The sequence below is a fragment of the Amia ocellicauda genome, chromosome 10 (genome assembly GCF_036373705.1).
Source record: "Amia ocellicauda isolate fAmiCal2 chromosome 10, fAmiCal2.hap1, whole genome shotgun sequence".
Lineage (NCBI taxonomy): Eukaryota > Metazoa > Chordata > Actinopteri > Amiiformes > Amiidae > Amia > Amia ocellicauda.
Genome location: NC_089859.1, coordinates 21,684,774 through 21,828,952, shown reverse-complemented (window position 1 = coordinate 21,828,952; position 144,179 = coordinate 21,684,774). Strand labels below are relative to the sequence as shown.

The 144,179-nt window shown below is 39.9% G+C and overlaps 1 protein-coding gene across 3 annotated transcripts; it reads right to left on the bottom strand.

Moving 5' to 3' along the window:
- Positions 1–23,543: 23,543 nt before the first annotated feature.
- Positions 23,544–87,521, bottom strand: phf14 (PHD finger protein 14). Of its 3 annotated transcripts, none has more exons than XM_066715527.1 (18): positions 87,437–87,521; positions 83,238–83,348; positions 80,903–81,564; positions 80,347–80,491; positions 67,916–68,075; positions 65,961–66,072; positions 64,070–64,207; positions 62,958–63,104; positions 62,438–62,708; positions 61,701–61,807; positions 61,268–61,363; positions 55,244–55,347; positions 54,437–54,568; positions 51,395–51,560; positions 47,578–47,634; positions 47,355–47,476; positions 37,886–38,003; positions 23,544–23,951 (listed from the first exon to the last, which is right to left on the bottom strand). In XM_066715527.1, coding segments are annotated over exons 1-18 (2,721 nt in total). In that variant the 5' UTR covers positions 87,438–87,521; the 3' UTR covers positions 23,544–23,879. The 3 variants fall into 3 exon arrangements, with proteins under 3 accessions (XP_066571624.1, XP_066571625.1, XP_066571626.1); XM_066715528.1 differs by having other exon boundaries at positions 51,407–51,560; XM_066715529.1 differs by lacking the exon at positions 37,886–38,003.
- Between the last annotated feature and the right edge of the window lie 56,658 nt (positions 87,522–144,179).

Below are 144,179 nucleotides of genomic sequence, written 5' to 3'. Positions count from 1 at the left end.
TTTCTGAACATATTTCACCAGCGGAAGGAAGTGACACCACTCTTAACCCAGTTACAATTGTCCCACATAATCAGCTCACCCGTCCCTCTCTCAGAGCTGAATAACTCACCCCTCCCACCAGAGACAGACTCTCCTCACTCATCTTTATCAATAGCTTTTGATATGCTATTGATTCAATGAATGGTAAGCAAACTCTACTCACCTATCACTTGTTATCCTATTGATACCAGAGCACAGTTATACTAGCTATATTAATTTCCCTAATTTCCCTGAGCACCAGGTTATAGTAAAGTTTGACACATTATCTACCAGATGTATGACTTTCCAAACCAATGCAGATTTCTTAAATTTGAGTGAACATCATATTTCAGAAGGTTGTGGGTGAGATTGAGACTGATAAACAGGAAGTCATGTTTTTAGATTAAGGAAGAATCCTATAATAGAAATGTTAGGCCACAGTCAAAGCTGCTTCTTTGCTCACTTTCATTCAAAAATCTATACGAAATAAATACATCTCTTCTCAGAACTGTCTATTATAGAGAGCACACTCTTTCTACATGTCATTTCTTGATTCATAATTGTACAGTGGCTCTCAAAAGTAATGGAAATGTTCTTATATCCTACCCCTGATTGGTGCTTTTGAAGAACCTTATTCTGGATATACATTGCATGTTCCTTCATCTTCATTATGTAGTTTTTCTTTGGAATTGTACTAATCAACTGTGGGACCTCCCAGAGACAGGATTATTTAACCTGAAATCATGTGACACCTAAATTGCACAGAGATGGACTCCATTCAACTAATTATGTGACTTCTAAAGACAATTGGTTTCACCACAGCTCAATCAGGTGTGTCATAGCAAAGGGGTGATAACTTATGCATTCAATTATTTTCTGTTTTGTATTTGTAATCAATTTAGAACAATTTGCAGATTATATTTTTCACTTGGACATCACAATTTCTATGTTGTTCAGTGGCAAAAACGCCTGATTAAATCCATTCTGATTTCATGTTGAAACACAATGAAAATGTGGAAAAGTCTAAGGGGGGTGAATACTTTTGAGAGCCACTGTACTTTACCAGCACTAGGGCCACATGTCATTGCCATCTGGCTCTAAATAGCAGGATGGACCACATCTGTGCCCTCCTGTCTGCGCAGGCAGCACAAACAGTAGCCCAGTCCCTGACCCTCCACATCTTAAGTCTCCAACACCGGCCCATGTGCCACTGGACAAGAACAAGGGACTATGGACAAGGGCAGCAGACAGGTGTTCTCGGAGGAAGACCGCCTATTACTCAGCCCGCACGTGGGCTTGAATTCAGAGGCGGAGCTCATGGAGGAGGAACCGGCCTCACCCCCCCACTCCATTGAACAACAACACTCCCCCTGCTCCTGTAAGTCAGGACCGGGAGTTTTGGGTGGTGATCTAGATGGCTGTGGACTGCTTGCAGTCTCTGCTGCCGGACCTCCTGGACGACCTGAGAGCCACCTGGGACAATCCGGCAACGCCCTGCTAAGACTCGGGCGGGGGAGGTCTATGCCAGTCCCTATAACTAGCCAGGGTTTACCCTGTCACACCCTCGGCCCAGCCTCGCAGGCAGCTTTCAGGAGCTCGACATCTCCCGACCTCGGCTCCCAGGCAGCAGCCCAGGCAGCATTCCCGATCTTCGAACCGGCAGGCAGGCGCCCCCCACAGACGGACAACACAGCGGTGGTTGCTTATATCAATTGGCAAGGAGGTCTCCGGTCGCACAGACTATACTGTATAGCATGCCATCTGCTTCTGTGGGCACAGCTACGGCTCCGCTCCATCAGAGTGGTTCACCTCCCTGGCCTGTCCAACATGGCGGCGGACCTCCTCTCTTGGGGAGGCCCCCCGGTTTCAGAATGGCACCTCCACATGTTTGTGATACAACAACTGTGGAGCCGATTCGGCAGAGCGGAAATGGATATCTTTGCTTCGGCAGTGTCCACACACTGCCCACCCGGTGGTCCTGGAGAAGGTCAGGAGAGAACGAGCAACAGTTCTGCTGATAGCCCCATGGTGGCCTCGGAGATTCTGGTTTGCAGACCTGATCGCCTTCCTCCATGGAGAGCCTTGGCAGCTCCCAGTGAAAGCGGACTTGTTGTCCCAGGTGCAGGGCATGCTTTGGCACCTCAATCCGGGCCTCTTCCAGCTCTGGGCCTGGTCCCTGAGTGGGAGATACATTGCCTGGGGTCTGTCAGACGCGGTAGTAGCAGTTGGCGAGAGCTCCCTCTACGAGGTCACAGTATTCCTACTGCTGGTGGACGTTTAGCACCTGGTGCCAAGACGGCAGTCAAGACCCAATTAATTGTCCCATTGGGGTCATATTACATCCCCATCTACGCTCAAAGTGGATCTGGCGGCCATCTCAGCATGTCATGTCCGGATTAATGGCGAGACTCCTGGGTCTCATTTCTTAGCTGTGCAGTTTCTGAAGGGAGCTCGACGGCTACGGCCTCCTTGCACCCCTTCACAGCCCACATGACACTTTGATGTAGTGCTGGACGCACTTTTCCAAGCCCCATTTGAGCCACTGAACTCAGCTGAGCTGAAGCTGGTGTCATTTAAGACTGCATTTTTGCTGGCAATCACCTCTGTAAAACACGTGAGCGAGGCCCTGTCCATACACTCATCCTGTGTCCATTTTGTGGGCAATGGCTCCAGGGTCACGTTACGGCATAACCCTGCGTTCCTCCCCAAAGTGCTGTCTCCATTCCAGGCCTATTGAGTTGATGACTTATTATCCTCCTCCCTTCACTTCAGAGCAAGAGAGTCGGCTTTACATGCTCAGCCCTGTACGGGCCCTCGGGTGTTATTTTGAACACACTAAGGACATTAGGCACTCGGACCAACTGTTTGTGTCTTATGTAGCGCGGACACAGGGCCAGGCGCTTTCAAAACAGCGCCTCTCACATTGGATTGTGGACACCATTACCATGGCCTACGAGTCCACCGGGACCCCGGTGCCTGAACACCTGGTGGCCCATTCGACCTGAGGCGTTGCCACATCGTGGGCCCTTTTTCAAGGCGCCCCCTTGGCAGACATTTGTGCGGCTGCTTGGGATTTGCCGCTTACATTTGTCTGGTTCTACAGGTTGGACGTGACAGGACCAGTCCCTTCCATTGGGACCAATGTCCATGTTATGCGGAGAGTGCATGATCGGTTTTCCTGCACACCGCAATGTTTATGGTTTGATTGTCATGGTAGAGCCTGCTGTTGTCCTGCAATATTATTATTATTATTATTATTATTATTATTATTATTATTATTATTTTATTTTTTATTTTTTTCTTGGCAGACGCCCTTATCCAGGGCGACTTACAACATAAGTGCAAACAAAGTGCAAAAATACAGAGCTGTGCTAATAGGTAACAACTGCTCCTGTGTTACGTGGTGGTGCATGATCTGCTTCCTGCACCCCGTGATGTGTATAGTTGTTATGACACAGTGGAGCTGGCGCTCTGTACCGTGTAGTGAACATGATTTCTCCTGTGCTGCGCGGAGGCAGCATGAATGTTCCTGCTGCCACGCTGTATATACTGTTATGTCCAGCTGTGGCTATTCAGTTGACTAGCCAGCTGTGTGTTATTCAGTGGTCTGTGGCCCGGCTCCTGCAGGATCAGGGGTTCAATGCCATGTTAATGTGCGGAGGGGACACAAGATGCTTGATTGCCCGCGCCTGATATTGTGCAAGAAGATTCGGCCTCGCTCCTATTGTAGCTGCACTAGTAGAGCAGCTGGCCTTGCTATTGCAAGCGGAGGGCGTAAGAGTTGACCTCTGTAGCCTCACTTTCTATATGCTGATTCTAGACAGTTCCCGGTAAGAGCATGACTGTGGTCCTCGCTGCTGGGTGGCCCAAGTGTGGCCCTAAGGGGCCCCTGAGATTACTGTCTGGAGTTGTGTTGCCAAGGCCCCTAGCAGTCACCTCCGGGTAGGCTCCCTTATCAGCTCGCTGCCTCCTCCCTTGCGACAGTTTTGTTATACAGTAACCCCTCCCCCTTGGGCAGTGCTTCCAACTTGAAAGATAGTGATAGGTTATGAATGCAACCCCTGTTATCTGAATAAGGAAGCACTGCCCAAGGGTTGCAAGGCTACGCGGGAGTCCTGCTCCCGGCAAAAGAGGACGAAGCTGCGCTGACATCACGTTTTATAGAACAGGAAGTGAGAAAGGACTGAGTGATGTATTCGATCGGGTTCCTACGGAAGTGCACAGAAACCCCTCCCCTTGGGCAGTGCTTCCTTTTTCAGATAACTAGGGTTACCTATCAACTTAGATTCTCTGCCCCGATTCGCACACGCCTCTCCACTGATCCGCTCCCTCCACTGGCTCCTGATAGCGGCACGCATTCAGTTCAAGACATTGACCCTCACCTACCGCTGTCTTGACCACACTGCACCAAGCTACCTTCAGTCACTCGTCTCTCCATACATCCCCTCCAGACCACTGCGCTCCTCCAGTGCCAGAAGGCTAACTCTGCCTCCTCTCCACTCTCCTTCCTCCAGAGCCGCTCCTTCTCATCCCTGGCCCCTAAATGGTGGAACGACCTGCCCACCGAAGTCAAAACAGCAGAGTCCTTGACCTCATTCCAGCACTTACTCAAGACGCATCTTTTCAGACAGTACTTTACTCTCCTGTACAACGTTTATCATACTACTTGCCTTGCATTACTAGCACTTGTATTGTTTATTTTGATCTCCCTTCCCCTGACCCTTGACTGTGACCTAACATATTGTCTGCACTTATCAGCTTTTACAGTCTAGGATGTAAGACCTCATATATTGTTTAAATTGGAATTTATAAAATGTATTATGCCTTGAACTGCACTGTATTTTTGCACTTTGTATTGCGCTTATATTTTGTAAGTCGTCCTGGAAAAGGGCGTCTGCTAATAAATAAATAATAATAATAATAATAATAATAATAATAATAATAATAATAATAACTACTCAATTCCACAGACAGTGAGACAGAACGGTCATAGGCTTTCACTTAATCTTTTTCAAGGAAATTAAAAAAAAACTAAACAACCCCTCCCCCCCAACACCTGCACAAGAAGCAACATCCCACATCTGGAACAGAAAACACAACACTCAGCTCAACTGTTCCTTAACCACTATGCTAGATGTTTAATGTCTCCTATTGCCTCAAACAACTGTTCTAATTAGCTGCATGGAAAACTGGAGTTAGTCTCAAATACATTAAATAATTCATTTTTTATTTTGCCACAAATTATCCATTGTGCTGGTGCTTTGAGTTTGCTTGCATGCTGTTGCTTTCTTTTTACTTGTAAGTGCTGTGCATTAATTTCCATTGTGTCAAGTTTTATTGTGTCTGTGGTGAAGTTCAGTTTACTTGCTTGGGTTTGCTGTGGCTCTGAGGTTTTTGCAGTGGTTGTATTGCAGGTATCTCGGCACAAGGTGGCAGTGTGTCCTTAGAAGAAACTAGAACAATCTGTGCATCACAACTGCTGCTGTTACTTGGTGACCATGCAAGTGATTTTATTTTATATACAGTATTGCACGAATATAATCTGTTCACTGTTGTTTGGCTGTGATTCAAGTCAACTTAAAAGCGTTTGAAGCTGTTTTTGTTCCAGTCTAATTTAATTCCCTCCCTACATTTCTCAGAGAGAGCAAAGCTGACAAAACAAGGTTAAGATGATTTCAAAATCACTTCATGTATTGAAATGCTTTCTCAACACCTTTTTATTAGTCCTACTGTATCTTTCCAGTTTGGGAAAAAAAGGATATGTTACTCCTGTAGACTGTGTTAGTGCAGAGTTCACAGCAGGAGAAACAGCAGCAAAACAGACGAATAATACATCTATTACACCCCAGTAGTCGCCTGGGCCGGGTAGCCCAGGATCAGTAAAACAGCAGACAGACAGTGAAGCGCACTGAGGCCCAGCTGACAGCCCTGACTGAAGCCAGTTCAGGTGACGTGTTTCTTGTTGCCCATTCACTCTCATGTTTCCACTAGTGGGAGCTGTTCATGTGTGGAAGACACCTAGACATGGCAATAATGTCTGACAGGGTTTAAACCAGGCGAAAACCCGGTGCACACAGAACGAACAAGTATAGGATGTGTAAATATCTGAAGGAAAATAGTTGCAGATGATCAAAACCCATTCTTCACATGCCTGGTGATCCAGGATTTATATGAATGTGTGTCTGTGTGTTGGTTCATTTTCACTCTTCATAACACATATGAATACTCAGCATTATAATCATCATATATATACACAATACACATTGCTTGGTTCTCTAAAGCATATAGAATATTTAATTACTCCCCAAACCACAAATAAATACAATTAAATTGATAAACCATTTTCAATGCAAGAACCCAAATAAACTGTGAAATATGCTGCTTTGAACCAAAGAGATTCAGCAACACTTCAGCACTGCTGCCCTGATGTCTCTTGTGATTTATAATGCAGAAGGAGGTCAACAGGCAGGTAGAGTCAGCTCTCACCCCAGTCGATCGCAGTCACATCTCAAGGCACAGCTATTTCTAGGATGTACCCTGGTACTTTACACTTCCTTTAACCTCTGATCTGATTACAGTAAACCTCCAGAAACCAGACAGCAAAGCAAACATGTACGAGCTCAATCACACATGTAAAATACATTGTTAATTATGATATATACTACTATATAAACTATACTATAATACATACATGATACAGAAATTTGCAGGAATATATTTACACAGGACTGACAACCAATGCCTTTAATAAGCTGATGTGTTTAAAAATGTTTTGGTTAAAAAAAAAAATGTAACAACGAATGCCATTAAAATAACATTGGGTTAATGCAAAAACAAAAACCCTGTATTTTAATTGATTTATTAATGTATTTATCTAAAAGCTTTTGCAGTCTCTCTGCCACATGTAAACAAATTGTACATGTGCTGTTCTTTTCATACTTTGGGTAACAAACATTTTCAGGTTTAGAAAACAAAGAGACAACTTTACATGGATTGTAAAAGCAATTTCACCAGACAACTGTTTCCAGTTACTAAAATTGTATGTAAACAATTTTCCTGAACCTAGTGCAAATTCGACACTTGTATGCATTATATTTTTGTATTCCTTTTAAATGGCCTTTTTAAATCATGACTTGAAGGAGGCGATTATCAAACAAAAATAATTCTGGTCTTTGTTTTTAAACGCTTTTCATCTGAGATAATTAATTTATGATAATTAAGCTTTATCTTATTAGATCCAGACGTAAATGTGTCATAATTGTTTTTGAGGGGTTTCTTGCTCATGTTTTCTTCATTTCGTGATGCGCAGAAATCCCAAACAATATACCGGAGACCCAGGAATATGCATATTCACACAATTTGAAACAAACACAGGCACACAATGAGCTTTAAAGGTCAATTTTGCATGTTGTGAAATGGAATGTCTATCAAATCTTCTGTTTAAAGCAGACATTTTGAGATTTGTCTAACATCTTATTTGGGTTGTCGTTCAATTTTAAACCAAAAATCGAAACTTTTTTTGGTGTGAATTTGTTTTAGAGCATTTCACATTAAGTAGCATGCCCTGTAAGTGTATTGTACAGCCACTGTAGCGTTAATCAATGCATTTGAGTCATTGAAACCTTCAAAACAGATAGACAGACAGATAAACTGATAGGAAGATAGATAGACATGGGTGGATAATTACTGCAAAAATATGATGCCAGCAAATACTTGTTGGCTTAAAATGATACATGCAAATTAAGTTTACAATATAAGAAAAGTAAAAAGCATATGTACATAGCAATTTTTACACTATCGCCCAATATCTTTGTGAATAAACTTCAAAGTGTGTTCAGGATACACCTGATATAATCAATTGATTCACACATTCAGTGTAAGAACAGAAACTTCAGAAACGAAATGCGACGCTTGACAGAAGTGCCCTTGAGGAGCAATCTGAATAAGTGAGGGGCGCTGAACCTGAAAATGTTATGATTTAAATGAAGCGGCAACGCCAAAGATTACAGAACGGAGCGGAGCCATATTTTGCTTGTAGAAAGGAAATGAAGAAAGATAAAGATGAAGAAATGCTGTGAAATTACAACACAAGTGAGCACTATCATGTCACCGCAGAGCTGGGCACTAGAGATATGAACCACAGGGAAGAGTTACAGAAGAGTGACCTTTCTGCAATATCTGAAAAACAGAGCGGCTTGAACTTGAACATCCGAACGCTTCCACTACGATAACCGTTTCCGTAAGGGTTCGTTTGCAGTGTTGCTCCCCCCACCACCTTCTTGTTTTTTCCCTTTGTTTTATCAACCCTGTCAAACACATCCGTGCTTCATGCGCAGAGTCGCCACAGATATTTCCAAAGCCTTCTCAGAGCTTTCTCTGCCTAGCAATGCCGCGCACAGCCGTGAAGCAAAATCATTAACCATCATCCCTCAACATCCAGTTTCTCAGATGCATTCGTGTTCAGGCCAACCCAGTAATGGATTCAGCTAATGATGTTGTAGGTTGCTGCACGGCAGAACATCTTTGCAGTGCCTTCCACCCGCCACTCTGATGGCTTTTGGTAGCTCCAGGTGGGGCGAAATCTGATTCATACATTGAAGACACTCCTGATAACTTAATCGATAATTAAATCTCTGTGTTTTCAGTCAGATTCCAAATCCACACAATTGTCTTTATAATTAATGTAAAACAATCATTAAAGAAAACACCATCAATCTAATTTATAGCAGCAAACATACTGTATGGTATTTTATTCAGAGTAAGTGCAGTAACATCATTGACTGTTAGCCAGGTCGTGTGAAAACCATCTGTTTACATACGGTTTTATTGTGGCCTGATATGTAACATCAAACTGTTTTATTGTAATTATTCTTAATCAGGGCTTGGAGGGCATATGCTTCTGTGTAATTAACTTGCAGTGGAGTTCAACAAAGCTACAAAATAAAATCAGTTCAACCTCTTCTTGCCACATGCTCTTTGTTTAATTCAAGTTGCCAATAAAAAGAAAAGAGAAATAGTAGTGTCAGTAATGTTCATTTGAGAATCATAAAAGGAATAATTTATTTTTTAATTGCTTTTCATTCGAATGTTTCAGTCTTTGTTTCTCCACCCCGGGTTTTGATTTACAACTCAATACCCACAACAACCGCTGCCAACCCAGAGGAGCTGAGCACATCCCAGTGCGGGGGTGCTGCCGAGGACAGACATGGCAGGGCTTAACTGTCAGCTGAAAGGCAGCCCGTCAGTCACAGCAGTCGCTGCAACTCGGCATGGACCCTCTGCTTCTGGGAGACCCCAGCGGGAGACCCTGGGTCCGTCAGCTTCACCTTTAGCTCCAGTCAGTGGCTTCCAATCCCTGCAAAAGGTTTCTGAGAACTGGAAATTAGATCAATATAATTTTCTGTCATGCAAGTCATGCCATACAGATATAGAAACACACGCTTCAGAAATAAAAGCAGAAGATTGCAGTTTAATGTTACTTTTATATCAATGCTCTCCAAGAGATTTACCTGGCAAGATGTTCAGTCTGGAACTGGCATTGATCCGCAGGGGGGGGGGGCTGTCACTCTCTTACTAATTGGTTGATGAATTAGGGCAATTCGTGATTTTATGGTCAGGAGATGGACTGTACCACTCTGCCGCGTGGAATCGTGAGCCCATCAAGAGGCCCTGTGCGACTGACTGGCCCATCCTTGAAAATTCAATTAACACTGTGTTGTTTTATCTCAGATGATCTTTACATATGCAGAAAGCTACAGGCAGCATCTGCCCAAGTCAGGGTTCACTCTCCCGTCTTCAGGATCAGCTCCCTGGTGAGGTGTAAGCTTGGAAAGTATGAATCCCCCCTAGTCTGGAAACGGCACTGTCGAATATTATGCAGGGCTAACAGGAGGTGTACAGTACATTAGCTTAGCAGCAACAAAATGTCCAGAAGTGATTTAATTTCACTTTCGACCACGATGACACTTCTTGACTGAATACAGTATGTGTCGGTTTTTGTTCTTCCTGCTCTGTTCAGAAGTGGTTTGCTGGTAAAACCTTGTTCATCACTATTGTTGATTGAGTATAACTTTATGCATAATATGAAGAATGCATTCATTTATACGTTAATTAACCTTTACCTCTCATCAAGCAAAAGGTACTGTTATGGATCAAACAATTAGAGCATATTGATTATAAATTGAACTGTGCTATGTTTGATGCTTTATTATTGAAGTTTTGTGTTTCACTGTCAGCTAATGCACATCTCTGCGATAGTTCACAACACCTTATATTTTCTGATCTGAAGCACATCCCATATAATCCATAGCTGCTCCCACCTATAAACCTCTAAATCGCAGCAAATTCTCATTTCAGGGGAATTCATAGTAGATCAGGTCAACGATTTACTGTTTGTCCTCTGCCCTTCAGATGTTATAGAATAAGTCTCGCTGCAGATTTGCAAATCCGGCCAGCTGCTGCTCCTAGGCAGCAGCACATCAACCTTAGGGGGTGTTTGATAGATTAAAATCTTCAATTGCAGGCTGCCTCTGATGACAAACAGGCACTGCATAGCTTGCCCGGTGAGGGGAGCAGGAAATGCTACATCTTACACAGACTGTGTGAACTCACGGCAACATGTAGTACTTCAGAGTTACATTACCTTTAAACCTGCGGGTCAGTGGTTTTGACAGGTTCCATTTGCAGAAAGGTTGTATTAATACAGCTCAGTTTATAAAGGTACCAGCTTCTTCCAAGTCAATGCCCAAGGAGTAAAGAGATGGCAGGTAGTAGTAGTAAGGTAGTAGGACAGGCAGGGCCGGATCACTGTTGGTGAAGTATTTTTAACAGTAGGTAGATTGATTACTTTACAGATTTCATGCCAATAACTGAATGTTAGAGCCCAGAACAAAGACGAACACTAAGTACCGGTAATCAAAAGCAGTTAATTGAACATCATATTACAGTAATTTAAAAAGAGAAATATTCTAGAGTTCAGATGTCAACAAGGATTGAACAGGAAATTTAACCTCGAAGTCTGGGATGAGTTATTACTCTGATGTGAGCATCATACATACATTTAATTGACACTAAATTGAGGAGAGCAGACCCAATAAAAAGGAAAGGTTTCACAATGTATTTAATCAATTGTAGGCTCATCTATTAATTTATTATTAATATTGTCTGGATGTGGAATTCAAATATGCCATCCAAATTATTCCCTGTAACTGAAACATTAGTTCAGAGCATCATTTGTGTGATAATATATCAGTAAAACAAACTCAGAAGCAGTAAGGACACACGCACACGCACACGCACACGCACACGCGCACACACACACACGCACACACACACACACGTAGTTCAGGTTTAGACATCTGGATTTTCTTCAGCTCAATTTCCTTGCTCGATGTTGGTCACATTTTCGCTTCACTGTAACATTATTTACAAATTTAACAATAAATAAATAAATACATTACACCGTAACCCCGCTGAGAAGCGATGTGAATGGCTTTTGACACCTCACGGTTTAGCGAGACGCCGACTGTGCTTCATTTGGTATGAACTGTATTACCTCTCCTTGATACCCTAACATAAAGAATTATACTTCAAAAACCATCAGTGTGAATTACCCCTGCCGAGAGCACAACATTGCGATGATGAGCTTTGTCAAAGGTCATTGGAACAAACACGATATCGTCTGTATTCCTGCAAAAAATGAAGCAATACTTTTAACACATACAGATACTTGTATGATTCGTATTTCACACATCAGCTGCTTCGTGGATAGCCTTCACTTCCCACAAACTAACAATACATTACAAACAGATCAAAAGGCAGATGCAATGACATGCACTAAAGTATAAAGCAATATACAGCATATTGACAGACAGACAGACAGAAAGACATACTTAGACAGATACATTGATAGACTGATAGACGGAGATGTTTTATTTTTATTTTGTTTGCTCTTTTTAATTTAAAGTTTCATTAAATTAACCTCAAACCTCAATTAATTGTCTCAAAGGAGGTCTCAGAAAACAGCAGGGAGTGCAACCAAAGTGCCAAAGTAATGCTTCTCAATTGCTTAATGTTGAAAATATGGACTCACACGCGGCTGGGAATAAATAAATAAAAAACAGCTATTTTTAGGCAAGAATGGAGCTGCACTTTAAAGTGTGGCAGATGGTGTTTAGGAGTGAGTGGGGTGCAATTTACAGTAAACAAATTCTTTATCCTTGGCAGGTCATGGGGAGAAGTAAAATGCTCTGTGATTTAATAAGGGGGCACTCTGGAAAACACGGATGAAAAGGCGTGACAAATTTTCACAGAAGTTGAGTGATCTGCTTTGATTGAACTTGATGAGAATTAGAAAGTTTGGAAATAAACAAACAATAAAGTAACAAAAAAATAAATTACTCAAAAATGAGGGACAAGTTTGTTAGCGGGGTTATCGTTTTTAAGTGACAATATATCGTACGTGAGCATGATATATGATATGCAATTTGTTTTAAATGTTATATGGCAAATTTGTATTAAATGCAGCCTTTTATCGATATAGTCACTGTTGTTAACCTGAGGTAAGTTTTTTTTTTCTTTACTCTTAGTGTTATTGAAAACTGCATCACCATCTTTCTCAAGTACAAGGGTTTATAATGAGAAGAATGAAATACGTTGTTCCAGATGATATTGAAATCAAAGCTTGTCTGTCCATTATTAACTGTATTTAACCATTTCACCAGAGTCTGACTTGCCCAGTAAAACACATTTTTCTCTATGTAGCTAGAGAGGTTAATACTTTTACATTTTCTGCATATAAACAACCTGATTTTGAAAGATATATTACAGATTGTAAACCAAATGGATTTTTGTCTAAGTTTTGCAATGAGAAAATAAACCAGTTTTGGGCTGTAGTCTGCCCTTGTATTGTTTTACAGTATGAGTATCACTGTGCGAATAGTTTAAACTGTCTAATTAAAAATAACTGATGCATTGTACATTTCCCTTGGTACACATTGATGGTTTACTATATTTAGTGCATAAAGTGCATAAAGTTGGAACGGTAAAGATTTAGGGAGCCTGATAGTTTCAGACTATGTGAGCTCTCTCTCACCGGACAGATTCTGCACAACCAGCACTGCGGCCCTCCAGCAGAGCGGATAAACACGCCGTTGAGTGCGGGACTTTTGGCGGCAATTTGGCGATGATTTCGGCCCGCGAGGCATGAGGTCGGTCGAGTCTGTGCCATTTGCACATCCCTGACCTTTCCCTCCGCTGTGAAAATGTGTGCGGGCCGTCCTTCATCAGAGGCGGGCGGCTCTTACAGATCCTCGACTTGATTGCTCCGACCTCGGCTCCTCTTAAGTAATTCTGCCATAAAAATGTGGCTTACAGGATCGCCCATGCTGGGTTATTACGCGCCACACTCGGCTTCTTCACTTTACATGGCAGGCAGAGACCTGTGATGTGGCTCTTCTATCATCATGAAAATACATTTAGGCCCCATCTCATCCAGGCTTTAATGTTAAAGTTAAATGCTCCAATGGGGATTGAGGTTCGGCTCACATAAGGGGACAAAAAAGGCAAGAAAAAAGGCACTTTCACAGAACAAACAGAATTGTAATCTGTATCGAGGAAGGAAAAAAAAAAAAAGATATTATTCCCCCTTCTTTTATATACCCCCATTAATGCGTGATGCATAAACATCAGCATTGCAAATTCAATCTCGACCTAATGAGATATCATCACCACAGAGGAAGAGGGCTCTTGGCTTTAAGGCAAGGACATTTCTCCCAAAGATAAGACCAACATCTGACACCAAGTATCAGCAAAGGGCTGCAATTTATAACTCAACTGCGAGTCACATGGGTCGCGATTCGATACTTTCGCATATTTGGGCAGGATTTGGGGTCATGGACGCTGTGCAAAGCTGCGGAGATTTTCCTTGATTAAACCTCATAAAGCTGTGGTATACTGAGTTTATCTCCCTGTATCTTTCAGGAAATCTTCAATTAACTCAATGCAAATATGTTGTACTGCTTTAAGCCTCTTCAAATAGGTGTTCAGAATATTAAACCTGTCTCTCCTTCAAAATCAAAGAGTAAGAGTATTCAATAGATACATATATACATTTAAAATAATAATGCTGTGTATCATTTGTTTAAAAGAAACTGCTAATGATTTGGGGTGCGCTCACATTCTCTGAGTCCTATAGCCCTCTTGATAGTGTAAAAGAAACAACATTACATTTAATTATAATTTATTTAGCAATATAAAACAGGTGATTCCAAAAAATTGTCACTGATGTACAGCCTGTGAAGTGAACCACAAATCATTCGTTTTACCGCTCCCACGGAGGCTTTTAAAGAAGTCTCATATAAATGACGCTGTCAAGCCACTACAGGCTAATTCCCCGCGTTACCTTCCCATTGCTCTAGCTTTCTCATCTGTTATTTTAAAGCCAATTTGATCAAACGGGAGGGATGCGGTGTTATTGGAAAAGGCTTGTGTAGATCGAGTTCAGGGAATTCCAGATGCAGATCGCAGGGAATTCAATCAATGGTGTCCTTTTTCATCTTTTTTAAACCTATTGTTGTACATCCTCCCCAGCATCATAGTCCATAAGACATAGACATAAGAATTGATCACAGAAATCAGGCAGATATGAACCCAATATTTCCATCTCTGAACAGGGCTTGCCGTGTGCGATTCAAGCACCATCCCCAGGTTCACAAGAATGATACACTTTACTGACTGCAGTCTGGCCTAGTTTGTTTGTTTTTTAATGTGTCACACACTCCCGTACAAAAAGAGGGGCTAATTGAACCCCGAGTGTTAGAAGTCACGCGGTCCAGGGACAGGCAACATGTTATTAAAGAAACTATTCTGGGATCGTTTCCCTTAGTGTAAAAAGATAAATTACTTGGTGGCCTGAAATACAAGCAGGTGGCGAGTCTATATTCTGCAGGGAAGGGGGCTCTCCGGAGGATAAGGGCGACTGCATTGTTTGAGAGAGAAAGAGAGAGAGAGAGAGAGAGAGAGAGATAGCATGAGAGAGAGAGAGAGAGCACCAGCCACCCCTAACTGACCTCCAGGTGCGAAGTCTACCACAGAAGGGCCTCATTCATAAAACCCTACCTCTGTCGTCTTGAATTACACTACCTATAAATGAGTAATATGGAGAGATTCGTGACTGTATATCTCCAAGTCCTTGCTGGGTATTTACTTTTTATGTGACAGTAAATTTGAAAACAAAAAATACCTGGCGAGATTAAATGTAGGTTGTGCTTTTACAGCTCCTGGGGACCATGTGAGACGGGAGTCCAAAAGTCATGTCCAAGGTCAGCGCTGGATAGAAATGAAACTTAATTCACTTCCAAGTTTTGAATGGAATTTTCTTATATCTTAAATAGTTTTTATTCTTTCCTGTGGCAGGTTCTCAGTGCGATATAGAAGTGAGTGGAAAGCAAAGTCTATCCATAAATCTGACACCCATCTGGCACCATGGACAAGTCCCGTGGAGATCAGGCACGCTGTTCAACCTGTGTGTCCATTAATCCTTGACCTTTTATCTCAAGGAGACCGACCGCAACACGTTCTACAGAAAGACGCCTCGAGTGATATTTTGCCTGTTAACCCCTGGAAATAAGACTGCCTTGATCCCCACAGCCCGGCTCAAACCCAGAATTTGGGAAACAGCTGGGAAGTGCCAGTTAACTATTAATGCGGATGTTTATTATATCTCACAGCTCTGGTTGAATCTAATTATAAATCATTATACCTTCTTCTTTTAAAGCATATCATACTTATATCAAAATCATGTAGACCATTAATATTAATTCTAATATTATTTTTGACTGCCTATAGACAGGAGCTTTGGTAGCTGCCACATTATGTTTGGGCTTCAATAAATGATTGTGAAATAGTTTTTTAAGACTGAATGAGTGTTTTATTTTTAACAATTTGTATTAATGAATGCACCAATTAAGTGGCTGATTATGCTTTGCTTTTAAAAAGATATATATATATTTTTAATTTTGCTTTCCTTAATTGTCCTCTCTCAAGTCAAGGCAGGGTGGTGGAGGCTGACCTCTTGGTTCATGATTCGTGAATGTTGAATCGCATTATAAAACTAATGAGAAATATTTCACCAACGGATCTGTGTAACGATTTTCTTTGCACTGCATTTACCAGAGACACGTGCACTCTTTGCTTTGCATGCTGGGAGGTCCAAACACTGATTAGTGTCTGACAGTTTTTTAATTTATAAGTTCCCGTCCGTTTCCCACAGATTGGAGGATTTACTGTGTGATGGACAACGGAGGGAGGGGCGACTGTTCTCTGGAGACCGGTCACCTGATGACACCCAGAGTGACAAATGAGGTTTGACCTGGGGTTGCGAGATTAAAACTGACACTGGAGACAAACCAAAACAAGAAAACGTATCTTGTTCTGTGATTGATTGAGCAGCAGCATTTAATCATATTTCTGTTGTGTAAATCTACAGAGCAACCTCACAGTTTTGCTCGGATCCGAGTGTGGCAGGTGGCAGCATGAGTTCGAAGAAACTGTCATTTTTCAAACATTACTTTTTTCTTCCCTTCCCACTCCATACAGCATCCCCTCCATATCTCCCTCATGAGAGGCTGATAGAAAGAGAGAAAGAGGTGATACTGGGAGGTGAAAGTGACAGGCAGCTGCAGGAGAGCGGAGGAGGTTGAGGCAGCTGCTCAGTGTGTGGCAGGTTTTGACTGTTTTCAGGAGCAGCTTTCATCAAATGCCCTATTTCACCGTGTTATTGATGCCCCCGGCTGCCCCCAGGCGAGCCAGAGTCATTCTTGTTCTTCACCCATTTCCTGGCAAATTAAACAGAGGTGAAATCATGTATTTGTTCTACTTGAGTGCAAATACGTTCTTGGGAAATTCTGCAACAACTCCACTGCAATAATAGAAAGAAAAAAAAAAGATTAAGACTGCAAAGATGTTTTGAAAGAGGTTTGGTTTTCATAGAACTGTCGCAAATATTCACACTGCATTCATCCAATGATATCATTTCAGCCTTAGCCTAGAGAAAACAGTAACGATTCCATGTGATTGAACGGTGAAGAGATGTGTAAACTCTCCTGTAATCCTCTGCCCTTTTTATACCATTTTATATTTTAAAGCAGATCCACATTATAAAAGCACACTTTGGAAAATGGAGCTCGGCTCGTGTTTCTCGCTGCCCTGCGCGACGCTCTGCTAGTTCAGCATTGGGAGACACTGAATAATTTGTCCTGGGGGCAGAGGAGGCGCTGAGATGGAGAATGAAAGTGGGACAGGGAGAAGTCACCCCGAGTGGTGGTGGGGTGAGCTGTGTCTCAGGGTCAGGACAATCTGAAAGGTCCAAGGTAGGTACAGTGTGCGGGAATCCCATTGCACGAGACTCACGTGAAAACCAGCTGATTAGGAAAATCGCACAGGCAAATATCATAAACACAAATATAGTGCGGACAGCTGGAGTCATACCAATGGATTCTCTTTTTTTCTTGCTGTAAGGACATCTCTTTGGAGGTGTGTGTAACAGGGCTCATGGTGCTCACGTGCTCGTGTATACACCTGCCACGTCAGGAGGCTGGTCTTTTGGTATAGCGGGATTTGTTGCTCTACTGGTGGTGGAGCCTGTGACAGTTCTGGTCATTTCTCCGGCACATACCTACAAAACAGCTGTACCATATATCACTAAACTTCAGGACAGTTTATACTCTTCGGTTTGGCAAACATGATGAAACTAAAGCGATTATATTTGACCCACTATTAAGGTGAAAGCAAGAACCACAAATCTGAAAATAGCATCCAACCTTGACCTTTTTGCCACTGAATATTTTGTCTAGTGTTGGAGGAAAATACATCATTTAGGGACAAACTAAGATAGAATAAATGGTATTGTGTTCTTGCCACAGCATTTATGTTACATACTCCTTGTTTTCCTGATATCCAGTAACATTTGAGATGGATCACGTCAGGTCATTGATCACACACCACTGAAGAGCCAGGGATATCCCGATGGGTGTTTCTTGCACCATGTTGCAGAACAGGAGTTATTGCTCTGTGTCTGTGTGAACGTTGCTGCCCCCTTGAACAAGCGTGTGACTTTTGTAGATTCGGGAAAGAATGTCTCTGTGTCTATTGTGGCTCATTTCACCTGCTTATTCCTGTGGATGTTCTTGAGAGGATAGTTTTCGATCCCTGCTTGTGTGTGTACTGATGCATTTTATTTCTACCTTTAGTATACAAATGATTTAGAACTTTATTGAAGGGGATTTCATTTTTTTTTTCCCAAATATTACATATTTTGTGAAAGGAACAGAATTTTGCAAACCAAACAATTGAAAAAAAATTGAAAATAAATTTGGCGGTTAACATTTCAATAACTTTGTTGCTACATGATTCACCCAGCGCGGCGGTTATAACGTTGTAAACCAAAGCCTATAAAATCTTTTAATTAAGATTTGAATAGTATTTTTTTTTATAGGTGAATAGATTTAAAACTCAAATATAGAATTCAATTTTGGTTTAATTAGTACTTGTAAGAGAGGTGGGGATAAAAATTAATCTGAAGCCGTATACAAAGTGTGCTAAATGCCAACCACTATCCAAGCCCTGACAGGAAATAAAAATAAAGTGAGGAGATTTTTCAAATTTTGCCTGAAATATTGAAGTAATTAAATGACTGGTCTTGATTAAAGAGGATGATACAATTGTGTCACCAACTTTTATTGGACCTGAATTGTAATGAGTTTGTCTTTGTGCTGAAATTGGTGTTTAAGTGTCAAGAGGCTAAGATCGAAATAATCGGGATGTTATATTAGAAGTGGAATTAATTCTGGATATATTAGGAGGGAAAATTATTCTGTCATAATAGAGAAGGCTGGGAAAAAAGGTCAGCTGGGCCCTTTTCAAATATTGAGGGGATGATATTATTAAAAAAAATATCCACAGCAATTAAAATACTGAGACGAGGATAACGAAGAAAAAGCAACTGGAAATAATCTCGGCACTTGGTCTATGAGATCACACTGACATTGACTTGCTCTTTCAAGTAAAAACTCCACGAGCAAACATGAATAAAATTAGCAGGAACAGAGTGGCGAGCTCCATTATGGAGACTTTAAATCTGTTTGAACAAAGAAACAGCAACACTGAGATCCAAGGGGTTCCCGAAAATAAAAACCTATTTAATTTGTACAGTTGCTTAGTAAAGGTGACATCTAATTAACTTTGACTTTTCAGACTAAAGCAGTAACACAATACGCCGTATCTCGCACTCCAAACAGAAAGAAAGGCTACATTCAAGTACGTCCGTTTATCCTGTCGGGCAGGTATTATTCATCGTTGTGAACAAAGGCCCAGCTCTCCAGGGGGCAGTTTGTAAGGATGCTTGTAGCACACAGAAAAAGGAAGGCCATGGACTCGCACCCACGTGGCTGAGCTGGCAGATTGTTGAGTAATGCAGCGACGCAAAGAAAATTGTGACCGAGAAACGTCTTTAAATTAATCGATGACTTCAACAGATTTCAAGCAGAGTGAATATTGTGAACAACACATGTAGTTCAAGAGTTTGGAGTTTGCTTTGTTAAACTTATATACATTAGTTTATATAGAACCCAGTAACAGAGACTAATATATTTATTTAACAAAATATCTTATAAATAAGCCTTTTCATTGATCTCAATGATTCCCAGGTATTTCAGGAAAACAAATTTTCAAGACGTGTCCAGTCAGTTATTTCCTAAATAAAGAGCCTGCGTGGCCACTACGACTGTGTCCACCTGCACGGCTCATAGGTCTTTATTGTGTCAGCTTCCTCCTATTGAAGTCCAATCTACACCAGTACAGATTCAGAAGAACTGTTCCCAAAGCCAGATTGAACTGATCAATAGGTAATTTCTTACCTACTCAGTGTATTTAGGGAGATTGTGTTCTTTCTGGGGATTTCAGAAATCCTTCATTGTGGTACTTATAGCTACTAAATGACCACATTTTTAATTTCCTGGAGCACCTGGTTATCTATTTATCCATATCTAGGAAACCTTCACCGAATTATTGCTGTTTCCTCAGATTACTATTTCAAAAATTTGATCTTATTCAATTTTCTACATTTTATTTGTATTTCTTGTTTGTAAAACCTATTCTAATAGTATTTTTTTCTCCTTGAATTTATTTATTAATTTAGCTCACTTATTCATTGCTTGCATACCACAGGGCTCAGTAGGCCTTGTCATGCTGTTCAGTTCCCTTGGCATCAGTCTCCTCAGATCTGTCTTAAGCTGGAGTTCTCCTCACTGAGCTTCTCCGCTGCACACAACACACAAACTGTACAGTCACACATTTACCATTCTCTGTACCTCTCGAACTTCACAGGTTCACTTTTAAATTACACTGCGAGAGCCTTGAAAAACCCAGAGACCAAATTTAAATATACAGGGTGGTAGAATACAAATACTCACCCATTTTGGTCACGGGAGTGGAGGCAAGAGCAGATCCTGGTTTGTGACGCCAAGTGTTGAAGCCAGTAAAGAATTGAAGTCTTTGTAACACAGAGAATAATATATTTATTTAACATGCCCGGCCTGGGAGGCCCCGACATGGAAGCTCCCCACCTGAGCGGAGTCTCTCTGAACAGCAAAATGTAACAGCCTTTATAGAAAGCATGACATGTGGTTCTGTGGGCAGGGTCAGTCACATGCTCCCAAGAGGTGTAGCTCTGCAATGTTTGTGCTGGTCTTCCTGGGGGGACGTGTGGGATGCGGAAACCAGATGGCTTCCTTTGATATACTCAGAGAAGTCCAGGAGATCATCATTAACAACTGTCAATCAATCACTTTGATGTGGCCTCCCAGCCTGAAGAGAAGCCACAGAAAACCATGAAGCAAATGCTGGGAGGGACTTCTGCAGCATCAGCACTCGTAAAAACAGCCTTGCTAACATGTGCTTGCTTGACAATTAATACAATTAGCTCTGTTGACATTAGTATTTCAAATATTCATATTAAACAGTATACAGTTACTACAAACACACTTATACCAGTTCTTCAGTTTGTTTTTAGTTTTTCCACAACATCAACCTATCATGGCTTTCAAACACACCGCAAGGAAACCCAGAGACGCCGCCGCACAGATGCGCTGGCACTCTGGCCATTTAAGACGACAATCCTAGGGGAGCCTCCGACAGCTTTTGTTTATCTTGCTGTGGTTGATGGACTACACTGCAGAAGAATAAAAGCAAATGAATTAAGAATTTATGTCTTTAGAAATTGAAACAATTTTCCCCCTTATTAAGTGTGCGCTGCTTTCTCCACGCTGACATGTGATGGAACAGCCCACGTTGAGAAATAGACAAGCCGTTTGTCTTCCTGGAAATATCAGCAACCCCGCGCTGCAGCGAGATGCTTCTCAGACACACACACACACAAGGCTTTATAAAGATCTCCTCTATATTATACTCTTCATGGTAGAATATAATACAAGAAATATGATGTATCAGCCCTTGTGTGAAAATAGTCTTGCTAAACATTGTTCTACTTATCAGAATTACAGTACTTTAAAATAATCAATAATCAGAAACAAATTATACATAGAAACACGTGGAGGAGTTCTGCGGAAGATGATCATTTATTTATGTTTAGTTAACACTTTTCAAAACCTGCAGGGTGTCTAAACGAACCAATAACCTGCTGCCGTTTTCAGTGAATGGCGACTTCATGGGCGATCGAATAATAGCTGTGAACACTGTACGAAACGTTAGGAAGACTCGGGTTTGAGTCATTCGTAATAATTTGAGTCAGATGCTGTCAAATACAGAAACAAGAGGATCGACTCCAGCATTTCCAACTGAAGACACTGGCACTGGCTGGCATCCATGCCAACTGTGTGACTCATCAGACCACATAAAACAGACCAATGCTCCGAAAACGTGTACTTTGTTCGATGCGAAATTACGCTTTGCTAATGGCGTGGAATTTAAGCCAGGCTGACGTATATCTTGTAATAATGTCCGGCACTTAAATGAGTTCTGTCATTTTAGCGCCAAGGTTCATTATCTGATCATTAAAAGAAACACCGTCCCTACATCGCCGTCCAAAGAACAGTAATTCCTGCCCCACTCTCAAATTGTTTTGGGCTATTTAGTATGCTGTAGGTGTAAAACAAAGACTGGAGACGCGCGCATCAGAAGTGAAACTCTCCGACATTAATGCAAGGATCGCTGTGTTATTATGAGCCTAATGATATCGCGCGCAGACAAGGCAGCATAGGTGTCATGCTGGGAAACCAATGATGGGGCTCTCGCTCTGACTGCAGGCAAAGAATATCTCATCAAAGCACATAAATTTCATGTGTCTGTTCCAAAAATTAAAACCCTTAAGGAAATGGCTTTCGTGGTTCAATGGTTTTAAAGGGTTTCTCCTGCCTGGCTTTGAAATGGGCAAATTAATAGTTCCTTTGAAACAAATTGGAATTACACCCTTGATGAGTAAATTTCCATATAACTGCTGTTTGAACACAACTTCCACGAGTCGGTCACAACAAAGCTGCATCGACGCCGGGCTGCCTCTCGCGATGGGTTTTGTTTACATGGCTCCTATGCTGCGCGCTATTGATGGAGGGCACCCTGTCTAATGGCTTTGTGAAAACCCATCTGGTAAATGAAAAGGTCAGCAAGACGTTATCAAAGCTTGTCTGAATAACACAACTGCAGGCCGACCTCTTGCACGCCCGAACATCTAATATAGGTACATCTAACATCAATACAACTCTGTATGGATTAGTAATGAAACAGACATGACATACATATATATATATATATATATATATATATATTACCATCATCATCAGCCGATATTGATCCCCTGCTGGATGGAGGCTCCCCAAGATGTTTCCACTTGGTTCGATCTACAGCTTCTCCTTTCCAGGTCACGCCTGCACATTTTACTAGTTCATCTTCCAATCTTTTAGGTTGTTGTCTAAGTTGTTCTAAGTCTTTTGGTATCCATTCAGTAGCTTCCTTTCCTTCTCTCTCTCTATAGATATCTATAGGCCCTGCTGCATTTAGATCAGATCAACAGACTGAAACACAGAAAGCAAGCCGCCTTCGATTTCAAACCCATCTACCCAGCAGAAGTGTGGCCGAGTCTGGGTGCAGGAGGCGTTTCCAGCAGCTGATCCGTCTCGTGTTTGACGATTCTCTTGCAAAGCACAGGTGCGGACACTGGGTGGGCTCGAGTGGATTGACGGCCCGACCAATACATCAGCGCACAAACACTCATTAAGGCTTTTTCTGGTGGTTGTTGCTTTTCAAAAAAATCTACGGTTGGTGGAAAAGGAAAGAAACCGATGCCAATTTAATGTGCCAGAACAAGTGGTTAATCAAAAGCAAAACACACAATCTTTTTCTGTTGCTGTCATGGTAGTCATGCTGTCTGGAAATAGCTGCCGACAAAAACATACGACATAAATCAAGTCGACATTTTCAAGACTGCCAGAAAGAATCTATTTCATGTCAACAAGGAATTTAAATACTGTTTTTTTATTGATATGTCAAGGTGAAAAAAGCAGACCACATATATTGTATCGTAAAACACAACTCATGGTATTGTTCGTTTGTTTTTTTAACCGTAAAACTTGGAGAAAAAAAAAAATGTGGTTTAACAAATGCAGTACAAAACAAAGTCACTGATAGAGTATATACATTACAAAAAAAGCTGATGATTTATTCGCCACCGAGGAAGTCGTTACTTTGAGAGGGATGACAGAAGTGACGGCGTTCACACGGAAGACAGGAAGCCATTGATACGGGGCGTTTGTTAGTGTCGGGTCCTGTGGCCGGAGTCTCGCGTCTCCAGCTCAGTTTGGGGTCTCCTGGTCCACCGTCTCCTCTTTCACGGAGTCGTCTTCTTCATGCTCTCCTTCGTCTTCCTGGAAACACAGTTATCGTAAGATCAGCATCCACAGGAAGTACAATGTTTATGTTGCTTTGCCAAGGAATTAAGTGGCGAAGAGCTTTGGGAATATATACACCCAAAAACATATATACACACACTCACATGGCTTAGAATATTCATTTGCATGTTACAAGTATTCTTACTGTAAACAAAAAACGAGTTACTTGTATGAAGTGATGCGCGTTTCCAATTCTAGCTAGATCTGATGCCTAATAAAATGTCTGTCAGGGATTTTGCTGGCATTAAACGCAGTTCTAGAATTTCTTCATATAGCGCTGATCCAGAACTAAAACAAAGCCGAAAACATGAGTAACGTGAAGTCACAGCAACACCACAACTTCACGAGCTTCAGCTAAACAAAATTGACTCAGATAAGACCAGCTTCTCTCTGCAACATTCATAAGTATATTTGCGATGAACCAGGTGAGTCTGAAGTGGGGCAGTGGAAAGTTTAAAAAAAAACCTTAGGATGAACGACTGGTCTTTATGTGGACAAACTGCATATTGCTTAGTCTTAAAACAAATGGCTACTTTCTGGCACTGACAAGAGAATAAATCAAATTGAGGATCTGCTGGTATTTAAATATCAGAGGTCACAGTTTTTTAAATCTGGCAGTTTAAGTAGAATGCACTAAATTTATGAGGTTTCCCATTGCAGGAGCCTTGTCACTGTCTCAAAATTGAAAATGTTTTACTTTTCTCAACCCAGATACTTTTACCTCACCAACTGATAAAAGGATATAACTCTAACATCCTGGACACCTTATGTGCTGCAGACCGTATTTCTGTGCCATCCACCATATCTTCCTGACAAGTCTGCCAATTTTCCAATTACTTGTAGCACCATATGTCACCCGGAGATCAGTCAGGTCTAAAATAGGAAACACGGAGACGACGGGCCGCAGCATGCTAACAATCTTATAAAGCTCCAACTCGGGAATTCTACTCATAATTTACTGCGCGTCTCCGGGGAACGCATGGTATAAATGCGCTGACATCACAGTGTCGGTCTGCACTGGGCTGCGTCTCGGAGGCAGCGTGAATCCACTGGAAGCAGATGCACGATGCGCTGTAAGAGATACGGCAGACTTCCCAATCGCTCAGGCTTAAGGCAACGACTCTCTGATTTGCGGTGATAGGAAGCACTTGAAATTCATATCTACAGCAGGAATCTAATCTGCATCAGTTTTCATGTTTACCTGGAGGAAAACGCCACGCAGGCAATACCTTGGTTAGAGATGTTTTTCTCTTAAAACCACTTTGTGTGTATATGTATATAATTAAATCTATATTGAATTGGAACTCCTACTACAGAATGTTGACCGATACATTTATATACATTAAAGATGAATTGCTCATTTCAGAATGACATTTTGAGTGCCCATAAAAGAGCTAATGTATATTGTACATCTATAAAACAAATGTACTGTATTTTATATTTAACAAAACTCAATGGTAAAATGCCTACATGAACCATCACCATAATTATGACAAACTGGCTTTCAAATAAATACTCTCTGAGCCTCGAATGTGGAAACTACACACCAAACCAACAACAACAGCAGCAGCAGCAATAAATACAATGCATGTCTGGGACTCCACTACAGCAAGAGAGAAGGGTACGAACATAATCTGACTGAAGTAGTAGTTAAGAGTGTAGCTCATGCAGGGCACGTCTGACAAGGCCAGAAGACAAATGATATTCCGAGACGTATACTTAATGAACGCAGTGTAACGAAGCTGCCGCGCTCGACGAGAACGGGACTTTAAGGACCTCTGTCATTAGACGTGGGGGAGAAACGCGCGGTCGACGGCGGGGCTTTGAACAATGCCACCGTGCGCACTGGCAGAGGCAGCTGCTTGTTTTCCAGGGAAGGGGAACCCTGGCTACATGGATCATTTTCACTCTGACAGTCCTGACAGGCTGACATTTGCTTTATGAAGTATTTTGAAGCAGCCATCAGGAAAACGCACCCTCTGGGGTTTTGGAAAGCTGACAGCCCGGCCTTTTGTCGAGCGTCTCCATTATTCCTCACTGGTGGGAAAATGCATTCCCGTAATGCACCTTTCCCTATTTATTTCTATTTAATTTTTCTTGTAATATACTGAATGTATTCATTTTCCCCTGTTAGAGAGTATTTACTAGACCCGGCCTCTCTGAGAAGGAGTCACCAGCAGGGATATATGAATATTGAAATGCAAACCTGTTGTTATAAAAAGGGGCGAAGAATTTTTTTTGTGCTCGAAGGAAAAAAAGGAGGGATGGGGGGGATACTTACTGGATATTCTCAGGGGGGATTTGGAGGAGAATAAATATAATGAACCCTAGGTGGCAATAAAGGGCCATTCACGGATGCTTTTCAAGACCCAGCTGGTTTGTGGCATTTCAATTGCCGCTGCTGGAATTGTTATTAACACACACAACCCCACCCCCCAGCCTTCTCCCACCCCCACCCGATACACACAGTCAACTTCATAAACCAGGATTAAAACGAAGCGACAAAGAATTCAAAATTTTTATAGTAATTTTATTGTAATAAGCTTTTCGAGTCCTTTATCGTGCCGGCACAGTCCTCAAAGAATTAAAGCCTAATTAGTATTATTTATTTCCTTATCGGGCCTTTGGTTTTGTTTCGTTTACCGGTATTCCTCGGTATCTGTCGAGTACGTACACTAAGACCCCTTTCTTGTGAACAAAGCAAAACTAAAATTCCTCATTAACGCTTATTGCTTTGTTTGTTCCCCTGCTCAGTGGAGAGGGGATACAACACAGAGGAACAGGGAGGACAAAAGCACATCGTTACCTTTGGCTATTTTAAGGAACAATGCGGCCTCTGGACTCGAGGCGAACAAGATAAATGGTTTTAAAACTTGAACGATCCAATATATCTTCCACATAACTACACCGATTTCTCGACGCTAATAAATAAAGCTCAATTGCAACACTTCAAAGGGATGAGTTTTGTTTTTGCCACTTTATAATATAAATTAAGTACTTCTCTCTCTCTCTCTCTCTCTATGTCTGTCTTTTTTTGGCTGATCTTAAGTACTGCCATCATTCTTGAAAGAGCACAATCGTATCCAGTCATAAACACTTGGTTCATTAAGCCGAGATCAAACTGCGTGTTATGCGCTACATTTAACATCCTTTGGTTTCTTCACTTCTGTCTCTTGATTTCGGTTCTCCATCGCACCGAACGAGCAACCGGAAAGCACAATTAAATTTCATGACTATGCATATTTGTGCTTCTTATTTCATTTATTACAAAGGGCAATTAATCTACCTTTCTAGGAGTAAATTTCCATTTTAGTGAGGCATGACAGATACCGAGATGAACTTACAGGAAATGCTTAATTAAATCTGCTGTAAAATGCACGAGCGTTTTCCTCTTCTGATAAGAGCAGATGGATTTGCTATCCGAGCAAAGTCTGGCTGGAAAAGACGTTCTCATTGTGATAACTTGAAAAATAAAGACTTGGATAAAACCATTTTTATAGGAACTGTAGTGGGATACGTCATTTCATTACTCTCAGAAACACAACATGTCTGCAAGAAATATCAACTTATTATTCCAAATAAAATTATTCACCAGTTAATTAACTATTTATTTAGATTTTTGGAATCTGAAAGCAAAATAAAGTTTTCCAAGACCAAGACTTTCTGATTAGCTTGTTCCTGAGGGCTTCTGGGATTGTTGCGTGTATGGCGAGATTGTTGTGAGGCGATTGATTGATTCTGGAAAGGTAAGACACCTAGTGGAGAAAACGGGTAGCAATTTATCTATGAGACAAGTAAGGTGACAGAGAAGCAAAACAATGGTGAGCTGCAGTGAGCAGGGAGAGCGAGTATGTGGAAATAAAAGATTAAAATCAGACTGTTATGGGAGGCCGGCGCTTTGGGGAGGAGATGGAGTTCTTATCTGTTATATACTCTTCGGCTACACGTGTCGCAGCACCATACGCACCATCCAATATGCAAAGGACCATTTAAACAAAAGTTGATAAACAGTATTTCTATGATGCACCCATTTGGCATTTGAAAAGCTGTGCAAACGTTTGTCCCAGACCCTTATACTGTATTAGCTGCCATAACGTCTCTGCCCAGCGGTCAGATCAGAGAACAATAGACTCTCTCTGAACATATAAAGCTTTCTGGATCTAAGGAAGACGTTCCACACTCTTATCCCATTAGTGTGATTTATTGCATCGTTAATACACACTCCTCGTTGAATACATGTGTTAAACGGGGTGTGCGCGGCGCAGGAAGGTACGCTTTTATCCGCCTCGTTATAGCAGAGAACTCCTAAACCTCAGATGAGCCTCATGTTTGCTCCGATTGCTGACGGACTCGAGCGAGAACCCGACCCGGCTTCCAGATGGACGCCAACCTGGTGGTTTGACATCGATCCACCCGTGGCAAAGCGCACTGTAACCCTGGACTAACATGAGAGACCAATTAAAACTGGCCTGTTACCCCCAACATTCACACAATCCCGCCTGTACGCCTCCCGACACAACACAGGGCAGCGACCCCACGCTTCCTCCGTACTCACATCTTCAACACAATGGTCTGAATAGATTTGTTGCACCTTCGAAGCGAGAACAGTCACGGTTTAAAGGAAAAACACTGGGCTGTTACCAGATTAAATGCTTTTGCATCAGAAGCCGGTAAATGTATATAGATGTGGCTGCATTTATAAAGAATATTTACAGAGACTAATAATAATCATAAGACTACTTTCCGTGAGGTCATTGGACATCATGTAGGTTCAACAACTCAATTAGGCTCGTACACCATCAGTAAAGGCAGAATGTAAATTCGGTTTTCAATGTCACCTTTAAGGTAAAAGAGATAAGACAATGGCTCAGTGTATCCATTAATAATGTATAGCTTGTAACGGTTGTATTGCCTGGTAGTTTAAGGGTTATCTAGAATGCTGTCACCACAAATGTAACACTTGCACAAACTTCTTTTCATATTCTCAAAAGGCAGTGAATGTGAAATTCACAGTTTAGTTTGGGGGAAGTACCTTGTGTGTATATATATTACGGGATTAACACAAAATATAAGCTTAAAGTTTGATCTTGCACATAATCAACACAACACTTTTGTCAGACTCTCTTATGCTTATCAAACAAACAGTTGAGTATCATATATTTGTTATTTTCTTCCCACCAGAGTATTTACAAGGAGGGTAACCTCATATTTAGATAGATGTTTCAAACATCTCCGGTTAAATTGGTTTTCTATTAAATTAGCACCATTAATTCGAGTTTTTAATGACACATTTGTCATAGGGAACATAATGAGATCAGCGGAAGAAAACTATTCGAAGAGCAAATTAGCATTCTTCATCAACCCTAAAAAAAAGAAAGAAAGAACATAAGTTTATAAGAGAGAGGAAAGCGGCGAGAAGCGAGACGCCAATTGCAACTCCAGGAGTGAGGCCTGTCAGAAGGTTGTGCATTTTGTAGTGTCATTAAGCAGGGGCCATAAATTAAGCTCTGATATATACTTAAGCTTCTGTGAACTCTCTTGTAAACAAATCATTTATGCGGAGATGCATGTGTTATTTGAGAAATGGCACAATAGAGACGGGAAGAAAACCTTAGCCGAACTTGGCATGTCAATTTTTTTTCTTTTCCAAATTGGCTCCTTTGAGAAGAGGTTTCTACCTAGGCGTGCCGGAGTGATGGACGTGACTTTTGGTTATTAATTTTGCTGTCTACCCCAGCTACTGTCAAGAATCATTTTCGTGGTTGTTGCTTAATTTGCTCAATTCTTCTGCTCAAGATGAAAGAGGTTTTTCCAAAATGGTAAATCAGTTCAAACATGTTTAAACGCAAGACAAATAAATGCACACTGGGGGTCTTATTGGTGGATAATTATACTGTAGTGAATGCCCTCAGAAAATGAAGATTAAATTAAAATGAGCCACTTCATATCAAAGGACTGAATCTTAAGTGGATTCGAGTCTTGTTTTCCTTTGTATTGAGAGAGAGAGAAAAAAGAAAACAAACACATGCACACAAACAAACACATCCCACTTGCTCCTGAACAATAGTGAATGCACTCGCGCTTCTGTTGGTGCCTGAATAGTTTCTTGAGAACATCTGGCACAAAAACATGCAGACAGAATGCATATAATTACATTCAAGATCAGCGTGAAAGATCACAAGAGAACAGGAAACGCGGGACTTTGTCAGCAATAGTCGAACAGACCGTACTTTCACTGCACTTCATCTTCAATAAGGAGAATGGAAGTCATGAGAAGAAAAGCTTTGTGTTGTTTACCCTTCAAACTCACATATTAAGGGACTGTGAGCTTGAGCTACTATTTATAGTTTCATCTTTGAACTCATCCTAATATGACGTAAGAAAACTATTTTTAATTTTCATATAACACGTTAAAATATGATTTTTAAACCAATGAGTAATGATCCCTATTTGCATTTAATTTCCCTTCAATAGTAAAATCAACAGAGTGTGACTATTAATTAACTTAATTAGGGTAACTTAATTATGCTCTTTCACAGGTCAATATGTGGAGCTGCTCAGATTAATAGCAAGGCTTGTAAAGTTAATCTTCTTGTGTAATGAAGATGACATCAAGCCATGTATTAAATGTTATCATGTAAACGATGATGCGGCATTTTCCTTTTCATATTTTATTTACCAGATAATGGGGGGATTTCAGTGCTATCTGGAAGATAACAATTGAATGCCTAAACAATTTAAAAATGCAACCTTTGATGTGAATGAATCCGAGCAGAAGATTCTAATACTTAAACTCGCTCTGTTCGCCTGGTGCTAACTTTATAATTATAAACACATCTCAAACACATGGTATCCAGTACCAGGAAATATTCAGATCACTTAAATTTCCACTTAACCCAGACAGAATAGTGCTGTATAATTATTGTTTAGTGCAACACTTAAACAAAGTCACCGCACATTCTCAGACTCGGGCATGGTTCAGATGGCCTTTCGTAAGACACTGCGAGTTGGGGTGGACAGTGTGTCGGGGTGGACAGTGAATGCGATGTTTATGGCTGGATCATCTCTGCAGCAGGAGCACTAACACCCTTCCCACGCTGACGGCTGGGTCTCCGTTCAGAGGCGGCCAAACAGAAAATAAGGATAACTGTTCTTTAACTGCTAAGGCACATGATTAATTTCCATTGGTGTCTAAAAGCACTCCCTGATGACGTCCTGGGGATTTCATGGTGCCGGGGCTGGTTTTATTAATAGGACAATGAGCGTCTGTGCACTGCTGGACCTGAACAGCACATATTTAATCATTTATTTTAAATTTTACAATACATATATGCATGCACACACGCACACAAACTATAATTTCTACTCTTCCATCGCCAACCAAAAGCCCCAACTACCCTTGTTGAGCCAGAGGAGGAGATGAGAAAACCCACCTGGCACTACTGTACCTCTGGCACCATTGGCATTATGTGAACAAAAGCCAGCTATTCTCAAATTGTGCATTATTTACATATTTTATTTAATAACACAGGAAGGCCCGATCAGATATAAACTTCACCCACAATATGCTCTCCCAAAGGGTTGGTAAAAATCTCCGTAGTATAATCTGTAGTGCAAGTTATTTTATACTGCACATTTTATATGAGCATTTCAGGATATTTGTAGATATCGTTTTAAATGTAGGGGTATAAAAGCAATTTTACACATAATAACATATACATGCACCTATATATTCCCATTAAGGACTGTCCCTATTCCGTGTTCCTTAGAACAAATTAACAATCTGAGAATGGAGACATGCCAAGTTTGTTAATGGAGTTTGCTGTTTAAATACTACAGACATTTATTCCCTCTTCGGCAAGAATAACAGAATGACCTTTAATACTTAAAGAGATGCCTGCTGATGTTTTTAATCCTCTTAAGCTTCTCCCAAAGACCTTCTGACTAATGGCAGCCATCTTAAATTCACAGGGTTTCATTTGCTATATATATATATACACACACACACACACACACACACACACACACATATACACATACATGCACACACACATATATATCATTTATGTATATATACATTTATAAGAAATCGAAACAAACAAAAATATAAATATAGACACAAGGAAATCTCCACTCTGTAGCCCAGAGTGTGACTTAGTCCTTGAAGAAAATCACATCTAAACTCCTAAACAGTAATAATTTCCTACCATCACTCAGCTGCCGATTAATTTCCACATCCACATTAGCGTTTTCCACATCAAGTCAAACACACAAGAACGTTCGTTGGGGTGAAGGGAACATCAAACTAATAATGTATAAAGATATCAAATATATATAAGGACTGGCCAACAGGGTTACAATCCAAAACAATATGGAAAGAATGGCTATGAAACCATGACTGAACATTTCAGCTTGAATTAGGAACAGTGTGCGAGGCTTCAGCCAGTGTGTCAAAATGTTGTGTTGCCTTAAATATAATGATAGTAGTGACGGTCACTCTTTTGGCCACAAAACACTAAATTAATTTCTTCAGTGCTATCTGGTGACCCTGGGAAAACTAGCTGGAGATGAAGGGCTTATTTTTCAACATGATAATGACCTTAAACACCAGACCAGACAGAACCTGAATTAAGAAAGATATACAATTATGTAGCTGGTATTAAAAAAACAAAACAAAAAAAACACTAATTTACTTGAATTTATTATTTTCATTTTAAGGAATTTATGATGTATACTATTATATTAGCTACAATAATAAAGTAATTTCTTTACTCATGGAACCATTATTTAAATATTTCAGTATCAGTTTTACTGAGTTTCTTTACCATCCGTTGGCCTTAATAAAAAGCCTACATATCAACTCACGCACAACAAATACGCACATTTATTTCCAGTCTGAAACTCCCTGTATTTTATATCAGCAATTAATCTAATCACATGATTCATCATTTTCAGGAAGCGAAAACTATGCAAGCCGTAAATTAGCTTTAAACAAGCTTTGCATAGCGATGTAACATGCTTTCAAATTAAAGACCTGTCAGTATATTACAGGGGGCTGTCATTTTATTACTCAAATCAATTCTGCCTGGCCTGGGGTGGAAAGCAAATGGTTGCCGTCCTCATTTGCTGGAGTTTATCTCCAGACTAACAGGCTCAGGAAACATCACTGCAGTAATAATTTTTAACCAAATTCTAATAAAGACGTTATCACCAGAAGCAACACACAAACACAACGCCTTTCTTTCCTGTTGCAATTTCATGAAAATTATTTTTAATTTTCAGAAAATATAATTAAGAGATCCAATATTTAGGTGGCAGGCAAAAACACATGCTTTTCAAGTCACAGCTTCATCATATTAACAACTGTGGGTTCGCAGTCAGAAGATCTAGCAAGAAGTGAATAATGCTGCGCTCAAATTCCATTTGGAGAGAAAAAAAAAGCTGGCAGACATTTTTAGTATTAAAGGGGAAAAGCACCGGGCACTCAAAATGTGGATCTAAAAAGTGTGTGGCACAGTGTGCAGACTTATGCCAAGCACAAACATTATTGTTGACCTTTTTTTCCAGTTGTTTAACCTTGCTGCTGTTTGAGATTTATACATGATATCAACCACCGAGGCAAAATGTGTTCCATTCATATTGGGTTTGGATTGAAGTTTTTGATTTCAATTGTTTGATTAAATTGATGTATTAGTTTATTTAGAGTGAATGTGGAGTGGAGGGGTGTTGTATTTCCCCCTGTACCTGCTGTGCACGCATATACATGTTGGGGTTTCCCTTGCGCGCACTATACGAGCAGATCTGCACTACAGGTTTTAGTTTTTAATCCACCTCACTCAATAGAAATTGAGATCTGGGGACTAATGTTTTGGTTGTAGTAGAAACAATTTGGCAGGTAGACCACTGAACCAACACACCCTACATTCTGTGCCAAAATGTACTAAACAGGTTTTCCCTTAAAATTGTAAAAATTACAATTTATATTTCATTTCGCATTAAAACAAGTTCCAGAGTTATTTGATGCTAATCCTTAAAGCAGACCATATACCTATATACACACATTCTCTCACTCTACATACTTGTAAGGCCTACATACATATATACAGATGCACACGCACATTTAAAAAACACTGACATGTTCATAACTAATACTTAAACTCGCTGTAAGCAGGTCTGGGCGTTTAATTAGTAGGCTTATTATGACTGAGATTGTTTTATAATACTTGTATGCATTGTATAAAGTTTGAATTCAGATTAAAGTGATCTGAAAAACAATTTAGTCATGCTCTTGCACTTCAATTAAAAGGCACCGCCACGAAAACAATGCGTCTGTGAAATTACTGGAGCTTGTATGCTAACACTTTAATTTTCATTTATTGTTCTAGTCAGAGTCGAATCAAAGAAATAAAGTAAAATGAATCACCTTCTAGTTTACACTACTAATGTTACTGTTACTAATGTGATTATTATGTCTCAGCAGACGCCCTTCCTCCAGGCTGTACAGTTTGAACAAGAAACCTTTTCAAGACATTGCAAAGTGCAGTAAACAGTCTGTACTAAACACAATGCACCTTACAGTTTTTTGTGTGGAATTTCTTTATTCTCAGCAGCACAGTTACTGTTATAAAATTAGACCTTTTATAAGTTAAAGGAGAAAAAAAACAAGACAGTCATTTAAAAAGCTGACATTTACAAGTATTCATTTTCTGAAGTTACTCTACCTGAAAGGTCACCGTGTACTTAAGCAGTGCGTTCCCACTCTGCAATCCTCTCAGAGATATTTTAAGGTGCTTTTCTTTCTACTTAGCAGTTTGTGTGCTTTGGTATATACGTGTGTGTGTGTATGTGTGTGTGTGTCTACATGTCTATTTACTATATTGTTCATTGCAGTCCTATTAAGCAGGATGTAAGTTTTTCTGACTAATAAATACATAACAGCAAAGTGATATGTAAAGGGTAAAGTCCTTTCAATTTGTCTCCAGGTGAGAGACACTGAATAAGTGCATCCTCTGCACAAGCCTTTCACACACAAAGAACCTGAGGCCTAATGTTAAAGCTGCTGGGTTCCCGTGGCCTGGTCCCAGCAATATGAGGGATTGTTCACTGTTGATCTTCATTAGTTGAGATCAGTTACATGGCAGGAACGGATGTTATACGGCAGCTCAGAGGGGCTACCCTTGACTGCGGATGTGCGGCAGGTCAACTGTAACAACACTTTTTATAATTAAAATCGGGAGAGTGCGCACTGGATTTACAATAAGCTCTTCAGTGAAGGGGAAGGTCTTCTCCTGCACCCTTGGTTGGAGGCACCTACTTCTTGCACAGATTAAAGATTAAATATTTCAAAATGTCATGCCAGGTGCAATAGCAGCTCAAAATGAGTAACTGTATTGTTCTTTCATAGGTAAAATGTTTAAAATCTGATCTGAAGGAATAAATACACTTCTTTTCCTCCTCTTTAAAGCATAATTATGTAAACAAAGCTTCGTTGGGGAAACACGAGCTCCAGGCGCTAATGAATCGGAGAACGCCGGTGTGGAGTGAGTTCACTTCCACAGACCGAGAGGCTGACAAGTCACAAATCAAACCACAGCCGAGTGGGCTTTGACGCGATGATTAAATGTGGCGCTATCTAGTCCTTGGCTCAAGAGACTCTGCCTTGCACTTCAATACGGCTGTCAAGAAATACTTTGGAAAGCAAAGGCTGGTTTAATCCTCGCCCCCTTTCACCTGGTACTTTTTCAGAACTGTGTTTTAAGTCTCTCTCTTTTTCATCTGCCGCTAATACAATCACTCAGCGCCTTTGTAGAGAGAAATGTAATCCTTATAATATTACAGCAGGTCACCTATCAGTAGCAGCTCGGTCTTCCCTTGACTTATAATAGTCTGACAAGAAAGGGGGAATTTGGATTGAGTGGCTCCTGCGCTTCAACATCTGTACCGTGAGGATACTGGGATGGTAAGAGTATAGGAACGATAGTGTGGATTTATTCGTTATAGCTGAAATTCATCAATTAAAATCTAGAAACGAACGGATCAACACAAGCTCCGATGTCAAGTTAGATTCATGCAGAACAGTAAAATATATGTATATTTTGAAGACGAATAAGATACAATAATGCAATTGCTACACTCATGCCTGGCACAGACTTTTATTGCACAGAGAAAAATCTAAAAATAAAAACAACTCTCAACTCATCACGAAGATACAGAGAACATTATATATATTTTCCTTTCATATTTATTTTATCCTTAAAATAATAATATTAACCCCCCGCCTTCATGCAAATGACTAAAGTACAGTGAGACAGGACTGCCCTTTCAACAAAATTGAATGCAGTTATATTTATTCATTTAATTTGCTTCCAGTGGAAACCAGGCGGAATACAATATAATTTAATAAGAAAATATTATTTTTATTCTCGTGGAACCTGTGCCATTTTCAGGAATGTTAAAATTAAAACGAGGGTGGGTTTGAAAGGTCTTGGAAAAAGGCTTTTCATAAGGGGGGAGGGGGGTTTAAAGGACCGATCTGATAATAAGCTGTCATGTACCGACTGTGCTGTTCTTAAACAGATTTCAGACAATAATGAAAGTCTCAGAAAAGCCTGGAATTTAACAAGCACTTTCTCTGCTGGCTGCACAGCAATCAGAATAACGCTTTAAACTTCAAATGGCCACAGATTCCCTTTGATCCATAATTAAGAACTAATTCAATGAGCAGACAAACCATTTTAAACCGTTTTCAAGATGGGCTGAAGCCATGTATGCAGGAATAGTGCTTAAGAATGTATTATGTCGGTATTTACCGCTTATTTTTAATAGACTACTGTGTTGCTTGTTTTATTTGATTTTGGTCATTTGCATTTTTCCTAAAACTAAACCAGGACTCTCAGGGTTTGGCACATTCAGTGACACACCCAGGCACTCACAACACACCCTGGAAAACAGAGAAGATATAGAGGTTATGATTGGGAATTGTGCAAAGGATGTAAATGAAGAAGTGCAAGTAAACTTATTGTGTACCATGAATCACAGTTACTCCCATTAGCCCGTGGCTCGATGGCAGCTGGCAGTCATCTTCAGAAAAGTGATGCATTTAAGATCTGAAAGCCTGTCAGGACCTTTGTGATGAACATTGTCTATTACGGAGAAGTGACAGGCAGTAGTCCTGGCTAAGAAGATGCTACCCTAATGCCCCGCAGCAAAGTCACTGACTGTCCATTATTTGACTGACAGGGAAATATGGGAATATATTATTACGAACAGCCAGCGGAAGTTAAAAGTATCACAATCGAGTGCCACACAAGGAAAGACATGGGAAACAAAAGTCTAGTTTATTGTGGAGCAGCACCTTTTTTGTGAAGTTATAGTAAGTTACTCCAAATTATCAGTCTTCCACTGCGTTCAAGCTTTGCGTTTGTCTTGCTAAATCTGTAGAAAAACTCCGCAAACACATTTTAAATCGGATAGAGAAGTAGTTTGAAATGGTTGTTGCCGATTAAGTCATTTGTATGCAACCCTGTCTGAAAGAGAAACATGTTGCGATGCATTTCTGAGATCTGTGGCCTAGACCACATCAAATCTGTAACCTTCCTGTGAATCCCCAATTACAAACTCACACCCTATCATGTTTCTATTCTAGTCATAGGAAGTCACGTTTCTCAACAAAATTACAAACAGGATGTGGTAGAGGTTTGTTATATCGTGGTCTAGGCCCGTCTCTCACTGCCTGAAGGGTTTCTTGGGTAAATGTTTGATACTAAAAAACACATAGGTCTGATGTGAGTGTGTGGAGTTTTGCTTTGACCCGTCACGCTGACTTTTGATTTCTAGTGAGATGTTTACTACAGCTTCCTTACACAGGCAGCCAACTCAGTGCGGTGTTGCGATTCACTACTGTTGCCTACCTTGGAGGATGAGGTATCACACTCCTGGCAAATCCAGCCATAGCCTGTCTGCTTTGGGGACTTCTTCAGCGGAGGGTCCAAACACCCGAAATGATAACACAAGCGACACTCATCGCATCTGAAAAATAACAAAGCGGGTATTCATGATTTATCTGGGTTTTGGATACAGCACCCCGGGATATTTGAACATGGCAAAGTAAAGCTACAGCACAGCACAGGTGTTAGACCCAGCGATTTATTTGTGACAACTGAAAGTTTAGTTTCCTTTTTGTCTTGTATAGAATGTAGTGGACGAATTATTCACAAGTCTTCAAATGCAAGGACTGTGACAACACTGAGGGTCACCTAACACTGATACTTGTGGAACCCCTCAAGGTAATTGTGGATTTCCCCCTGTGCGCAACACCGGTAGAGGATGCCTATTCCTTTCTATTCTTGTTCTTTTGGTTTAACAAACACTTATTTTAAGCAGTTTGATAAAATTAGTGATTTAAGAACAATTTTTTAAAGATACTAAAGGTCATATGTGTCTGCTGAATACATGACCTTTAGTATCTTTTAAAAATTGTTCTTATATACACATCGCATGACTGCAAATAAGGACACATCTGTCGGAAACCCTACTGTGTGTAACCACAAATGTGGGGAAACAAATGCAGATCAGAAAGAAGCAGTTAAAGGACACTGGAGCGGAGGAACAGAACAGCACCGCACCCTGGCGAAAACAAGCAGGCGACAGAGTTTCAGCTGCTGAAGGATGCTTTTCAGTTCGGCTTACAGCACAAATTAAGCTCAAACATGCACAACACCATGCGTTGAGTGCAGCGCTGTAGGCCACAGTAATGAGAGCGCTGTCAAGGTAAGCAACAGACATTTGTGGAAACCCATACCGCAACAAAAAAGGCCTTTTCATGATGCAAGAACAGAATAATTGTTCTTCTACTGATATGACTAATATCAACAAAGGAAAACTGGTACTTGAATGTGTTTATATTACATTGATATATGTACAGCATTCACATGTTCAGTGTTATACTTTTTGCCTTCATTCTATTTTCTTAAAAACAGGCAGTATTTTCAAAAGAACATTTAAATCACGGCAGCAACTCAACGTCCAACAAGAAATAACCTTCAAGACCTTCACATTGATTTAATAACTATTCATAATCTGGGGAGAACTACTGCACTCAGTGAATGTGTAGTGAAGGCAGAGTTATACTACACAACCTCCATTTTGTTATTCACTAGCAGCTACAATTTGTTGTTTCACTGCCCTTCAGTCGCTGACTGATTTGCATGGTAGAGAGAAGAGGCGAAAAAAAAAAAAATCAACTAGCTACTTTCCTGTCCATAATTAACTAATTATGTAGTAATCAATAGTGTAGATTCCGATTTTACAATGTAAATCAGATAAATGAGATAACAGTCAAGGGTCAATCTAATTTTATTTCGGGAATCCAATGCCTGCGTTCATTTCCATTCAGCCGCCGCTACCTGCACAGGAGGGGGCCTTATCAGCTGCCTTGCAGGAGCCGAGGAACGAACGCCGGGAACAGGCTGTGCATTTCCACAGAGCGCGCGAGAGGCGCTCAGAGACACGAATAAAAGGTACAGGGTGTCAGGCAAATTGACAAAGAGCCGCTTCTCACAGACAAGAAACCCAACGTTCTCTAGGTAGCCGTACCCATCGAGGACCTTTAAACTAATTGCTGCAAAAGGTGTCGAGTTCACAGTTTTAATGAGCTTGTACTTATGGAGATACCCCAACGTGTGTGATGCTTCTGTCAGAACAAAAAGAAAGGGAAAAAAAAAAGACTGTAATGAAATTATAATAATCATAATAGATTGCATGTTATTACTTCACATTTAAATACTGTAAATAAGAATGCAGGCACCGGTTTTAAATTAAATTATATAAAAGCCAGGTAAATTCCAATGAATAAGACAGACTGACCCAAAGAAGTACTTACAGACTCAAAGATGTATTAACTGCAATGGTTGTGTATTGGTTGTTGATACTTTCGGAATTGGAAAGTCTTCAAATGTGTGGTTCCACTTAAAAATATAAAATATATTACCTTTTTATTAATCTAATAACAAAATTGAAGTGTATGTAAACAAAGGTTGTCTACATTTCTGCTGCAGCGACATCTTTTCAAAGCCACCTTTTATTGTCTGGTGATGCATTGTATAAGTATGAAAAGTATCCCGTGCTGAGGAGATAATTAGAATCATGTAACCAAAATAAATATTTATTAGCAGACACCCTTACCCAGAGCGACTTCCAGTTTTCACAAAGAAACACTCCAATTCCCCTGGTCAGGTGGTGTAGAAAGCACCCTCACAACAAGAACATCTCAAAGCTGAATCACAAGTTTCCCCTGGTGGCTGTAATGCAGATCTGGCGGAGCTGACAAGAGAAACGAACGTCTGTCTCTACTTGTTCTCCAGTGGACGTGTCACTTGGGGAGATCGAGAACTGACAGACAGTGGTCACACGGGTCAGGGATGACCGTGTGATATGCTGGTACAGTATTTTTCATTCCAACAAAGCTTTTTGACCCAATCTGACAGAACTTTAGAGAATTTAAGCAGCAGAAGTCCTAAAGAGACACATTAAACGTGGGATTCAGACCACTGGATAGGCTAATACAGGGCGCTAATTTTTACACAACACATCAGAGTCTTTCAAGGTTAGGCCACCGATCACATGTACACAGAAGATGACTTCCCAGCTCTCATCAGCAGCGGGAGGAAACGGGGAGAGGGTTTGTGGCGTTGAAGCTGGTAAATTAATTCCCAGGTCCGAATTGTCAGATCTCTGTGCTAACTGACATCTGTCTATGTTCCTCTCTCTATACAACAGACAAACACACACACACACCTGGTTTGCAAGACAGATATCTTTAAATAACGGCCAATGTGGAACTAGATTGCTACGCCATAGTCCAGTTTCAGGGCATACGAAAATCTTAATTAATTTATGTTTGCAAAATAACTAATTTATTGCACTTCATTCTGTTTTTGCATTTTTTGTCTCAAAATCCAATATTCATTAACAGCCACATATGAATAGCAAAGCCCACGACCACAGTCTGTAGCCGAGTCCGGTACGGTGACAGTCTACCAGAGCAACATCTTCAGGGATCAAAAGCGTCTTTGTGTTGTGTTATTTCACAGCAAGGAGAGATTAACAAGGAGCATTGGCATATAAAAAAATATAAATAACGGACCCAAAGAACAATTGATTCAAAGGGGGCAAATGTGCATCTGCCCAGAAACTTCTGGATATTGAAATTATTTGAACTGCTGAAAAGAAGACAAATGGCTCGAATGTTGCCAGGAGACTAATGAGATTTGCTCCATTGTTCTACACAACTGGAAATTGATTTCATAGAGGTTTGTGCTTTCTGTGGAAGTACACAAACTGTTCAGCTCCTGTTATAGAAATTTAAGCCTCCAATTCCTTTGAGCTTTTTTATTTTTCCTTCAAAGTGCTAAAATGATTCCGAATGTACCCCCCCCCTTTAATTACTATGCCTTAATTAACCTTTTGTAATGTTTGTTGTATATCACCATAAGCATCTTTGAATTAAAATATTGCTCAGTGATGCAAACAAGGTAGGCCTAGAAAGATGATTACTTTTAATTGGAATTGTAAATGGAAAGACCCATTATTTTTCTTAAAGGAAACGTTGGCTATAATTAAGAACAGAACCACGTATGTATTGTTATTATTTTTAGTAGTAGTAGTATCATCATGTCTTCTACATTGAAAGTGGTTTGTATTGAAAGAGAAAGTATTACAATCTCATATAAAACCATCTGACAACTCCAATAACTTTACAAGGAGGCTGTCAGCCGAGACGAATTCCTCCGCAGCAGCAGGTGTGTCTTCAATAACGCACCCCTCTTCTCCTCTATCTGCTCTCGAGATTGCACTTAAAGACCTTGTCACAACAAGGTCCTTGATGTTATCAAAGCAATTTGGGGCTACTTTAATCATTGGCAAAATTGAGCAACCTGAAGAAATTTGGACTTGACAGAATTCAATCACTCCAAAGAGTGGTTATTGATTGATGTAATCTTATTTGGATGCAAGGAAACATTATTGATTCTCTTTGTCTGCGACACGTCTTTCTCCAGTTGTATCTCTTTCATCTCGTGTTTAATCTGCAAGGAGTTCTTAACGGTCTCCCCGAAGCAAAAGCTCCTTCATCTGAGCTTATCTTTCTTGTTACTTCAGTTCATATTTTACCCCTCAAAGTAGCCGCTGCAACAAAATGTGGTAGAAAGCACCACTACCGTACAAACGATGAGCCACTCTGGATTGAGGAAGCAATCACTCGACAATTTAATTAACTTCACATGTTAAACACACATTCTGGGGGTGGCGGGGAAAGGAAAAAAAAAAAAAAAGTTTAAATTTAATAGATTATAAAGCAACCCAATATAAAGGTAGATTAACCATATTACTCTTTTACTTTTAGAGGGCAAATCTTTGAGAATAATTTGTAGATCCTAAAAAATAAAATAAAATAAAATAAAAAACCTACATTTTTAATTGCTTTTCAAAAAGAGAAAAAAGTTATGAAAATATACTTAAGTAATCTTTTAAATGCTTGAAAACTACATAAGATAAAATGGAAAGAATCTGGCAGTATGAGACACCCATGTTTAATGACAGTGTCAACCTGTGAGTGTGGTGGCAAATATTAAACCATATTTCCTGGAAACAATGCTTAAATACTGAATAAGTTCTGTATTCATTTAAAAATCCTAATTAAAATATTGAAAATTCAGTCATACAAGCGTGACACTGAACAGGAAAGACTATTAAACCCTCACATGAGATTAACAAACAAACAAACTATGTGACACTCCATTAGAATAGCAATATGTCTGACATTATTTTATAAATAAGCTAAAGAAGCTCTTAAGTATACAGTCTATATATTGGTAGTTCCTACCCTTTTCATCACCAGTTTTATTAGTCTAACTCTTGCAAAAACAGCAGGATAAATTCATCACAGGAACACAGAGTAATTAACAGAGGAGTAACCATGTGCTGAAGTCAATAATGCACAATGCAGTTGCAAATTGATTTCGGGATGACAAAGTATTCCATCTTTTCCCACGGAAGTTACTTTCGGAAGGGTTGGATAATCTACTTCTGCAATCCGCCCACTTTTTGATTTACCTTCAGCCTTTTACTAGATTATAATGTTGAGTTTCATTTATTTATCAATAAAGAAGAGTTTGTACGCTAAACACGCTCACGTACATTTCGTGGTGTGCGCACAATAAGCGTCCGTTACAAAGAACACAGATTAAAATGCACCTGAATGTGTGCGAACGTACATATCATCTGGGAATCTCACCAAACAATTGTGCATCCATAGTCAACCCCTCACTAGAAGGACTGAATCAGTGATCAACAAACCATTCGCCTTCATGAGAGCATTGCTTGTTGTAGAAGAATGAAATAGCACCATTCCTTTATAAATTACCTCTTCTCAACAAAACTTCCAATCTACCCATCACACAAACTTCTCAAATACATCTTTCTTCCTTCTCCTTTGATATGGAAAGGCAGCATTCGTGCGCTATTCCCTCAAGCGATGCCCTTCTCTGTACAGGAAAAGCTACGGCTGCACGATAGCGACACTATCTCTTTCCTTTTAAATATAATATACAAATATTAAAAAGTGCATGTCATTTCGCTGTGAATTGAAAACGGGTCTGAAATAAAACATCACTAAAGATGCAGTCTATAACCTTTTTTATAGAATAACAACATTGTTTTTTTCCCCTTTTTGTTTCCTCTAAAGAATTTCAAAGACTTTGTTATCCATCTTGCTTCCTCTCGCAGATAAGAATTTGACAGGCCTATTGTTCAGGTCCACTAGTAAAACATTTTAAAGATGCACTTTTGATTATATTGACTCTGAATTGTGTCGTGTTGTTTATTTATTTATTTATTTATTTTTGGTTAAGGATGCTTTCTATGCAGTACAGAAAATGTCCCTTCGTCTTCTCTCTTGCATTAAATTGATTGCCATTAGAAACTGCCAAAACCACCCACAATTCTTCAAGACAACATGGTTTAGATAGAAAAAAAAAGAAAAGAAAAAACACTAGACAGTTTATAAGAGAATAATCAAAATGGCTGAAGAAATCGAGACGATACAATCCAAGCTAGAGCAATGGCGGAGTCCGCAGGCAATTTCGGAGGGAGAAGCTGCGAGTAATAGGATTCGGATGCTTGGTCACTCTTCCCCTACACACCTCACCCCGCGAGTGTGTTCCCTTTTATAGGAGAAAGGGGGAGTCAGCAAAACAAAATGCCACCGTTAAATCATCTCGCAGGATCCCGTGTCAAAAATGTAATGGAAAATGCACTCATCATCCGAAAGGTTAGTCTTCTTCCAGAGAATCTTTCCCCCCTGGTTCAGGACTCGTGCCTCAATATAACTGTGCCGAAACCACAGCCGGGAATTCTCCGCGGGATTCATGTGGCAGATGAAGGATTATGGCGTTTACGGTTGGCTATGCTGCACCGGTTCTGGCGGTAACTCAACTGCGAAGGAGTCCGTGATTTCGGAGACTTTTTGTTTATGTACAACTGCTGAAACTTGGCTATCTTGCAATGTCATGTCATGCCGGTAACCAGATTTCCTGTGAAAGCTTCTTATAGGAGATTGACAATCCACGGGAATAAGAAAGCACATCTTCTCTATGGACTTAAAACCCTGTTTTCGTACAGAAACAGATAGTCAAATATAAGCCAAGTAATTGTGCGGTGGTCAGTCTGTCAGAGGTGAAACTATGCTAACCATGTTTTCCAGTCCACAAACAGAAGGTTGCAAAGCATGAAACATGCAATGCACCGTTTCAAACCCCATTTTATCTCTGATGGAATGATTGTATTATAATTAATTAGTAATGTTGGAATTAAATTAGTATCAATTTAATAAAGATAAAGAGTAAAGTGTGGATTGAACCTGACGTTCATGATCTGTTTAGACTCTGCTGGGGAAGAGCCATCTGGTTTCGAGGTGGGCTTCGATTGCGTCTTCGCTGGAGGAAACGTCAGAAAAGGGAAATACAAAAACACTGAAAAGGGGATACATGGTTTGAAAGCAATGTAGCCAAAGATATGTCGCTTTCGTTTTTTTTTTTTTTTAAGTTTATGGTGACTTGTGTCCTTTATTATAGGTATGAGGAGAAAATATTTCAATTGGATGTAAATTAAAGAAAATACATTTTTTTTCTGATTGCTTTACTGGGAGCTGAAGTAGCTGAACGCTACAGTGTGCAGTAAAGGGTTAGAACAAGCATGAAAACAAACACATAAATAAATCAACAGCAAATAAAATCAGCAAATTACCAATATTCTGATTTATGACAGTGTTGCTCCACCCAAAAAATGTGTGTGTGTGCGCGTGTGTGCGTGTGTATATGTATATGAAGAGAACAGTATACATCTACTTTACTACAGTGAAAGCACAAGCATTGCATTGAAATAGTCTGGATCTGTGTAAGCAGTTGCCACGAGGAGTCCCCTGGGAGGATGGCATGTTACCCCCCAATGGGTGGCAGATAAAACATCCCACGAGCCCTAAGGGATGCTGTTTTGGGGGAATAGATGACACCTGTCAAAACCATTGACAGACCATAAGGCACAGATAATCAGATGACAACACATCCTGTGTTAGTTTTTCTGCATGTTACATTTTTTTAAAAATTTAATTAAAATATCTCATTGTCTCTTCCTCTCAAAATGAACAAAGAGCATTCACAGGGTAAAAAGACTGTAAATATCAGTCTACTCCGGAGTGTTCTCCGTTTCGTGCTTGGTGTTCGGTCGCTGTTATAATATTTGTGTGTCAAAGACGCACTGTATGCCCCACCCACCAACTGAAAGGATAACATTAAAAAACAGAAACTCCTTAAAAAAAAAAAAAAAAAAAAAAATCATTTGAGAAGAAAAAAAAAAAAAAAGTTAGAGATAGGACTAATCTCAGAAGGGAACGACGATGTCATTTTAGTACTATTCCGGGATAATGAATGATATGATTTACATTAAATCTGAAATACAGGACATATTAAGTATTTTAATCTGAGCATTACCTGGAGCCTAATTAGTTACAGAAGACCTGCCTGTGGAAGTTCTACCACCTGTGAAGAGCGAATCTGTTCGGTTCAATCCTAGAGATATTTCACATTGGTTAAAGATAGGCCTTTTAAAATGCATATCGGGACCGGAAAATATGAAGTGTGCGCGTTCACAATCCGATTGTGTAGAAGCAGAAAGCCCGTGACACAAACAAAGCCACAATTCAGGAACAGCGGCTTTAATTTGCCATTGACAGGAGGGTCAAAGTTTCTGTGTAATTCGGGACTACACTTCTTCCTGCCATTTACATTCATTCAACCGGGAGAAAAATGTGCTCATTAATGCCAATCACTTAAATGATTACCATCCCTCATGGGGAAGATATCAGAGGTGTACTCACACATGAGGGCTTAAACTTAATGGCGAGAGTTTTTAAAAGTCCTCCAATTCTACATTTTCTTTTCTTGTGTCCGAGTCATTAATCATTTGAAATTGTGCTGCTTGCGTGTCGAGCATCGCCAGGACAGGACAGGTCGTGGGACAACAAGGCAGGAAACACAGGCCACAACACATGCAAAATAAACAAATTAGGAAACTGAGGGTAAGTAATGATTTAGTAAAGGGGTTGCCAATTAACCTTTGCAAATGTTTCAAATCATAACATTGACAAACCGTAAAAACATGCAGGGTGGAAGTTGCATTCAATTGTATTCAAAGTATCACTACATGCCTTGCAAACACAACTCTGTAGCTGTGTAGCGAGAAGCATTAAATACACAGTTGTTTTGCATTAATAGAGGCATCAAGAAGACAACAACTGGATGCCAAGAAGGACCCAAGAAAGATCAGAATAAAAGTCTGCACTTGTACTAACTGCCAAGGACAGGAATAAAACAATGATATATCAACCCTATCAGATAATGAAGTACAGTACTGAAATAAAAGCCAATAACTGGAAGCTTTAAATGGGGCTAAGACAACTGCTAACCTTTCCTAATTAGAGATGGACTGTTCTTCGTTATAGACTGCAATTAAGTACCAGCTATTGACTTCGATGTTGAGGGAGAATTCCTTTTTGTAGGAGAGGGAAATGAAAGGGAAAAGAAAAGCAGGGGGAAAAAAAGAAAACAAAAAACAGATTATCCTATTTAATTACATCTAAACCCGCAGTGTAAATGTGTGTGGCAGTTCAATAAAGCGGATCAATCAGCACTTCCGCGGCGAATCCTCCCCCTAAATCACATTTCGTTTCCTCATTCAGCGCGGCCGTTTTATTCATGGGACATAAGGCGATCCTAATGAAGATGGAACTTTAATCATGGGGGGAAACGTCCGCGGGATCGGGCCCACCTCACTAGGTTCTCGTTGTCTCCCGGGCCCTTGCAGGTGGCGCACTCTGTCCGCAAGTCGTCCGCCTTGGGCTTCTTCTGCATCACCGATTGGCGCTGGCGTCTCTCCCGAGGCGGCGGCTCCTGAGGAAGAACACGGAGAGCGGAGAGGAAGCCATGTTGAATTTGGAGGAACACTAATGCTCAAAAAAGTATTGATGCCTTGGAAGGAAAAGAAAACTTACCTCTGGTTTCTCCTCTTCTGAAATCGAGACCCGTTTCCTCTTCTGACCTCTGGTTCTCTGAAAGAAATCAACAAGAATGATTTTAAACAGTATATGTTTGTGTGTATTATATATATATATATATATATATATATATATATATATATATATATATATATATATATATATATATATATATATAAAAAACATTAATTGCAAACAAACAATAAAGTTAGGTTAATGTTTCATGCCTCATAAAAGCTCAGAATACACCACTGTCTGGATCATAACCTTTTCAAAGGTAAATACATCTCCACTCCACTTCCCAGCAGTCCTTAGTCTTTTATGACTATGTTCAGATAGCGCCCACCCTCCTGAGCGACAACTGCAGGAGCCACAGACTCCCGGGGTTAATAATCAGAGGAGCACAGTCCTCCCTGCGTGAGAGAAACAACTACTGTTCCCCCGAATTACATCTGATAACTACTGCCACTGTATATCCCTGTTGTGTCACTCCGTAGTCAAAATAAATATATATTTTCAAGGTTGCGTGGCAGCATCTCTGTGAAGATGGGCATTGTCGAGTTCCCCTCGGCATTTTAATCCACATTAACCTGTTACCGTCATAATAACCAAACCTGGAGTGCAGCAATTACAGGGAATTCATATCATCGCGTTTTTCGATTCTAACTGCAAAGACGGGAGCGGAAAATGTCAACATAACCCAAAGTGGAAAAGGTCTGAGATTTGCGTTCAGAAATTGCATTTCTTGTGCCAGAAACTAACAAAAGTACACATTTCAATCAGATCAGTTTCCAAATATACTGCACAGCACTTCAAATGCACATGATAGAGTACAGTCCACTCTCTTTCAAAATCGGGTTTCTTTTTTAATTCAAAATGCAGATGAAGGTGCCCAGTGGTTTTAAAAGAGGAAGCAAAATCAACAACATATTTAAACAGATTGTGAAAACAATTCCATCTGTTGCCTTTGGCTTTGAACCATATGGCAGATGGAATAGTTATCATTATAAATGTTAACTGCTACAACATTGCCAATTGGCTTCTAAATTTACTGCCATCACTTCACTTGTAACAGTGGTAGCAAAAAAAAATCCCACAACACTTTGTTTTTTAAATGCATTATTCTTCTGAGATAATGCCTTTACCCTGTGCATTGTGTATTTCATCTTAGTTTGACAGTGATTCTGTGAGGAGTTGCTCTTACTTATCCTAACCTTACCCATTAATGCATGGATTCAAATACACAAACCCAACAAGCAGTCAAAGGCTGGAAATGTATAACTATGGTTCTAATAGGAGTTCAATTAAATATTACACTGAGCTGATAAAAACAAATAAAACAGTGGGTCTTTCATGGGACACCTACCGTTTAATTTCCCCTTGCTCTATTAAACTATTATATATTTGTATGCTTTCAAATGTACAGATCTGTCCAAATCTTTCAATGTCCATTATTTTCCATTAATATCGTGAAAACGGTACAAGACCGAAGTCTCAGAAAAAGGTCCGATGTTCTGGTCAAAGGGAAGCTCGGCCTTGCTATCTCCAGGGTTGTAAGCTTTTGTCACCAGGGCTGCACCAGCAGGAAACAGATTAGTCACTCTGCCTAAATTGAAATACCAATTCAGAACCCCACAGCTGCACGGGAACGGGTTAAATGATTGGAAAATGCAAAAGGAAGCCGGTCATTTACAGCTGGTGCTGGGCTTGTGTCTGAAGAAAGTTCAACGTTGATCCTAGCTCACAGTGCAGTCTGCTCATCAACCAAACATTTACTCCCTTGGCTCTCATTTGGCTCATTAACTTAGGCACGTCACAAAAAAAGGAGAGAAAAAAAGATGAAACCCCAAATAATAATGGAAATACTGTAGATACGTGAACGGGGCTGTTGATGTGGTTTAATTGTAAGCCACAGCACGGAGAGTACAAAAACAATTGAAGAGTAAGAAGTTGCGTTTTCTGCCTTGATTTGTTAAATTAACAATATCAGCCACTTCCCCAATTCACCACAAGCCTGTAATTGCAAAAGCACACTGACTAAATCCGTGATTCATCATGGTACAGAAACATTTCGATTTTACATGCCATTATACACCCACAAGAAAAGCAACGCTCGATTCAAAGTCATACATCTGACTGGATAACAGTATGATCTGCAACAAGTTCCGATTATAAAAAACAATGTCACTCGTGGTTGGGGTAGCAGCACAGAAAATTTTGCCCGACAGCGTCTGTGTTCAGGTGACACGCGTCTCCAGGCTTCGTCTCTGAATGCTGGGTCCGACAATTTGCTATGTCAACGCTTGATCACAATCATTGGAAGTGCTTGTGATTGTGGTGTCCCGTTACACACGCATGTCTATGTCATTTATCGTGATCTATGCCCTAGGGTTGGGCTTTATTATAAAATATGTGGATTTTGAACTGATTTTCTAATATTATTGACTAGGAAGAAACATGGAAAGTGAGAGAGTCCATTGGTCTAAGGATTGCGATGCACCAATGAAGTCTTTGGAGTCGATGCATGTCCGTAAGTACAGTGTACACTGCATCATAGTTAATAAATGAAGACAATTGAAGACAATATCCAAATATATAACTTTATCTGAAACAAAATATTATACGCTAAAGTGCGTTTTTGTGTTCCTTCTGTGTAAATCTGAAATACCTTTTGGTCATCGCGAAGGAACCACACTTCCAATTGAGCATTATGAAAATACAAACAATGCTTTTGTCATTGCAAGGTTTTCATATGCGATCCTCCATTAAATGTCTTTCTATTTATCTGTTAAAACACATTCTGTACAAAACAATAATCACAAAAGATTATTGCATTCAGAAGTTATCCCTCCCAAAATGTATTTTATAGGACCTTCAAAATAGAAAATAAAAAAGCTACATAATACCTTTTGCAGGGTTTTTATTTTTATTTTTATCAGACTTCTTTAGAGGGAAGAGAGAACAGAACAATCTCAGAAGATCTCCGTATGGTAGGGAATGATAAGTGAAAACAATAAATGATAAATAATAGTAGTAGTCACACACTTATCTACCTTGGCTCACGTTAAATAAATGAAAAATATACCCAGGAAATAAATAAATATATATATACGATGGTAATGTACATTTATAAAGGCTGTAGGAAACGCATAAATAAACTCATTGCTACAAAATATTCTTAAAAACAAAATAATTCTGTACAAATAAGGAGAAAAAACTGAAAGCATACATTATTTTGTGTTTCTACATCTTTGTAATGAAGCACAGCGCTCACCTACTGTTTGTCAAGTTAGAAAACAGGAGAAAACAGCCAAATATTTATCAACCAAGAGTATTTGAAAAACTTAGAATAAGATCTCACCATCTCACCATCAGGAACCTGTCTTGGTTCCCCTAGAGCTGAAAAATGATCTTCAGACTAGGATTTGAATATGAGGGTTTATCAACAAGGCCAAGAGGCAGTTCGTTACAGTTAGAGCAGGCATACTGTACACAAAGGTACAAAGGCTGGTTATGTTGGAAAATGGACTGGCTGGAAGTGAAAAGCACTGCAGGACACTGATAGGCTCTTTAGAGGAAGGCAATTGTATACATTTGAGGTTATTTTAAAGTCCACTTGAAATCTAAATAAGGGAAATCTGACGGCCTCTGCAGAAATGTGGTTTATTTTCCACCCTGAATTTAATGCAATAAATCCATTTACCACTTCCTTCTTGGCAGGTAACGACAGGCAACCTAAAGGACCGATTAGCGGAAATGCCATCAGAATCGATCACTTTACACGAACTGCACTTTTGCAAGACAGAAAATTTACCGTGTTCCTCACTTGAACCTTCTTCGGCTCCGGTGATACGTCCTGGGGAACGAATTTTATCGGCTCCTTGATTTGCCTCCTGGACCTCTTGGTGCCGTCTGGCAGGGTCTCCATTGCGATGTCAGCCTCCATGTCGCTGCTGGCTTGGTCGCACTCCGAACACTGCCTGCAAACGACACAAAGAGCATCTTCAAAAGGAGGAAGACGAGCTTGCTGCTTTTCACCACTTGAAAACACACCGTCTCGCATTATTGTGTTTCAGAGGACACCTGGGATGATTTAGGATCTTTTTAACTTGCCACTCTCTCTCCGTCTCTCTCTCTCTCGTATTTATTTCCTCTGTCACTTTATTATTACCATTATTTTTAAGGCTGTTAATTGCATTTTCAATACATAAAAGGATGAGGCGTAACAATCAATAACATGACTGTTAGGGTCAACTATGAAGACATTTTAGAAGAAAACAGGACAATAATAAAGTGAAAAGATGTGGCATCCCTTTAATCAAAAAACCCCAAATAATACAACAAATATTAGATTTGTATTGTGTGTTTTTTAGCGCCATTTATCAGAAAATGAATCCGAGCTAATATTTATCAGGCTTTGCTTAATCGGTCTTGCTTTCAGATTCACAGCTGCTAGAAATTATATTTTGTTCAGCTTTACGTGTCAGTACAAAAATAAGCATCTGCTCTATTTATTCAACCACATACAGGTTATTGGTTTTATATTATTGAGTTTTCAAAAGACAAATATGGTAGAACAATAAACAAACAGTACATCATGAAATAATACCAATGTTTATATGTTTTAATAAAAGGGTTTGATGGCTTTGGAAACAAACAAACCAAAAAACAAACCCTATTAAGGACACTTAAGCTTCTATTTTATACCACTTTCTTGTGTCTTCACTGGGCATTTCATGCTTGAATTGTTCTTCTTATCATCCACTAGACTTTCACATTTAATTAGTCCAGGTACATCTTGGCGAATATGACTGTGGTAGAAAGAGCTCAGCTGTATTGACTGTCTTCCTTTCATCTGTGTTTTGTCCCTTTCAAGATTAATAGAAAGAGGAAAAAAAAAAAAAAAAAAATCTTGTTCTTTGAGTGTGCGGGGGGGTGAAATAAACTTTCCTTTATTCTTACAATTACCATAAAACACTTTCAAAACTAAAACGCAAATGTCAAAGGCATAGACAATAAAGAGCTACATATTTGGACATTTATGTTTGGGATAACCCTGACAACTGGATATTTAGAAGGAAGGATAGAAGGAAAGAATTATCACTACATATGCCAGGTCACTGTTAGGCCAAGAGAAACCTATTCCACGATTAGTCCTAACAGCCAGAACCCCAAACCAAACCAGCACCAACACATGAAGCCACAACCCAACCAGTCTTAGATATGCCAGCAGAAGTACAACACCCAATATTAAATCAAATCAACCAATCCTAGCCAAACCCCGAAGTCTAAACCCAGTCAGAAAAGCTAAACATCTAGGCTGTAAAATACCAAGGCGCTAATAAAGAGGATAAATCTAAATCACGATTCGATAGACATTTAGATTAGTCCTCTGAATGATTCTTCTACCGGGATGCTCCCAGTGCTGTCCAGAAGATTAACCTCTAATTTGTGGGACAATCCTGGAGGGATAGAAACTATAATACATACATATAACACACACAGCTCTGTGGTTATAAAACGGGAAGCTCTGACATGTACACAACACCTCCAAGCTTAGAGACACTCTCTCTCTCTTGAACTCACATGGTTTGTAGAAAGGGTTCTGCTTAGACCTTCATAAATAAATAAATAAATAAATAAATAAATAAACTTCTTAATGGTACCGTAATAGTTTCCTTACCTAACCTAGTAATATAAGAACTGAGAACACCCCGTTGCAGACCGCTTAATTAGTTTTGACTTGCAAGAGCAGACATAATAAACTCTCTCTCGATTCTTATTCAGCAAACTGGAACCAAACTGCGGTCTGTTATTCATGTATTAAATTAGTTATTCTAATCACTGTCAGTTGTGTACATTCTCCTCTCTGTAAACAGACACATAATTTCATATTATATTTTATTTCATAAAACACATATACTAGCAGTTAAACACAGCCTCACAATCTTACAGAAATACAACTGAGAAAGGAATAACCAACAGCAAATTAAAAACACACAAATGCATGCGCACAGGTCCGTATGTCAATACAAACATGTTATAAATCACCAGAAATAAGAATACATATAAAATTATATTCATATAAAATTTTACTTCTTCCATACAGCACGAACAAACACGTAGGCACAACAAAATGCACAAAAAACAGTCACGCACTTATGCAGTAACATCAGAAACACTGGGTTTTTAAAGTTGAAACGTCAACTCGCCGGGAAGGGAAAACGCGATGGTTCAAGATTCCCTCGATACTAATCCCGCATTAGACTGACAGAATCAGATGTGTGCGGCTGTTTCGCTGATGGGAGCTCGAGTAATAGGTGCCGCTGTGCTCGCCCCGAGGTAACCTGCCTCGAGACGACTCTCCGCCCGCGCCGAGGAATTTCCTCAAAGCCGGCTTCCAGCCCGACACGCGCCTACCTCTCGAGACTCATTAGGAACGATCACAGACAACACAACGGGTAATTATTGAAGGAGGTTCACTCTGTAATGCAGTAGCCTTTCACTTCTTGAGCGCCGCCTTTTCATCACACGGAAACCGGACGACGAGGCCGCGGACGCGAAGGAGAGCTTTAAAGGAAGAACGGGCCGAAGCGTAAATCCGTACTCCGCACCCGGTACCGCCACAGACCGATTCATATTCAGGCTTGAGGCTGCAGATCAACTTTGACTCCTTAGAAGTCCACTAATTACCTGTGGATTTATAATAAATAAGACACAGGATTTGCTGAGATGAGGTCTAAAGGTCAAAGGCTATTTGGAGTCACGCTTTAAGTAATGGAAGTGATCAGGCCGAGATAAGTACCAAAAATAAGCGATTAGTCTAGAGATAAAGGAGACTAAGTCACACTCTCACCAGTAGCTGTTCTTGGTTTTCTTTGGCATCCTGGTGAGGGGCGGGTCTAAGCAGCCCAGGTGGTAGTAGAGCTTGCAGGTGTCACAGAGAAGGAGAAGGTGCTGGTCTTGATTCTTCTTGCAGATTCCACAGCTGTGAGAACAAAAAACACGGCTTCCTTCAGCTCAAAGAAACGGCTGAGGTTTACAGACCCATTTAGTCGGAAATACAACAGCCATTTACACTTGCTACAGCAAATAAATATAGATACAACACAGCTGTTATGATGTATCAAGAACTCTGCTAATGACTAGGAATAAAAACCACATAAAACTAATGTCTCATGTAGGAGATAATTTTCATACTTATTGGAATTCCGGAACAGTTGCTCTTTACACATTTAGACACATTTCAGTGCTATTGTTTGCTGATTTATGCAACTGTCGTCGGCTTATAATTTATCAATTTTCCCCACCCCCCAAATCCATAATGGCAATTAATTTTGCGATCATCTCCCGTCTGCACACACATATGGATGACAGCGTGCTCTTAACGACCCTGCGGGAGACATTCGCCGAAGCTGTCGATTCAGAAACGAAGGCACACAATGATCTGTCTGAGGATTGGCATTCTTACTAAGCGGTTATATATCCTTTAATGTATCTAAAAACATATACATAGCCTTCTGTTATAAATTAAAAGCATCACCCACTTCAATCCAAACTCAAAACACTCTAGCAGCGCACAACTTGACCTTCATGACCGACTGGACAGATTTTTCTTTTTGTGCTGAAAATAATCTAAATATTAAATTGGAAACAGGTTTACCTGTAGAGAACAGCAGGTAGAGTTGAAGATTTGTGTGTCCCCCCTTCTTTTTTACTTGGTTTCCTCTCCTTCGGGGCTCGTAAAATGTTTGGGGTGTTCAATTTCTGCAATTCCAGACATATTGCACAAGTTAGTAAAACAAAAAGTGACAATGTATTTATTAATATGTTTTTTTAGCTAGATTACTTTTCATCGTTAATTTTAAGATGGGCTTTAATTTCTTACTAAAGCAACGCCAAGCATCTAAAGGTCGGGATTGCATGCTTCACAATCACATGACGATGCCAAGGCGAGTAACAATGTGTGTATCAGTATCAGTGTGTAACAATTTATTATCCATTTCCCTTGCATTGTGCATAGTACAACACACCAGGTACCCAAGCATGATTTAGAAATGTAGTGAAACCCATGCCAGCCGAACAGGAAGTGTACCCCTGCAAGATTAAAAAAATAAAATAAAACCGGCGCACGTGCAAATCTCACAGAGAAATCAATTCCACAACTTACTCCTGTGCGAGTTTTGAAAGTGACAGACAAGGACAAGTTGGTTTAGGCCCAGAGAAAAACACTATCCTTGACAAAAGAATACTGAGGCAGTTTATTTTCCTCAACATCCCTGCTACATCGGTGCTCCATAGGTTAATTAGAAAAATTATCTTATTGGGCCAAACTCTCCACAAAGCAGACAAGATTCTCTTCGGGTTTCCACTAATCTGCAGCATGCTAGCTTCGCAGACAGCAACCATCTATCAAAGTCATTTCTCCGTGGCCCTGTGGGCCTGCATCTGCTCAGCCAACTGGAAAAAAGTGTCATGCAAGCTGTGCAAATGAATTCTGCTGCTGTTCGGTAAGAATTGCACGAGGAGACGCACTGGATTTGAGGGGTTGTTTTGCTCTCAGGTTAAGGAAAGGTAAAATACTGACGGTTTTGTTTGCAAACAGGAGGGTTGGTAACATTTGGGTAAAGGGGGATGAACTGGTTGTGCCCAAGAGCCATCCCAACACTAGTCTGACCAGTGCATTGTTTTGACCGTATCGTCTCAGAAAGAAGCACAGTTTTGTGTACTCCGCACATATTTAGGAAATGTGTGTGAATAGACCTCATCAAAACCTATACAGTGGCTTTAGTATAACAACTAATGTAACTTCTCAAACATAATAAAATCCCCTCAAACATGTACATTTCTTAAAAAAAAACTGATTCACCAGAGTAAGTTATTTGTGATGGATTTTTTTTGCAAATAATCAATTTTAACCGTTTTTCAAAAGTATAATTTAACAAAAACCAGACTCAACTGCAATAACAATAGAAGCCAACAGCCCAGAAGATTATGTAAAATTAGGACAAGCCATTGGCCAGCGGCAGGGGCTGACAAATCGGTAGTCCTGGCCCGGGACTACCAAAAATTGGGAACGGACTACCAAACTGTAATGGCCCAAAGCTTGCGGGACTACTGCGACTATAAAACAATATTGTTTATAGACTTCTGGTCTTGATTGACGCAATACGTGGGTGCAAGTTCTGTGTTGAATGCGAGTTGTGATTGGCCCTAAGGCCTATGGGGGAGGGCTTTATGCTGAACACAGAGCTGTGACTGGTTGTTCCACTAGGCAGGTGGGAGTTTGTGTAGTTGTCCAAATGCAGAAGAAGCCAACTGAAACGTTAAAACTGCATAAAATAAAGTAAAGGTAAGGCAAACTTATTAGGAACTAACTTACGTTGAGCTCTGTGCGTTTAGTTGTGCAACTGTAGACATCTAATTATAATATTTGTGTTGGCGAAATGAGTTAGTTGTACAGTTGTAGACATCTGTAGTTGCTGGTTTGTTTTGTAATGGATATATACACCCACACACACAAACAAAGATATATATATATATATATAAAATCACACATACATACACACACACACAAGTTTAATCAAATGCCACAGGGGGGAGTTTACATGCAATGTTTGTAACTCATTAAGTGATGACGCGCGTGCACGGTTGGCCTGAAAATTGGGAAAATCTGTTTTATGGCCAAAGAAACAGGTCAATCCCAAATACTCCCTAATACAAATATAGTAAATGACATAAACATGACAAAACCATGGAGGAAAACACGTGCAAATGCCACGGACACAGTCGTGTATGTGTGTGTATGTATACATCGCCTTAAATGGCTGCATTAAAAAGTGATACGTTTAAAGATCTGGTGAGGTTATTTGTAGGAATTCAAGGTAATGTAAGTAAATAAAGTAAATTGAGTAAGTAAGTAAGTAAATCTTCTCGTCAGATTCGCTCAAGCTCTCTCAAGTTGCTTGGGGGTTGCTTAATGGTTAGCAATGGTGTATTTCAGGTTAATGGCAATGCAGAGAGCGGTTTCTTCTTTTTTCCTCTCCTTTTATCATTATGCTTTCTACATTGTTGTGCACTGTTCAGTAGTTGTAGGCCTAATAAAACATGTATATCAATGGCTTGCTGCTCCATCAGTGACGTGAAAACCGATTTAATTTGAACAAGTTGTCACAGCCAGTGTCTAGATTACTGTTCTCGTGCATGTAAACCTGTTCTGTGAGCTCATCTCGAGGGCATTAAACTAAAACCATGTCAACCCCAAGAGGGAGAGGGGCATTTCATCTGTGACTCAAGCACACTGTCTCGAGTAATGTCAAAACACAGGTACACTCTGCCATTAGATCTGTATTTTGAAGATCGCTCGCAGTATTTGTATTGTGCGGGTGGGAAGGGAAAGTTTGCAGTAATGTGATGCATTGTATTAACTGTAGGGTAACAGTAAGTAGTGCCGACATTGAGAAGGAGAGCATCTCTCTTTCTGGATGAGAGTCCTTAACTTATTAACAAGGACGTGAGTCCAATGCAAGAGAAATAAAACTATGCTGAATTTAATTATTTTATGAGCTACTACTAGATCTACTGTTCTAACATTCACAGATGTGTTGGTGTTATGACAGCCTCATAATTGCTGAAATGATGTTGGTTACGTTTTGAATATGCATGGACCCAGAGTTTTCATTACATAGAAATGAATGAAATGTGGGCTACCAAAATCTGTGGCAGGCTACCATAGTTTACGTTTTGGTAGCTCACTGGACTACAACACATAGAAGTGATTTGTCCACCCCTGCGGCGGGATGTCTTTGTTATCCGAAGCAGGGAGGCAGTGGCACTCAGCCACCTCCGAATTCAAAGGCCAAGGGAAATGAAAGGAGCATGAGGCGGGTTTATCCAAATGCCATTATTTCAGGGAAGACAGGAGATGTGACCGGCATCTCAATTCCACAGATTCTATCTTGATTTTCATAATCACCACAAATCCACCCCCAATCCCAGGGGATCCAACGCTGCAAAACGCATTAAAGAAGTCGTCCACCAGGTTCTCGGCAACAGCCAAGCCATTCAACAAAAAAAAAAAAAAGTGACTCATAGAAAACACAAACAAGGGGCAGTGGATTCTCTAACCAGATGTAGGAGTTTTAATTTACTTTTGGACGTATCATCTCCAAACACAGCTCAGAAACGACAGGCAGAGTTGGCTGATGGAAACTCCCATTTCTCATTAACGTTTCTGTGATTAATTATCACCATTGGCGATAACACTTTGAAGCTCGGCTTTCTCCCCTCAGCGATGCTGGCTTTGCTCCCTAGCCTTCATGAAGCTGGAGACTACTGTGACATCGACGTCTGATCAACACACTGCCAAACACACTGCAGTCGCTAATGTGTGTTCAGTGACAGTGTTCAGGACAACTATCAGACACCTCACTAGAAAGTGAGATCTTATAAAGTGAAAACTCGAGACTGCCTACCCACAAGGCAAATTATCAAAACCCAGGCTTAACTGAGTGACTAGGTCATTCCTAAGCTGATGACATGAACGTGGATGTGGGCTTCTTATAACAGGTTGTCTGTGGTCATGTGCAGCGACGAGTCTCCTAGATAGATCTACTTAATTTTCACCTCTCCTCCATGTCAAATTATACCAGTTGAGTCAGAACAGCTTTGAGGAAAACAAAATGCAGTTTTCTCTAAAGACTGGACAATGTATCAAACATTGTGGCGTGTGTGGCAACTGAAACAAAAAAATATATACAGGCTATATGTGTGCTTGTATGTGTATATACTGCATGTGTGTGTCCAGTTTAGTCAAAGTTTTTCACATTCTGCAGTTCAATATTTAATGTTATGTGCATCTACCACTGTTCAATACACCCCAACTAATCAACTCAAACGATGTCCCTGCAGCGATGCATACAGCGCATTCACAAACCGCTTAAGAGACCGACCTTTGACTGAAGGTTTCTCATGCAAAATGAAGCACCACCTGTCTCTGGTGAGGGGACTGTTCACAAGCCTCTCTCACACCATTTAGCAAATGTTTAAAACGTATTTTATAACCCCGACTCTAAACATTATGATTCCCTCGGTCTCATGTCTCTCCGATTCTCTCACCCTCTCTGTGACCCTCCTCGACACTCCATACCAGCCAGGACAGAAGGCCTGTCCGTTCATGCATCGAGAGGTCGGCAGACACACCTGGCTTTGACGGGTCTGTGTCGCTGAAGCCCTTTATATTCCCTATCTCTGTCTTTCAGAGAGGCCCGGCACTTTCTCAACAGCACTTTGTCATCACTCTACTGGCAACCTTCTGTTATAATCTTTCCAAATCAACAAAAGTGCAACGTAAAAAACGACCTTCGACATCGTCACACTATGAAAATCAGAATCTGGACTCATGTAATCATCGTGTAAGTATTCAGACTTGTGATCTCATTATGTGGTGGAAGCACCTTCGGCAGCAATCACAGCAGCAGATCTTTTTGGGTGAGTCTCTACCAACTTTGCACACCGGCTTGGTGCATTTTCTGCTCATTCTTCTCGTCAGATTCACTCAAGCTTGGGGTTCGCTTAAGGACGGCAGTTTTCGCATCTTTCCACAGATTCTCCAAGTCAGGACGTTGACTGGGCCACTCAAGGACATTCACTTTCTTATTCTTCAGCCACTTTGGCCTTGTGCTTTGGATCATTGTCCTCAAAGGTGAATTTTCATCCAAATGTAATAGGTTTTCCTCTAGTATTTGCCTGTCCTTTGTTACATTCATTATTCCTTCATCCTAACAAGCTTTCCAGTCCCTGCTGAGGAGAAACGTCTCCACAGGAAGATGCTGCACCACCAGGCTGGACTGCAGGGATGGTGTTGACTGGGAGATGAGCTGTGTTGGGTGTGCACCAAACATAACACTTGGCATTTATACAAAAATGTTCTAATCAGCTTTGCAGGATAACTTTCGTGTTTTGTTACAAACTCCATGCAGGCTTTGAGATGCTTATTTCTTTAGTAATGGCCTCCTTACCTTCTATCTCAGCCATTGAACTCTGTAGCTCTTTGAATGAATTTAGGTTCGCCACAGCAACGGTTTTGAAAACGACGTATACAACGATGACGTTTCCATATTTATTTCACATTATCTATTTAGTTCTTTCTTTGTGTGGATTCGGTGGGGTAAATAACACATTCATTCCTACTTCAAAGTGTCACGACTGCAACTTTAAAGGAACAAAAGGCAAAAGGAACAAAATACTTCCACAAAGGACTGTATAAATATATGTATGTACACAGTGGTGATACCGATATATTTCCCAGAAAGTATTAAATTACTGAAGTTTTTGCGGCTGCACAGTTCAGTAACCCTGTTGCCATGGCGAGAAGCAGGTACTACGCAGATTTAGCTTCAGATTCGGGTCTGGCTTCATGGCGAATGACAGGTCAATCAGTTACAGCGAATGAAAGGATTTTACAAACAAGATGGCTATTACAACAACAAAATTAAGCCACAAGTTCCCAGTAGGTGATTCACTACAATCTAGATTTATTTCAAATCAGAAATCATTACTCCCGAGTGCTGCTGGACCTGATAAATAGATTTTTTTTCTCCCCTTCGTGAAAATCTAAAGGCACACGAGGAAATGGAAATGGCCGAAGCAAATGAACGGAGAGAGGATTCGGAGAGGGGTAACCGACCTGTCCGAGGATGCCGGACAGCAGAGACCACATCGCCTGTCCTTCAGTCCTCAGATTGCCATTGACATTCTGCAGGTCTTCCAGAGACTCGCACAACTACGAGGAGATAAAAAAAAACACAGGAACAAATGTAGATAAGATACAACAATGACGACTAAATATAAATTCGGTGTACAAGCGGTACATATTGGCATTTGTGTCAGAAGGAGGCTCTCCGCGACCTACACAGAGGAGAAAGATAAGGGTGTCCCAACACTGGGGCGCGCGTTTATTTATATTGTGTGTCTCTGTCGACAGATCACAAGCCAGGTTTGTTTTCTTCTCTTCACATACATGAAAGCAAGGTTCCAATATGTTGACAAGACTGCACTTCCTGGTCTGAATTATTGACGTCACACAGTGGGCTAAGTAAGGATCAATAAACCGTCCGCACCTTGTTGTACTCGATGTGCAGCTTCTCCTGCTCGTTCTCCAGCTTGTCTTTGAGGTTCTTCTGCTCCGCGATGTTGTCCTGGATCTGGATCATGCGCATGTTCCTCTCTGTGTGAAAGGACACCGTGTGACACCATTATTTTCATAATAAACACCACGGCGTTCAGCACCGGCACCACACACAACTGTGATGCTTAAGTGACTGAATTTAGCCGTCTTTTTATGAGAGAATCCATGAGAAATACATCAAGTGCACTTCAAGAAATGTCACCCAAAAATCACAAATTTTAACAGACACGGACCACATGTAAGTTACTGATTAATCAAGCAATTAACTGTTTCAATTAAGCTAATTCTGATCATTGAGTGCTGAAAAGGGTAGTTAATTTTCTTTAGACCAAATCTCTACACGACATCATTTCCCAAATTGATAATTGAAGATTACCTGTAAAACCTGTTGGATAGGGGCCCTCACGGATTAGGTTTGGGGGGCAGCACAGACTTACACATTATATTTGAAAACTTTTAGAACTGAAATTGAATCCTAGAACATGTTCTAGAATACGAAAACACTGCTTTGACTACATTTCCCTGTATTGATAATACGTTATGTGCAATTGTTCAACAATCAGCTAGCTATATACACACAGGGTTTCCCCCTAGAAAATTGCCCAACCCTGCCAACATGCCCATGCAATTTTCTGGGGGAAACCCTGTGTATATCTGCGTTCTCTGTACCAAGGTAGTAATTGACGAAATCGGCTGTCAGCGCCGGCTGCTTGTGCTTCCGGCGGCCGTCCACGGTGGAGCTGGTGTCCGACGTGTCTACGGGGAAGATGTCCGTGCTGATGCCCATGAGCTCAGCCTTGCGCATCAGCTTGCGGATGGCCGAGGCGCTGCTGGTAAGAGGCCGGGGCAGCTTCTCACGCGGCACCCAGGCCTGGGGGCGCGTGTTGCGGGCCAGCTCGGCCTTGGCCCGGTACTGCTGTAGGCGGGCAGAGATTCGGGCCTGCGAGACAATTTAATTAACCGGTTAAGTAAAGCGAGTGTGAGGGAGGGGCCGGCTGGCTGTAGCTCTCACTCTGCCCAGATATCGATTTCGTTTCAGAGGCTGTATTTAAAGCTCATTAAAATAGTTGCATTAGAAAAAAAAAAGGGAAGGAATAAAAACAAAAATCCAACTTGTTTCATCAGAGCTAGCAAGGCCGTGCTTGCCTTGAACACCCCCACACTGGATAACCCACTCTGGCGCTGGTACCTGGGCTTCTGGCGCAAGCTGCTTCTCTCTCTCTTGCAAAGACATCTTGCAGTACGACTGTAAAGCCAGGTAGTTCTTCCTCTTCCACTTCCTGTCGAAACGGTCCGCGTGCTGCTTGCAGTAAGCGAAGAACGGGTCCGCGATGTCCTGTTGAGGGGAGAAAAGGAAAGTAAAGACCAGAGTAGGAGAAGAAGAGGCAAAAGAGGCAGCGGCAGCAGCAGAAGAAAAAGAAGGTTGGGGTGACACGAACATACATAGCAAGATATAGGTAACAAAAGTATTGATTCATATGGGGGGATGAGGCTTTTTTCCTAATCAAACATGAGACTGCCATACAGAGTTTTACACTCTAAAAAGTGTTTGTTGAAATGGATTAGCACCACAAGGGGAATGACTCAACATAAACACAAATAAATGATGACAAAAGTTCACCGTCTCACAATACTCAATAATCAAAACTGTGTTAATGCCGAAAGTTAGAGTGTTTTCTCCAATCACTGAGAAACATGCACTCAATACTTTCAAGTCAAAGTTCCTATCTGTTAAACTGAGAAATACAGGATATAGTGTGCCAACAAAGCATACACCAATACAGATTTTCCAGCTCCTGGCTTAAACTGAATCATTTAGGCTTAAGGTGGCTCTGGCGATGATATCAGCTGGCTCACCTGTTGATATGAGCTGCTTTCACAGCTCAGTGGATTAAATTGCTCACAATGAGGGCTCGCTTTCCAAGGGAGGGATGCCTTATTTATGAAGCTATGGATAAACCGCTATCGAGCCGCTTTGCAATGCAAGCGAATAAATAAGTAAAATAACTTAAAGATTACTTTGGGGATAAGACGCATGAACCTCGAATTAATATACATGTATAAGTAATCCCTCGAGACACACGAGAGTTGAGTCGCGCAACACGGGGACCACGAAACATAGCAAACAATGGAAATGTGTTACGCAGACACCATATTTGATACATTTAAGGTATCAAATTGAATGATTTCTCAATATGTTATTTATACACTTACAACATCATATTCAGTGCATATTTATTCAATTAACACAGATATAACCGTGGACCGGCTGGGCAAACGTCCGAGACGCCATTAACTCACTTCCTCCGCTGCTGCTTCCGAGAGCAGACCTTCCCTCTGAGCGCAGGTCACGTGGAAGTACGAGCGGCACATCCCCGCGTCGCAGCTGATGCACACGCCGGTGCGAGCAAAACGGGGGTCTTCACAGAAGCTGCACTCCTAACGGGACCACAAGAGAGACGGGGGGGTAAAATAGGAATTATGACTGGCATACACGGAGCGCGGCATCTCGACCGGTCAACACGAGACAAGGATACGCCAAGAAACCCCGGAAGGCAAACGGAAGTAAGTACAACAATACAAGGCAATCATTAAAGTGGATGGAAGGAGGTGTTTTGGATACGAGATGACACGGCCTGTCAAGATTTAAATGATTCAGTCTCACCTGTTATTGATGGCTGTGACATTTTAGAATGGGAGAAAACATTAGCGTTTTATAGCAGACCTCTTGTTAGAATGCAGAAACTATTTAACTCCCTATAGCTCTCCCCTTCCTCCACACACACACACACACTAGCCATCCTAAATAATAGACCTATAAACATGTATAGCTAAGTAAGGCAATCTGACAGAGCCATATATGATGACCTACTCATCAGGGGATCCCAGAAATACACCACTTGTGTCCTACTTCTCACTACATTCACAATAGCAGGATCAACAATTCTTGTACAGAAGTGGTTTAATAGACAGTGATTGTAAATGATGTTATAAAAACATAAATTACGTATTTGTTCTAGCAGTAAACAGAGCTGAACAAGACACCGTTCGGCATCACCCTCTGTCTTTAGCCATAGACGGTATGTTTGCCTGAAAACAGCAGGACAAAACCACGGTAAATGGAATAAGGTACTTATTTTCCCTGTGGGCAAACCACCCACTCCATGGAAATGGAATTAGACAATTAGCGACAATTAGGCCAATAATGTTTAATTACATAGAACTGAGGTACCAGCCAACTTAGTTAATTCAAATCTCTGGCTCATACATACATACACCGATCAGCCATAACATTATGACCACCTGACTCCACTAGACCTCTGAAGGTGTGCTATGGTATCTGGCACCAAGACGTTAGCAGCAGATCCTTTAAGTCCTGTAAGTTGCGAGGTGGGGCCTCCATGGATCGGACTCGTCTGTCCAGCACATCCCACAGATGCTCGATTGGATCGAGACACCTTGAACTCATGATTCATCAGACCAGGCCACCTTCTTCCATTGCTCCGTGGTCCAGTTCTGATGCTCACGTGTCCATTGTAGGCGCTTTCGGCAGTGGATGGGGGTCAACATGGACACCCTGACTGGTCTGCGGTTATGCAGCCCCATACGCAACAAACTGCGATGCCCTGTGTGTTCTGACACCTTTCTATCAGAACCAGCATTCACTTTTTCAGCAGTTTGAGCTACAGTAGCTCGTCTGTTGGATCGGACCACACGGGCCAGCCTTCGCTCCCCACGTGCATCAATGAGCCTTGGCCGCCCATGACCCTGTCGCCGGTTCACCGTTTTTCCTTCCTTGGAGCACTTTTGATAGGTACTGACCACTGCAGACCAGGAACACCCCACAAGAGCTGCAGTTTTGGAGATGCTCTGACCCAGTTGTCTAGCCATCACAATTTGTCCCTTGTCAAAGTCGCACAGATCCTTATGTTGCCCATTTTTCTGCTTCTAACACATCAACTTTGAGGACAAAATGTTCACTTGCTGCCTAATATATCCCACCCACTGACAGTTGCCATGATAACGAGATTATCAGTGTTATTAACTTCACCTGTCAGTGGTCATAATGTTATGGCTGATCGCTGTATACACACACATTTAAATATAAAGACCTGTTTAGAAACAAGTATTTTTAAGCTGGAAGTATTACCGGTAAATCTCCCTGTTATAGTAATACCTTTAGCTGTCTTACCTTTGCACCATATTTGGAATAATTCATTTCAGTGAGGGTCACAGGACGCAGTTTATCAATGTCTCCAAAGGCCACTCCAGGGACATACAGCGCACACACAACATGGACCCACCTGTAAACAAGAAAACCAGGCATTTCAGGCAAGAGGAAATAGCAATGAAGGAATGAGTGAAAAAAGAAAGGAAAAACAACCAAGTCATCAAAAGTTGACCATCATCCACATATGACTGTTGTTCATCCAAACATTTACATCGGTGCCTTATGAGGTAGTAAGTCATTGTTCTTTGAATAGGCTACCATCAGCACATGAATCTTCTTATTGAATTACTTCTATTCGTCAGTTTCACATCACAGAAGGAGAAACCACTGATGCTCACAAGTGAAAATCTCCTGATATTTGCTGATACACTGATCTTCAGATATGAAGCTTTTACACCAGGATGGTTCACACAACCTTGTCTGTCTGGCACTTGAAGACCCATTGAGCCGTTCTGTTCGGGTCTTTCTGAACAGATTCTCCAAGGCTAAGTGGATTGTGCTGCTGAGCATCTTTCAGTGACACAATTTGTGGGTCAATTTGTAACCTCGGACACAGCGCCATGTCCCATGACCTCAGAGCCGCGTGGCAGTTTGAAGTCACTGAACCACTTCTGTTATCACAATGATCTCGAAGTCCCTTAAGAACAATGTAATAGAGCTTTTATATTCAATGCTACAAGTTCGGCTACGTGGTAATTAGCAGGACAACTAAATGTGAAAAATGTGATTCCTAATGTGTTTGTAAATAATATTCACTTTAGGCACTGCATTCTTATGAAAAATGTCTAGATATTTGAAAACAGGTCAAGTTCAGCGCTGCCCAATGTGTCTTTCATAAGCATCAATACTAATAATAATAATTAATGTATCTTATCTTAATGGACACAGTCAATTTCACAAACACAGTGGATTCAACTTATTCTTCTAATTGTCATTGTCTGCTGTATTCAATCTATATATATATATATATATATATATATATATATATATATATATATTTTTTTTTTTATCCTCCTTCGGAGTCTTGGATGTAAAGAAAAATAACAAACTAAGCTATTACTTTCTTCTCGGGAAATAAATAAAAACTTCCCACTATCCCACTATTTCACGTATTATGATTTTAAATGCAGACTTCAGAGAAGGTGGAGGGGGGACAAAATCCTAAGACCAATATAAAGATACACATCTTCAACAAGCACTTGCTTCTCAATTTAATTTGCACTGTTTTTCATGCTCTAGTGAAGTATTAAATGCCAGTGCAGCCTGCAGAATCCTATCTGTGATAACAGCACAATTGGCTCCATGCTTCATGCTGCCCAGCTCAGGACATTTTAGTCGCGATTTCTCCAGGTTTAAGACGCCGGACAAGAGCGCAGCGGCCCGGTTCGGGAGGCACTGGGACCTCATAATAGGCTGTCTGTAAAGGGGGCACTTCGTTTTGCGGTTGTGACAAAAAAAAAAAAAAAAATGCAGTGCACGGTAAACTGGGTGTTTAAAAGTCATACTGGAATACAGGGATGCAACAATACACACACATTGTCGAACAAAGTCAGCGTGTGTCTGGATGCTACAGTAAATTAATAAAAATAAGATACAATCGGACATTGGTGACGTAGATATGGGAAAGGGCAGATTTTGGTCAACATTTTACCTTGACAAACTATGTTCAAACCACCTAATTTTAAGTGGAGTCATCTTATTCTATTATTCCTGTTAATTTAAATGCATAGTCTTCAGGACTCAAGTGCTGTGTTGCGTTTTGATAGCCACAGTGAGCCAGGAGAGACTCTGACTTATGATTCGGTTATCAGATATGGAAAGCCTCACACGCCATGGCGGAACACGGGCCGATTCCCATGTTTCTCATCCCGCACTCCAATAAATAAATAACTCAATCAATAAACCAAACGGCACACCTTCCGGCGTCGGTCTCTTTGAAGATGCCATCTTGGTTGGGACACAGTTCACAGCTGGGGGAGACCCCGTTCTTGCAAGCGTCACAGAACCAGGGCTCGGTCGAGTTTTCAGACGCTGAACTCATGATGGAATCGCTCTCGCCGTCAACGCCATAGCAGCCTACAAACACACAACAATAGACAGATTAATATGTTGACAAAGCTTTCTTTTGTAGGCATATAGTCAGGTGTATGATTAAACAATTATACCAAACAGGAGCTAATGATCATCAATTCAATATGTAGGTTGAAACACAATTAACTGAAACAGAAACAGCTGTGTAGGAGGAATAAAACGGGGTGAGGAACAGCCAAACTCAGCTAACAAGGTGAGTTTGCTGAATACAGTTTACTGTCAAAAGTCATACACCATGGCAAGACTGAGCACAGCAACAAGACACAAGGTAGTTCTACTGCATCAGCAAGGTCTCTCCAGGCAGGCAGATACAGGCAGATACTTATCCATCATGCAATACCATCAGGGAGGCATCTGATTGGCCCCAAATGTATTCTGCAGCATGACAACGACCCCAAACATACAGCGACAGTCATTAAGAATTATCTTCAGTGTAAAGAAGAACAAGGAGTCCTGGAAGTGATGGTATGGCCCCCACAGAGCCCTGATCTCAACATCATCGAGTCTGTCTGGGATTACATGAAGAGAGAGAAGCAACTGAGCCTGCCTAAACCCACAGAAGAACTGTGCTTAGTTCTCCAAGATGTTTGGGCCAACCTACCTGCCGAGTTCCTTCAAAAACTGTGTGCAAGTGTACCTGGAAGAATTGATGCTGTTTTGAAGGCAAAGGGTGGTCACAGCAAATATGGATTTTATGTAGATTTTTCTTCTGTTCACTCATTTTGCATTGTGTTAATTGATAAATATAATCTATTAGCATGTCTATTTTTGAAAGCATTCTTACTTTACAGCATTTTTTCACACCTGCCTAAAACTTTTGCACAGTACTGTATATTTACTTAATTCTGACCTTAAATTAAAACCATGGTCTTTGCATAGTAATTGATTACCACACTGCTTAACCAGCTTTAGGTTCAACCGCACAATGCCATCACACTGTTCTCTTGTGATCTCAAATACAAAGACCCCGATGCTTAGCTATGGGCTGTTTGCTAATAGAAGTTAAGCTGACAAAAAAACGATGACGACAGGATAACTTTATAATCCCCCGAGCGAAGATTATCCGTGTCAGCTGTGACAGTTGGCAGTTTAAGAAGGGGGGGGAAATGTAGAGTAAGCACGAAAATACTTTTAACTTTATCAAGATCCGAAAAGCAAAAGGTGGTCTGACGTGCCACTCACGAGTTATACAGTTCACACATCAAGGAGGCAACTGTCACCAGAAAAAACAAATCTGACGCGTAAATATCGGCTCTGGGATCCCATCTGAGTTACGTGAACCTCATGTAAATTTGGATAAGTGTCATATTTTATTTTGACACTGTGCTGCCTAGATCTTCATAGACTTTACAAGTGAAACCACATTCATTTTATGCTATAAAAATATAATTAAGCCTTGATCTGCAGCCCTTTATGATTGATGTTGAAAAATGTCACAGGGATATTAATGTGAATAATTGAACTAAAAAAGAAAAAAGATTAATTTAGTAATTCATCCCATGAACATTTCTGCAACTGCATTAAGTTAAAGCAGAGCATACCCTGCCAAAAGCATAGTAAAACAATTGTTGTCTGTTTGTTCCTTTGCTCAGTTAGTTTGGTTGGTTTGCATTTCTGTTGTTCTGTTAATGCAGCAGTGTGTTAATGCAACAAAAGCCAATCTTACTGTGTCTTTAGAAACATTTACTTCCGTCTGTCAACGGATATGGTTTTAACAGTCAGTACTCACTTGAGAAGAGTGAATCATGTACATCACAAACCCTAATTCTGTTATACTTTGCATTGCAACCTTTGTGCCTGAAGTTATAATTACATTAACAGGAATAACTAGCTTTGTGAATCCATTCACGGGAGAACATGGGGTTTTGTACGTCAAGAAGCAGAAAATAAATTAAAAAGGATGAATGACTTCGGAGATGCAGCGGAATTAAATTCAGATTCCTATAAGGCATTCTGGGGATTTACATAAGAGTTTGAGGAATATTTCACACAACATTGTATCAAAAGATTCCTGAAACATGAAACCTGACTACCAGAAATATTCTAATTGTATAAGGTTAGACAACTATCAGAAGAATCCAAGTGTACTAAATATAACATGATATGTACGTATATTAACATACACTACTGCCTCCAATTGAAAGCACAGAAATTAAACAAAGACACGTTACGTGCTCAGTGGCATATAAATGTCATCTCTTCACGAACAATGACTAATGGCCCCGTTCCATAATTGTGCTTCTTTTCATTAAGAAAATAAATAAATAGGCCCTGCTTAAAAATATTCAATACTCTCAAATCATTTTGCTTAGTTTTACATTATACTAATCTATTTGGTTGAATAAAGAAAATGTATTATATCCATCTTCTTCTTCAATAGCTGTCAAAATTACTTTCGATTAGCCCTAGCAAGATAAATGTCCCGTGATCGGCTCAGTTTCCTTCTCCCAGAAGCACTTACGCTGATTTCCTGTAACATACAAACACAATGGAAGTGTACCCATCTTCATTAGAGGAATAAATGCTCAAACGACACAGGATATGTGTCCATACCGCCGTTAACATGACTGCTGAGATGTTATGGGATAAGTAGGAGTAAAATGTCAGAGGCAGGGCTGCAAATATATACATTTTAAAGCATGTGCCACTGTTCGAAACAGTAGGAAAACAACAAACACTGATGTAAAGCGACAGAGAAAGACAAATGACAGCTGTTTCTTTAAAGCACTGCAAACTAAATTAAAAGCCGATGATGGCAGAGAAACTGATGCACAAAATGAGCAGAATGACAGCAAGAAGGCAGTTATTTAAAGGATGAAAGCCCCCGAATGCAGATCCTCATTTAAAACAGTATAATTATTCCCATCGCCATCATCCCACAGATAACAACAATCCTTCCCCTCGTACAAAGCCAAGCGGTCTGCATTCGATAACCCATTAAACAGGTGTTAATGTTACATGGCCTGCTTTCAAAAACAATATTATTTATTTGTTCTTGTACCTTTGTATATCATGTCAAGGGCACATCTCTCGATTGTGCCCAAAACGCAGTAATGAAACAGAATCGCCGCGCCTTTGCACTCAGGTTCTCCGAGTCTGAGAACCGGCATTAATTACCTTGTCCCCCCGTTACGAACCCCACTCGTTTTGTTTTTAAATTACTTGATGATAAAAGAAAAGCCTCTAATCTCCCAAATACAGTCCTCCTGTATCACAATAAGTAAATCACTCATCCTCGGCACGGGTAATACATCAAGTCAAGTAGCGGAGATGTCTGGGAAAATATCACAAGCATGTTCGAGGAGTGCACGGTGGGAACGTTTATGTTCTATATGTGGTAATAAAGGGGGGATTAAACGGTCGGCTGTAGTCACTGCAGAACACCGCGAAATGTCAGAGAGTAAAGCAGAGGAACGCTCTACAAGATTTATAACTTTGTATCTCATTTAATTTACGGCAACTGGACCCAAGGGCACTCTCCGGCGAGCGCAGCAACGAGGGCCAGTGTCACACACTCGGATATGTACCAGACATTTTTCTTCAGACACTCTGCAATCAATATGTCAGGAGTGCTGACATCACGGTTGGGGGTGCGCTGCTATTACAAGCCTGTTACAAGATCCTGGCACAAATGCATTCACCCAGAGAGAAGCATTAGCGCCTGGCAAAAAGCTTTTCTTTAAAAAAATAAAATTTAAAATAAGAATTTCCAGATATCTGCACAAAGCCAGGCCCACTGTGTTGGGTGTGATGAGCGATTTCCATGGGTGGTACCAGTTATATTGTTTTAAGTAGAATTTAGGATGGGAAAAGGAAGAGGAAAATCGAGTCACAAAGCTCTCATGATTTAATTTTAATCGCGACATCCATCAGCACTTGTTTTTTACGACAGAGACGGCTTAATATGAAGAGTAGAAATAATGAAACCTTAGCAGTACATTCAGCACAACCACTTAGACAGTCCTCTGGTTTCAAAGCGTGTTTACTATATTATTTTTTCTGTCTGAGTGTAGCAGAGTTGTATCTTTGTGGATATTGTGTTTTGGAGTATCAATAACGTTATGCAGAATAGGTACCAAACATGCCATTGCAGTTGTGGGCTATGGTCGCGTTAGGATGACGATGAAATCATTTTTGATTACCAAGTTAAAAATAAAAAAGGGTCTGGGTCTTTCAGTGCCGGAGAAATTCAAAAATGCAGAAAAAACAGACATGACCCGAATGAACAGAAACACAAAGGCAAGGGGGGTAACAATGCCATTTTCACATCAAGAGGAAAAATAGATTAAAGTACAAAAATACAGCCAAAAACACATTCCCAGCCATGTGTATGTGTATATATCTCCATCCATTAATCAGCCTTTATCAATCCACTGCAGGATGAGACCTGCCTATAGGGGACCATTAGCCATAACTCATCATACTGGCCAGACGGCTTGGCAAGAACCACACACAAACATTTTAGAGTTGCCAAATAACAAACATCTACTGGGACCCGGGTTCATTCCCAGCCTAGTGTTTGCATGTTCTCCCCTGTCCGTGTGTTCTCCCTGACTTTCTCTGGGATCTATTCATCTATATACATGGTATTGCTATATTCGATTCATATGAAGGAAAACATGCCTTTTCGAATGTGAAACACTGCAGAACAAAAGGAATGGAAGGCGTATATTTATACATCTGTACAGCAGATAATAAGATCAGATATATCACTACTGCCAGGTGGGCTGAGACCCAAACATTGCCAGCATTTAGTTTCCAGGTCTAGAGCAGCAGGATACCCGCTCTGTGGAGATTGGGCAGGTGGCCTCCCTACAGGGGAGAGGGGGAAGGACAAAGTGAAAAATGACCCCCAGTCACTGGACACCATCTGTACGTTTCTCTCATGACTCGGAGACGTACAGGCCTTCGACGTGTTGCCCATCGAGGAGTGCCATGAACAGACATCGGCTCAATTGAAATGATTTATTGCAACAGATCACCTCAATGTTATTAATCAAAGCTAATACTACTACTACTACTACTACTACTACTACTACTGGATATATTTTAAAACCTACTAATATTCTCACATCAGATAGAAAGAAAAATCCACCTTGGTATAAAGAAACACAAAAAACAGCTGTATAATATTTTGTCAGCATCAACAGCTGTCTACACATAGAAAACAAGGATATTAGGGGTTTAAATAGAACAGTCTATCTTAAAATAAATTAGCGGCTGCCCCAAGATAAAATATATATATATATATATATATATATATATATATATATATATATATATATACACACACACACACACCGATCAGCCATAACATTAGGCAGGTGGTCATAATATTGTGTAGGTCCCCTTTTTGCTGCCAAAACAGCCCTGACCCGTCGAGGCATGGACTCCACTAGACCTCTGAAGGTGTGCTGTGGTATCTGGCACCAAGACGTTAGCAGCAGATCCTTTAAGTCCTGTAAGTTGCGAGGTGGGGCATCCATGGATCGGACTTGTCTGTCCAGCACATCCCACAGATGCTCGATTGGATTGAGATCTGGGGAATTTGGGGGCCAAGTCAACACCTTGAACTCGTGATTCATCAGACCAGGCCACCTTCTTCCATTGCTCCGTGGTCCAGTTCTGATGCTCACGTGCCCATTGTAGGCGCTTTGGGCAGTGGACAGGGGTCAGCATGGGCACCCTGACTGGTCTGCGGCTACGCAGTCCCATACGCAACAAACTGCGATGCACTGTCTATCAGAACCAGCATTCACTTTTCCAGCAATTTGAGCTACAGTAGCTCGTCTGTTGGATCGGACCACACGGGCCAGCCTTCGCTCCCCACGTGCATCAATGAGCCTTGGCCGCCCATGACCCTGTCCCGGTTCACCGCTTCTTCTTCCTTGGACCACTTTTGATAGGTACTGACCACTGCAGACCGGGAACACCCCAGGTGCCATGATAACGAGATTATCAGTGTTATTCACTTCACCTGTCAGTGGTCATAATGTTATGGCTGATCGGTGTATATATTTATTATTATTATTATTTTTACCTTGGGGAGGCCACTAAAAGTAAGAACCAAAATAGCTTGGTTGGATAAGTGTATTCAAAATCTCACACCAAGTTAAGCAGTTTCCACCTGTGTGAATTTTTTGTGAATCAAAATAGGTTCCCTCTGATGGGTTGTGCTTTTCAAAGTAAAGACTCAAACATGAGCACCAAGAGCTTTCAAAACAACTCCAGGACAGGCTGTTGAAAGGCACAGATCAGTGGATGGGTATAAAATATATCAAAAGCCTTGAATAGCCAGTCAAGATGATTATTCAGAAGTGGTAGGTGTAGATACTGCCTAGATCAGACCGTCCCTCCAGACTGGATGACTGAGTAAGAAGGAAACGGACCAGAGAGGCTACCAAGAGAACATTGGCAACTATGAAGCCGAAGCTGAAGCAGAAGTTCACCTCTCAGCATGACAATGACCCAAAGCAAACAGCCAGAACTACACTGGAGTGACTAAGGAACATATCCTTGAGTGGCCCAGTCAGAGCCCCTACCTTAATTCAATCGACAATTTGTGGCACGACCTGAAGACTGCTGTGCATCAACACTCCCCAAAGAACCTGACAGAGCTTGAACAGTTTTGCAAAGAAGAATGGTCAAATATTGTCAAATCTAGGTGTGCAAAGTTGGTAGAGAGTCTGGTGTGCACATAAGTGGAATACAATCCTGATTTAAATGCATGCAACTCTGAGGCACTGACATAGCAAAATGTGAAAATAGTTCAAGGGAGTGAAGACTTCTTATAGGCACTGTATATCACTAGTTCAAACAAGATCTATCCAAGTTGCATAAACCCAAAATGACTGCCGGGGTCCCCCAATGCCTGGGCTGAGAAGGGATTAGAAGCACCAATCTTACAAATCCCCTCGAGAGCATTCACAGACACACCTGCACACACCTGCATTGTAGATGAGTCAGTGCTGAGAGCCCACTCACACAACACGCCTCCCATATGTCACAGTACAGGCACTAAGCATGTGGGGACATCTTGCACTCGGATTAGGTCTCCTTCAGTCTTTATTTTCTCTTCATTTCATCACGTTAATATTTTATCTCACGAACACAACCGCTCACCTCGTGTGGATGAGGGAAAGGTGCACAGGGATGTTTATCCGCTTGAAAGCATGGGCTGCAGTGACTGCTGTGCAACAGAGCAATCTGTCTGCAGCTAACAAGGAATAAAGCAGCTCGTCAACTTCACAAATTATAGTTGCGCAACAAATAAATGATGTCTACAAGCCTTAGAATGGGGTAATGGCAAGGTTTCCATATAAAAAAAACAAAAAAAAACAAAAACAAAAAAACAACAGTCTGGAGGAAACCTCTGCTGACCAAGCAATATCAGACTGAAAAACATCATCCATCTCTTCTCACTGTGGCAGCAACTCAGCTATCACTAGACAGCTGTATGTATATAACACACACATTAATACACACATTTATGCACAGATATACACACACATCTCAATACATCTCTCTCTCTATTTATATTTATTTATATATAACAAACACAAAAACACACACACACACACACACACACACACACACACACACACACACACACATCTATATATTTATATACATCTCTCTCTCATTTATACAGCTCTGTATATATACACAGCTCTGGAACAAATTAAGAGACCACTGCAAAGTTATCAGTTTCTCTGGTTTTACTATTAATAGGTATGTGTTTGGGTAAAATGAACATTTTTGTTTTATTCTATAAACCAGTGGTTCCCAAACAGGTCCTGGGGGACCCCCTACCCTGCTAGTTTTTGTTCCTACCGAGCTCTCAATTACTTAATTGAACCCTTAATTGAACTAATAATTTCGTAAATCAGAGACTTTTAATTATTTTAAACAGTAGGGGTTTGAAGTTAAGTATAGAATTATATTAAAAAACGTATTGAAGAAACAACTATTTTCTTAGACAATTTAAAAAGTAAAATGTAAGCAGAATGTTTCTTCAATTTAGGTTCAATTAAGTAATTGAGAGCTCGGTTGGAACAAAAAACAGCAGGGTAGGGGGTCCCCCAGGACCGGTTTGGGAACCACTGCTATAAACTACTGCCATTTCTCCCAAATTCCAAATAAAAATATGAATGGAGTGGAATGGCTGCCTACATGTAGAGATGCTGATTTAAGAAACATTTGCAGTGGTCTGTTAATTTTTTCCAGAGCTGTGTATATATACATACATACATGTATACACACACACACACACACACACACACATATACATACCATACATCCCTATATATCTGTATCTATACACACACACGCACACAAGCCATTTCCTCTAATTCTCAAAATGCTATTATTTGCACTAGCTTTCTTGCTGTTTCCCCTCAATAATAAATAAATAAACAGCTTAAGGCTGATAGCATTCCAGCAGGAAAGCCATTCTACAGCCCGTGCTTCTCACAAAGATTATAAAATTCAAGATTTATCACCTGCATGAATATACTACCAGTCTAACCCTGCTGCAAAAACAATCTGTTGTAGCTCAGCGAGCGATGTTAAGTGGCAGCTTGAATCTGACATCTCATAACTCATACGACAAAGTCATGGCATTAAATACAGCCCTGAGCCTCTTCACCAACTGTATGAAATTTCACAGCTCTGCAAAAAATTAAGTGCAAGGCATACAGTTAGACAAAATTTCAATGCACCGCATTTGAAGCTTTGCATTCTCATCGGGGAGGTTGACCAAGATGTGAGGGAGACCACCCTAAATTAGCACTGTCCCCTCAACTTTGCTCCTGGCAGTGTAACGGCTGACAGTTGAGTCTGAACATGTGTCATAAGAGTAGCAGCAGGTGTGCAATACCAGGCAGAAACTGAAGGGAACTTATCACAGAACAGAAAATGGATCATAGCAGCTAATCTGAGTTCATATCAGCTGGCATTCAGGTTTTTTCCCCTCAATTTGGAAAGTTTTTTTATTTTCAAATTAGTTTCTAATGTAGATATTCCATTAATTATAGAGCTGAGCTCACAGACTAACTTTCTTCCCCAGGCACTTGTTGTGTGTTTTGATAAAAATGGCGGGGGGACGTGGGACAATGACAGATTGAGACCTAGAGAAATCCACTGAACCTCGCAAGAAAAACATTCCTACACATCAACGGCACAGTGCTACACATAAACACATTCATGGCCAAATTCATTCGTCAACTTCTGCTACAAGGACTGCCAGGAAGTCGAGAGACTGAACACACTGAGAAGGGAGGTTTGCTCAGAGATGTGTGTCGTGCGTTATCCTTCAGACTTGTGTGTGTTTGGAGCCACAGCCATTTCAATCGCTGACTTCCTGAAAGCTTGGGGTAGGGCAAGATCCTGCTGGACAACCTTACCCGTATCTAAAGGATATCCTAAGCGCTGCACAAAAGCAGGCACGTGAATTCAGCGTTAGATGTTGCTTGGTTGCTTTCGGCCTTAACGGTTTAATTATAGTATGCTGCTCGATATAAAGGATTATTTCGGAAAAATATAAATGATGAATAAAAATAGGACAGATAAATTACCTTTTAAATAACAGTGCACCTTCAACAGACATGTATGCTGTTCACATTACTGCCAGGATGGTGGCTCTTGAAAGTCAGAAATCGCTGGTTTTGCTCTTTTGCAGGATTGTATCCGATCACTGCAGTGCAATTCTGCTTCTCCGATCTCTATCCTGCTTCCCGATGCTGGCAGGATAGGAGCGAGTTGAGTAACAGCTGCTTGTCAGTCGGGGGGGATCTGGCACACTATATTTCACCAGCTTACACAGACACTTGGACTGCACCTCGGATTTGTAAGGCAGACGAAGGGCATGAAGTTTGTTTTCTTTTAGTTTATTTCCTTTACTTCCAATGGACACTTTTCGGGAATTTCAAAACTCAGATACTATTATATATGGACTACAGACACATGCATGCATTTGCAACATATATTTAAATATAATGCATACACATACACACACAGTATCTTGATATATTTACATCAGGCCTAGTTGGATGGTGGAGCAATTTTTCAGGGTTTCGCTTTGATCCAACATTTATTGCTGATGTTCATAGAGCTGAGCGAGGGTTTTTGATACATAATCTCGAATGCGTCGAGGTCACGACACTACATCACAATCGGAGAGCATTCTGACACACAGCTTGCCCTTTCAACACTTTTTTTTCTATACGTTTCTATAGAAAGTTGATTGCATCAAAAAATAAAACAGACCCATCAGTTAGCACCATAATAAACTTCTTTACACTCCAATCTGGTATTCTTTCTACTTAAACTCCAAGGGCAAAGGAAACACTGAATTGTGACCCTATTGTGAGGTAAAATGCCGACCAAAATCATCATATTTTAATGTCACAAAACAATTACATGGTTATACCATCACAAAATTATCAAAACTGGCCTGAAGTGTGGTCTACCCTCAAGACACAATGTCATACTCCGGAAACCCCTCAGTTCAATTCTGCTTTATTTTTCTATTCCTCCCGTGAAGATGAAGTGCATTTCAAAGGGATACATATTCAGGAGATAAACGGAAAATAAATTAAGAGCGCACCACACTCCTGGAGACAGTTATACGTTGTGTTGTGGTGAAGCGGGGGGAACGGGCTTGCTTTAGCATTCTGCACAGATCTCTGAGGCCTGACAGAGCAGCGCTGCTCCGGCACATCAAAGCCACGGGCTGCTTCAAGGTTACACTCTGATTTAGTAAAGCGCTACTATGAAGTAGATAATTTCTAAGAGTATTATACACAGCTGGCAGTTTACAGATGATCATTCATCTTTGCCTTCCTTCTCCGGTTAATCTCAGACTTACATGAAACAGGAGAAAAGGTTAATACCATTTCTACATATTATATATATACGCACACACACACATTATATAAGTTTATAATCTGTAAGTGGGTGTAAGTGGGGGGCACAGTGTAGCACAAGTACACACATTGATGCAAAAAGATCTTCAATGTTCAGACTTCGCAAGAGAAACAGCAGAGACATTTTTATTTACCCTCTTGAACGCTCTTGGTTAAAAATAAGTTAATTCTAATAAGACAGGTCAATGTACACCTCAGGTACTCAGCAGCGATGTCAAGCCTTAATGGACCGGAAGGGGATTAATTAAAACAATAATAATAAAACGCCGCACTCTTTCCATAGAGGTCCGCTCCAATTCGTGAACTCGGCAGGGAGAATTAAAACTCCCTCGCAAGTCAGTTACAACATGGCAGTACTTTAATACGGACTTGGAAAGGATTCAGATATCTACCAAAGTGTGTTCATTTCACATCCAACAGGGCCTGCATGTTGGAGGAAAAACAAACTAAAATCCACCCAGTTTAAAATCAAACAAGTTTACCATTGACTATATCAACCTAACCTTCTAGAAAAATTGAATATCTAAAGCACTGTATTGGAAATCACGAAGTAGACTATCTCATAGGGCAATGCTGAAGCTCTGACAAACAAGCTCTAGATCAACTTAACACGTGTGCACTGAATGCTTAAAATAAATAGTACAAATCATGTCATATGATGAACACATGAACAATGAATAATAATACAGGTAGCAAACAGGAACAATCAACAGTTTATAAACAGGACATTTCCTACAAGAGGCTCCTTCTCAGCTGACAGACCATATCAGGTTAAATTGATCACACTTTTTAGATGAGTAACTATTAAATATTAGAAATGAAAAAAGTCTGTAAAGGGAAAAATTTGTAAATGTAGGAAGTTGATATATTAATACACTGCATATCAAACAAATATATTGACAATTAATTAATTCATGTATTTATGTGATTTTCGTTCACGTCTCTCCCCGGTGACACTGTGATTAAAAACTGCAGCGTCTAACCACTGTAACTCGTCAAGGATTTAACGCGTCGTCTTCATTCAAAATCAGAAACCTCCTCTTTATGAAAATCCCTCAATGGCAAACAGAACCCAGACCCACTGAGAGGAAGCTCACATCACCCGTTTGGCAAAGGTTGCATCGCTTTGGTTAATTTCTCTCTGCATCTTCAGCCCTTTCCCTGCGGTGAGGAAGAGGGCCGAACCCAACCAACACCGTCAGCACGAGGGACGAGTACCGCAAATTGCTTATAATCTAATTTTAAGATATATACTCTTGGAAATCCTGCAAAGCAATCCGGCTCTCGTTTATCAATCCACAGAGAATAAGGCAAAGCAGGGATACAGTTACCTTCATGCACTGTCACTCCACAGTTGTCACACTGTATAATTTCATCAGCGTCTTCGCTGTTATCGCCTAAACAAACACAGCAGATGAGAATGTGATCCATCGTCTGAGAGCTCCAGGTCTGCGTCCTGTCAGGCAGCAGTGAGTCCTGCCATTGTAGGGAGAAGAGAAGAAGAGATGCGCTCAGAATGGACGATATCACTAATTTCTACATTATTAATACAAGGTTACACAAAATGTGGGTAAATCCATGAATGAATGAATGAATGAATGAATGAATGAATGAAACAAACAAAAAGAAGATGTAATGGTTAAATGTCAACATCGCCCATCGGTCACTATTTAAAGACAAATGCAGTTGTTAACAGAAAGAAATCTTAATTGAACCCTTAATTGAACTAATTTGCTTACATTTGACTTTGTAAATTGTGTAACTGATAAAAAGTTCCTTAATAAGTTCCTTATACAATCTTGTACTTAAAAGCCTTACTGTTTAAAATAACTAAAAGGAAATTAGTTGCTGGTTGGGATCCCCCGCTCTCGGCTGAACGCCTCTTACCTCGTTGTTCTTGCCCTGCGACAAGCTCAGGCTGTCATTGGTCAGCTCCTCCTCGTCCGCACTGTTGGCTTTGGGGGCTTTGCTCTTGCTCTTCTTCTCGTTGTCATCCTCACTGCTGCCACTGCTGCTGCCCTCGTCCTCTTCGTTATCCTCGTCCTCATCGCTGCCGCTCCCGTCCTCCTCCTCCTCCTCGCTGCCCTCTTTCTGCGCCGCCGACTTGCCCTTCTTCTTCCCCGCCGCGGGGCGCCAGTCGTTGTCGTCCTCGCTGTCGTAGTCGTCCATTTCGTTCAGCTCCTCCATAGTGGTGAAGTCCAGCATGGGCCGGTTGCGCCGCAGGTTCCACTTTTTGGGCTCCGAGGCTCCGGGCTCCTCGGTGGGGCCCCCCCCGGCCCCGGCGCTCCCACTCGCGTCTGCGCCATCTGGTTCGGGGCTTTTCTCGCTCTTCTTCCGGCCCTTGGGAGAGCTCTCGTCTTTGGCCCCGGGGTCCGGAGGCTCCTCTTTCGACTTCTCTTCCTCAACTGGGTTTTCCTCGGCGTTCAGGTCCCTCGTCTCCACTTCAGCCGCCGCCTCTTCGTCTTCCGTGTCACTGTCCGATGCAGGATCGCTCTCTTTTGACCCGTTGTCTTCGTCATCGTCGCTGCCGTTCCCGCTGCCCTCTGAGCCTGTCGGCGCGACCAAGAGAGGAATGAAGTTAGACTCGTGCACAGCTGACCTTACACGATTGAGAGTTGACTGTATCGGATGAGGAATGGTTAGGGAATCACAATCGATACCACGGCAAACTGACCCAGGTACAAGGTTTCCAGTTAGTTCCTTAAAACACAGGGATATGTAGCGCTAGGCATGCTGCATTCATCTTAATGTAGGTTTAATTCATTTCAAATACGATGAATGTGAAGACCACACACATTTGTCAATCGGCAGAGAAGATGGAAGATAACTGAACTGCCACAAGACCTGTGAAGGTTTCAAAAACAGTATTTTACCATTTCCTCCTTTCCCAGTAGCGAACTCTTGAGTGATGCTCTGAAACCTCATTATCAGGCTTTGCCAATTTTCACAAAGAAACTCTCGGCCACAGAGGTTACAAAGATCTTCAACTGTGAAAGAGAGGCACCGGCTCCATCTGTCATCTGACCCACAAGGTCACAGAGGCCAGGCGAGACCAACACGAGAACCCCATGACAGGACAGTCTCTCTCCTCACTCTCCTGCAGCGTTTGGTCACAACACAACACATTGAAACGCGAAAGCTTGTTCCTCTCGTCTCAAGATGACTGTTCCTAAGCCCTGTGGTCATGACACAGGTTTGTCACGTTGACATCTGCAGTGCCTACACCGTCTTTAATAGAACTTGATGGTACATGTCTATCCCTTTCAAAACATTTACAAAATCTGAGAACAACAACAACAACAAAACAGAACTTAAAAACAAAACCACAACGGTAACCTTTGGAGATCTACAGATAGAACGTCTAGGAGCAACTTCCCAATTAAGGAACATACTCGGCCAAAAACAAACCAAAAAAAGCAACTTGAATTTCAATTAAACAATTCAGCTCAAATCTTCTCTCATCTAGCACACATAAAAAGAGGGACGGAGCGCTTTGTTCACGGAGAATAAAAAGGACGCATGCATGTAATCTGAGTGGGGGGCACAAGGACAGGACTGAGGTGTCACGCAGCACACAGATCAGAAGACGCCAACTGCAAACGCGGCTTGCTGCTGAACACAACAGCAGTTTAACAAGAGGAATAAAAGTTAACCACCCCCCCGAGTCTCTAAAACAAACGAATATTTCCCTCCGTGTGGCCGGGCTCAAAGGTCCAAAGCTCGAATTAAATTAAGACTCAAAGGAACTGAAGGCTCACCAAGATCCAGTTTCCAGTGCTCAACGGCCCTGCATTTGTTGTCTGTTGAACTTTACAGACATCAAAGGGGCTTAACATTTAAACGCTTCATATTATTACCGTTTTTAGAATCTTACAGCATTACTTTGTGTTTCTCTGACTTCAGCCTGTAACATTTAATCTGAATATATGGGGATGATATGTGTGTAGCTTTTCTCTTTCATATATCACACAATAAAACAAAATCATAAAAAAGAGCAAATACAGAGCACGTTCTATCATTCTCAAAAACATTTCCAACATATTCTGAAAACCTGACGAATCCTTGCTGTTGCTCTAAGTGCTTTCTCGCAACGTTTAAATTCACTCGATTCTTATGAAGAAGAAGAAAAAATGAAGGTAAAATAAATACCAGGTGACAGAGTAATTTACATCAGGTGAAACATGTTTTTAAAAAGTAAGAGTTATTCATTAACAGGAGTTACCTGAAGCTTCTCCAACTTCAAAATCACTGTCGTCCGAACTATCATAATCGAGAGCATCCAGCAGGGAATCTGCCAAAGGCTTCACTTGTCGTCTCTTTGAACCGCGTTCCACTGCAAACGAGAAGAAGTCAGAATTCATTAAGGTGTAATTATGGAGGATAAAAAAGATATGTGCAACATCTGGAAGTTCAGAACTCATCTCTTTCTTTTGTCAGTTCCCAAGATACTAGAGATGCTCAGTCTGGAAATCGTTGGTATCAGAAAGATGACAAAACTTTGTGTCACAGTTAATAGGAATAAAAGAGCAATGCAGAAAAGCAAGACCACCTCATCAACTGAATTCAGTCCCAAGTGGTGAGGGAGTCTTGCTTTTCTGCATTGCTCTTTTATTCCTATGAACTGTGACATACCGACAAACAGAGGAGCTTAAAAGGGTGATATAAGGCTGATATTTAGCGGCTATGTGGGCAAACTTGTAAGGAGCATTAAACTGTCCTGTAATTCTTCAAAACAGAGCAGGGCAGATCTCCTTGACCTTGAGTGTTAAGACTGTAACCCAAAGATACAGTTCTTGAACACCACACATTGATTCTTGAAGAATCATTATATATAAAGTACTGTGCAAACCTTTTAGGCAGGTGTGAAAAAATGCTGTAAAGTAAGAATGCTTTTCAAAAATAGACATGTTAATAGATTATATTTATCAATTAACTAAATGCAAAGTGACTGAACAGAAGAAAAATCTACATCAAATCCATATTTGCTGTGACCACCCATTGCCTTCAAAACAGCATCAATTCTTCCAGGTACACTTGCACACAGTTTTTGAAGGAACTCGGCAGGTAGGTTGGCCCAAACATGTTTGGGGTTGTTGTCATGCTGCAGAATAAATTTGGGGACAATCAGATGCCTCCCTGATGGTATTGCATGATGGATAAGTATCTGCCTGTACTTCTCAGCATTGAGGACACTTCTGAACAAATTCCCAACTCCATTTGCAGAAATGCAGCCCCAAACTTGCAAGGAACCTCCGCCATGCTTCACTGTTGCCTGCAGACACTCATTCGTGTACCGCCCTCCAGCCCTTCGGCAAACAAACTGCCTTCTGCTACAGACAAATATTTCAAATTGTGACTCATCAGTCCAGAGCACCTGCTACAATTTTTCTTTTGATTTACATTTTTCTTCTGTTCACTCATTTTGCATTTTGTTAATTGATAAATATAATCTATTAGCATGTCTATTTTTGAAAGCATTCTTACTTACTTACATTTTTTTCTCACCTGCCTAAAAGTTTTGCACAGTATTGTATATATGCTTTGGAGGAACTGGGGGCTAAACATAATTAGTTGGAACACAAACACAGCACATAGCACAAGGAACAAGAGAAAAATAAAATGTGACAAGGCAATATGAAACTTAAAGATCAAATAAAGACAAACACATAAGATTAATATTTCCTGTCGATTCTGACATTGCATGCTTACTGTTGTACTTCATTAAAGCACTTTAATATGCGGTGTGTTAGAACTGAGAACACTTCAAATACTTCATTAACTTTAGATGAATTCCTCGACATACATGACTTTAAACGTTTACACGTTTATTAGGAAGCTTATACATTAGAACCAAAGCAAGGTTATAACTTAAAAAGGACAGGACACCTTATTAGGGAAACAAATCTGCAGCTTCTAGGCAGTTCAGTGCAAATGGATACCACAGAGTTTATAGGAATCCCAGTACGGCTAAGGGAAAGTCAGACAACAAATGCTTCTCCACTTTAGAGGTGACATGGGAAAGGGTCAAAGTAATTGGCAAGAGTCTCGAGTTAAAGACTGAGGCTGTGAAACATCAAAAGGCACAGCCATGAAGTGATGCTCCCTCAGTCACTGTTGATGACAAACAGGACCGAATCAGAGGATTTTAGCTGCCAGAGATGTCAGTTTTATTTGAGCAGGTAATCAGGAACAATGTCATGGAAGACTCAGTAGGTTAGTGGGGAAAAGTTCTGAATGGGATTCAAAATCCAGTTGGGTTTTCAATAGAAAAAATAAATAAATATTGTTATTTATAATCCACCAGTTAGAGCTGAGCAATCTGTGATCCAATACACATTTTTAACAGGGGGCTTATAAAGCTAGTTGGCCAATTGAAAATAATCAATGAATTAGCATCTGCTAAGAAATCAATAATAATAATAATAATAATAAGTATGTACTTGTATAGAGCCCTTTGCAAGGTTGCCACAGAGTGCTAAATAAGATAAAACAAACTTTAAATGATTTTTAAAATTAAATTAAATTAAATAAAACCATTAGGTTTGGAGGAGACAAGACAAAAACTCCTATGGATGGCAGATTGTTATATACATATCTGGGGGTCCATGGCTAAAGGCCCAGTCCTCCTGTTCAGGCAAGAAGATCAGAAAGCTCATAAATGTTGCTGCTGGCTGTGGAAGTGTGGACACAGTGCATATGTAGAGCACTGAAATATGGCAACACACACAAATCTGAGCACAGGGGCACTGGCCAAGTGTCTTTTCACTCTTGAACAACAAACACATTATAGACAACCATGTTCTGTGGCTGTTCAAGCATGCAGGACCCACACGGTGGTCACACACTAACTTCTACCATCTACTATCATTACTGTACTCAGGCAAAGAGCAATAAATGTTGAAACATCAACCAACAGAGAGTGCAGGCTGAGTGGAGGTCCTCCAGCTTGGATGAATAGCCTGAATTCATCCACCAGCTGAAGTCAGAAGATAACTAAAATAAGCAGGCAGAGGGCAATGCAGTCAGATACATATTGAATACAAAGTCCTGTTTTCAAGCATGGAAGTAAGTGCAGCTTCATAGCACCCTAAACTATTCCACCTTTCAGCACGCGGTGACATCCCGCATGAGCAACACATACTCCAAACGATGTGGGGAAGCAATAAAAAAGGCAAACACAATGTTAGGGTATATTGTCAAAAGTGTAGAATTGAGAACAAGGGCAGTGATGTTCAGACTGTTCAATGCACTAGTTAGAGCTCATCTGGATACTGTGTACAGTTCTGGGCTCCACACTTCAAGAAAGATATCGCTGCTCTAGAGGCAGTTCAGAGGAGAGCAACCAGACTTATTCCAGGTCTGAAGGGAATGTCCTACTGAGAGACTGAGGAACTGAACCTTTTCACCCTGGAACAGAGGAGACTACGTGGGGACTTGATTCAAGTCTTCAAAATCATGAAAGGCATCGACCACATCAAACCAGAGGAGCTTTTCCAGATCAGCAGGGACACACGCACCCAGGGACACAAATGGAAATTTGGCTTCAAGGCATTCAAGACAGAAAACAGGAGACACTTCTTCACACAGAGAGGCGTCACAATCTGAACAAACTCCCCAGCGATGTGGTTGAAGACACAATTTGGGAACATTTAAAAACAGACTGGATAGGATCCTTGGATCACTTAGTTATTAGAACATAAGAAAGTGTCCAATCGAGAGGAGGCCATTCGCCCCATCGTGCTCGTTTGGTGTCCATTAATAACCAAGTGATCCAAGGATCCTATCCAGCCAAATCCGACCACTACTGTCATACAGCAGCAGTCCTGTTTACAATCAGGTTACATTACAGTAACACTTCACACATGAGGAGGATCTCTTCAGAGGAACAGTGCAGATTAATGTAACGTTGCGTGAGTATCAGTGTTTGACATGGCAGAGCATATTAAAGTGTGTGCATCGATTATTCGCATCTAAGAGATGAAGCAGCAAAGCAACAGGAAGTACTTTGATGAGATCGTGCATCACTCCCGAAACTGAAACAACGGATCCCTGATGTCAAAGCAGTGCTGCTTTGTCAGTGATGAGACTGCACCCCCCGCGCCCCTGCACTGTAAAAAGCACCAGCAGCAGCAGTTACAGCAACCCGCAAAACCCAGCGGCGCATCAGACACGACATTTTAACAGCGCACACGTGGGTTTAAAGTGCAGAAGAAGACGCGTTTAATTGCCTGCAGCACAACAACAACAACAACAACAACAACAACAAAGCCAGGCCTGACTGCAGCCGTCCTGTGCACAGCAGCGGCTCCTCGCTCAGCGCAGCGCATTCCTGCTTCTCCTTCCGCAATGCCGGCGCTAAATGGCCGCACCGAGGCGGTTTTAATCTAAAGTCAGAGAAATGCAATGAAAAAGGCGACTCACTTGTTCAGATTTCACGTTTGAAGTTGAAGGGAAGAACTGCCACAAAGAACTCCTCCGCAGATGCGCACTGTGTGCTACGTTGTGCACACAGACCGGTGACGCGGCAGGCGGGCGGGCCTCCGAAACCATGGCAACGAGCCTGCGTCCTCCTCCAGCCGGAGAGGAAGAGTGCGCATGCTCAATCCGTCAGTCGCTCAGTCAATCGATCAGTCAGTCAATCAATCAATCAATCAGTCAGTCAGTCAGTCGGTCAGTGTGGAAATAATGGAACCTTAAAGACATAAAACATAAACAAATACATGTTGAAATCAATCAATAAATAGATAAAAGTCAATTTCAACATTTATGTATTCCTTTATTTATGTAAATACAAGTCTGTTCTATTAAAAATAGTTTTACCTTTATGTCCTATATTATGAAGTATGACGTAGTTATTATTATTATTATTATTATTATTATTATTATTATTATTATTATTAATTAATTAATTAATTAATGTATTTACTTTATCCAGTGTGACTTGCAGTTTTCACAAGAAACATTTTAAAGCATTACACAAGGACAGTAAAGCATCAACATCACACAAAAGATTAGAAATGTCCCCAAAGCAAATTCATTGAAATCAATGGGGTGAGCATCCAAGGTTTACAGACCCCCTGTCTTAACAATCAGCTGGAATCTGTACAGCTTGAATCACTGAATCACTGCAAACTCTGAAAAGATCCAACTGATGAGAAAGAATAGTTTAATTAACAATATTTATTAAACATCATTCCTCACTGAACAACATTCAGGTAAAGGATGTGAATATGTGTCTTTCAACTGCGTAACTGTGCACTAATACTGTGTATATAGACTGATAGGTAGTAGCAGCACTTATGCTGTAATAAGAAATAGTCTAATTGAATATTCTCCCCACACTAATGAACCCCTGTAAGAATGAAATGGCCAGGTTATAATGGTGACAGGTGACGGTATCCAATGCTTTATAATCTTACACAAATGCACACATTTTCACACAGCAGTGGCTTCATTAATTTCTTCAAGTAACTGAGTAAGATGCCAAGTTGCAATCAATTTTTTGTTTCGTCTAATGCCTTTTAATGTACCTAATTACCAGCCAAATTATATTTTAATTTAATCACAAATATATCTGCGTGCAGATGTTTGTGTGTCAGAATTATGTACACAACAGAAGGCCGCATTCGGAGAGTTTGCACTCTGTCCAAAGGAGCTGGCGAGGCAAACGCGGACCTTTAACTCTTCTGATTTCTCATTTACATACGATAATGACCCTACAGTGATTATTGTGCACAGTACTGCTGATTGTTACACCTCAACACGAAATTAGTTCAAAGACATGTGTAGAGAAGAACTCAGCATCACAAAAGGGAAGGAAATCTGCTTCATTTTAGTGCTGGTGGTGATGTAGTCATACAGTTTAGGATATGGGAATTGAGAGATCTGGAGTACAGTATTTGGTGTCCTAATTCATGAAGTAATCAACATTTATTATTTAAACAACATTCAAATATGTATAGAAAAAACCTCCATATTGTTAAAATTGACAATGTATTGTTAGAACACCGACAAGAAAAAAGTATTGTAATTGAGACTTTAACAGCAACACTAGCATCTACTGATGTTTTGCAAAACAGAAATACACAAATAAACAAACGCACAAATAAAAACATATTCTTTGTATCTTAACAATAGAAGTTAAAGTATGCCAGTGGCTTGCACCTGATTCCAATAGTATTGAATGTTATCATAGTGTTGTGCTGCAATGCATGCCACCTGTGTCATACAATTTATTTTTGACGTTTGCATTACAGAAGATTGTCGAAACATCCTTGAAACATTCCAACTCCCGGGTCTCTGGGAATAATACACGGCTCTGTTACAACCTTGGCAACTACAACATCAAGTTCTTACTTCAGCTTTAAAGTAGTATTTTATTTTATCTGTCAGTGGAGGTGCATTTAATGTAGTGAACAATAAAAAGGTTATCCTTGCAAACAGAAGGAAGTGAAAGTGAAAATCTATTACCACTGTTTCTAACTGTGTTTAGTGTTACACTCAAACCCATTTCTCGGCACATATCTGATAGTTGTTGTGGGTTTCTTTTATGCTTTGTATGAAAACAGAAATGACTTAAATGGGTAGTCATTTGGCACAATACTGGGGCTAAAGCAAAGGAAATAAACTGAAACGTAATATTAGGAAGGAGAGATTTATGGTTAAACTGTTTCAGCAAGCTCAGAATTAATAAAATCTACACAAACACCAAGAATTGCCATGAAGGACAATTGACAAGGCACAGATATTTAAATTGACAATGGTCTGGCAATGGATTGGATCATCTAAAACTTTATTGATTTATTTTTAGTCTATTTTCTGTACAAGCTGTGACACATATTTGAACGTGTATATGACTAAACTGTGAATTTGAAACCATGTTTAACACTGAATGATACATATAGAGCAACAACATGTTCAGGAATGAGACTTCACAACATGTAATATGCTTCTCTTGTAATTCTGAGATCTTCGATATCACAACGAGTTTCATTATTTTATTTTCAAAAGAGCTTTTTAACAAAGACAGGCAATGATCCACAGGCAACACAATGAAGGGGTTGCTTTGAGGTACACGAGGAATACACTTTTGACATCCTTGAAAAATGGCCTTACAGGGAAACCATTTTTTTTTCTCCCTCAGGAGTTCCTGATGATAAAATCTGAAGATCTTTCATTTATTTATTTATTATTTATTACATTTTTGGCAGAGTAAGTTTAGGTCACACAGTTGTCAGATGGTTGTATTGCCTATACATTTGGTATCAAAAATATATGCGACTTATACTGTCAAAGCATCATATGTAGGTAGGACGACAACAATTAGCGGTTGCCCCCACTCCCCCTTTGTGTTTGTTTACACTATTGCTATTTACCTGCATACTAGGAGCTATTCCTACTGTATGATCAGTTATGACCAGTCATAAATAATAATAATAATAATAATAATAATAATAATAATAATATAGTATTCTATTTTTAATAATACTACTGCTTCAACTAACCTACAAACTATCACTGGTACTAACCTGTATGGGGTGCCAAATGTTAAACAACACACACTTTATTCACAGAATTAACTTAAATCCTGCATTGTTTTCCATATTTACGAAATAATTAAGCCTTTTTTTCCCCCACATGTATACATATTTATAATTTAAAAATAAATACTTAAAGAAATGCCAAATCTCCACTAAATAAATATTTGTTTTTTGACTAAATAGTGACCAAATCCTCAATCTGGTTTTGCAATTTAACTTGAAATCTTAAATCTCAGATTCACCAAATTAAAATATTTAGTGTTTAGGCCTAGGCATAACTGTTTAGCTTAAATGGAAATGTTAACTCAAAATGTAAATAATAAATGCTAGTGGTTGAGACAGTAGTATTATGCATGTGTTTGTAAATTAGCTCATAACACAGTCATCCACAGTCGGACTCAGCATCGCTGTGGGACATGCCAGTTATGTGCCAGTTATGCAGACAGGTCGATGCCAGTTGAACTCCTAGCCCTGAGGAATCGCCAGTCCTGGCTGCGGTTCTGCAGGGGCAAAATAATTACACCCTCACTCCTGGAAGTCTGGAAAGGGAAAGTAGCAGAGGGCTGATTATGCCAAACAACCACAATGGTGCAAATGCCAGGTCAGCACAGGTAGCAGTGGAATAGTTACAGACTTGTGTTATTTCCAATATACAATTATATCTGTATACACACTAATGAAAAAATTACGATTCATGTAGACTATTGTAGCATCTCACGATTGCGCTGGACAACACACTGATATGATTGTCTTGTGCTCCTGCAGTCGCAGCCCTGAAATTATTGTGCGACCCAATCTTGAAGTGGACCACCAGTTACATCTATGAATAATCGACCCCCTCCCCATCCCGGAGGAAAAGTCAATGCCAAGTAGAAAGTGCTTAGTGTGAAAGCAAACCTCCAGCAGCCTGCAACCAAAGAGATGTTTCTGGAAAGTGGATTTGGTTAGAGAGCGAGATTGGAGGTCCCTAATTTACCGTCAGTCTTCACAACGAGGTGGAGCAGGAACTGGGTAAAAATAGACAATACTTTAAATTACAGACACAAATGTCATTCAGTTTTGTTGTCTTTTACAGTAGGAAACCTTTATTTATATTAAAAAGTTATTATTTTTATTTCGTTCATTCTTTTTATTCCATCTTCTTCTTAGTATTGCATCAATTATAAACAGTCTAAAATATGAAGAATATAAAGAAGCTATTTCTTAACTTGACAACATTTAAACCCAGGTCAAAAAAAAAAAATCCTTTTGTTAGCGAGGGTTTACACTTAAGCTTTTATTTATTGGGGTTCTATTCATTCCCATCACACATGTGATATCTAATAAGACACTAAATACCAGTAAATACCTTCTTTATTAGATCGAATTATCAAGGTCTTCTTCTTTGGAAATTGTTCTCCAGTGCTGGCTTGACTATCTGGGTTCATTAATTCTTCCAAAGGTCATTAAGGTTTAACTGAACCTGTGGCTTATTCATGTAATAGAAAGAGGATTGTCCCTGATTCACTTCCTTTCGTTGAGAAATAATTTACACTTTTATTGAACTGTAGGTCTGTCTTTCTTTCTGTCTGTCTGTCTGTCTGTCTGTCTGTCCTCAGTCTTGGGTTTAGAAACTGGTATTTTAGTTATTTTTCAGCATGAGGTTTGTTTCTGTTGTCCTCCTTTGACTTTGCCAGTTTAGCAAACAAGTGATGATTAATATAAATGAGCTCCGATTGATTCAGATACAAAGGGAGCAAAAGACTGATGGGAGAAGCGAGGAAGAGGGATGATTAGTATTGTCCTTGCACTATGACAAATTGCACTGTATTGTGCATTAAAACTATGATTTTTATCGCACAGCATCAAACTCCTCAGCGGACATCATTATCAACAATGTAATTTATATATATATATATATATATATATATATATATATATATATATGTTGCAGGTTATGATAAAGCTATTCTTATTGTACTTTTTTTACCCTGAGGACCATATGGCACAACAGGATAACAGCTCAGAACAACACAGGAACAGATTCCTTTTCCAGCCAAGGTCGTATGTGAAACGACACAGATTTAAACTTCACATCTGAATACCTGGTTTACCTAAACTGAACATCCTCAGTAAACCAAGGGAACTAGAGTGATTTATTAGCATCGTATGACACAATATCACATGAAAAAACGGGTTCTTTGAAATACGAGGGTACTAAACTAGTATGCCTGTGATACATAACTCGACCGGTATATTTTATTACCTTCTTATGATTAATTATTAGTAGAAAAATGAGCAATAGCACAAACATATGCACCCCACAATTATTTAAATCTGAATGTCTTGCAATCTCAGTTGTGAGACAAATATAAAGCATAATCACCTTCTGAAATCCACAGGGATGTTATCCACAGGATCCTTCAGTGTTATTTTAAAGAAATCCCATTTGGAATCAGATTAAGTTGCACCAGAGGAGCAGAGGGGTCAGGGGCAAGCATTGGGCACGCGCTGGGGTGGAAAGTCTCCATTGGTAGTGTGCAAGAAGAAACCGGACAGAAGAACAGGCTGTATAGTTATCAGAGGATTGAGAAAGGAAAGAAAGAAAGTCTAGTACCAAAAGCCAGAAAGTTAGGTTTGAGATTTCATGACTATATACAGTGAAGGAAAAAAGTATTTGATCCCCTGCTGATTTTGTATGTTTGCCCACTGACAAAGAAATGATCAGTCTATAATTTTAACGGTAGGTGTATTTTAACAGTGAGAGACAGAATAACAACAAAAAAATCCAGAAAAACACATTTCAAAAAAGTTATAAATTGATTTGCATGTTAATGAGTGAAATAAGTATTTGATCCCCTATCAATCAGCAAGATTTCTGGCTCCCAGGTGTCTTTTATACAGGTAACGAGCTGAGATTAGGAACACTCTCTTAAACTCTCTTAAAGGGAGTGCTCCTAATCTCAGCTCGTTACCTGTATAAAAGACACCTGTCCACAGAAGCAATCAATCATTCAGATTCCAAACTCTCCACCATGGTCAAGACCAAAGAGCTGTCCAAGGATGTCAGGGACAAGATTGTAGACCTACACAAGGCTGGAATGGGCTACAAGACCATCGCCAAGCAGCTTGGTGAGAAGGTGACAACAGTTGGTGCGATTATTCGCAAATGGAAGAAACACAAAATAACTGTCAGTCTCCCTCGGTCTGGGGCTCCATGCAAGATCTCACCTCGTGGACTTTCAATGATTATGAGAATGTGAGGAATCAGCCCAGAACTACACGGGAGGATCTTGTTAATGATCTCAAGAAAACAATTGGTAACACACTACGCCGTGAAGGACTGAAATCCTGCAGCGCCCGCAAGGTCCCCCTGCTCAAGAAAGCACATGTACAGGCCCGTCTGAAGTTTGCCAATGAACATCTGAATGATTCAGAGGAGAACTGGGTGAAAGTGTTGTGGTCAGATGAGACCAAAATCGAGCTCTTTGGCATCAACTCAACTCGCCATGTTTGGAGGAGGAGGAATGACCCCAAGAACACCATCCCCATCGTCAAACATGGAGGTGGAAACATTATGCTTTGGGGGTGTTTTTCTGCTAAGGGGACAGGACAACTGCACCGCATCAAAGGGACGATGGACGGGGCCATGTACCCTCAAATCTTGGGTGAGAACCTCCCAAGGAGGGAATGGGTCGTGGATGGGTATTCCAGCATGACAATGACCCAAAACACACAGCCAAGGCAACAAAGGAGTGGCTCAAGAAGAAGCACATTAAGGTCCTGGAGTGGCCTAGCCAGTCTCCAGACCATAATCCCATAGAAAATCTGTGGAGGGAGCTGAAGGTTCGAGTTGCCAAAGGTCATCCTCGAAACCTTAATAACTTGGAGAGGATCTGCAAAGAGGAGTGGGACAAAATCCCTCCTGAGATGTGTGCAAACCTGGTGGCCAACTACAAGAAACGTCTGACCTCTGTGATTGCCAACAAGGGTTTTGCCACCAAGTACTAAGTCGAAGGGGTCAAATACTTATTTCCCTCATTAACATGCAAATCAATTTATAACTTTTTTGAAATGCGTTTTTCTGGATTTTTTTGTTGTTATTCTGTCTCTCACTGTTAAAATACACCTACCATTAAAATTATAGACTGATAATTTCTTTGTCAGTGGGCAAACGTACAAAATCAGCAGGGGATCAAATTCTTTTTTCCCTCACTGTATATGTTTTGTTATATAGCAGCATCTCTTATATGATGACACAGAATACTTGTTAACTCTTAAGACATATATGCTACAGTCTAATATTAAATAAAAGACCAACAATAGAAAACAAACAAACAAAAAACAACATGAAAATGCCTTACATTTTGTGTTTCTTCATATAGGCTTTCTTGCCATCCCTCTATTAGAATGAAGTACAATATCCCGCTTCAGAAGATCTGTCCATTATTTAAATGTTCAACACCGAGATTATAACTTTTTCCCCACAGAGAAGTAGAAATATATAACATTGGTTGTCATTGCGCTGATATTTATCAGATTCATGTGCAAGACAACCAAGTCAATGATATTAACAAGAAGAATATAATTGGGCTTAAGAAATGAAAATGTTAAGACACTGTCAGATATCTGAGGTTTTTATCCTCATTTAAAAGGGACCTTTTCCTTCCACGGTATTTATGAATTCTCGAGCAGTAAGTAACAAAATGTTTCTTCGATAGATCACTTTTATATTTTGCATTTAAATTGAAATATTTATCTTTCATGATATATATAGATATATGTATGTGTTTGTCTTTATTTTTTACAAAATGTAGACAGTTCCTCTACCATTTATTAAAGCACGAAACATCTGATGGTGAGATATATGATGCATAGAATACATTTAATTTATACCAGCTGTTCTTTATATGATTTATAAGATATTATATTGACTTTGTACACATTTGTACACAACTAAACTCTAGTTACTTAAAAGGTTTAGGTTATCAAAAGTTTAAATCATATGCAGTCATGTAGTTACAGAAATATCTTACTATCCATATGGATGTCAGGATGAATACATACAGATGGGTGACGGCCAAGGAAACTTACTCCAGCAGATGAAAGACACATCATGCTTACTTCCCTTTGCAACTGGAAGATGTCCAGCAGTGCCATCAGCTCAGAATTGGCAGAAAACAGTGGGACCCTGGTACACCCATCTACTGTCCAGAGAAGTCTGGTCAGAAATGGCCTTCATGGAAGACTTACAGCCAAAAAACCATACCTCCGAAGTGGCAACAAGGCCAAGCGACTCAACTATGCATGAAAACAGTACATGAGTGGTACATGAATGAGTGTCTGCAGGCAACAGTGAAGCATGGTGGAGGTTCCTTGCAAGCTTGGGGCTGCATTTCTGCAAATGGAGTTCGGGATTTAATCAGAATGAATGGTCTCCTCAATGCTGAGAAGTACAGGCAGATACTTATCCATCATGCAATACCATCAAGGAGGCATCTGATTGGCCCCAAATTTATTCTGCAGCATGACAACGACACCAAACATACAGCGACAGTCATTAAGAACTAACTATCAGCATAAAGAAGAACAAGGAGTCCTGGAAGTGATGGTATGGCCCCCACAGAGCCCTGATCTCAACATCATCGAGTCTGTCTGGGAGTACATGAAGAGTGAGAAGCAACTGAGGCTGCCTAAATCCATAGAAGAACTGTGGTTAGTTCTCCAAGATGTTTGGGCCAACCTACCTGCCGAGGTCCTTCAAAAACTGTGTGCAAGTGTACCTGGAAGAATTGACGCTGTTTTGAAGGCAAAGGGTGGTCACACCAAATATGGATTTGATGTAGATTTTTCTTTCGTTCACTCACTTTGCATTGTGTTAATTGATAAATATAATCTATTATCATGTCTATTTTTTAAAGCATTCTTACTTTACAGCATTTTTTCACACCTGCCTAAAACTTTTGCACAGTACTGTACAAATAGTAAAACCAGAGAAACTGCAGTGGTCTGTTAATTTTTTCCAGAGCTGTATGTTTTACATAATTGTTTTGTTTCTTGCAGTTCAAGTATTCAAAATGTGCCTGTAGCCTTAATAATAGACTATGAACTTGGTGGTGACCTCTGTCTCAATGTTTCAGCTCCTGCAAACAATTACCTGTGAAATCAAATCTTCATACTTCATACTTCAAACGTCAGTTTTCCCTTCTATCCTTTTATTCCTGGGGTTCACTCATCTTCTTCTGGAATTGCTGGGCTTCTTCTGTTATTTCTGTCATTACAAAACTAACTGTAGGTTACATATATATTTCAAGTCGAGTGGTATAAGGCAACATGATTCAATTACTCGTACCTATTTTCCTTATCCCTCTCCTGAATTAGATACAGTGTGATCGCTTTGAAGTTAAAATTGTGTTCTTCTGCAGAAGTCAATTTCTGTTCGACCGATGCTTTAGAACTTGGCAAACCAGGATGTTCTACATTTACATGAGAGAGAGAGATATCATTTCCATTTAAGAAAAAAAAATACAGAAACATCTTCCTTAATATTATCACAAACTTTAAAGCTAATGGACAAGTGTCAGAATATAATTTGATATGTTCAGACTCCACAACGTGCTACAGAAAGACAACTCTGTCTCTCTTGGCAAAAAAACTAATCAAAGTCACATTCTTACTTTAAATATCACCTTTTGTATCAAGAGAAGATTAACAGCATCTTCACATGTATTTAGTTCAAATTAAAGACCAATGATTCCACTCAAAGTCAGGCAAGAATCACACCATGAAACCACAATCTAAGAATACATTTTGCAGGAAGAGGTTTAATACTTTTTAGCTAATCTTTCAACCCCACTAGTCTAACCTTTGATGTTTCAATCACACAGAGGATGTGTCCAGCGTAAAAGGCTCTAAGAAGTGGTTAGCTTATGTCTGACAACTTCCAATTTCCTCTAAAATGTGCAACTATTTATAAAAATTCTCCCTCCTATCCTTGGTGCTCGAGACAGTCCTTTCATTTAACTGATGGATGTGCTGTCACCTCCGAGGAATGGGGTCCTTTTTTTCACTTTATAGACATGGGTTTGCTTTTGAGTTGTTTCTCATTATTTCACTGGTTGTTTTCTTTCAAATCAACAAATACATTTTTGTTTTACATCTTACATGTTAAAAGGTATTCATTTTGTCATGTATTACCAGTATCTCACCAATATTGAATTAAACATGTAAAGATCAGTTATGAGACCTGAAACCTAAGCTACATCTATTGAAATCCCTTCTGTGGTCTTATCTAGTATGAAGTCTAACTAGATTTATTGTAAATTGTACATATTGTACATACAGTGAGGATGCCTGGAAATCTTAGTAAGAAAGGTAACGTATGCAAAGTTTATTATCCATTCCAAAAGAAAATATACCACGGATACATTTGACATTACAGATAGCCCTCTGAATTCTAACAATTGTGTATATAATATTACAATTGTAGTTCCAGCTGTTGCAATCACCTTAGCTCATTCTTATTTTAAAATCATGACGAGTTTATATGTGTGTAGCCACCATGCAATAGATGTTTTTATGTTTTTGTAAAAGGACAGCTTTCTCAGTAGCCCTCAGTGTCCAGCGTTGTTTCCTCAGGGTCAGTTGAGGACAATCCAATCTGATCCAACGGGGATTCAAGCGCAGTGACTGGCAAGGCAATGGCACAGTCAAGTTGTCCTCCTGCCCTTCGGCACTGGGGTACATAGGAGGCATCTGGTATATCAACAAGTCCAGGAGGGGCTTGTGCCTGTCTGTGCCAGTCATGTATCTAAAGAGAGACGTGTGTTTGTGGATCATGCTCTTGCAGCTGATGTTTCCCAAGCAGAGTGACACTGGGGAGGGAGTCCGCGGGTCTCAGATCTCCTCACATCCTGGCCAGATGTGAGATGGCTTTTTAATGGTATGCCAAAGCTAATCACATTTAATCACCACACACAAGTGTGGTATTAATGTCCATATATGGAAACTGAGAGTCAGAGTCAGATATATTGAGAAACCAGCGTCAGTGCGTGTGTCACAACAATTCACTCACATGGGTAAAAAGTATAACTGGGAGAGAGAAGAACTATCAAGTTCAGGGGAGAAGATATACAATTATAAATCTGTTAACATCCACATCCATAATTCATGTACACTTTACAGTTAAAAGTTTAAACTGTTTACATCTGTATCTGTCATGTTAACAGAAGACTAATTTTGATTAAGGACACTAATTTAGGAGTTAATTTGTAAACAGCTATCATACCTTATTCTCATCCTCGCACTAATCCATCAGGAAGCTTTCAGAGACTCTCTTTGACTTTAATATTAATAGACATCACAATGTCCTCAATGCCCTACAGTTTTTGCAATGTTCTCGACATATGATTGATAGTATCACACCGTTTTGAGTCATTCAAAATATATAATTCAATTTGTCTCTCCGAGTAGCAAGAGAGAGAGAAGAAAAAAAGGCACAGCACTCCTGTTGCAACATTTTCAGAGAAACAGGAATTTCACTATGTGAATGAGAAAAACACAAAAACAAAAAAGCATTTTCTTCCTTATTTATTTATTCACTTTATTAGAACAGCATTGGCAAATGTACAAAGGGATTTTCTCCCCACCGCTTCGATACACTAAGCACTTGTCTGCACTCTATTAATTATCACATTCATAAGGTCTTAGAAATAAATAATATGTGAAATAAATGTGATAATGAATTCTCTTTCTTTTATGGAGCTGAGAGCTTTATGAATTTCCTCATCCCACAAAAAATTTTGCTTGCAATTAAAAACCATTGTTCAAAAGCACGGCTTGGTTCAGGAGTCGAAAATATCTTCCCAGGGTGGTATGATATATGTTCTGCACACGTCTGCTGTTCAAACAACATGCCATCACACCCGTGGTAGGGTTTTGCTTTGCAACAAGCATCCTTTTGGCGTCATATTAGCCAGAACAACTTCAACCAGGACACAAACAAGGCTTCTTGTTGTGAATTTAAATAAAACCCAAATACAGTACAACTTAAATCTTTATTTCTCAATGACAAAATATAACGTGGCATTTAAAGTGAAAAGGCAGAAGGCTTTTGTGGACGCTGGCATGTGTGTAAAGGCATTGTTTTGTAGATGTGATTCCTGATAGGTCTGATATACAGCCTGGCGTGTCTGACCCAAAGGGGATATTGTCTTTTTCAGAAATCTCATCTTGCCAGCACCGCTGCTTCTATGGGGCGGCTTATCAGCGGCCAACAGAGTCTGCCACACTTGCACTTGCCTTCAGTGCCTGAGAGGAAAATAAATTGTACCCGTGCAGTTAATAAGAAAGAAATATTGTGAGTGAGATTCATGCAACCATAAAAACGTGGCATTGAAATGACTGAAGGTCCCCCTGTAAAGGCAAGTTTCGTATTAATAAACAACATTTTATCTCGGCAGAGTTGACACCGCGCTGCTGCCACTGCAGACTCCGCTTCGTGGGGTAAACAATACAGTGATTTTTGTTTTCCCTAAATGGACGTTTTCATCAAGTTCACTAAAAGTGTCCCGGGTCCGTATTGAAAAGCCTGCAAAGCGTGACTGCGTGTGGCATGTAAATAGATATTTAATGTGGCTCGCATTCAGCGGGAGGAAGAAGGGATATATTTTCATCAGTCGGAGGCAGAGCTTTTATTTCAAACAGAAATGCATCCTTTTATTGTGTACTCGATCTAGCAATGCACACATGATAAGTACACGCACACACACACACACAGCCTAGCATATATAAAGAAACCAAATATATATGGAACCAAAGCATATTTATCTTTCCTTCTTGTTCCATTTCCGTGCAGCAAAAACACAATGGGAGTGTGCAGCTCATCAATTCTTTCAGCTGACAAGATTAATTAAAGGCAATTAAGACTCTTGAAACATATGGAAAGTAATAGTTACAATCAATACAAGCAAAGAAAACTAAAGCAGGAATTCAAATATACAAACTCTAAGTGGGGTGAAGGTTGTGTTTAAAAAAAAAAAAAAGAAACAAATGTGCCTTTCATTGCATGTTGCCGGGGAGGTGTGGACACTGACATTTCTCCCTTCTGTGTTCTTTGACACGCCACTTTCGAAGTGAGAAACAACATTGCTTTCTCTTCTTCAGTTGCAAGAACATTTGAGCAGTTTGAAACGAGTGACTAATACAAAACTTTGGCAAACCTATACTCCCTCTCTCTCCGGCTGTAGCTTGACTTTTCTTTTTCCTGTGCGATCCTGGTGACAATTTCCACAACAGACAGTGGGATCTTACACACAACGAGGGACTGTATCTCCGAGAAGCCCCCACGGCAGACAGCAGTTGTTTGGTGTCGAGTCTTTAACACCAGTGTTAAGAAGTGTCTTCCAGTCTGTCACCTTGTAGCAGCTGTTGTTACCTTGTACTCCTATATGCTGGAAATGTGTTATACTGTATTAGTAAATATACAAACTGATAGATAGATAAACAAACACAGGTTTAGAGGTGATAAATACAAGGTGGATCGTTACATGATTGTACTTCCCCTTCCAGAATGCATGCATGCATGTATGTATGAATTTATATAAAAGTCCCACAAAGATTAAGGTCAAGGCATTAGAGAAGGAAAGTGACTTTAATTCAAATTATGGCAGCTTGGATTTAGAGAAGGCAGAGGTTATAGACTCTTTGCTCTTGCAAAGAAAATGCCAAAAGACCATTATTTCTGTGTCGGAAAGCCACAGCTACAACTTTAACACTCACATATTACCTCTGGGGAGCCCACCCACGAGATATAGATGCCATGCCACAAAATAAATTATATATATGAATTCCATTTGTCCCTTGCAATGATTCGATGTAATAAGGCACATTCATTACAATTTTAAAACATCCTTTTGTGCTGTTTTTTTTTTTTCACACTCATTACTAGACCCAATAAGAGCTATCCTTGAACACTGCCTGTATGTTCACAGCAACTGTTCATCTCAGAAGATATCATAAACAGTTAACACATCATTAGTTTTTTATAATATTTGTTTCACCAAATGTGTTTCTGCTTGAAAGACAATGGTTTTATTTGCTAAAATTAGACAAACTGCCACAATATGTTTTGCATGATTTATTAGTATATTGCTGTTTGGGGTATAGAAGTGCTTTGTTAAATGTAGGGGGACAGTGTATATTGATTACCTTATTAATCTGTGCCAGAAAGAAGACAGTATCTAAGCTGCAATTAATGGAGGTGATTTTAATTCATTACCAACAAGCGTTTGGGCACGGCTATCAAAGCTCGAGTTTTTCCCGGAACATACATGTGCCATGTGACTTTGTCCAATGTCTCATATGTTCTTGTTATCACATTTATATTAGTGCCGGCAAATTAGATCTTGTCTTGTGTTGTGTAGTACGAAGTTGCGTGTTGTATAAATGATGGGATGGAAAACTTCACGTCAATCATTTTACCGCAGTAAACAAAATTAAATGAGTGACATATGATTGTGTTGCGCCGCCATCTTAAAACACAATCAAGCCACAGGCATCTTCGTTCTTTCACCAGTGTCATAGTTTTATTATAATGCATAAAGTCACTTCCGACTTTGTTAGATAAAGGTTGCATGCCTTCAGTACCATTGGCATATAAAACCCTTGATATACAAGGCAACAAAAGACAAATCATATCTAAAAAGACATGAAATGGGAGAAAATTACCCTTGTATTTCACATCTAAGCCCTGCATATGGGATTGACTTTGTATGAAAGAAGGGCTCTTGTAGATGTTTTTGCACAGAGCTGCGTGGAGTTTGTGTTTCCCAGACTGGAGGTGGCAGTGTCGACACTGAGAAGAAATATCATGCCATCTAGAACTGATATCAAGCAACAGGGAAAGCAAATATACATGTTTGAGTAACTAGACATCCATGCATAATTACGGTCAGAGTTGAAAGTATTCACACCCTTCACTTCAACGTTATTATGTGATTAATTCTGTGTTCGATTCAAGCTGACCGCACTGACAGGCTGCTACGGCACAGAGATACATACTCTGGACTCCAACCGTATACACACACTGTACATATACTCAAAATAGCCACAATCACAGCTGCAGACACAGTGTTTAGGGAGATTCATAAACCTGTATAAACTCATCAAATAACTCCGGTATTAGAGGCCAGTGTCCAATGTCATGACCCCACACTGCCAGGCCACACTTTGTGTATCAGAAGGACATTGTATAGATCTAATGCTGGAAGCACGAGATAGACCAATATAGCTTGGGTAGGGGTAGCTTGAATTTAAACATTTGGTATGGGTCCTACTAATTCTTTAAGCATGAATGCAATCCAATACACATTCACCCACCGTTCATACGTGTGACTGTAGGAACAGACCCCTCTGTGCCGTTTTTCCTCGAGGCAAATACGATCTTTGGACTTGCGCGTGTTTTCAATTGTTTTATTCATGACTTACAACATGGAACCCCCAGCGCCAGAAACGCAGGAAATGTGACAAAATCCGGGATAATTGGCAAACACATTTGTAATCAGATAATTGGCATCGGAGACAAGCTGCACATTAACAGAAAGAAAGCCTTTCCTGTCGACAAAGGGACAGCTGTTCCCCGAGCGCAGATTTCTTCATCTGGCAAACACACAAAGTGATCCGGGGATAAAAGATTGGGACTCAGTTCTGGGTGCTGCATCCTGGCTCTGATTATCAACGCGCCCCCAACACTCAGGATTGTAGGAGAGAGACTACAGATTTGAAGAATTCGCAAATCTTCACTAAACCGTCTCACCAAAGTGACAGATAAACACAAAGGACATGTAGTTTATCCCTGCCTCACAGGGCCCCACTTGCAGAGCAGTCCTGGGCAACAACTTTCACAGCAACAACTGGTTTTAGGAAGAAAATATGACACAAATTAATTGTACAGCATCTTTGCTTCCATGTGCTTTTCTCCCATCATTGTAGCCTACAATAAAACAATAATTGATTCCCTTAAACTGTGTAAAGAACAATATTGGTTTATCAACCATCTGACGCAGGTGTCGCATACCAGTACTCAGACTAACTATCTGATAGTTATTTTGAAATGCAACTAAATTGAAAGGGGAAGAATGAAATGATCTCAGGACAATTTCTTGATGCTGAAGCTGAGGTCAGTGTGTACAAAATACATTTCAAATGTTTGTTCTCAAAATATTACCAGTAAAAGTAGGTAAAAGAGACGGGCGCCTGGTTTTAAGGAAGGCAAACATATCACAGACGATTAAATTAGCAATAGAGGAAAATCATGATTGTTGGACGAACGCCTGGACTAAATCAAAACTTCAACCTGCCTGGCAACTGCAAATTTATAACAGTGCAGGTCTGCGTCAGGTGGAAGGAAGTATCCCCTCTAAAGCAAGAAACATACGATATTAAAATGGAAATCTGCAATCCACCGGTGGGTCAGAAATTGTTTAGTTCCAGAGCAAAGGTCTACGTCTTTAGTCAAGATGCTTAACCATTGATTACAATGATGCTATGTGCTGAGGAACACATGTGTTCAGGGATGGAGGCATTAAAGCCCAAAGTTTAATATGACTTCATGTGGCTGGAGTTGAAAGTCAGATATAGGCAAAGTAGACTACAAAGAACAAGGCTTAATTTAAATTGTATTTCTACCTCCTAATGCAAGACAAAATAGATTTCAAGGAACCATTCAAAGTAAAGACGGTCCGTCAAAATGACAAAAATGTCCATTACTGCCATTGATCAAAGTAGTGACTAAGTACTTGTATTCTCTGCTTTTATTTCTGTCAGTTAATTAATAACTAGCACATCACTACTTTCACACAAGATCTGACCTGCTCTTTGAGATGTTGCTCTCCCTGAAACCCACTGAAAACAAACACCTTACTTGACCATCCGATTGATTGATTAATTCATTCAGAGGCATTGTTTAACATCTTCACAAATGAAGACAGCTGCGGAAAATGCTGGGAGCTTCCTACCTTGTGCTACCTTCAGTTCAGTTTCTTCTCTGGCACTATTAATGTATGCACTGTAAAACAGATGGAATAGACTGCATCACTTTAAAGCTGGACATTTGTCTGCGCTGCATTCTCATCAAGGGTGACACATCCAGCTTTTCTACCCTGCAGCAAGGTAGTCTCGTAGCGTAATTGAAAATGCAAACTGGAAGCTTCCTGTCAGCTATCAGTTCAGACGGGAATTTTAACCCGACACCCCCGGGTCAGAGCACATAAACCAGTTTGTGGTATTCACTATAAACTCCTCAGAGTAAATTACTGTGGTAAAAAGAAGAAAAAAAAAATCTGCAGCTGCAAAGTCAGTTGGACGCCCCTATAAAAACACGCGCCGAATCCTCAGAAAAGATTCCAGCACTTTCCTCCAATTTCCTCCTCTCTCCTCGCTCAGCGCCTGCAGGTAGCAAAGAGATTATTTCTGAGTAGTTATTTAAATAGTTGCTTTCTACAAAAATTCAGCCGAGATCAGAGAAAGGGGATTAAGGCCTAAGCTCTAATCAGAGCCCCTTTCTGGGTAGGAGATAGTCACTTCATGGTTTTTGACGGTGCGTGAACTGAATTAGTCCTTGAAGTTGCAGAGCTGGGATGTGTCAGAGCGCAGATGTGTTTTCTGACTGATCCATGTTGTGGAGCATGTCCACGTATGAGCCCCAGCGAAACATGGGTCACGCCATTGGGAAGAAATATCAGACAGATGAACTTAATAGAATGTTAAATTCTGGAAAAATAATCGTCGTCGATTGTCCAACCGTTGCATCGTGACAAAGTCAAAGCTGCAGGTACGCTTATTGAGAGCGGTGTTGATGTCGAGAGAGAGGCCTTTACAGTGTCTACTACTTCAAATCTTTAGTAGATGAATTCTTGTCCTTTACACACAATTATTTGTCAAAGTAAACCAAGAAACTGAGCTAAAAAGTCATATGAACTCATCACAGTGGCTTCTGCAATTATTGTTTGATTAAAACATATTGAATCTAGAATATATTTAGTGACCTTTTGTATTCAACTTAATAAAGCTATTTTGATCTGTGCTGCACCATAGTTTCATTATTTTTCTTTGTGGAATAGGGAGTCTTCTGATACTCCTCCCCAGACAAACATCAACAAATCTAAATTAATATTATTGGCCTGTAATTTAAAAGAAAAACAATAGTGTAAGAATGCCTTTTGCAATGTTTATTGAAAAGCACTGTAAACACTCCCGGTGCTTTATAATAACCCCCAGAAATTATATTTTCGTCGATGTTCATTTTCCTGTAAACTGTTCTTATAACCAGGTTATTCCTTCCTTCCTTCCCTCGTTCTCCACCTATATACCGAGCACCTTCACTTATGCGTTCCTCATTTAAATACAGCCTGCAGTACTTAAGTATGATTTATAAAACAGCTTGTGTTGAGGGAGTTCTCTGATTTACTGTTCAACATTATAAAGAAGTAGATTAATCTCTGTAAACTACACAGTTGACATCACATCCACAATATGTTGTGTTTCTATTGCTAAGTGCCTACCTTCCCTACCAATAAAGTGATGCGTTTGTGCTGAAATAAACATCACATGTTTCGGGAACGGCACAACTATCACTGTAGCACACAGGCCACATCCATAATGTTTAAACTTTAAATTGCGACCGCAGTGTACTTACAGTACAGATAAACTATAATAACAGAACACCTCGGGGGCGGCAGGATGTTGTTTCGTGCAAATCAGAGCAAATCTCTAAATATTAATGGTCACAGAAAGGGACTGAAGCAGTTTCAGAGCCGTTAAAAAGAAAAAAAGTGATTGATTGGTTCAAGCATCGTTTCGTAAAGGTTAGTCTGAAAATAAATAATTTTACACGGCTGCAAACTGGGACTTTACTGCAGATAGAAATGAGAAAGTTAACTATTGGCTGTACAGGTTTTACTGGAGTCATTATTAGGAGCCAAGAAGAGCTGAATTTGGTATTGGAGACTAACGGTGCACACAATTTAAAGAAACGGGATGTCACCACAGAGCTATATAGGTTAAATTTAAACTTCCACACCAACAACCACGTATTACCAGCACATGTCAAGATGCCAGGTGTCCATCGAGTGGAGGCACGAATCCGTCAATCTGAATTCATGATCAGTAGGTCAGGTCAATGTATGAATAAATCACAATGCATCAGTTGTCTTTTGAATGGTGATGGATCTATAAAATAGTTCAACATATGTATAATCAAGCTTTGATCTGAGACAAATTCTAAACACATTTAAATCTGAATTTCAGACGCCAGGATGTCGATTCACGAGCTTCTTAAACCCACGATTCATATGAACAGAAACTTCTGCTCCTCGATAGGCAAGAGACTTCCAGAGGAACATTAGGAGGAGAATTGTTTCTGATTCATCCATTTATTTTCCCATTTGTGATTCTCCAGGGGGACTCTAAGGATATGTAAGCCTATTCCAAACTCAATTCTGCTATTATCAAATGACAATCTGCGGTGAGGAGACATCGGAGCCGACATCACAAACCTGCATGTAAACATTTAAAACGCGCCCCCACTCGGATTTGCCACAGTTGATTCGTAGTGCCGTTTTATTCTCTCTCTTCTTTCATCTCATGGTCAAGAGGATTTCACTTTATTCTTCTGATTGAGGGAGAGGTTTCTAATTGGATGTTTTCTCACAACGAAGAAGGTCAACCAGCCTGATTCCCCATAAAGCACATCCTCATACTAAAGTGTTAGATATAATATAATAAACATAAACTTCCAACTAGATTTAATATATAATATTCATTTAGTTTAGTTTAATCCTTCTTCTGTCCCTGTCTTATTTATTGATTGACTTTACTCAAGGTAATCTACAATAAATATAGGGGGGAAAGTAGAATCATATAAATGAAATAAAGTGACAAAGACGAGTAGTGCGTGTTTGATGAACCAGGAAATAATTCGGAGAAGCAATATAGGGAGTGTAAAACATTTAATATGTGAAGTAAAATAGGATAGCACTAAAGCAGGTCAATGGGTTTCAAAGTGCAGTCTGAAGAGGTGCTGAGACAGCGTCTAGTCCAGATGCGAAGGGATTTTAATTTAGTTGATTTCTTCTTGCTGACAAACTTCAGAATTTTTAAAAAAATGCATTTTGTGTAACATTTTCTGTAGGAAGAAATTATTCTCATGTTGATTTCTAAACAGATCTTCGTGACAATCCAGCGTTGAGGATTGATGACATAAAGCAGGTTTGAATGCCAGACTTGGTTTGAGCTTTGTCCATCTTTGAAGGTATGAGAATATTCGTGGTGCACAAAGTGGGAAACGTGGTCAGAAAGCGTCCCACAGATTCCACAGCGCAGGAATATTATTGGTAAATATTCCGCTGAGTGTTTCAGTCTCATACATCCTGCCGGTGAGAAGCTCAGCTCCAGCTTGTCCTAAAGTTTATTTTCAAATACTGACACTGGTTGCTTGATTGAATTTTTCTAAGACACTGTGTGGTGAATACCTTTGTTTCCTACCAGCATTATCCACACAATGCGCACCACGCCTGCCGTACGGATGCTGCCGTTCCAAGCCAACAACTGCTGCGTCCTCACCGGGCTCCAGCAGTGTGCAAATAGCAATCCCAGGCTCGGCTGATTGTCATTTGAGCTTTGGGAGACCTTGTTCTCTGGCAAGCCAATGTTTCCACACACAGCTGTTTTGCTCAAGTGGAAATGCTTAGGCATAGCACATGTTTCCTACCTTACACATTCTCAGGTTTGATTTTATTAATATTAGCATTTAAAATGGCCCAGGAACTTACAGCAGTTCTTTTCTTAATGATTAAATAATGTATTCATAATGATAAGCAAATGCATGGGCAAACTTGTAGGGGAGACAGATCTTCTTATATATCTGTTCTTCAGTGTACTGCTTGAAGAAACAAAGTATAACACAATTCCACAAACGTAATTTAAACGTGAACGAAACTTTTAACCTAGGCAGCTAGTTTCATAGCAGAGCTGAGCTGGAGCAAATGTCAGCGATTCCATATCACTCAGGCTGGATAAACAACGCTGACAGCGAGAGTGACAGGGGCAAAATATTAAGTAGAATGGGCAGCATACACTGGAGATTACTGGAGGTAAAAATATTCATTTGGTTATGTGGATGAATTTGTTAAATGTCATAGGCAAGCACATTTTAAATCTTTCTCTGATGCTTTATGCATTTTTCATGTTGTGCCAGATGCGTCACCGTTACAGAGAACGCACTGAACGGTACAGCCAAAGACTAAAGTATGTGTATGTCTTTGAGTAGGGAAAGCAAGTTCAAAGTCACATTGTGATTAGATGTACAGATATACATAATTTACAGTAATATAGAAATCATATAATATTGTTCCCTATCCACAAAGGTAACCAAATAACTGTTGCTCTGTTAACTGGTGCAGGTAAATCAGACTTTGGTTCATGAATAGAAACAAAGCTTTTACGGTGCGTTGCTTAAATGCATTGAACATTATTAGCTGATTAACACTTTACAATGTCTCACTAGTTACAGTGTATTTACATCTGTAGTTACTCTTAAGAACAATGTAATTATGCTTTATTACAATGTACTTAATAAATGTAAGAAGAAACATAAGAAAGTTTACAGACGAGAGGAGGCCATTCGCCCCATCGTGCTCGTTTGGTGTCCATTAATAACTAAGTGATCCAAGGATCCTATCCAGTCTGTTTTTAAATGTTCCCAAATTGTCTCTTCAGCCACATCGCTGGGGAGTTTGTTCAGATTGTGACGCCTCTCTGTGTGAAGAAGCGTCTCCTGTTTTCTGTCTTGAATGCCTTGAAGCCCAATTTCCATTTGTGTCCCCGGGTGCGTGTGTCCCTGCTGATCTGGAAAAGCTCCTCTGGTTTGATGTGGTCAATGCCCTTCATGATTTTGAAGACTTAAATGTGTAATAACGATAAACGGTATATGTAAGTACACAATTATCTGGTAAGGATGCCCATTGGGAGGCTACCTTTGGAGCTATACAGTTGCCCAGGACAAGGGCATCTGCTAATACATAAATATAATAATAATAATGATAATAATAATATACAGACATGGCCCACTTTTGACAAATTAAGTACATTGTAATAAAGCGCTGTTCTTATGTGTAACTAAGATGTAGTTACTTATTACCTACTATGTAAATACACTGTAACTAGGGAGAATTTTTGTAAACTGTTACCAAACATATGGTATAAAACCAGTGGTTCCCAGCCCTGTGTCTGGTGGGTTTAATTCCAGACACGTTGTCATCTGAAGGATCACCACCCGTATAACGAGGCTGACAATCATTCGATCAAATAAAGGTTGAATACAGAGATCAGTTGAAAGGACAACAGCCGACAGACCTCTTCCCCAATGAACAGTTTAATTCTCAATTCTTAAGCTGATATTATGTTTGTCTATAAAAAGATACTAATGGCAGCTTGGTTATTTGTAAATTGTCCCTGTTGTATGTACATGGAAACTGGAAGCAATATCTGTAATGTAAAGTACATCAGCTAATACAAGAAACATCTGGCGAGACATAATGACTTTCTCTAAAGTGGGCATTTTGTACTTTCTCTGAGGCAACGCTGGCAGAAGGGCTACCATGGAGGTAGGAAGAAAAGTTCGTAAAGCATTTTAATTTCTACAAAGCTTTCCCGCTACGACAGATTCCTTTTAATCTTAAATTTACAGCCTTTTCCTCAAAACTCAGTCCTCTGAAGCACACTACTGCTGACAGCTAACCATAGCGAAAATTATTTTATTTGTTCTGTAGTGCAAACAGGCACCCAGCTTTATGATGAAGTTAAATCGCTGAGGTTAATTGAAAAATGAGATAAACAAAGCCCCTCAAACGTCTAAGAATAATTTTGCCTGGCAGCGTAGACAGCCTACTACCATCAGACGTTAAAACCTCCTTCAAACTGCGTGCGAGAGATAAAAACCAAAGTTAATTGTCTTGCAGTTCCTTCCACTTCATTTCAGTCCAATTAAAAAAAAGCTGGGAAATGTCTTTTTCTTTAATTTGTATTCATGTACCTCTATAGAAAATAGCTTAAGCAGTAGGATCTTTTATAGCTATAGAACCATTCAGGGATTTTTTTTTTTTTATATAATAAAAAAAAGACTGTCATACTCTACAGAGATTGAAAATGTTTTTTAAAATATAACTTTTGTTAAATGCAATCCTGACTGAAAGCTAATAAGTATAAGTTAGTTTCCTCATTTGTTTGTATATAGGTATTATACTAGCAGAACAATTATTTTTTTAAATATATAAAAATGCATCCCTTTGAGATGCTCACTTGCTAGTATTATTGTTAATTTAATCATATTTAAATCGCATTATGGGAACTGGATTAGAACGGTGAATGCCTTTTTAAGTGCTTAATAAAACTGGAGATGTTTGCATGAATTTACTTGCCCATTATTATTTTGGCGGCCTTTGTTTTTTTATGTTTCTTTAGCCCACATACAGACAGCAACATCTGTAGTTATATTATGCAACACATGCATAGAGAAAGTCTCTAACACCCGAATGCTATATTTCCTCTAAATCTTTGGCATAAGTTTAGTCATAGGCTAATCATGTTTAAGACACTTAGTAGTTAGTTGGTCTAGGGGAGAGAAAAAATGGTGAGGAAAATTCATATCAGATGCCCTGCAAGCTTTTTCAATAAAGACCTAACACATTTAAACACCCGAGCACACTGGCTATTAATATTTAACTCATATACTCGAGGACACAAATGATTCGACGACATCGAAGTACTTCATTTGGCGGGTAATAATGTCTGAAAGCTAATAGATTGCACTCGTCTCCCACTGACTGTACGATGGCACAGATCTGCAAACCAGTTCAATCTCAAGGAAGCAGCTTTTAACACTTTGGTATTATTATTTGAAACTAATTAACATCCGCTATTTTCCGAGAGAGAGAAAAAATAAAACTACAGAATAATGTGCTGCATTGCAATATCTTGTGTCTTAATAAAAAAAAAAAGTATTTGGTTTTAAGTGATGTGGTAACTATTTAATCACCAGAGTAGATAGTGTGCAGGCTGCTTAAATGCCTTCTAAATTGATTTTAGTCAAGGTTCTTATCTGACACTGAGGATGGATAAAGCCTATAATGACAATCCTTAAGGTTTGTTGTAAAATGTGTTGCAAATGTCTGTAATGCTCACATCCCAGCCTCTGCTTACATTGCATTTTCGGCAAGGATGTACTTTTTCAACACTCGGCTGATGTCAACACATTGTAAGGGAGTCGCGGATCTGATAAAGCTGTAAAGTCAGAGTTCATATATAGCTCTACAGCTGCTGAATAATAAGTACATCATCTTAGTGAGCACTGGCACTGGAGTCGAACAGCTTAAATTCTGAATAAACAAACTGATTTTGGGAGAATTCGTGTCATTTTGCGTTGTGTTGATGGATGGATACGTGCATTTGTGTAATTGATTGTCTATCGTGGAAAAATGGGAATGATTGTATTCTGGATATATTTGGTTCCCTTACTCCCGGTTTATTAACTGATCAATAAAAGCTGATTCTGCACTGCTTTAGTATTTCATTGTGTGTGTGTTTGTGTGTGATATGACATGATGGTTGTCCGTTGCTTCAGACTTCACTGTTAAAGACATTAAACTGCAGAATGGATACCATTGTTTGACATGCTTAATACATGTCGGCATTTTATAATTAGCCAGTAACTGATTATTCAGTTAGAGTATAGATCAGCTTCTTTGGAGGCGATCAATGAACATCTGGAGGTCTGAGATTGAAAGTTGAGTTTGGTCAGGTCGTTTTAATACACCTGTGAAACAACCCTTGGATATGGGAGAGCATTTTAATGGACGAAAAACAATGTTCGTGTAATGTATTTTGGTTTAAAAGCACCTGACCTCACCATATATATACACTCACCTAAAGGATTATTAGGAACACCTGTTCAATTTCTCATTAATGCAATTATCTAACCAACCAATCACATGGCAGTTGCTTCAATGCATTTAGGGGTGTGGTCCTGGTCAAGACAATCTCCTGAACTCCAAACTGAATGTCTGAATGGGAAAGAAAGGTGATTTAAGCAATTTTGAGCGTGGCATGGTTGTTGGTGCCAGACGGGCCGGTCTGAGTATTTCACAATCTGCTCAGTTACTGGGATTTTCACGCACAACCATTTCTAGGGTTTACAAAGAATGGTGTGAAAAGGGAAAAACATCCAGTATGCGGCAGTCCTGTGGGCGAAAATGCCTTGTTGATGCTAGAGGTCAGAGGAGAATGGGCCGACTGATTCAAGCTGATAGAAGAGCAACTTTGACTGAAATAACCACTCGTTACAACCGAGGTATGCAGCAAAGCATTTGTGAAGCCACAACACGTACAACCTTGAGGCGGATGGGCTACAACAGCAGAAGACCCCACCGGGTACCACTCATCTCCACTACAAATAGGAAAAAGAGGCTACAATTTGCACAAGCTCACCAAACTTGGACAGTTGAAGACTGGAAAAATGTTGCCTGGTCTGATGAGTCTCGATTTCTGTTGAGACATTCAGATGGTAGAGTCAGAATTTGGCGTAAACAGAATGAGAACATGGATCCATCATGCCTTGTTACCACTGTGCAGGCTGGTGGTGGTGGTGTAATGGTGTGGGGGATGTTTTCTTGGCACACTTTAGGCCCCTTAGTGCCAATTGGGCATCGTTTAAATGCCACGGCCTACCTGAGCATTGTTTCTGACCATGTCCATCCCTTTATGACCACCATGTACCCATCCTCTGATGGCTACTTCCAGCAGGATAATGCACCATGTCACAAAGGTCGAATCATTTCAAATTGGTTTCTTGAACATGACAATGAGTTCACTGTACTAAACTGGCCCCCACAGTCACCAGATCTCAACCCAATAGAGCATCTTTGGGATGTGGTGGAAGGGGAGCTTCGTGCCCTGGATGTGCATCCCACAAATCTCCATCAACTGCAAGATGCTATACTATCAAATTGGGCCAACATTTCTAAAGAATGCTTTCAGCACCTTGTTGAATCAATGCCACGTAGAATTAAGGCAGTTCTGAAGGCGAAAGGGGGTCAAACACAGTATTAGTATGGTGTTCCTAATAATCCTTTAGGTGAGTGTAGATATATGATATTACCATCACATACAAGTATTATTTGTTATGCTCACACGTTTGTAATTTCTAGACTGAGTTGTATATTTATTATTACTGACAATGTAGAGAACGCACATGTTGTATCGGAGGGAATTCATCTCAGAATATCACTGAAGATCAGATTCAACGACTCAAACTGCAAGAAGGTTTAAAGTGCTCCAGTTTAGCTCCACTCATTTCTCATTTGATTGTAAGATCGTGAAATGCACAACAACATCAAATCCTCAATCAAAGATGATATGCTAGTGATGTCAGTGATGATATTTAAAGTTTATGTTGGTCTTAAAACAACACGATTTACACAGTGCTGACCACAGTCTATCCAAACCCGTCTCCCCATGCGTCTCTGTGCTTCTTGAGCTCAGTTATGTGTTGCTCAGGGAGTGCACCGAGATTATTTTTGAACGGCACAGAGATTTACAATTAGGTAGTCAACTAATCTGCATATTTTTGCTGTCAGCAATATGTTAGCCTTCATGCCAGAGTATCCACATTAATTTCCTGTTCTTTTCTGGAGCAAGCCTTCACAAAATCTTTCCATGTTTTATTGGTATTAAAATGCTAGTGGAGCTACTTTAAATTATTCAGCCAGCTTAAGTGTTCATATCAGTCTGTCTAAGGTTTTTTCCCTCTAATTTATTTGCAAATTCATATAAGGTTTTCCTGTAAGATTGGTGGCACACATTGGTTCAGAGAACTATTAACTATGCAGACATTTATAGTAGATAACACATCATGGTACAGGTGCTCACCGGATCATCAATTTGCTCGTGGACATTTTTCTTTTTGTTCTTTTTGCTCCTGATTTAATCATTCTTAATAGAAATGAAGACCCGGTATATATCTTCCATATTTTCTTAACTTCTTAATTGTTCAGCTCCTCTCCTGGGGCAATTTGAGTGGAGGATGGGACAGGATGGGAATAGTGCCCCGGACCACCTAGGGAGGCGGGTGTGGTGGGGCCATCCAGAGGAGTCCTGGAGCCCATTTGTCAAAAGTTTTAGCAGAGGATGGTCTTTGTTGTCTTTAACAGGGTGTATACTGGGTTTAGCCAGCGTTAGTATTCATCATATATCTTAATTGAAGGATTGTGTTGTAATTTACCCCCTTTGACATTTGTGTGTGACACAGACATCCAATTTGGGTATTCCTACAAAAGCGGCCGATAGCTAGCATGTCTACCACTGGCTCAAGCACAAAGCATGCAACAGGTGTGGCAGGTACAACGGGCAGAGCATTGACCACAGAACAAAGAGATCTCCCCCATCTCATTTCATTTAATCTCCATCTCTCATCAATATTAAAGGCAACATGATCCCAGGAGCTGTAAATGTACAGATGCACAAAGATGCACACAGATTGTTCTCACACCTATGGGTTTCATTTGTGACTTTGCAGTTGAAATATTTGCACCACAGAGATAAGTGCTTACATTTAAAGTATTTCAATATAAAACAAAGTCATGGGGTGGTGAAACAGACCAATACCGGTCTGGCATTTGCATGTTCAGGAACATCCATCACAGGTTAATGGAAGCCAGTGTATTGTTAGGCAAGCAATCTGCAGCACAATGTGAAATAGATCACAACATGCTACGATTATATTGCTTATCATCGGAGCTTTACATTGCAATGTCCCACCAAAGCAATATACCTCCCATTTTTAATATATCAAAAGTGCACTCATTCATTCTATGGGGAACAATTATGCCCCTGCACCATTGCTTAGCAGGGCTATTAAATTTAACCTTGTAGACAGCAGGTAGCAAGCTAATTGGTCTGTAATACCTGAGGTCTTCTTTGAGGTAATTTGTAATTCTTTAGGTCAGATGTATATACATATATATTACTTTTCTTCAGAAGTGACAGCTTTGCTTCTTTGTCTTTATAAACACGGAGAATATTAAATGGGCACCAGTGCGTTACAAGAAACCAATTAATTGGGGGGCTTATTTCAAGTCCGTAGCCTATATGCTAGTTCAGAATAACATAGATTGAAAACATGTTGTTGTTTAAGCTATCCATCATCAATACTACTCAGAAAAGAATTAGCATTCCGGCTCCATCCTCGCTGATATCAAGTTTTATAATTTAACACTACAGTTTTTTTTTTAAGTAATTCTGCCGAGAAGAATTATACAGAATTGCAGAAGGTAGATCAGGAGAAAGTGCTGGTTAAGAGGTTTAATATAAATACAGTCTGCTTTCTAACTGCATGATTTACTCTGGATTGATTCTAGACTACTTCCTGTCTGCTGTGTAGAGGCCAATCAATCCCAGGAAAAGGCTCAATAACCCTCAATCATGTCATCGTGCACATCTGGATTAAAGGAAAGAGTCAAATGGGGTGGATTGCTGCCCAATATGACCTTTTGACAGACAAATGTGCAGGACAACTTTTATTTCCACATCTCAGAGTGTACATAATAGCATAAAAGTGAAAATGTAATACATGAATGAATAAAGATATAACTGCAGCAAGTGGAGGATTCAAATAATACATACGAATGGACTGTTGGACTCAAGAAGGTAGAAATCAGTGTCAACAATGTGATCTGACCGGTGTCTTGAATGTCATCTGCAAGTGGCCAGGTGTGTATCTGTATATTAAAACAATCACCAGAAAGAAAGCTCAGTCCATGAATGACATAAGTAGACAAGGACATAGGATTTTCATTCAGGGAAAGCTGTTAAAAAAAATGCAATCAATTTTGTTTTGTATATTATATTACATAGAGTAACAGCAGCATATAGTACAGGATATATCAGACACACATTACCCTTGTGTTCTTGCTAACCACTCTGAGCCCTAGCTAGCCGCTAACCCCCAGATCAGCTCTGGCTCCAGCTATTACCATGATTAAAGTCAAAACACGACAGTGGGGTTAGCAGACGTGTGCATCAGTGACTCTGTGTAAAAGGGCAGCAGAAAGAGGATAATAGCAGGTTTGTCAGTGTCTGTGCTGCTCTGTAAGTTAGCACTGTATGAATACCTGAGAAGCGGTGTTACTACAGTATTGTGTGTAGGATATAATCAGTTAGTGTATCAGTCATTCAGGCATTAAAGTGTTGTAGAAGGCAATGGCATGTGGTAGGAAACACAGGTGTGTGGTAGGGAACACATGTGCGTCTTAGGAAACACAGGTGTGTCGTAGGGAACACAGGTGCGTCATAGGGAATACTGAGGTGTGTGACAGAGAATACAGGTGTGTTTTAGGGAACACGTGCGTTGTAGGCAATACAGGTGTGTGATAAGGAACACAGATGTGTGGTAGGGGACACAAGTGTGTTGTAGGGAACATGTGTGTGATAGGGATCCACAGGTGTGTCTTAAGAAACATAAGAAAGTGTACAAAACGAGAGGCCATTCGCCCCATCATGCTTGTTTGGAGTCCATTCATCGCTAAGTGATCCAAGGATCCTGTCCAGTCTATTTTAAAATGTTCCCAAATTGTCGCTTCAACCACATCGCTGGGGAGTTTGTTCCAGATTCGAACAACTCTGTGAGAAAGTAATGTAGCCTTATCTCTGACACATATGGTCTGTGTGTGTGTTTGTCAGACAGACTCACAGGATTATTTGTTTAAAACGGACACTATCAGATTTCCACCTCTTCGGGACACAGGAGGCCTGGCGGCCGAGAACTGGGCTGAGTCCATTACTGTCGCTGTCCAGTCACACTGTCGCTGTGCAATCAGCTGCAGAAGACCAGCGCTGTGGCAGGAGATGACTTGCAGATAAGCTGTAAATTGTAGGGAACGGACAGAGCTACTGCAGATCATATCACTGTTATATCATTATATTTTAAAATAAAGGCATTTGCGATCATTCATTTTGTATCTTTGCAGTTTATTGACAGTAAGTGCTGGTTACTATGGATTCTTAAACAGAGGTAGATAATTCCAAGTATATCACACTACATTTGACAGTGTTTTTGGCCAAAATAAAGCCATCTACACTTCACTGTGTCGTTTCAGAATTATGCGACTCGTTGTGCAGTTTCTGACGAGCCTTTGTGTGTTTTTCAGAAGCCTTTTCCTGACACGGAATTACTTTTATTTGGTCTTCATTTGCTGTACGTGATCCAATTTCCCACACCTGTGGACATTAGCTGTTTTAGATTTACAGTTTTCTGAACGTCATCCTGTGCCATTGCAACAATTTAAAGATTCAAATCACTGCGTTAATTTCGGCAGAGCAATAATGTGCTTTTCCTTCCACTTTTCAGCAAGAGCTCCTGCGATTATTACCAATCTGTGCCAAGTTCCCGTGTCTCTTAAACTGCACACGATGTGATTGCAGATCGCTTCGTCCAGGTAATCCTGAAAGTCACAATGCTCCTCAAGTTTTCTCAGCTCGGCCAAAAACTAGGAAATTGACTCCCCCTCCGGCTGCTCTGTGCGGTAAAACTTAAATCTCTCTGTGATGGCCACTGGAGTCAGCGACAAATGCCTTTTCAAAACCTCCACAAGCTGCGTAAAGCTTTTATATACTGGGTTTTCAGCAGCTGCGAGGATTTCTGAGTAGAGGGAAGTTTTTCATTTTGATGAACACAGAGGTCTGCTCACTTTTCCTCCCCAACTTCATTTGCTTTGAAAAACTGCTTGGTGTTAAATCACAATCCATCGTGGCTCGATTGAAATGGTCCAGAGCTCCTAATGAGGACCCAGTGCTGCCATCTGTGGTGTTTTCTTTCCCCAAACTTTAATTTATTAAAAATGTAATATTCACTTTACACACTACTGTAAGTTTTAAACCAGAAGGCCTTCTTTCTCTTTACTGTCATTCATTTTCCCAGGAAACAAAGTCTTGGAATAGCTCACCCTAGTGATAGTTATGATCCTTTTTCTTTTTCAAATGAATTTCAAATTACATTTTGGTATAATTGTAATTAAACATCACAGTATGGAACTTTTTCTTTCTTTTAATTTTTTCTATGACCAAATTACATTTAAAGGCTTTAGAAGACACTTCATTGGACTTACCATTACAGAAATAATATAATTAAATAAAGTACAGGCACTTCATCTCATGACCTGAATTAATAAAAGTAATTATTAATACAGGAACAAGTTTAACATCTTTAATGGATTTATTTCAACATTCAGAACAACACTTATCCTGCGATTGAATATATATAAAAATGTAACACATTCAGTCCCAGCCTACAAATTACACGTATGAATGCTTTATAATGTGAAAGAGATTCAGAGACTTCTAGTAAACAAGCACTAACGTAAATGTAGTAATTTTCACATTGTTCCCATATGCTCACAGTTTATAATTCTGCCCTAATAATAGAATTATTTATAAATAATGTATAAAGTGACATTTGCAAAAGACCAGGCTAATGTGTTTATGAATTATGACTGTTTTACCTTTTTATTAAAACATGTTCAACCAACGATTTGCTTAGGCACGCCAATCAGACTATTTCTCCTTCTTCTCCTGCCTTTTAAAGTTCAACACAATAAGCAGAGCATTTCTGAAATCGTGGAAATGAAAACGAAGCTTTTAATTGTGCTGCAGATGAACCAATAACTTTTGAATAGATGGTAATTGCAATGGCAGGCAGGACTTAACTCCAACACTTCATTAAACACATATCTTATGGAGGCTTTTTTCCCCCTTTCCACAGGACTGAACGAGTCAGTGTGCATGACTTATTTGGCAATGAACTTTGATTAATTTTTCTAAGTACATAAAAAATGAGTTGCATCCTCCCATCCAAAAAAAACCCCATACATTTCCAGATAGGCTTTTTGATGCATATATAAGGGGCTGGATAAATGGCGGTGAGGGCCAGTGGTTTATTTTTTTTACATCGCAGTAATAAGTCTGAACTGCCTACAGCGTTAGTAGTGCCTCTTAAAAGTCAGGTATTGTATTGAATTTGAAATTCTCATATGCTGAGCAGGAGAGGGGAAAAAAAATCAAACACTTTCTGAATTGGGCCCAAATATCCAAGGTTAATTTTCTGAGAAAGCTGCAGTGGCTAGATAAGGCCATCCCTGCAAATTAGTTTTGCCTGCCTGGATTACAGCTAAATTTATGCAGCTTTCCTTATCCTTTCAGAAGCTCCTCTGAAGTGCCATAATTAACTTGCGCACATAAAATGTGCAAATTTTCTGCTTGGTGGTAACCGTTCCTTATTTCTTCACTTTCATTTTTGACCCTATTCAAAAGGTACTTTCTTATTTGCTTTCGCCAAGTTTAAAGCTGCAGCTGTAAAGAAATAGAAATCGACCTAAACCACATTATTTGCAGTTCGGAGACGTCTAAATCGGCCCAGAAATAAAAAAATAATAGATTACACATGTGACGGAAAATGACTTAATGATTTTTCCGTGAGTTTACGCTTAGTTTTCTTTCAATTTGCTGAAGAAAGGGAGGATTTTCTTTTTTTAATGTTATTTACTTTTCATAGAGGGGTGTGAGTCTTCCAGAAAAGGTATAGCGCATCAATGGACCTTTGAGAACATGTTTCTGTAGTATATATATATATATATATATATATATATATATATATATATATATTATTACTTATTCATACACTAAATGCTGTTTGGAGTGTGAATACAGGAAAGCCACACAGTGGGACTGCAGAAAATATCAGCGCGCAAGAAACCCTCGTGCTATCATCAAAGAGAATGGAACTCGAATGCAAATGCACTAAAGCTTCTCTCGAGGACACGGGGATCTGTTTAAAAACGCGGTTACACTGAGTTTTCTCTTTCACTTCAGCCTGCCCTTGAGCACCTCTGTTTATCAGGTCAGATTCCAAGGTCCAGGAAAATCCGCCGGTAGGACAGACACATATTGCTCTCTCTCTCCCTCTCTCCCTCTCTCTCTCTCTCTCTCTCTCTGTGTATCCCACACTGCTGTTAAAACTCCGTTCAGGGTGACATCATCTGATTGGTATTTAATCCATTGTTGACCGGCTGACATTTTATAAGTGAAGTTTATTTCAGTCCAACCACTACCTGCAGTTTTACTATATCCTAACACTTGATATATAAACATTTTAATCCAGTGTAGGTAATTAAGCTTTTCGAATCATATTTTATCACCTAAACATACATGATACTAAGTGATTTTGTGTTCACACGGGCAGGCTGACAGGAGTGACCACATATCTGACTGACATGTCTGAGGTAAACCTGACTGGTATGTACTAGAGTCTTGCCTTTGTCGACTCACTTTTTCTTTTTTTTCTTCTTGTAGTGATTGACAAAGCTATTTTCCTTTTTAGTTTTCTTCTTGTTCCTGTTATCTGAGCTCTGTTTAGTGGAACCGCTGCTGGCTGTGGCATATATTTATGTACTGTGTGTGTGTGTGTGTGTGTGTGTGTGTTTATCTGTCTTTAGGTCAGTACCAATGTTCATGAAAACACAAGCACTCTGCATGCAACGCACAGACCCCAATGCGCCACTGACAATATAATTCACAGAATTGATCTTCAATTATAGTCATACTGATTGTTATTTACTTGAAATGTAGGTTCACGTACCCATCGATATCCAGCACTGTGATGCCAAGAGCTACACTATACCAGCCTCGGGAATGGGGGCTCCTCTGTGTAGGAAATGGACTGCAGCCCAGGTCATGTGTGCGCTGGTTGCAGGGCAACACCTTAGGTTGTGATACACAGGGTGTCACACTGTGCCTGTTCTGGTGTCCGTATATCCCTGAGTTTGGCATCTAAAACCAGTGGTGTCTGGGCACATACGAAGCTAAAAAAACACCCAATTTATTCTAAGGTACTGTTAAATTCTAAGGCACCATTGACCATTAGGAATCACAATCACACATTAAAATTTTCTACTGCAATGTGTCCCAACTGTAGAATTAAGTTTCAGTGGCGACAGGAGGTATTCACCCCCTTGGACTTTTTCACATCGTGTTGTGTTTGTTTGATGTATTTAAATGGGATTTGCTTACTTTGGATTTACACAATGTGGAAAAAGATACATTAAAAAAAAGTCTAAGGGGGTGAAAACTTCCTGTAACCACTGTATGTGTTTCAGTACATGTTACACACCTGCAATACTTAATGTGATGCTTAACTGCATTAACAAATCTGTCTTATAAAACCATACTCTTCCTTTGGAGTAAATACTATATTTAATAATCTTGAATGGCATAATTTATTTTCAACCCAGATGCAGAGGTTTAGTTTCAGCTGAATATATTCTTAAATATACAACTATCAGAACACATATAAATCTCTAGGTATTTGCGGCCAATTGTACTTAATTCAAGCTTTGCTTTGTGGAAGATGGGAGCTCTATATTGTTTATCTTGATCGTGGCAAACTAGCTTGAATATTAATTGGACGAGTGAGAAATAATTAGATCAGTTAGAGAGAACATATTTTATTGAAATGATGGTCTTCAATAAAGATAAATTAGTTCAGCTTTCCAGGTCTAATTCGATTTCTTTCAGCATTTTAGGAAAATAAGTGTTAGGGATTTTACATAGAAGGGATACTTAACTTGATTTAATTTAATTTTGAGTCCAGTCAATTCAATGTTTAAAACATTTATTTTACAGCATATCATAAACCTTTTTTGTGCTGTGGCTGTAGTTCTTCAAATCAATTTCAATTGATCTTAGTGAACCAGAATGTCTCTTTTATGGATTCATTGATAGAGTGATTGATTGATTTTTATCTTGGTCTGCTTCTTTTTAAATTAAAAATGTTTGTTTTCCTACTGTTTTCTGTTGCCATAATTATATATATTCTATTACTGGTGTTTTAAATTTTGCCAGCCTAGTGAACAGTATGTAAGGCACTGCTAAAGTATTACTTAGATAGATTGGTTGAACATATCTTTCAAACCAGAGGTATTTTTAACTTTTGAGCATCATGGCTAAGCTGCACAGAAGAATGTATTGCCAGCGTGCCCCCCCCAACCCCACTCCCCCCATAAACAGCACTGAATATTTTCCATCTGAAAATACAAACAGAAATAAAACACCGGTTTGATAACAGTATGAATCAATGCTCCACACACTGACATCAAACACATTTCGCTTTTACTTTCTCAAACCAACCAATTTCCGAAATATAATTGAAAAACTAACAACCTTTAGCCAGTTCACTGTATCTAATCTACTGCAGGAATTTAGACCAGCTAGTAGCAACAGCTTGGTAACCACAATCTCCCTTTAAGCTGTTTATCTTGGAGGGGAATCCCCATCAAAATGATACATAAAAGTTAATTCTTGAGGCAATTCTTCACTTTTCGGGGAAATATCAAGCGGATTCATTTAAACTTTTCCCCTGTGCAGTATACTGCAGAAATATATGACCGAGTGAATTATGTGCTATACGAGAAGATAAGAAATATGTCTTTAATGCTCTGTGGTGGGAATCCATCCCTGTTGAAGTGTAGCTTTACAAAATAGAAAAGGAATAAAAAATGCATGATAAACTGGTCACTTTTTCACATTTTGAAATACAATATGCAAAAGGATGTGTACTTCCTCATTAACCAGATAGAGTCGGGGCACATATGGCTATAGGAACATAAGAAAGTGTCCAATCGACAGGAGGCCATTCGACCCATCGTGCTCGTTTGGTGTCCATTAATAACAAAGTGTTCCAAGGATCCTATCCAGTCTATTTTTAAATATTCCCAAATTGTCTCTTCAACCACATCGCTGGGGAGTTTGTTCAGATTGTGACGCCTCTCTGTGTGAAGAAGTGCCTCCTGTTTTCTGTCTTGAATGCCTTGAAGCCCAATTTCCATTTGTGTCCCCGGGTGTGTGTGTCCCTGCTGATCTGGAAAAGCTCATCTGGTTTGATGTGGTCGATGCCTTTCATGATTTTGAAAGTCCCCACGTAGTCTCCTCTGTTCCAGGGTGAAAAGGTTCAGTTTCCTCAGTCTCTCAGTAGGACATTCCCTGGAATAAGTCTGGTTGCTCTCCTTTGAACTACTGAGCTAGAATTGCCCAACAGGTTCCAACTACTGGACACCGAGTTGGACAGAGACAGCTCAGAGGGTGATGGGAGGGCAGTTGAGCACCAGAGCACCATGGTGCCCACTCCCCCACCCAGAACAGGAGGTAGTTATAGTAGGAGACTCAATTCTTAGAGGTGTCGATCACACAGTGTGTTCTAGTGATAAGGAGAACCACATGGTATCTTGCCTGCCTGGTGCTCAGGTTGCAGATCTCCCTAAACTAGTAGACGGGCTACTGGCCAAAGCTGGGGGGAATCCACTGGTCATTGTCCACATTGGAACCAATGACATAAGAAAAGGAAGGGCAGAGGTTGTGCAAGACAAATTTAAAGAGTTGGAAAGACACTAAAGAGCAGAACCTCCATGGTAGTTTCTCTGAAATACTTCTGGTACCACATACTTAGCCAGGGAGACAGGCTGAGATTAGAAAGTTTAACACATGGTTATAATCTTGGTATAAGGAAGGGATAGATGGCACCTGTACAAACCATCAAAACAGAAGGGGGGGCTAATGCATTGGGAGAGCGTATGTGCAGAGTAATTGAGAATCTTTTAAACTAGGGACCAGGGGGGCAGGGAGCTTTGACAATGGGAGATGTACCACTAAGGAAAGAAGACCAAGGGAAACTGCTAGTAGGAAAGTCCTGAAATGTTTGTACCTCAATGCCAGGAGTATAAGGAACAAGATGTTAGACCTAGAAGCCACAGTGCTGGCGGGTGACTATGATGTTGTAGGAGTGACAGAAACATGGCTTATGATGATGGGGATGAATACAAGTTGAAAGGATACACACAGTTTAGGAGGGACAGGCAAAATCAAAGCGGTGGTGGGGTAGCATTATATGTCAGAAATGGCATTGAGGCAGAAGAACTCAAATTAGATCCCAGTAATGAAACTGAATCTTTGTGGGTCACACTTTTGAATAAAGGATCCGGAGGATTAGTGGTAGGAGTGTGTTACAGACCACCCAACTCAGATATTCAGAAAGATGTTGCATTGTACAATGTAATCAGGACTGCATGTAGCAAGGATGTGGCTGTTATAATGGGGGATTTCAATTTCCCTGGGGGACTACAGAAGCAGAAATAGAAATGGTTGAGATAGTAAATGACTGCTTTCTAACTCAATTTGTCAGGGAACCATGGAGAGTGCATGCATTGACTTGATCTTTTCAAATGACCAAGATAGAGTCAGAGGGACACTAGTTAGAGAACCAATGGCAAACTGTGATCACAATATGGTTAGCTTTAAGGCATTCTTTCAAAAAACAAGCACCAAGTCTAAAACAATGGTCTACAATTTTAGAAAAGCAAACCTTGAAGGTATGAAGCGGTACTTAGAAGAGTTAGACTGGAGCACACTGGATACAGATTCAGTTGGAAATGGATGGTTATATTTTAAGAATATACTACTTGAGGCTCAGGGGAAATTTGTACCAAAACCTAGCAAATTGAGGACCAAAAAACATTGGCCAAAATGGTTTAATAGAAGGATGCAAAAAAATATAAAGAGAAAGAACATACAGTGAGGGAAAAAAGTATTTGATCCCCCGCTGATTTTGTACGTTTGCCCACTGACAAAGAAATGATCAATCTATAATTTTAATGGTAGGTGTATTTTAACAGTGAGAAACAGAATAACAACAAAAAAAATCCAGAAAAACACATTTCAAAAAAGTTATAAATTGATTTGCATGTTAATGAGGGAAATAAGTATGTGATCCCCTATCAATCAGCAAGATTTCTGGCTCCCAGGTGTCTTTTATACAGGTAACGAGCTGAGATTAGGAGTGCTCTCTTAAAGGGAGTGCTCCTAATCTCAGCTCGTTACCTGTATAAAAGACACTTGTCCACAGAAGCAATCAATCAATCAGATTCCAAACTCTCCACCATGGCCAAGACCAAAGAGCTGTCCAAGGATGTCAGGGACAAGATTGTAGACCTACACAAGGCTGGAATGGGCTACAAGACCATCGCCAAGCAGCTTGGTGAGAAGGTGACAACAGTTGGTGCGATTATTCGCAAATGGAAGAAACACAAAATAACTGTCAGTCTCCCTCGGTCTGGGGCTCCATGCAAGATCTCACCTCGTGGAGTTTCAATGATCATGAGAACGGTGAGGAATCAGCCCAGAACTACACGGGAGGATCTTGTTAATGATCTCAAGGCAGCTGGGACCATAGTCACCAAGAAAACAACTGGTAACACACTACGCCGTGAAGGACTGAAATCCTGCAGCGCCCGCAAGGTCCCACTGCTCAAGAAAGCACATGTACAGGCCCGTCTGAAGTTTGCCAATGAACAGCTGAATGATTCAGAGGAGAACTGGGTGAAAGTGTTGTGGTCAGATGAGACCAAAATCGAGCTCTTTGGCATCGACTCAACTCGCCGTGTTTGGAGGAGGATGAATGACCCCAAGAACACCATCCCCACCGTCAAAGGAGGTGGAAACATTATGCTTTGGGGGTGTTTTTCTGCTAAGGGGACAGGACAACTGCACCGCATCAAAGGGACAATGGACAGGGCCATGTACCGTCAAATCTTGGGTGAGAACCTCCTTCCCTCAGCCAGGGCATTGAAAATGGGTCGTGGATGGGTATTCCAGCATGACAATGACCCAGAACACACAGCCAAGGCAACAAAGGAGTGGCTCAAGAAGAAGCACATTAAGGTCCTGGAGTGGCCTAGCCAGTCTCCAGACCATAATCCCATAGAAAATCTGTGGAGGGAGCTGAAGGTTCGAGTTGCCAAACGTCAGCCTCGAAACCTTAATGACTTGGAGAGGATCTGCAAAGAGGAGTGGGACAAAATCCCTCCTGAGATGTGTGCAAACCTGGTGGCCAACTACAAGAAACGTCTGACCTCTGTGATTGCCAACAAGGGTTTTGCCACCAAGTCGAAGGGGTCAAATACTTATTTCCCTCATTTACATGCATATCAATTTATAACTTTTTTGAAATGCGTTTTTCTGGATTTTTTTGTTGTTATTCTGTCTCTCACTGTTAAAATACACCTACCATTAAAATTATAGACTGATCATTTCTTTGTCAGTTGGGAAACATACAAAATCAGCAGGGGATCAAATACTTTTTTCCCCTCACTGTATGTATAGTGCATACAAAAGGGATAGAGACAAAACAAAATACAAAGAATATGTTGAGCTGCAAAGAGATCTTAGAAAGGGATCAGGAAAGCAAAGAGGGAAATAGAAAGAAACTTAGCTCTTGGAGCTAAAACTAATGCAAACAGCAAGAGGTCAATAAAGGAGGAAGTGAAACAGATAAAGGGCAAAACTGGAAGCATCTTAGAAAACAAACACGATGTGGAAAATGTTCTAAATGAGTATTTCACAGAGGTTTTTACAAAACAAAAAAACAGATAACATGCCACAGGTTAACAATCAGTCCAGTCAAACCCTAAGAGAGATCAGGATAAATGAGGAGGAGGTACTAAAGGGACTAGCAGAATTAAAAACAAACAAATCACCTGGGCCAGATGGTATACACTAACTCAAATATTCCAAATGACACTTAGAATAGGGGATGTGCCAACTGACTGGAAGACAGCAAATGTCATACCACAAGAAAGGGGATGAAACTGAGCCAGGAAATTACAGACCAATCAGTCTCACCTGCATCACCTGTAAAATGTTGGAAAAATGATTAGACAGAAAACAGAGGCGCATCTTAATGAAAACCATATTCATGGAGATAGTCAACATGGGTTTAGACGAGGCAGATCATGTCTTACTAATTTATTCGAGTTTTTTAAACATGCCACTGCAGCTGTAGATCACGTGAAAGCATATGATATGATATACTGTACTTAGATTTTCAAAAAGCTTCCACACCAAAGACTGATCCTCAAATTGGAAGCTGTAGGCAGTCAGGGTAATGTAAGTAGATGGATTATGAACTGGATGATGTATAGGAAACAGAGGGTGTCGATTAGAGTAGTTGCTTCTAACTGGAGTGAGGTTGTTAGTGGAGTTCCACAGGGATCAGTACTAGGGCCTTTGCTTTTTCTAATCTATATTAATGATCTGGACTCTGGGATAGTTAGCAAACTTGTCAAATTTGCAGATGATACTAAAATAGGTGGCTCAGCAGATACAATCTTTCTTATGAACTGCCTCTAGAGCAGCGATATCTTTCTTGAAGTGTGGAGCCCAGAACTGCACACAGTGTCCAGATGAGCTCTAACTAGTGCATTGTACAGTCTGAACATTACTGCCCTTGTTCTCAACTCTACACTTTTGACAATATACCCTAACATTGTGTTTGCCTTTTTTATTGCTTCCCCACATTGTTTGGATGGAGAAAGTGAGGAGTCCACATAGACTCCTAGGTCTTTCTCATGCGTTACTTCATCTAGTTCTATTCCTCCCATAGTGTAATTATAGTGGACATTTTTGTTACCTGCATGTATTACCTTGCACTTGTCCACACTGAATTTCATCTGTCAGTTGTCGGTCCACAACTGAATATTATCTAATTCCCTTTGAATAACCTGTGCTGCTGAGATTGTATCTATGATTGTAGACCAGTTAAATGGATAGGTGAAATTGGGGCCTCTTTTTGGCCAGACATTCAGAATCCTGCTGAGCCGAAATCCCATTCACCAGCGGTCTAGGGCAAGAGTTTTATCAAGTAATTTCATGTTTAATATCTGTAAAATATAGAAACTATCTGTTAAGTGGAAAGTAAATCCTGCATCACAATGACTTCTAAGTTCATCGTACAGTAAGAAGTAAGATAAAATTCTGGTGAAAAAATCAAATAGACATAAACACTATTCTGCATGGAGCTGCCAGAGTTTGTCTAGAAGTAAAAGGGAAATCATGAGAGACAGAGTAAACTCATATCTGTAGAAGCCCACAGATTATAGCCCTGTGTGTTGAGCTTTCAAGAGATCAGCAGGGGGGCTTCTTTAAAAAGAAAGGATTACAAGCAGTCAATTATTATCCACGTCATCTGATGTGTGTACTTTCTTTAAAACATATATTTTTTACCTACTGCGACATATAATAAATTGGCCACCTGGGGGATGAAAAGGTGGTGGGCATCGTGACAGAAATAGATTCTTCGCTTCCACCTGTACACGTCCTGTAAAGTGTTGGTGTGGTTTAAACAAGTTCAGGGACAGCTACTGTTAGGTCCAGATAAATTAAAGCATTTAAAGCTTTAAGGGAAACCAGGAGCAAATCAAAATGTTGATGCACCTACCAGTCACAATTTCAGAATTTCAGTATTAGAAGGCAAAAGAAAAAAAAATAACTTGATTTTAGCTTTTGACAGAATTGATCTGTAGTTTACTTGTCGTTTTCTCCTTTGATATGTGATGATGAACTGTCCAGAGCTTTCAGATGAAAACCAACTCAGAACTGTGTTTTTATTGTAGTGATGTAACTGTATTGAATATGAGGGTCATATATGAGGGTCCTACAGCTCTACAGATTGGGTCTCATACAGAGTACATTGTTTATTCTTTGTCTGTTTCTCTCAGTCCCTCCTCTTGTCTCCCTGAGGTGAGGTTATTGATATGCATTGATTTGAAGTCTCTCTCTCCTCTGTGGCAAAAACACTTCAGCCTGTTTTGAATGCTGCCGCAAGGACATCACTTCAGCGCTGGAATCTCGGCTTGGGACGCCTCCTCCTGCAGGATTGATTGTAAGGACTTCATAGACCGGCGCATATCTCCGAACTGTTAACTCTCTATTCCCCTGGTTAGATATTAAATTCCCGCTAGAGGCTGAAGACTTTGGCTGTATCTTGATATCTGTTCTGCCCTGCAATTGTTACATGAGCGGTACTTATAAGTGCAAGATTGGATGGGACTGGACGTCTCTTTAGACATATAAGAATGTGGCACTTTAGTTTTCATTACCGCTGTCAAAATACATCCATCAATACAGCGATTTATATACCCTTTGAATACACTTTATGGTACGTGTGTTGCTTTTGTATAAATACATGTACAGCAAGACTGAAGGATGTTCTAACATTATATTTCTCAGCCTATGTGCATTATAAATATTAACATGATTTAATCTCTAGCAACTTTTTTATTTTCCAGCATATTATTTCAATGCATACTCATCATCATATTTAAATTTGATAGGACAGTAATAAGATATTACAACCACGTTTACCTCAAACTATAGTTACAGCTCATCTTTGACAAAGCGTATCAGATGTGCCTTTGCAATGTGGGAAAGAGTTGCATTCCCTAAAATATAATATTGTATTGGGGGTTTAAGAAATTCATAAACAATACATCTTGGGAATATTCCATTATCGAGATTGTAATACAATTAACTACACAATTAAAGTTCATTACGGTAGAGAAAGGCATATCAGTATCACTGCAGTTCATTAAAGGGGGGGAAACAAAAGTAATAAAACTTTAATTATTTCTGAATGCCACTGAGCGTAACTACAGCATCTCCCCACAGAAATGGAGAAGTGGAAGCAATTCTAATTAAGATGGTCATAATAAAAAAAACACTATTTAGACATGTTAATGTAACTATTTGCAAAATCTATAAGAACTAATTCCTATAAAGCTGTGAATGTATTTTTCTGTTATAGTTCTGAAATTCTCAACTTACTTTTTAAGAAAAACATAAAATGTAATACAATTCGATTCATAAATAAGAAAGCGATTGTTGTGAATCCATAGCAAAAAGCAATTTGATCTTTATCAGTAATGTGAATCATAAGTTTAAAGATGTGTCTAAGTTATATGGTTAAGTTTCGAGTGTAGAATACCACCCAAAGGGGAATGGGACATTGCTGGCTCTAAGTATCAGTTTCAGTTCTGTTGTGTCTATTATTACATATATCTAATATTTCAGGTAGCGGTGAGGACATTTGTAAAGGGGCAGCACAAGGGCATTTTCTCCCCCTGCTTCCTTGTGCACAAGAAAGACGGCAGTTTCAAGGTGTGGCCTGGCGATGGATCTGAAGGATGCTTGCTTCACATCCCTATCGTTCCTTCGCATAGGAAGTTTCTCTGCTTCATCAAGTGTTCAAATATTGTGAATATACTTCCAGAGTTGCACTGATTCCATTTTTAATTTATGGACTCTGGTTAATCACTTGTTCGCAGATATTTCAGATAATGTGTTTAGAGCATATCAAGAGAAGATATATATGAACAATTTACTTTTATATTACACTTGATCCCAAATGAGTGGATTAGTGTAATACAACTAAATCTTTCGTTGTAGCTAAATGAGGTCAATTTGAAAATGAACCCTCTGTGCCTCGCAAATCACTGTCAATTCCACTATTATCTCAGGTCATACACGCCGCATATCAAGTATTATTTTACAGGTTTCGAAGACCTTTACTACTACAGTATGCTTCATTTGCATATGGTATGCATACAATATTGGCGAGCAGTCTTTCACAAAGTTAAACTGAAATAGTTGGGAACCACACATCCCTGTTGCTGCCACTGCCATCTCTAGAGAAAACACATATCAACAACAACAATAACACTAAACAATGACTATAAAATACATACATAGATACTTATCAATACTGTTTTATGTACTATTATTGAGCATATTTTTTACAAAGCATTTTACAGTCTCTTTACTTCACAACCTCTTTTATTTCCAGGGATCTCTTCACTGGTATTCTCAAGCACCATGGCACCATCACCAGGTCACAGTTATAATATTGGATGTTCCAAAACAACTTTAGAATAAGCACTAATCATAATGGCCATCTTACAATAAGTTTGGTCTAAAGATTAATTAGTGAGGTCTTATCCTCTTCATTAATAAGCGGTCCCATTTAATTCTGCAACTAAACGCTCACTGGCATTGGGGCCTCTCCAGAGTAAAGCCCTCAGGCTATGCTTTGCAATGTGCATGATACACTAACACAGTCATAAAGCCCGTTAGCACGTAATTACAGGTGGTAAATTGGGCAGGAATTAGCTGTAAAGGGTCTGGTGTCATCGTGGCTCGAGCACACCAGTGCTGTGTGCATTGCCCTGTGCTGTGGTCTGCAGCAGATGAAACTGCAGTCCAATCCACAAAAGGTGGTTTTAGAAGCATGGATGATGACAAACAAACAACTCAGTCTGCATTTGTTTAATTTAAAACAGATGTAGAAATGCTTAACAACTGATAGGCTATTGCAAATGTCTGTGTGTTTTGGCAGTCACGGATGCTGACAGTGATCATGTTTTTGCGGTTTCATCTTAATCATCTTTTTGAGTTGCGAACACATTTCTTTTTTTTGATCGATACTATTCCTACTATATCCATTGCTCGTGTTTTCCTAATTAACCAATACAGACCTGGTGTTTAAATTATCTGAATGTCAACACAACAAAAACCCATTACACCTAAACATCCACACCATCTCTATGACGAATGCACCCAAATGTGACGACTCAGCTGAATAGCAATTAGCAATTAAATTAAATTACAAGTGGCTTTCCCCCTGGGAATACTTTGTACCTCCACTTAAAATACAGGACTAGTTTTAAAACATTTGTGATTATTAGGAGGTACTGGAGTGTATTAGAAAAGTCCACTTGGAGAAGATTGTGTCTTTGCTCTGTATGTTGAGATGCATGTTTTTCTTTATTAAAACAAAAAAAGATTACTAATTGAATTCATATTTTATATTTTTGCCACTTGAAAAATGTTGACACCGTGTTAACATTGATTCCAGCTCATGATATCCAAGAGTTGCTGAAAGTTGGGAACCCCCCACCCCCCTAACCTGAGCAGAACATAGATTATGAAAATATATTTCCATTCGTATGAACAGATTCAATCAACAGCACAAGTTGGTTCAATAACCGAGTGCTTTAAATTTGAATGTGAACATTTGAAAAGCATGAACTTTGAATCCAAATGCCTAGAAAATATCCTGGAGATGCTGGTCCTTCAGGGAAGGAAGTCGTTCCTCTACTCTGAATAGGTGATGTGAGTTCACACATGTGTGAATCTGTCCTTCGGCTTTGTTTCAGTCATAGCCTCATAGTCAGAGAAATGTCTGTGGAATTGCATTGTACACAAAGCAACACAAACATTGGTAACACTTTACAATAGGTCTCTCTAGTTACAGTGTATTAACATGGGATGTACTCAGTAACTACATGTTAATTACTCATAAGAACAGTGTAATTACGCATTTTTTAACAAGTACTTAATGTATCAAAATGATTATCGGTGTATGTAAGTACACGTGTCTGGTAAGGATGCCTTTGGAGTTATACCGGCATCTTAGTCATAGATTTAGAGGTGACAGGAGGGACACATCCCCCCAATGTTGAGAGAACCTTAAGTTGTCCCCCCCAACATTGTATGCCTGGATTGATAGGTGTAGGGGACATATCCCTCCAATACTGACAGCATCCCCCTCGATATTGACAGTGTGCCCCCCAATATTGACTGCATCCTCCCCAGTTCTGAAACTAAACCTACGCCCCAGCACACTTACATTAAGTACTTACATAATTACACTGTTCTTATGAGTAACTAAGATGTAGCTACTGAGTACCTACTATGTTAATCACTGTAGCTAGAGAGACCTATTGTAAAGTGTTACCAAAACATTTGAGTGTACAGCTGAATTTCATTTAAATTCACTTACTCAAAGACAGAGTGTAAAATATCACAATCCATGATTGTTTAATACTCGCTAAATCAGACAAACAAGGGTAATGCTTTAGATATTGATAATCAATTGAAAAACTATTAACATTCAACTACTGGATACTCAAAGTTCAATAGAGTGTTAATGTAATATCTATCTATACCAAAAATGTTGTCAACTTGGAAATAATAAGTGGAGATATCTACTTTGGTTCCAATTGGCTCTTGTAACTTGGCTTATGGGTTTGATATCTTCACTTTAGATGAACGAGCGATTTTGACATTTCCGTTTCTTCATGCTGACAACGTTTTTGCTGTATGAGATATAACATGCTATTAATTAATCAGTCATTGGTGTATTTGTAACCCATTTGGGTAACACTTTAGATTACGTGGCCCAAATTAATATTAATAGAATATTATCAATCGAACATCTATTCAATATTAATTTGGGCCATGTAATCAATAGCATTACCCAAATGGGTTACAGATACACCAGTGACTGATTTGGTTTATAAACTTAGCCTTAAAAGGCAACAGGTCAAGCAGCTCTTAATTTCACGTTGATTCTCCACTGAATTGGAGCAGCAGTCGATCCTAAACTAGATGCTCTTGAGATTTCCGGTGCCCAACTATCAACCCCTGCTAACAAAGTCAGCGATCACAGCCCCCTTTGAGAAGATCCTGAGTCGCTGCTCTCTCTGACGCATGGCTATAACGGGATTGTCACAGTGCAGAGATTGCACGGCCCTCTCCAATTCTGACTGAAAGCCCACTGGGCACATAATGGATAAACATACAGCACGGGCACAATGGCGGGAATCGGGCGCTCCACGTCAGGCCCACAGGGTGTAGTGCTCACCGAGCTGTCTGACAGCAGTAATCTGCATTAGTGTCGGTTTCATCCGCACACGGCACACTCTGCATTGTGTCTTCTGCCTAATGTTGGCACTTTAAAGCACGATTGAACAAAATGTCATTTCAGTAACATCCATAAACATGTGTGGGATTGTCTAAAGGCAGGGGCTGAGACTCGGCAAACCCACGCGGCTCGCAGCCCTCTTTATGAAGCACAAATTGGCCCTGAATCAAGCAGCCACTTATTTCCATCTAATCAGGCTGCCGTATTCTGTCACCTCTCTGAGACGCGTCAGGCTGATTATCATTTAAAGCCTTTAATTTGTTTTGCAACAATCCCTGGCTCTATCAATTAACAAAAAAAGGGTTCATTTAAGATGGCTAATTCACAACTTCTCCTTTCAGTCGTGGGCTACCAGAGTCCCTCTAGATTTCCCCACCATCACCTACAATGCTCTCCCACTCGCTGTGAAATACCGCAACAGCTTGTAGGTAATTGATCAGACAAGTGAACTGTAAAATATTCATTTTCTACTTCAACAGCCAGATAAATCTCTGGGGAAGAGGATGAAAATATTGCTTATGCACATTGGGGTTAGGCAGTAATAGCAAGGTAGCTGATAAGCAGGGGTCTACAACGGTGTTAATGCTTAATCCACGCCAGAGACGGGCAGTGATGCAGTCGCGTCCTGAGCCTGCGAGCTCAAAGTCTCATTATATAGCGAACCCTAGGCGTCAACACCAGCGCGCCTGTCATTCTGCCGCGGGGAGGCTGCGCCCCGTTTTAATTAATTGGGTTTCGTCCTGGCATAACTCGCTGAAGCAACCAATTAACACCTTGCAACTGAAACTGACATGTTAAATACAGAGATGTTAACGAAAGCATATTTCAGAATTAAAAAAAAAAGTACAATATATTAAAAAAACAAGGATATGTATTTTCCCAGGCATAGATGTTTTTATTCATACAATAAACCACAGGAATATGTAGGGGACATTCAAAATAAACACGAGTAATAACACAAACAACTAACGACTACTCTGTCACTGATATACAGTATTGTTAAAGTAGCTGACAGCCTTTATATCCCCTGTGTAGTGGTGTATTCATTCATAATTTAGGACCACAGTAAAGCTGGATGACTCACAAGAACAATCTTTTAACTAAATGAATTTAAGTATAGAAATAATTCTCATTGTGTAAGAATACAATGACACAATACTCAATTAAGTAAATTTAGAATTTAGAAGAAAGAAAAATAATATTTAATCATTGTAATATGTCAAAGTTTCTGTGGCGCCACAGAAAAGCTTTGTATTACATTAATTTTTTCTACAATCTTCTGCATAACTCACCTACTATGCAATTCAATTTAAATCGATACAAACACTTACAAAGTTAATTGAGTTATTTCGGTGTATTGAGTTATTTCGGTGTATAACAGTCTTCTGTTCTAAAGCACCTCGTGTCATATTGTGATATTGTACAGCGTACCGACTGAAACACTGCAGTGTGTGGCCTTGATAGGAGGTAGCTGAGGGGTGTGTAGATTAACATCTCAATATATTATCAGTCTGATATCAATCCCACTGCGTTTCATTCAGCTGAACATCAAGATACATACAAATCTTATGTAAAGGATTATGTTTCTCTTAATTGGTGACAAATTGGAAAATATCTGACGAGGCCATTGTCCTTATCTGACAATCTTACTCTTGCATAGTTCATTATGTTCTCATTGAAAAACAAACAAATTATCAGATCCTAGAATGTATTTATGTTCGTCATGTACTTATCATTTGGAGGTGAATAGCTGAAGTTGGTTGATGTATTCGTTATGTATTTATTATCTTTTATTTATTTTCAATGTACCCTGGCTCTCTCCGGCAAAGCAGAGAGAGGCAACTTCTTTAGTAGTTTACTTTCTGTGATAGACATGTTCCTTCTCACGTTGAGAAAGCCGTGATGAAAGGGTTCGAGCCATATGTGAAAATGTGCTCCATACACTCTCCAATCTCAAAAGAGCAATTAACACTCGAGGTGATGACGTCTCCTCTCAACACTCACACTCAGGGCCCCTCACACTGGTGACTGTAATATAAACAAGCTGAAACCTAACAGACAAACACTGACTGAAGCATTACTGACAAACAGTGGCCATATATTTGCTATTACACTGAGACTGAAAGTCCTTGCATGATCCCCAGTTGCCTTTGTTTCTCCTTTGGCCCTGGCTTTTCATAACACTTCCATAGCCCATCCAAAATGTATCCGTTCTCTGGGAGAATTATTAGCCAGAATGAGTTCAAACACAAGGGTGGGTCGATCATCTACATGTGTACATGTATTTTGGTGACGTCACAGACGTGCTGAAATAAGTGTACAACTGCTGACATAGTGCAGTGTTTCACCTACTATTTAATATGCCCCCCCCCCATGATTTCCAAATTTGTGGGGGAAACCCTGTAGTGGCAAAAGGGAATCTTTATACACAGTATATGCATCTAAGAATCCAAAGCAAATTGTGTCTGGAAAAAGGGACACAAAAATACATAAAAAATATTAAAAAGAGAAGAAAATAGTTTCATATACTTTAAGTCTTTCCCTCGGTTAAAACCATAGAGGGAAAAAAAACAAGAACAACGAAATGGCTGCCAAGGCCAATACTTACCAATTTCAGTTTGCAAAGCATTTCAGCAAAATGGGAGAGCACAAACCTCTGGTTCCCTCAGACTCCCTGACTGACTAAAACCTCGGCCCTTCATACCCAGTGACTAAGGCTGGGGTAGGACCGACTAACTGCAAACACTAGGAAGGATACAGTAACCACTACCTTTTACAGGGTCAAAATACAAATACATATTTTTGAAGCATTCAAAATCCAGCATGTACTTTGCAACACCTGTAGTTGATAAAAAGAAGCCCAGAAAAGACAGTCTAGAAATTACTTTCTAGAAAAGACAATCTAGCAATTGTGAAAGAGAGAAAAGTGTTTTTTTAATCTTAAATATTTAACATTGTTTCTGTTTTTATTTCAGAAACGATTATCATCAATCATCAGTCAACCAAAGCGGATATATCAAGATGAGTGAGTTCCCTTTTTTTCTGTTTTTCTCAAGAAGGACAAAAGCACCTTTTTGAAAACTGAGATTGTTCACACAGCAATATTGCAAGAATCACAAAGTCATGATACAAATTCCACATGTGATTATTTACATGTCTACAAAAGCTATATTTATTATATGATAGTAAAATCACGCAGTTCTATAAACACCAGCCCACAACTATGACGACTATAAACGCTCGTCTCCTCAGACTGCAGTGTGGCGCGTGTCAAAACTCAGAGGCGATGATATCGTCACAGGGCTTCTCGGGGCACGGATATTCAAAAAATAAATGTAAAAGGCTGAAACCAGTGTGAAACACGTGCCGTTTCTCCTGCATACGAGAGTGAGAGGTCTGAGAATTTGTTTTATGCAGCGACGATTTCCATCTCTGCGGTTTCAGTGAAACAGATTTTTTCTGACCGTGTTTGGATGTCCTTGTTTTATAGCAGAAGCAAAATGTTTTGTTATGTTTTTTTTGGCTCTAGTTCCATTAGAGTCTCTCTCTTTCTCCCTCTCTCTCTCTCACTCTGTCTCTCTCTCTCTCTCTCTCTCTCTCTCTCTCTCTCTCACACACACAATTGTAACTTGCACTGATGTAATACCTAAGTTGTAATACTTATGGTGAAAGCAAATGCTAATATCAGTGCAACATGAAGAGACATATACAAATAATCCTCGGGAAACCTAGACAGAGGAACTATATGGAGACTCTGATGAATGTGTTTGATACAGATTTAGTTTCTTCCAGCGACTCATTGTGATGTAGTACGAGATGCTAGGGATTCCCATACAACCTCAACTGAACTTTCCCCTCCTCTGTGATCTTAGTGTCATAATTTACTTAATCTCAATCACCTATAGTTTTAGTTGTTCTTTTTTCCTGACATTTGCTTTTGGAAACTCTTTTGAGGGAAGGGAGAAAACACTTTCTACTGCCTCTCTGTTCTGTCAGTTAATGTGATTCTTTATCTCTGCAAGGTCACCAGTGTGAGGAAATCAAACCTAAGAGATGTTCACCGAAGTGCAAAGGTGCTCTGGAGGAAAGTGAATGCGTTATTGTCCCGCGGAAGATACGGCCCCATAAAGATTTAGTCAACACCCCCGCCAAAACTGAAGCTGCCCATGAGTCCATAAAGGCACTAAGCTGTCACATGAAATATCATTTACAAAACACAACTGTCACTCCTGCAAATGTATTTAATGCTTGCTTTCCTGTGATCATGGTTTAAGGCCAGTTATTTCTAGAGGGATGGATAAAAATAAAACTACAACTGTAAAATTCAACGTTTCCTCACAACTGAATTGATATTCCATTGATGGTGAAGTCTCTGCTCAGTTAGATAAACACTTCACAAGTGTGTTTATAACGATGCTTGAAATTTACTGATTAGATGATTTTGAATGATCACTGAAACTCCAAACCATTATCCGTACACTTTATAGTCCATCGTGAAACATCGGCACCAATGCTTTGATGTGCATTGTGTGTACATTGAGGGAAAACAAACAAACTGATGAATAAATAAATAACAAAGAAAGAAACGAAATCATTGTATTTGTAATTAAGCAGTTAAAAATCAAAGCAATATGCAAAATTATGAATATTTAATAGCATGGGTTTTTATAGCCTAGTTAATTGAATACCTTATCTGTATTGTGCAGATGCCTCATAACTATAAAATATTACATATTAAAGATAACTGCACTTGAAAACCTCAGTGAAGCGTTGACAAATATAATTAAGTTTGGAAAAATATAAACCTGAAATTCGTCGTCTTTCCTTTTTTTTAGCTTTTATCTAAAATAAACTCCCATCAAGAACAAAAATAATAAATACTCAACTAAATTGAAGAATACCAAAAGGAAATTAATTTGAAAGTCCACATTATTAAAATATCTGATTGTTTCTGTGTGTTTCCTAAATCCTCTTTTATGAATATCAATGTAAGCCTATGGATGAGGGTTGATTAAACTTTGGATTACTGAGGGGTTTATCTATTGCATATTACGAAAAAACTTTAAGACATAATCTTCACATGAGTTGGTCTCTGTAGTCATATCCGACACGGCGCTCAAATGTGCCAGATTAGATTTTAGATTGTCTGACAATAATCCACAAAGTCAGAAGCAAAGGGTATCAGGAATATTTGATCCTCAAACACTTGGGGATGCTTTTGATTGATACAATCGTGCTTGAGTTATAATGATATATCATATATAATAATAATAATAATAATAATAATAATAATAATAATAATAATAATAATGAGTTTGAGGTTTACTTGTACAAATATATATATATTGAATTGTCTTTGTGGAATTCATTACTTTAATTTCTATGTTGATTATTATTATGATGATGATTATTGACACGATTGGCATGGCCATTGGGAGGTCATTGAATGAAGGTGTCTTTATTTAAAGATTTTCATAACAAAGCGGTTTGAATTGTTAAGGGCAGACACTATTCCTGCTCCAAAATGACATCAAACTTGCGTTCATTTTCTTTTTAATGTTGTTGAGTGAGCACAAAGACTGTGCCACTGGTCTGACCTTGTTTTACTACCAACTGTCATCACCGGGAGCCTCCCTACAAGAGATGAGAAGTGTTGGTCATACATTGATTCACTTACAAGAACAAGAACCTTCTAGTAACCAGTTATTCCTTGACCAAAAGAGAATCTAAGCCTATTGGCTTCATCATTTGGATTGTGGATCCTGTTTGAGCTAACAATCAGCTAACAGTCAGAAGCCCAGACAGAGCCAACATTAGGATTTGCAGCTAATCCCAAACTTGAGTATTAATCATCTAAACACAACCCTCACTCAACTTGAAGCCTTGCTATAGTGTGGGCTATGGAAATTCCTAGTATAACAGGGTAAAGAATACTGAGATTTCCATTCATCCGAGGGTCATGTTTCTACTGGTTGGAAGGGGGTAAACGAGAGATTGACCTCAGTTTCGTATTGTGTAGATGGCTAAGGCAGTCGGATCTTTCATGAAAATAAAACTGCAGTGGTAGTTCAGATCTCTGTGCAGTAGTCAAGGAACACTTCAGACATATGTGGTTTGATTTCTTAATTGCATCATAAACGTCCACACAGAAGAGTTTTGGTTCTTGTTTAAACACATGACAAAGCAGAGTCGTCAGTTATGCACATTTACTTTGTTTCTCAGTTTTTATTTGTATTATGTGGCCAGGTGTATAGTACAGTGTGTTGCGCTCTCCCGGTGGAAGAGAAAAACTGGCCTAAACACTAGGAGTATGAACGGGGTGTAATGAATAGGTGGTGGCCTCAAATATGCATATCATAAGGAAGTCCTCCCCATTCCTTAAAAAGCTGAACAAATATTTTGAGAAGTTACAGCTACAGCTTTTATTCAGTTGAGGTTCCAAACAATAATTTAAACCTTGTCCTAAACTGGACCATCCTGTCATTTACTTCAACACAGAAGGAATGTTATTTCTTTATAACTAAGCTTGCACTGGGCAGGAAACCATACTTGCCATTTCTCTCAATTCCATAAGATTTTCTTCCTCCCAAAGTTACTAATTCAGTGTGAGAAATACCCCCAAGGACTGGATTAGGAAAACCAAGTATTAAGTTCACAAAATGCCTGCTAGAGTGACGAGAAATAGCATCCTGTCTCGGGCAGAATGGATCACTGCAATACAAAATCCTTATCTGTATTTTTTCCCCGCTTAGAAATATAATACATATTTATGTGTACGTGTGTGTGTGAGAGAGAGAGTTACATATTACCATTGATCGATCTCAGTTTTCCTTTGCTATCAGACTATTATTAAAAGGGTAATTAGAATCTGAAGAGGAATATAAAGCACTTGTGGAATTACAATAAAGTTTGAACTGAGTGTGTTTGATCACCATGAAATTAGATCCACCATAGTGAATTGAGAATAGTTATACTTTCTTTTACTACTCAATGATTACATTCTTCTTTCATTCTGACGTAAAATGTCCTACAATACTTACCTCTGTCCCCTTAAAAGTAATTTGAATACATTTTGAGTAATCTTTCGAGTCGAGGCTACTACCCAAAGGGGTGGGGCATTGTAATTAAAACCAGCTTAGTTATTCTATTCAGTAGAGCTTCGCTCTGTGGCCCCCACACCTGTCTCCCTTGATTTCTGGTGTAGGGTGATGGCCTATAAAAGCAGATTTAAGACAATTGAGTTTACTGACTTCCCATGGTAACAGCAATGCCCCAACCCTTTGGGTATTATTCTCTTCTCCAGATAACCGGGGCTGCATTCGCAAGCCTGTCGTTTATCAGTGTCACATGTACCTAAACCACTACCAGACAAACATGGCTACATCTTGGAAACATACTTGCCTCATCATAAAGAAAGTGATTCATGCAGAACAAGTTTTATCTGTAAAATTAATGAAATCATTACTTAGCTTTTATCAGTCTTGCCTTAAATAAAAGTATTGTACTACACTATTGTTTCTTTTCTCTCTTATGACTTAACAGGTCAATATATTACTCTCAAACACACTGTTTACTCTTGGAGAAAGATACTGAATTTTCCATTAACTGTAGGAATGACAGTCTGTAAACTAAAACAATGTTTCTGATCATAAACATTCTGAGACTTTGGGATTATCTTTGTCACCATTTAAACATAACAATAATAATATACGTTTAACAATGTAAATAAATAAGTTAAAAATAGATTTAAAATAAGATCAATTTATTTTCCCTTGCAAATATGTTTCTGAAGTGGTGCTGTGAAAATTTCACACACTGATTATAAATGTAATCCATTGTTAATTCACACCAACATTTAATTTGCAACCTTGCATTGCTTTTACATGCAAGCATTGCTGCCCCAGGAAGTGACTGTGAGACAAAAAAGGTCAAAATGCATTCGGGGACACTCTACATTCTGGGATATATAAAAAACTGGCACCTGAAAACTATTCATACCGTAAACATTAAAATGCATTAGAAACTGGGACATATTGAAAAAATAATCATACTATTATATAGTATTATGAATACACCTACAACACTCTGGGATCCATAGCTGACTCTGCTTTTCCACAAATTCAGTGTTCCTGGATAACCTCTACATAAGCTTAATCAATTTCAAGAAGTATTGCTAAATAAATTAATCATACATCTATAACATCATGCGCGGCATCAACTTCTATTTTGTATTTTTCCTTTAAAAAAATAAGTTGTCCTGATGGATCAGGTAGTGGTTGAATTAATTGCTAATTGTTCAAGGTAGTGATTTATTTCTGTGAATTTAAGAAACATCTGCCTGTCATTTGCCAAATTCGCGTTGGTTTCACAGCCAACTGGAAGTCTCTGTGGGCAGACAAAACCGTCTTTACTAGCATGACCGTATTACAGAGTAAACGGTAATTAGGGTTTACTAATATAATTAAAATGCACGTCTTTTCACAGTATCCCTGCCTTGTGATTTCCTCAATCCCGTTGTATGAGCCCCAGACGCCAAGTGCAATATATATACATACAAACACACAAACCCAACACACACACAAAGGTAATATTTTAACCTGACTGCTACATATTTACCTAACATTTACCAGTGGCGATCCAGAAATGAATCCAATCAGGACAGTGTAATTCAAAAATAAAGCTTCTGGCGAATCCTCCTCTTCCACAACTTTCTTATTCACGGCAGATACGGCATGTGTCCTGTCTGCTGAAGCAGGCGTTAATGCGCTTTCCTCACCCATTTTATTTTGTGTCAGGAACTCCATTCCCAAACACTTCATTGGAGGTGATGGAAGGAGACACATGATGGAATGAACTAGCAGGACCTGAAATGAAATAATCAGCCATCTTTATATTTCTACTTCACATTACAACAGGCATCTTTATTAGATGCCAGTGACGTTAATGTTACACCTGAATGTAAGCTCGGTCCTTAGTATGCTTTGTTTGCCTGAGCCTCTAGAGAAATACTTTGTAATAAAACCGAAAAAGATTACCTGATGGTATGTTGATTACAGAGGCATGGGGAAATATATTTTCATCTGAGGAATGCAAATGAACTGTCATTGACTGTGGATTGTCAACATTGCTATGTATGTGGTCAAAGGTCACGTAAATCTGATAAGTATGAGGGTAAGAGCTGTCATGTATGGATCTGAAGTAAAAAAATAACAGCTTCAGCAACACAAAGGCTCTCCTTCGGCACAAAGCAACTGTCACTCTGCAAGCTGAAATACTGAAGAGCATCATTTTGTTATACACACACACACACACACACACACACACACACACACACACACACACATACACACAGCCGCAAAGCCAATAAAAGTATGTTTCATGTAGAGCAAGGACTTAAAACATTGGTTGCACAGATTCTTCACATTTCAAGTTTGATGGCACTCACTTAGGGCTCAGCTGTTGAGCTGAATGTGAAAGCAATTCTCACTTCAGATCACATAATAATTATGTGCACAGCATGGGGTAGGGTGTTAAAACATTCATCCGCCGACTTGAAAATATGAAAGAAACGGCTTAAAATACAAGATCAATATAGATTTCTTTCTGAGTGAATTAATGCTTGTACTAGCTATTAAGTCTATCGCTTTCCACCTTTTTGGTGTATCTAACATCGAGGTTCCTGTCATATAAACATTTTCTCTTAGAAACAGCAACGGACAGTATACTTATATAGTTATACACTGAATGTAGTGAACTCAGCTGGGGTATAGCTTTGCATTGATGCTCAGACAAATACTGTGGGTGCAATTATATGTATCTAAGTGATATTATTAAGATGCTGCAAACAGGAATGCTCCAGGAAACATCACAAAAATAGAATGTATTGGTTGATCAGAAACAACCC

Coding starts and splice junctions, on each gene's coding strand:
- phf14 (XM_066715527.1), bottom strand. Junction 68,076..80,346: donor TGGAGTGACAGTGCATGAAG/GTAACTGTATCC, acceptor GTGTGTTTGTAG/GCTGCTATGGCGTTGACGGC. Junction 61,364..61,700: donor TGCACATCGAGTACAACAAG/GTGCGGACGGTT, acceptor ATCTCCTCGTAG/TTGTGCGAGTCTCTGGAAGA.